The sequence below is a fragment of the Balaenoptera acutorostrata genome, chromosome 17, assembly GCF_949987535.1.
Source record: "Balaenoptera acutorostrata chromosome 17, mBalAcu1.1, whole genome shotgun sequence".
Lineage (NCBI taxonomy): Eukaryota > Metazoa > Chordata > Mammalia > Artiodactyla > Balaenopteridae > Balaenoptera > Balaenoptera acutorostrata.
Genome location: NC_080080.1, coordinates 65,151,577 through 65,259,669, shown reverse-complemented (window position 1 = coordinate 65,259,669; position 108,093 = coordinate 65,151,577). Strand labels below are relative to the sequence as shown.

The 108,093-nt window shown below is 41.0% G+C and overlaps 2 protein-coding genes and 1 pseudogene across 7 annotated transcripts; 2 read left to right on the top strand and 1 right to left on the bottom strand.

Moving 5' to 3' along the window:
• Nucleotides 1-3,299: 3,299 nt before the first annotated feature.
• Nucleotides 3,300-48,209, top strand: TERF1 (telomeric repeat binding factor 1). Of its 6 annotated transcripts, none has more exons than XM_057532038.1 (10): nt 3,300-3,633; nt 8,393-8,488; nt 10,978-11,099; nt 12,617-12,703; nt 16,058-16,207; nt 16,962-17,074; nt 19,941-20,000; nt 21,475-21,566; nt 29,997-30,106; nt 48,020-48,209. In XM_057532038.1, the coding sequence occupies exons 1-10, from the start codon at nt 3,327-3,329 to the stop codon at nt 48,101-48,103; spliced, it is 1,221 nt and encodes a 406-aa protein (XP_057388021.1). In that variant the 5' UTR covers nt 3,300-3,326; the 3' UTR covers nt 48,104-48,209. The 6 variants fall into 6 exon arrangements, with proteins under 6 accessions (XP_057388021.1, XP_057388019.1, XP_057388025.1 ...); XM_057532036.1 differs by lacking the exon at nt 48,020-48,209 and adding an exon at nt 38,782-40,128; XM_057532042.1 differs by lacking the exon at nt 48,020-48,209 and adding an exon at nt 34,238-34,445.
• Nucleotides 48,210-49,076: 867 nt separating this feature from the next.
• Nucleotides 49,077-74,269, bottom strand: SBSPON (somatomedin B and thrombospondin type 1 domain containing). Its single transcript, XM_007185126.2, has 5 exons — nt 74,050-74,269; nt 63,790-63,984; nt 55,967-56,057; nt 54,235-54,411; nt 49,077-49,452 (listed from the first exon to the last, which is right to left on the bottom strand). Exons 1-5 carry the CDS (start codon nt 74,261-74,263, stop codon nt 49,335-49,337), a joined length of 795 nt encoding a protein of 264 aa, XP_007185188.2. The 5' UTR covers nt 74,264-74,269; the 3' UTR covers nt 49,077-49,334.
• LOC103014773 (heterogeneous nuclear ribonucleoprotein A1-like) lies at nt 49,374-50,828 on the top strand (annotated as a pseudogene).
• Nucleotides 74,270-108,093: the final 33,824 nt, after the last annotated feature.

Sequence of the window (108,093 nt, the reverse complement as noted above, 5' to 3'; positions counted from 1 at the left end):
CTGTCCAGTGGTCATCTAGCCAATACATCAGTGTTCTAGTGGTAAGAAATCAGTACCTGCAATACTTCATTGTAGGAAAGCTCTACTGTTTAGAAATCACATGTGATATGAACTCAAATTTGTATCCTCCCCCCAAAACTTCAGTCTTTGGTTTCATGTTGTACTCTTAGGATCATCACAAAACAAATCAAATCTCTCCCTTCGTAACAGCCCTTTAACTAGAGATAACTGTAGCAATTATGGATCTCAGTCCATAAACTCAAGTTTGCAAGAAATATAATTTCCTAACTTGAACTACTAGAATCCATCTCCTTTAAAGCAGTCACTAAGGGAATGATACATTATAAAATTTTCTGCCAAAAAAAAATTTCCCCATCTCAGTTTATTAATTACAGGTAAGTTTTACTGAAATGCCATGTGTTTGATTTACCTATCATAACATTTAATTAAAATATATATGGCTAAGGACTTCCCTGGTGGTCCAGTGGTAAAGAATCCGCCTTACAATGCAGTGGACATGGGTTCGATCCCTGATCAGGGAACTAAGATCCCACATGCCGTGGGGCAACTAAGCCTGCACGCCACAACTACTGAGCCCCCGCGCCTCAACTAGAGAAGAGAGGGAAAAAAAACCCCTGCACGCCACAACTAGAGAAACCTGCGCACCACAACGAAGAGACCACACACTGCAACTAAGACCCAATGCAGCCAAAAATAAATAATAAATAAACTTTAAAATATATATATATATATATATGGCTAAAGTGTTACTGGGACTTTGTGGATTATAAGTTTTATTATACTTATTTTACACTGAGTTTTCTGATCATAGCGATGTTAAAGTATGATTTCAGAAGAATAAATCTATCATCCATCCTGATGGGCAGGTATAAAGAATTAATTTATGAGATACCTCCTCCTCCAGGTCTGTTTTCTGGCCCGCAATCCAATAAGATTATGTTATTGATTTTCTGTTGGGATAAGATTTTAAGATAACTTTTACCTACCCTATTAGGCCAGTGCTTTTTTTTCTTTCTTTCTTTTTTTAAAAAATTTTATTTTATTGAAGTATAGTTGATTTACAATGTTGTGATGCCAGTGCTTCTTAATTTTTCTTCAGTGAAATACCAGTAAGGAAAGAGGACAGAGAATGCAGTACGTGGCTGGAAGTAGCCCAAAACTAAAATTTTGGTGAAGATTATGATTAAATCCTAATCAAAAATATACATTTTTCATTCCACTTCATTATACATCATTGCTTTAAGTATAAAAAAATGTTTCACTTCCCTGAATCTTTCAGTAAATTGACTCCACAGGAAAATACACTATCTTTGCTTTGTGGCTTTGAATAAATTGGTTGATACACTAAGAATAACCGTTAACTCCCTGCTGAGAGGAAGAGGAGGAGGCTTGGAGGAGAGGGAGGAGGCTTGGAGGAGAGGAAGGAGGCCCCATCTCAGAACCTTGCGTGACAAAAAAAAATTCAGTTTGGAAACCTGGGGTTTGTTTACTAAGTTCATAATGTACCTTATCCTTGATTCCCTTAGACCTATTCCTCCGTATTGTTTGCAAATAGGACTTACTTTCCATGGGACCATTAGAGTCTGAAGGAACAATTCCTTGTGACTCATCACCTCCCTTCCCAGTAGCATAAATGTCCTGCTTTTCCAGCTAATGTTATAGAGCACTTACCTAGTACCTGGCTTGCTTCTAAACTCTTTACATTTATCAATCCCTTTCATCTTTTCAACAAGCCTATGATGATGGTATTATTAGTATACCCACTAAACAGAAAAGAAAACTGAGGCATAATTAATCCAAGATCACACAGCTAGTGGGTAAATGGTAGGGGACATTCCAACCTAGGTATTCTTTTTTTTTTTTTTTTTTTTAAACCTAAAGGGAGCGAATATTATTCATTTATTTTTGGCTTCGTTGGGTCTTCCTTGCTGCACGCGGGCTATCTCTAGTTGCGGCGAGCAGGGGCTGCTCTTCACTGCGGTGCGCGGTCTTCTCATCTGTGGGGCCTTCTCTTGTTGCTGCGAGCTCTAGGGCCGTTGCAGCACAAAGGCTCAGTAGTTGCGGAACGCAGGCTCCAGGGCACACGGGCTTCAGTAGTGCACGGGCTTAGCTGCTCCGCGGCATGTGGGATCTTCCCGGACCAGGGCTTGAACCCGTGTCCCCTGCATTGGCAGGCGGATTCTTAATCACTGTGCCACCAGGGAAGGTCCCCAACCTATGTATTCTTAACGGCTATAATATGGTGCTTTAAGGACTCAACGTTTCAACTCCGGCCTTAAGGCAATAATAAATGTGTAAAATTAAAACATAAAGGCTTTGATAATGTTGGATGTGTTAAAAACAGAAAGGTTTTTAAAAGGAAACTTTTTATTCAGTTATAACCCATATACTGAAAAGTGCATATATCATGTTCAATGAATTTTCATAAAGGACCACACTGATGTAACTATCACCCACAGAGAAATAGAACATAACCAGACCCCCTTCCCCCAACGCCCTCTTGTGCTCAAAGGTAAGTTTGAAAATTCAAAATAAGTATTCACTTATTGTTGTAAAGCTGAATGCTATAGTCTATTTCAGGCCCTGAATAAAATTCATTCCCATAACATACTCTTCCTAGAGCGATAATTCGCAAAATTTGGTTCCCAGACAAGCAGCCTCAGTATCAATGACCTGCGAATTTATCACTTGCAAATTCAAGGATCCCAATCCAGATTTACAGAACAAAAACTCTGGGGGTGGAGCCCGGCAATCCGTGTTTTTACCAAGCCTCGGGGCTTATTCTGATGCCCTTTAAGGTTGGAGAAGCACGGATCTAAGTCTGTTGGAAGAGTTCTGGTTCGTGATCGCATAGTAACTGTTAAGTGAATACCAGGATCTAAAGTGCTACGCTCGAAAAATAGTGACAAGTTTTAATCACCTATCTCATTTTTGAAGCACACTGAGGGTAAAATGTTTTTCCATTTTAACTAACCGTGTTGTTGTTCTAGTCAGTGTTGCATTTTAGCACGAGGATAAAGCAGCCTCCCCGCTCCCCGACCTCCTATTCTCTCTCCGCATCCAGCCAGAACTTGTCTAGTTTACCAACAAAACGGCACCCCTGGGTGGCGGGGAATTCAACATCCAGAGGCGGGAGCAGATTTCGGCCAATCAGAAGCCAGGTTCGAGCCGCCCGCCCATCCCGGTGGTGTGTGATTGGTGGTTTCCCGCGGGCGGAAGCGACGCCCCCCGTGGCTCCGCCCCGCGCGGCGCAAGCCAATCGTCACTCCGCGCAGGAAAAGACTGAAGCCGCGCCAGAGTGTAATATGGCGGAGAGCACCGCCTCAGCGGCTCCGAGCCCGCGAGGGCTTGCTGACGGGGAGGATGCGGGTTCCCCGGAGGAGCGGATGGCGGAAACGGCGAGAGATGGTCAGGAGCAGTTTGAGTGCCAGGAACTGCTCGAGTGCCAGGTGCATTTGGGGGCCTCTGAGGAGGAGGAGGACGCGGGCCTGGTGGCTGAGGCCGAGGCGGTAGCTGCCGGCTGGATGCTCGATTTCCTCTGCCTGTCTCTTTGCCGGGCCTTCCGTGACGGCCGCTCGGACGACTTCCACCGCACCCGCGACAGCGCCGAGGGTGAGTGCGGGGCGCGCCCGGGCCGGGGGCGGGAACCGCGGCGGGCTGCCGAGGCCTGGTTTGCGGCGCTGTCCCCCAGAGGGTCAGGGATCGGGCTGCTGCGGCGCCCGAGCGGAGGGCCCCCGGCTCAGAGTTGAACGTTCGTTCGAATCCCGCATCCGCCTCCTCTCAGCTCCTCAGTTTTGCTCAGATTCATTAGAGTTGATAGAGAGTTAAGTGAGTTAAAATGAACAAAACTGCACCTAATCCAGTGTCCAGTTCCTTTTGTCGCCTGTGGCGCTTGCGTTTCTTGCTTTTTTCGGCTGAGACACCCCTGTAAAGGCATTTATTTAGCAAGTCACTGTGACCTAGGCATCAGTGTTTTCTATTACTTTGGGAGCTATCTAAACGTCGTTTAGCCCGCTGGCTCCGTGTAGGCTTCAGAATAAAAGTAACTGACAATGAAATCTACCACCTACACAAGACAGCCTGTAAGCGATGGACAGAGGCCTTGACGCCTAGAGAAGGCTAGCTGGCTTTTTGAATGATAACCGAAAGATGCTCTGGTATTTTTTTTTTTAAGTTATTTTATTTTATTTATTTATTTATTTTTGGCTGCGTTGGGTCTTCGTTGCTGCACGTGGGCTTTTCTCTGGTTGCAGCGAGCGGGGGCTACTCTTCGTTGTGGTGTGCAGGCTTCTCATTGTGGTGGCTTCTCTTGTTGGGAGCACTGGCTCTAGGCACGCGGGCTTCAGTAGTTGTGGCACACGGGCTCAGTAGTTGTGGTGAGCAGGCTTAGTTGTTCCACGGCATGTGGGATCTTCCCGGACCAGGGCTCGAACCCGTGTCCCCTGCATTGGGAGGCAGATTCTTAACCACTGCGCCACCAGGGAAGCCGATGCTCTGGTAGTATTTTTATGAGTTGGCCGTCTACTTATTGCAGCCGAACGCAACCCCAAGATAGTATTTAATAGGAAATCAAATACCTCAGAAAACCCTATTGGTACATTTCAGCTTCACGGTTATCCCGTGAGTTAGGCAAGTAATCTCAGTTTATAGAGGAGTGAACTAGTTAAACAACCTAAAGCATTGATAGGTTAAAGGGTTGTACCAGACGCATGCCTTATCTTCCAATTCAAGAAGCTTTCCTCCGTATCACAGATAACACTAGAGCCATGGTTAATTAACATTAATTAGGGTGTTAAATCCTGGAATGAAGCCAGTTCATTTAATAATTCGCATTATTAAAAAGTCCTCTTTGGGGAGGGGGCTAAAATTATCTATGTGGTAATGAATTTGAATTGGAAACATCAGTATGAACTCCTGTTTATAACATATAGAAATATCTATGCATATTATACGTATATAGACACAGGTCAGGATATACTCATATGTTTCCTTGTTCTGTCAGATGAAAGCGTGTAGAAGCAATGTAACCCTAGCAGCAAGGGGTACACCTAGCACTCAAGTCTTGGTTTGCAATACCATTCTCCAGAGAAATGGCCTGATTCTGGGACTGAGACAGGAAATATACAAGTTGAGCCTGGAGCATCTTGTAACAGAAAGTAAGAAAGTGCTAAAAACAAAGCAAAACAAAACCCCCAAAGAAACAAAAAAAACCCCACAATTATGGGAATACAAAGGGACACGGGGGCCAACCGCAAGGGCTCCCAGTGGCCAAAGCTGAAGTAACTCGAGCAAGAAAATACAGTTGACCCTTAAACAACACAGGTGGGAACTGCACCTGTCCACTTATAAGCCAATTTTTTTCTCAGTAGTAAATAATACAGTACTGCGCAATCTGTGGTTGGTTAAACCGGGAATACAGAGGGCCGACACTGGGATTTTCACCCGCTCAGAGGGTCAGCACCCCTAACCCTGGCATTGTTCAAAGGTCAACTGTAGTGTTGGATTATAACCCAAAATACAAAATAAATATCCATAAAGTTCATACTGATGTAAATAAATGGTGGAATAAATATACAAATGGAAGAAGAGACAAATCTCCAACGCAGAATTCCAGGTAATTCATGTAGCTACTCTGTCCTCAAGGAGGTAGAGCATAACTCCCCACTCCTTAAGTGTGGGCTGTGAAGAGCACAGTATAGAAAGGGGGAGAAAGGAGAGAAAGCTGACGAACACTGGCTCACCTAGGTAGTCAAGGTCAGCATCAGCAGTGATAGCTAGTAGCATGTACGCTTGATGCAATGTGATGACAATGGAACTTTACCGCTGTGATCCTCCTCCCCAAACCCCATAACTCTAGTCTCATCATGAGAAAAATATCAGACAAATCCCAATAGAGAGGTACATTGTACAAAATACCTCAAAATTGTCAAGGTCATCAAAACCAGGGAAAGTCTGAGAAACTGTTATAGCCAAGAGATGCCCAAAGAGACGTGATGACTAAATGTCATGTGGTGCCCTGGTTGGGATCTTGCAGCAGAAAAAGGACATTAAGTAAAAACTAAGGAAATCTGAATAAAGCATGGACTTTAGTTACTAATGTATCAATATTGGTTAATTAATGTAACATGTAATACTAAAGCAAGATGCTCATAACAGGGGAAACTGGGTGGAGGGTATATGGGACCTCTTTACTGTCTTTCTTCACTACATTATGTATATTTAAAACCATTCTAAAAAATAAAGTTTATTTAAAAAAAAAAAAAAAAGACCTTGTAAGGTTCTAGCCCAAGACCCAAGGAATAATCTAGGTCATCTCCATTATTTGAAGGTTAAAGGCACAGAAACCCAGAAAGAGTAAAACTTTTTCAGGTTGCATTGCTAAAACAGATATGCAAACTGTGAACATAATATTGTCTCGGTATTCCATTTTTGACTAAAAGGACTGACTCCCTTTTATCTCTTACAGAATTTCATTCACTATGCTTTTCAAGATTGTAAGCATATACAACTCTGATGCTTCCTAGAAAATTCTTAGCTCTTTCATTCCAACTCAGAATTATTCTCCCACCTCACTTATCTCAGATAATGCCTTTTCCAGACTGATAACTCCTAACCTATTTCCACTGTGGGAAGCAGTGTAGAATTGTAATTAAGAGCATGGACTCCATAGTAAATTGTCTGAGTTTGATTCCTGGCTCTGCTGGTTTATAGCCATAAGACTTGAGGCAACGACTTGGTACCACCAGTTCCCGTGGTACCACAATTTCCTCATCTGTAAAATGGTAGTAATAATGGCATCTACCTCAAAGGGCTGTTGAGAGAAGCAGATGAACTGATATGTATAAAGCAAGGTTTCCCAACCTCAGCCTGTTGACATTTTGCACCACGTGATTCTTTATTCTGTGTATGCTTGAGGGTGGAGGGGGAATGAGGTGGAGGTTCTCCCGTGCATCGCGGGATCCTTGACCTCCTCAGCCACTAGGTGCCAGTAGCACCCCCTCCCACTCATGGCAATCAAAACTGTCTCCAGACATTGCCAAATGTCTCCTAGGGGACAAAAATCACCCCTAGTTGAGAACCACTGCTAAGTGCTTAGAGTAGTGCCTGGTATTATAGTTAAGTGCTTAAATATAGTTGTTACTGTTGCTGGTCATTAGATCCTCCCTAATGTAGTGTTTGGTTACAGGTGTGGAACAAGCAGATAGCCAGGTTCAACCAGGGTAGGTTTTCATTGTTTTTGTTTTGTTTTATGCCTAATAGGTACAAAGAGCAGAAGGGCAGTGGTGTGTAGGGTATCTGTAGTTATTGGATACGTAGACTAAATATGGAGGGAAATGAAGACAGAAAAGATCTGACTTTCTTCCCTAGAATAGATTAGGTCTTTCTTCTGTTTTGCTCCTATACCATACTTACCCTTTATGACACATTAAAATTTTAATTAGTCTCTTGCATAACTTTTTGTTTAATTTGTGCCTTCTCAGACTAAACCCTTCCTGAGGAGCAGGGACTGGCTATCTTCTTATTCAGACATCAGTCCCTTCCACTGGCCAGCAGTAGATGTTCAGCCCATGTGGAATAAGTTGTGTTTAAATTTTATGTAAATTTTGTGCTCTTTTTAAATCCTATTTAATTATATTATGACTATATTTGTCCAGATAATCTCTGGTGTAGCATAAGGTTATGGCATATTAAAATTGAGGAAATAAATACAAATAAATGTATTTATTTGTTTCATCTGCTTAGCAGCTGAGCTGCAGGACTGTTTTTTGGTTTGCTGGTTAATTTAATCTTTGTCTTTTATTGCTACATGGTAAATTCAGTGAAAACCAGGATTATGGTTTACTCAGTGTTGTATGTTCTTACTACCTAGCATAACATCTGGGTGGGTGTTCAAATATTGGGGAGATTAACATTAATAAATGTTTTTAAAATAAAGCTTTGTAAACTGAACAGACTCTCGCATAACTGAAACCTTGACAGAAATAATATATTTCCTATAATATTAGGCATTTTAAGGTATAAAGTAAGTTTCCAGGTAATGATTTGACACATTTTACAGTTTGGATCTAAATCTCCCTTTTCATTAGTTTAGACTGCTACCTGTGAAAGTACGTAGTTTTCAAGATTTATTATTCTGCCTGTGAAACATCAGTTTTATTTTGAAGGAAAAGTCTTCATTGTTATTCTTTTTTGTTCTTATTTCCTAAAAATTGTCTATAAATAAAGCATACACTCTAAATTTATGATAATCTTTGGGTGATATTTGTAACTTATTTCTCCGCAAACCACACAGAGGCACTGCTGGGTCAAGTTTGGAGTTTTGTTTTGACGTTTTAATAAAATTCACTTCCTTCACTTTCTTCACTTTCAGCTATTATTCATGGATTGGCCAGTCTAACAGCTTATCAACTGAGAACTATATACATTTGTCAGTTTTTGACAAGAATTGCAGCCGGAAAAACCCTTGGTAAATATGTTTTTATCTTATATTGGACATATTTCAATCTATGTCTAAAGGGGAGACAATGAGAAGAAACAGATGGGAGTAGTCCTTTGTTTTTGAGAGTTTGCTCACGTGTGTTTGGCATGTACATCTCTACACAGACATATTTAAAGCTAGTAAAAGAAATATAATCCCTATCTTCTTAGAGTGATGGTTCTCAAATTTTAGCTTGCTTCAGAGTTATTAGAGAACTTGTTAAGGAACAGGATGGTGAGTCCCCTTCTCCGTCATGAGTTTCTGATTCAATAGGGTGAGTGAGGGGCCCTGGAGTTTACATTTCTAGTAAGTTCCCAGGTGATTCTGATGTTGCTGTTGGGGGACCATGCTCCGTGTACTCTGTCTTAAAGACATCACTAAATTGGACTATGGTAACTTTGTGGTGACTCTTATTACTATCATACATACTCTGTTTCTAACTGGCAACTATGATATTTGAAACCTCTTATTTGAGCTTGATTTCAGCACTTACTTAATAAGGGAATATGATTTTATAACTATAATTATCTCTCTCCCTTGTCCTCATAGTTTATTTTAGATTGTAATGGCCAGGCCGGGTTCAGTTTATCAGTAATGGCTAATATTTACAGCATGGTTATTTAAAGGACCTTTTGATGCAAATAATTCCATATTTATATTGGTTTTTACAATTTACAAAATGCTTTCCCGGCAGTGTCCAGTGGTGGGCAGTAATCACACGGAACTGTTCACTTGTAAACAGACTGTGTGGCAGGAAATCCACCCTATTAGGACCGCTCTGGGAGCCCGCACTCATCCAGCTCTGGCTCATGTGGCGTGCTGTGTTGTGGGGGTGAGTTGGAGCCGGACAGTCAGTGGAGTAGGGCTAGAGGCAGAGCAGACGTGTGGGAGACGGTGGGTAGGTAGGCTGGGCTGGTGGCGGAGGAAGAAAACAGGCCGATGTAGACCACAGGCTAACATGGTTCACAGAGCTGTTTGGTAAATTAAATGTGACAGAATGTTCTAGAAGTGCCTGGCTGGGCTTCACGTATAGCAGTTGTTCATTATATTCTTATTTTCCCTTCCAACAACCTTTTCTCCCAAAAAAGGGTGGGAAAAAAAAAGCCCTGTTTTGTGTGTCACCCCATGGTTTAATCTTGAAATTCACCAGGGTGCATCTTAGATATAATAGGCCGGGGTCAGTGATCAAGAATCACTATATTTCAAGAGAGGCAGCATTTAAAACTTCATTTTAGTTTATGTATTGGATTTTCAGCTACACGTGACCCTGAATTTCAAATGGAGATGTTTGTGTGTAATTTGCTAAGTAGTTACCAGCCACTGTGAGTCTTTGATAAGAAGAAGCTGATAAATTCTGTTTTAAGAAAGTTTAACAGTAGTACAAATATTATCTCATTAAATATTCACATAGTATTTATTTACAGCATTTTATAGGTGAGAAAACTGAGGCTTAGAAAGGCAAAATAACTTTTTCAACACCACACGGGTAGTACATGATAGAGTTTGGAATAAACTCCAAAGTTTTTAAAACCACTATACAATATCGCAACAGATTGTATATGGTGATGAGAAAGAGGAAGGAGTAAAACGATGACTCCTTAGGTTTTTTTTTTAAATAAATTTATTTATTTATTTTGGCTGCGTTGGGTCTTCGTTGCTGCGCGCGGGCTTTCTCTAGTTGCGGCGAGCGGGGGCTACTCTTTGTTGCGGCGAGCGGGGGCTACTCTTTGTTGTGGCGTGCGGGCTTCTCATTGCGAGCTTGGGCTCTAGGCGTGTGGGCTTCAGTAGTTGTGGCACACGGGCTCAGTAGTTGTGGCTTGCAGGCTCTAGAGCGCAGGCTCAGTAGTTGTGGTGCACAGGCTTAGTTGCTCCGCGGCATGTGGGATCTTCCCAGACCAGGGCTCGAACCCGTGTCCCCTGCATTGGCAGGTGGATTCTTAACCACTGCGCCACCAGGGAAGTCCCTCCGTAGGTTTTTAAACCTTGGTGATTGGAATAATGTTGGTAGAGAGATAAGTTCTTGACTGATCCTGTTTCAAATATCTACAAAATATATAACAAGGATTTCAAGTAGTATATGCGAAAATCAAATTTCACAATAAACTAATTTCATGCTCTTATCTCAATGAAGTTTGTTATACTGCAGTTAGACTTATAAACCATTTAAGAATTCTGTTACTGTGACACCTTATATAAAATATAGTTTATTTCAGCTCTTAAAATCAGTATTTTAGTGGAGAAAATCTTCAGATGTTTTGTGGACTCATATATAGCCTTTTCTGTTTTTTTTTTTTTTTAAGGTGATTTTAATGAGGAAATTAACTGAAAAATCTTCCCTAAACTGGTATATACAAGAGCAGTGCCTGGCACATAGTATACACTCAGTCAATATTTAAAGAAATGAATTTTTAAAAAATTAACAAAGTAAAGTTCTTCATGGCTTTCTAAGTTACTTATTTTTATTTTGGTTTTAAAAGATGCACAGTTTGAAAGTGATGAACGAATTACACCCTTGGAATCAGCCCTGATGATTTGGGCGTCAATTGAAAAGGAACATGACAAGCTTCATGAAGAAATACAGAATTTAATTAAAATTCAGGTATGAGTATTACTTTGTGTTTATTATTATTATTTTGCTAGAAAATAAAAACAACATCTACAGAAACTAAGAGCCACTTAATAGAAGTTGGACGGTAAACCTGTAGTAAAATTTAATATAATCATTCTCTTTAGAAATTTGACCTATGATTTATAGTCTTGACACGAGGTCTAAGAGCTGGGACTTAATGTTTTCTACCTAAGTGCATATTGCCCCCAGGTTGGAAAATATGCCAAATCTATTTAAAGATTACTAAACAACTTTCAAAAACCAGTGGTTTATGCTCTCCCATTTAAAGATTACCTTTTATTTTTATTTTTTTTTAATATTTTTTTGGCCACGCCACATGGCATGTGGGATCTTAGTTCCCTGACCAGGGATCGAACCCGCTCCCCCTGCAGTGGACACGTGGAGTCTTCACCACTGAACCACTAGAGAAGTCCCTAAAGATTATCAAATAATAAGAAATGAATGGGTTTTTGTGATTAAGAGAATGTAAAATTTTAACTATGTAGAGAAAATTTTAGTAGGAGTAGCCTATTAAAGAGTGAGAAACCAAAGAAAGTCATTCAAAGATATAATAGCAGGGAAAATATGTTTTGCTTACAGGCAAAGTATGTACTCAGGAATTTCATACTTAAATAAACTTTTCCTAGTTTTTAAAAAAATTTTCATGGTAGGGTAGGAGAAAATCCACGTGGTGTCCCACCTTCTCCGGAATTAATTATTGATGGTGTGGTGACTGTCAGTTAGAATTAAGACCTGAAGAGAATGGGCAGAAAAATGACTGCTGCTTTTAAGAATTTCAACCCAGGGCAAAGGGATTTGTCATGTTATCCCAATCTTTTGGAGTTCTAGGGGAAGCAGGCCTTTGCTAAATATAGTAGTAAAGTTGAACGGGTTACCATAAAATACATAGCAAACGTGTAATAATATATTGCTTACTGTTTGCCAGATACTGTTCTAAGCACTTTTATATATAACTCTTTAATCCTCACAACTACCCTATGAAATAGGTACTATTATTTTCACCATTTTACATTGGTGTAAAGAAACTGAGGCACCAAGAGGTTAAATAGCTTTCCCTAGTTTACAGACCTACCCAGATGGTAATGGTGGTCCTATATCTTACCACATATGGTATCAAAAAGGCCAGTTTATAAAATGATTATTCAAAAGCGTCTGGCTTCCTGAGTTTCTATTAGAGATTTTCCTGGGATCCTAAGTAGCAGCTTTTATATATCCTAATCATCACAAACACCATCCATCCACCTCTTCTCTCACTTCCCTTTCGCTCAAAATTACTATTTAGGTGGGTCCTCAATATATATAATGTAGCTCCTGATCTATTTATTAATTCCTGCCTTTAATATCATTTATCAAATCAAAATTATTAAGCTACATAAGAATATTTTAAATGAAGTAGTTTAGACTTACCTGAGTTATTTCAATATTAAACAACAATTAGATATTTTAAAAAGCAATCTAAGGTATGTATTTGTCATCCTATCTTTTAGGCTATAGCTGTTTGCATGGAAAATGGAAATTTTAAGGAAGCAGAAGAAGTCTTTGAAAGAATATTTGGTGACCCAAATTCTTATACGGTAATTATTTAAATTAGAATCAGAAGTTTGGAGCCGTTATATGGAATAAGGAAAATTGAAAGAACATTGGAGGAGAAAAGAAATGCTTTCTCTTTTAAACAGTATAGTCCAACAGAAATATAATGCCAGTACTGTATGTGATTTTAAATTTTCTAGTAGCCACGTTAAACAAGTAAAAAGAAACAAGTAAAACTAATTTTAGTAGCACTTTATTTAACCCAGTATATCCAAAAACATTATTCTTTTTAACAATCAATGTAAAAAGTATTGGTGAGATATTTTGCACTCCCTTTTTTGTACAGTCAGCCCTCTGTATCCTGGGTTCCATATCTGGGGATTCAACCAACTGCAGATCGAAAATATTTAAGGGGAAAAAATTCCAGAAAGTTTCAAAAAGCAAAACTTGAATTTGTCACACACTGGCAACTATTTACATAGCATTTACATTGTATTAGGTATTATAAATAATCTAGATATGATTTAAAGTATATGTGAGGCAATGTGTAGGTTATATGCAAATACTACACCATTTTATATAAGGGACTTGAGCATCCTTGGATTTTGGTACCCGAGGGGAGTCCTGGAGCCAATCCCATATGGATACCAAGGTAGAACTGTACTAAGTCTTTGAAATCTAGGGTGTATTTTACACTTAAGGCTAAATTCAGGGCTTACACCTTTCTAGGGCTGAGTAGCCTTGTGTGGCTAGTGGCTACCATATTGAGCAGTGCAGGTGTAGGGAATGCATTATAACTTGCTTATTTTTCTGGAGGTTTCTTATGTTATCACTAGTTTTTGTGTGTATGTGTAATGTTAAGGTCAATAGAAGTTAATTTTTCAGTATTAAAAGCAAAGTTATGAGAGCAAATTAAGCTTATTCAAAGAAATGTAGTTTTATACAGTTTTTAGTGAACTCGTTATTGAACAATAGCATACCTTTAGTAGAGTACATGTATCATAAGTGTATAAGTAGGTGTATTTTCACAAAAGGAACACACTTGTGTGGAGACCTTCTAGATCAAGAAAAAACATCACCAGCACCCTCCAGGCCCTATCCTTCCCACCTTCTCAAGGGTAACCGCTATCCAGACTTGTAACATCCAAGATTAGTCTTACTTATTTCTGAACTTTATATAACGGAATCATATAGCAAGTTTATATTTGTAAGAGAGTTACATGGTGTTGCTTATAACAATCATTTGTTCATTCTCATTGCTCCATTGTAGGAATATACTACAATTTATCCATTCTACTGTGGATGGGCATTTGAGTTATTTCCATATTTTGGCCATTACATTCCTTTACATGTCTTTTGTAGAAAAAGTATATGTGTTTCTATTGGGTATATACTTAGGAATAGAATTGGTGGGTTGTAGGATACACACATACTCGGTTTTAGTAGATACTGCCAGAGTTTTCCAAAGTAGTTATTATCAATTCCTCCAGTAGTGTGGGAGAGTTCCAGTTGCTTCACAGACCTTATATGTGGTTTTCATTATAGTCATTCTGGCACATATGTAGTGCTATCGCATTGGGTTTTAATTTCTGTTTCTTTGATGATTAATGAAGTTGAGTACCTTTTCACATGGTGGTTTGCGGGAGAGGGAATCACCTTAATCCATTGAAGGACTGAGCCTTTAGTAAGGCTTATTCTAGCTCTAATTTGCCCCTGGTCCTACGGTGTAACCCTCCTGAGATTTCAGCTGGAAGCCTGGTACGTTTATTGGGTTTCCTGCCCTTGCTTTTTTGCCCTAGCACTGTGAGACTACTGAAAATTCCACTCTGCTTGTACTTCACAGAAGAGGAAACTTTATGGCCAGTAAGCCTAAGAGAGAAAGTGTTAACCTCACTAATATTCGTAATCAGGTTAATACCAAGTAATATATTGAAATAGCATTTCCTATACTTCTGATTGGCAATGATTAAAAATGTCTTAGCATACCAACAGTTGGCTCAAAATGTGGAGAAATGATAAGAGTGCTATACCTTCCTCTCAGAAGGGTAAATTGGTGCTTAAGCTTTGGAGAGCATTTTAACAAAATCAGTAAGCATGCATTCCAGCAATTGCACTTCTCTATAAATACCCTAGAGTAACTGTTTTTACTTTCACTGCATGCTTTTAAAACCATGAAGCTTTATTAAAAAAATAAAAACTGAAAAAAGAAAACTAGGCCCTACTGTGACAATTGTTCTGGGATAGAGCTTGAGAAGTGGAATTTTTTAAAAAAGCTTTATAGCTTTATTGTGCAACCAGCATTGAAAGAACTATTGTCTAAGAAAAACTTGTACTATGCCCAAGAAGACATGTAGGAAAATGTTTAATAGCGTTGTGGTAATAGAAAATAACCTAAATGCTTTCAACAGGCTGGAGGGAAAGGTGAATAAATGGTATATATTTTTTAAAATTTATTTTTATTTATTTATTTATTTATTTATGACTGTGTTGGGTCTTCATTGCTGTGTGCGGGCTCTCTCCAGTTGCGGCGATGGGGGGCCACTCTTTGTCACGGTGCACGGGCTTCTCATTGCAGTGGCTTATCCTGTTGTGGAGCACGGGCTCTAGGCATGCGAGCTTCAGTAGTTGTGGCACATGGGCTCAATCGTTGTGGCTCGTGGGCTCTAGAGCGCAGGCTCAGTAGTTGTGGCGCACGGATTTAGTTGCTCCGCAGCATGTGGGATCTTCCTGGACCAGGGCTTGAACCCGTGTCCCCTGCATTGGCAGGCGGATTCTTAACCTCTGTGCCACCAGGGAAGCCCCTAAATGGTATTTTTGATCAATGGAATACTGTACAACAGTGAAAGTAACTAGTAATTCTATAAATATCAAATCAACATGGATGTCATAAACATAGAGTTGAGCAAAATATAGAAAGTTTCAAAATACACATACTATAGCACCATTGGTATAAAGTTAAAACCATGCTAAACAATGCTATATATATTGTTTATGGATGCATACATATGTAGTGCAAGTGTAAAGGAATGCATGGGTATGCTAAAGTTCTAAATTCAGGATAATGGTTACCTTGAGAAGAGGAAGGCCAGGGTGGGGGAAGGATGCCATCAGATTATGGTAGAGTAAATAAGGCTTCTATTATACAGATAATGATTTATTTCTTAAACTTGGTAATGGATATTTAGGTTCACAAGGTTTTTTAATCCTTTTGCATTTGTGTAAAACATTAAATTTTTTTAAGTCAAAAAATATATTGATGGGCATTTAAAACAGGAGCATTTTTAAAACCTCTTGAGTTTTTGTTTATAAAGTGATTTTTTTCAGTTAAATAATATGACAGAATTTCTAGTATTTTATTTGTGATTTATGTGCTAATAAGTTTCTTCTGTTTTCTTTAGCCTTTAAAAAGGAAATTGCTTATGATAATCTCTCAGAAAGATACATTCCATTCCTTTTTTCAACACTTCAGCTACAACCACATGATGGAGAAAATTAAGAGTTATGTGAATTATGTGCTAAATGAAAAATCATCAACCTTTCTAATGAAGGTATGCATATTTCAGAGAGATTCTAAACAGACTTAAGAGTAATTGTTACAATAAAGGAGAATACTTGAAATAGAAATTCTTAAAAACTAGTCAGAATTTTATTTAGTGATTTTGTAGAAGAATGTGGTGAAATGTTATAATTAGTGAATCTAAAGGGTTTATTGGTGATCTTTGTAGTATTTTTACAACTTTTCAAAGTAAAAGTTGGGGAAATTTTTCAAAATAGAAAGTTGAGGGGAAAACTTATCAAAACGAATTAAGAAATAACTGAAAAGAAATAGTTTAATTAAATTTAAATGAAATTTTTAGCATATTTTTGGGAAAAGTCAAGTTGGACTGAAGAAGGGTCATTAAAATTTTTTTTTATAACATTTTATCCTATCTTAGCCTCAAAAAGTTTTAACTTAATATGTTATACTAGAGCATTGATTAATTTGAGATAGTTTTATTTTAAAATACATAGAATCTTTAAAAAATTTTTTTAAAGTAACCTTTTATCTTAACCCTGTCTAGAGAGCATTGTCTGTATCACGTACATTTGCAAGGAAAGCCCTTCTCCGTAATGCTTATAAACCAAGCAGGTTGCTGATGGTGATATCATAGCTACTGGGGAAAATAACAGCGCACTGCCCTTTATTGACCTGTGACGAGACACTTGGGTTATGACTGTAAAAGAACAAGAAGGCTTAATTAAATGTTACTTGTTTTAAATGTCTTAATGCATCCCTTCGTCTCCCGTAACCCCCTCTTTAAGGCAGCAGCAAAAGTAGTGGAAAGTAAAAGAGCAAGAACAACAGCTTCTCAAGATAAACCTAATAGTAATGATATTGAATTGGAAGCTGAAGCTAATTTGGATATAGGAAAAAGGTTTGTAAATTCATTAGTATATTTTTTGTCTTATGAATGCAATACCTATGTAAAAGTGATGCTAGCGAACCATTGTTAATAAAAATGATTATCGAGTAGTAGGTATATTGCTTCACTGATGGCTAACATTTGGATGTTTGGGAGTGCTGTAGAGTTAGGGCTTACGCATATCCCGTTACATATGCTAAGCAAAAGTAGAGAGAAAATAGCACTGTGTAGCTAGTGTGAGTAATATCATTTATCATTCTCAGGGAACATGAACTCTAGAACAGTGTTGAGGTTGAAAGCCTGAGTCATCTGTGCCCCTTAGTTCTCAAATCCTACATGCCCTCATGTGACTGTTGTACTGAGGGTTATTCTAATATGTTAAAATATTGTTCATCTTCTCTAAGGGTAGGCTAAGTGCTTCATCTGGTGCGCAAGTGCAGAAATAGTGATTTGCTCCAACACGGGAGGGAAACAGGCTGTGTCAGTCCTACAAGTTGAGAGACAAGAGTTCAGTTTCTAAAATTATTTCTTCCTTAGGGATTTTCAAGGGTAATTTTTACAGAATTGGCTTTTACCTTTTGCTTTAGAAACTAACCCTACTGAAGAAGATAAACTCTACCATTATAATGATCTTTTCTATTGAATCTATGGTCCATTCCTCCTCTTCATCCACCCTTAAATCAAGGCCAAATAGTCAAATCCTTCTGGTCTCTGGATGGATGTATCTGGCAGTGGATGTAATATTACTCTTTTCTTGGGACCATGACTTAAGTGCTGTAAGTCCCCATCTTAACTACTTATTGAGAGGTGGGGATTGGAGTCCGAGTTGGATGGACATGACATTGGTCACACCTCAGGACTGAGCTCAGTCTTACTGTTCTTTTTGTCCCTGCCTATCAGAGCGTGATCTATACCTCACTGCTTCATCTCCCCAAGGGCTCTGTTGAAGTCTTATTTGCTCATTGGGTTTTTCCTAAGACCTATTTTGAGAAGTAGGGATTTCATTTTTATTGGCTCAGTTATTTCATTTTGTTTAGGAAATCAAAGTTTAGTAATACGAAGACCCAGTGCATTCTGTGGCCCAGCCTTCCTGCCTACTGTAATACTGCTTTAAAGTAAAATAAGATTAGAACTTACCATGATTCTTGCATATAATGAACACGTTTCCTATGTATTCTCCTAATGTAGTACTACCCACTTATTTCAAATGCCCTCCTAGACACAAACCCAGTTCAGTGTGTAAAACAGAGCTCTTGATGTTCTCATGTGTCTCTCTGTACCCTAACTCTCCTCCTTTACCTCACACATCCAGTTGGTTATCTCCCCAAGTGTTACGAATTCCATATCAGAAATGCCTCTCTAATCCATTCTTATCATTTATATCCTAGATCATAACTTAGCTTTGTGCCACACAAATCCATTCTTGATGTGACTTCCAGGGTTAGCTTCCCATAAAAATAAATCTGTTTAACTCACTTCCCAGCTTAATAACCTCTGTTGGCTTTCTGTTTCCTACTTGATGAATTAGATTTTATTGCATGGCTTACAAAGCCGTATATAGCCCCTTTCTGGGTTTTTTGTTTGTTTGTTTTTCCCTCATATACACCTTATCCCTAAGCATTAACCCCTCCCTGCCCACATCCATGACACTTTCTAGCTACACAACTTGATCTTCAAATATTACAAGTTCTTTCATGCCTTGACTCTTGCTTCAATTTTGGATTTCCTTCTTTCTCTTCAAGGTAAGCTCTTATTTGCCATTCAAGGTGTAGCTCAAAGGTCACCTATAAGAAGTCTTGCTGAGCTCTGAGCAGACTTGTCACTTCTGTGCTCCCACAGCACCAAGTCGTACCTCAATAGGAGGACTTATCTTCGAGAATAACATATCTGTTTACCTGTCTGTATCTCACTAGATGGAGAGTTTTTTTGAGGTTCTTAAATAGCTTTGAGTCCTTGGTGCCTAGTTCATTACCAGGCATGTATTACATCTTATAGTGCACTAGACATAGGGAGAAAAACCAAAAACTAGAGACATGGTAAAGGTAAGAATCAAGCAAATATCAAAACCATCCTGGGAGTCAAATTCGCCAGTTTCAAGGCAAGAATGAATAAGACGTAAGTAAAGCAAGGATAGAAACAGAAGTGTGATTTCAAGGTCAGACAAATGCTAGGAAAGATGAAACCCTCATGTTGTCAATACTAGATGAAATATTTTGTTCTGGTAAAGCTTATAAACTATTTGAGGCAATAAGAATTACAGACTTGAAACAGAAACAGTAGCAGACATTACATAATTTGTTGTTAAAGTTTAAAGATAGACTTAAATGCTGAAGGAGTTTGAGGGACAGCTTCAAGAAAGTGTGAACATGGAGCTGGACCTTGAAGGATGGTTAAGGTTTTTACAGGTGGATGGAAGAAGAAATGTCATTTCAGGAGACAGGAAGAGTTCCAGTGAAGGCATCGAGCTGTAGATGGTCATGCTGTGTTTGTCGGAGCTAATTTTAACTACAGCAGAGGGGAGGAATTTTATTAAAAAGTCCAGTTGGAGACTGCTGGGGAGGATAAGAAATTAAACTTGAATTCATAGAAATAAAGATCCATGAGAGAGTTTTTGAAAGAGTGACATTGTGAATGCTCAGTTACAGCTCAACTCTGCTGAACTTATGTTTGGGGAAGACATTGATTTAATGTCTCTGGTAAGCACACCTGGGCAAAAATTAGCCATGTTGTAATGGACTGTAAAGGTCTTAATTTTACCAGAGTTTCTTTCCAGAGATACTTTTTATAAGTTGAAAAATGGCTTGATTATGTGGAAAGTACAATCCTGATGAAAAGTTTCTCTTGTTTACATTCTTACAAATGTTTTCTTCTTTTAAAGTGTTAGTGACAAACAGTCTGCGGTAACTGAATCCTCAGGGGATACAGTATCCTTATTGAGGTGAAGTAAACTGACATTTTTCTTCTCTGTGTTTAAAATCTTTGAAGCAATTCATGCAAACCTAGGTAGGTTATAATAACTGCCACGCAAATGGTATGGTTTGAAGAATTATCGCAGGGTCCTACTTACCTCCACAGATATTTAAGACCCTGATGGGTCTTGAAATGCCAAACTATGGAGACCTGCCTCTTGGGATCCTGGGTTGTTTCACATTATTTCTACAAGGAGTGCACGTGGAGGGAGTACTTGAAGTTAAAGCAAATAATTAGTAAACTCTTATTCTGTCAGAAACAAGGGTGTGATGCTGGGTCAGGAAGGGGATGGAGCTTACATTTCTGATGAATACCCCAATTCCGATTTTATGAAATTACTTAAAAAACTGTTTAATCTATTAGAAATGCTATAACAGACAATGTAACATGTTCAGAGAGCAGAATGCGTGAATGATTTCATGGTGTAGAGCAGTTGGGACGCTAAATGGAACCGTGGGAGGGGGTGGCTGGCTTGGTGTGGAGGAGGTCGCTGGAGATGAGGAGTTGAGGGGCCAGTTTGTTCTCTGGGTTATCCATGAAAGCACGGAAATAATTCATGGTGATGGCAGCACTCGGGGGTAGAGAAAGATCTGTGAATCATGGGAGGTGCTTGGAAGGCTAGTGAAAGATTATGGAGAATGGTAGATAGCGATACACCTCAGTGGCATGAATCCTCAAAGGCTAAGGTTTCTGTGGAAGCAGGATCCTGAAGGTGGCATCCATTAGGAAATGGAAAGTATAGAGACCCACCTCTCGGACCCTGTGGTTTGCGGAAGATGAAGCTAATCTCTACTTGAGGAGGCCACAAAGGAGAGAAATATTGTTCCCAGGGGAGAGCTAGACTTTAGACAGGCGAAGAAGTTGAGACTGGCATTCCAGAGAGCACAACAGAAAGTTTGGGGAGGGCGGGAAAGCATTAGTAGGTTGCATAGAACACTTATAGGGGTCAAAGTATAGATTTTAGGTGGTGATAAAATAGCTGCCTAAGCTTAGTTGAACTTTTTTTTTTTCATTTTAGTTTGTTGCTTTGTAAATTGGAATAATGCGAACATTGCAGGTTGTCAAAAAATTCTGCCACATCCTGTATTTCCAAACAGTCTTACCTTTCCAGAAAGCCCTTTTTGGAATCTATGAAGATAATCAAGTGATATCTACCATCATGTATAAAGGAATTTTGGAATTTCTCTAATTGGAATGCCAAAAGGATCTTGATTTCTGAGTAGATGAGATGGAGAAAATAGATGGGAGAGAGGGAAGTCTGAAGAAGAAAAATCTTAAGAAGCTAAAGATCAAGATGGGGCATTAGTGCAAGGAGAGCACCAAAGGGAAACAGACCAAAGTAGAAGCAGGTCCTAGATAGAGATTGAGACAAATCATCTACCTTTTTCTATAGCTTTTCTAGTCTTTGCAGAACAAATCACAAGCTTTTGTGTTTCATTTAGGTCTCACAAAAATCTCTTCTTATCTAAGTTGAAACATGGAAACCGACAACAAGATGTTAATAAGAAAGAGGAAAGAGTGGAAACTCTTCAAAGTAAGTACACTTATTACAGTTTTCAGAGTGGAGAATCAATACGTCTTTGAAAGCGATCCAGCCCTTGACCGCACTCCACAACACACAAATACACATCAGAAAACTAAAGCACGAAGGGATTAAATGTCATGACTTCAAAGAGTTAATTAGAGGTGGTGCTTAATTTAGAAAGTTACAGTTGGTTCTTGTTATTTACAGTAATGTTCTATAAGGTCATTGTGAACACTTAGTGAATACTGAATGATTACAGGGGAATACAGGGTTAGGTTCTTTTGAGCCTCTCTGGTTACAACATTTTGGTCAACTATTCAATACATAACCTTGTTTTATGTGTTTCTGTTTATTTATTTAGGCCGCACCATGCGGCATGCGGGATCTTAGTTCCCCGACCAGGGATGGAACCCGTGCCCCCCACAGTGGAAGCACGGAGTCTTAACCACTGGACCACCATGGAAGTCCCTGTTTCTGTTTAAAGAAACCTTATTTAATATACATTGTTGATTCATTAACATTGAACCCAGGCCAACCACACTGTAACTCATGCCTGAATGAAGCTTACCTAACCACATATTTTTCTCTGTAAGGAACGTCATACATAGCCTTCTTGCACTCAGGAACGCTAGACAGCACTTCCACAATACACTTGGGGAAAATTTTAAACAGCAGAATTACCCCCCAAAAAGCACAAAAATATGGCACTAAATAGACCATAAAAAGAATAATTATTTCTAGCCTGGAAGCTAAAATAAGAAAGCAGAGCTTCACCTTGTTTAACCTCAGCTGGGAACATGAACTCAAATATTTTGCCACTCTGTGCATGTCCACCGGTGTCCACAAAAGCACTGCAAGTTTTGATTTTTGTTACAACTTTCAGCAGGTAGGTGAATTTTCAAATACCAGAATCCATGAATGTAATGAGGATTGACTATGTATAGACTCTGGCATTGCAGATTGCATTTAGAATTTATTCCTCATTGCATTTAGAATTTATTATCCTTATAAAAGGCATTGCTAGGTTTAAAAAACAAGCAACAATCACCAAAAAAAAATCTTAAAAGCAGTCCATAATTATTTTCGATTATAATATAATTGTAAGTTCCTCCTTGGTATATATTCATTCATAAAATGTTTATTGAACCTGTACTATGTTCTAATGCAAGGATTCTTAAACCTTATTGATCCAAATCTAAATACTTACCGATCAATATAAAAATAATAGATGTACCAACTTGATTCCAGGTACATAGTATGCCTGAAGTAAATATTAATTGAATAAATTTATTCATAGCTGATGGCTGATGATAGGGCCACTGTTAGCTAGTATTTATAAATTACAGCTCTAAAACATTTACATCTGTAGATATTATCATTGTCCTCACTTTAAAGATGGTAAAGTTAAACTCAAATATTTGCTTCATGTTGGTGGAGTTCCTAGCTGCAAAATGGCTGGGAATCATAATTCTAAAGTAAAATAATTTGGGGATTTTCCTGGACTTTAAATTTCATAATACAAAGTTCAAAGAAATGGAAGCATACACTTTTTTATACTGTAGCTGATCAGTAATTGAACCAATGAAGACCGTAATCACATTGTAGAGTGGCTTGACAGTGACTATGGATATTGAACCTAGAAGATCCTGTGAGTTTTAGTACATTTCTTGACTTTTTGTTAGATGTTAGTAATATATACATATACATTCCAAAAAAGTCCAATTTGCTTAAATGTTACTTAGGTATCCTCTTTTTCCTAATAGAGGATATTTATTTCGTTCATGCTAAACATTTAAAAAAAATTTTTTTAGACATCTTTTAAAAACAATTTTTTTTCAGTTTTGTAAAATTGCTATGTACTTTTAAAAAAATCAAGTAATTCAGAAAAATTGAAAGAAAAAAAATCACTTAAATTCTTTCTATGCAGCAAAGTCTCACCAGCATTCAGTGAAATGATTAATATTTGAGTTAAAAGATTTTTATCTATAAACTCACTTAATCCTCAAAACAATCTGGATCAGTACTTTTTTTTTTTTAATCATTCCCATTTTACAGATGAGGAAGCTGAGACAAAAAGAGGTTAAGTGTAAAAAGCCCTTGGTCACACAGGTCATGAACAGAACCAGAGCCAGAATTTGAAATCAGACAGTTCTGACTTCAGAGCCCATGTCCTTAAATGCTAAGATAGATAGACTGCCTCAGTGGAAGAATAGATAGAATCAAAGCAAATAAAAATTTATAAAAATGTGATGAGGTTACATATGTACTTTAAAATATATTTACATTTAATTTTTTGAAGGTGAAACTGAAGGATTCAATGAACTTCACATAAATGCTGTTTCATAAGAAATATATCAGTAAACCATATGATTCCTCCAAAATGAAGAATAAATAATATGAATTGCTTTGATAGGTTGGGTCAGTTTGCCTCTATAACTATAAATTTCAACTTTAGACTACTGATTGATTTCAGCTGTAATGGGTGAGATTAGCACAAAAACTTTGGCTAAATGTAGTATTCTTTGGAAATACTTTTCCTCACAACTTTGCAGATTTTGCTCCATTATTTTCTGCCTTTATGAGTGCTGCTGTGGACAGTCTGACATCAACCTGACTTTTTCCCCCTTTGTATATGAGTTGCGAGTTTTTCTAATATGTGCATTTAATGCTATAAATTTTCCTTTAATTACTGTCTTAGTTGCAACACATATGATCTGTTCCTGCACTGATACCATATTGTCTCAATTACTGTAGTTTAGTAATAACTCAGTGTGTGATAGGGCATTTTCCTTCATCTTTCTGTTATTCTTTAGGAGTATCTTGAGTATTCTTGGTGTTTTGGTCTTCCATATTGTGAGGGGGAAGAAAACCACTTTATAGAAGATTGCAAGCAGTGAAGCTGCTACCACTCCATAGGTGCCAAAAGTGGACAACAAGACTTGGGTCAGAACCAGACGGTTTATTACAGCACAACAGATGGCAGTAGCATATGGCATCAGTGTAGTTGTGCTGGTTCCCCTCGCCAGGTCCCAAAGACAGTGCAGTGGGCCCAGGCAGTAGGTTGTACTGCAAGGAGGAACCTGGGGCCAAGGGCACTTTGTGAGTAAGCAGGAAGCAAAATGTAGCAAATAATCCAGTTGCCTTCCCCAGGAGAGAGTTAGTTACATGGTGGTCAGACTGTGGTTCCCTTGACCTATTTTGGTGCCTGACTAACTGCAGAAACTGTTTAGTATCAGGAAATGAGTAAGCCTTGTTGTGCATTCAGCAAGAACTGAAGGGATGCTCAGGGCCCATGATGGACTAACTCTCCTAATACATAATTTTAGAATAATCTTGTTAAATTCTACAAAGAACATGTTGAAATTTTGATTTAAAATTACATTGTAATAGTAGACAGGGGCTTCCATGGTGACACAGTGGTTGAGAAATCTGCCTGCCAATACAGGGGACACGGGTTCGAGCCCTGGTCTGGGAAGATCCCACATGCCGCGGAGCAACTGGGCCCGTGAGCCACAATTAACTGAGCCTGCGCGTCTGGAGCCTGTGCTCCGCAACAGGAGAGGCCGTGATAGTGAGAGGCCCGCGCACCGCGATGAAGAGTGGCCCCCACTTGCCGCAACTAGAGAAAGCCCTCGCACAGAAACAAAGACCCAACACAGCCATAAATAAATAAATAAATAGTAGACAGTCTTCTTTTTTTGTTTTTTAAAATTAATTAATTAATTAATTTTATTTTTGGCTGCGTTGGGTCTTTGTTGTCGTGCACAGGCTTTCTCTGGTTGCAGCGAGCGGGGAGCTACTCTTCGTTGCGGTGCGCAGGCTTCTCACTGCGGTGGCTTCTCGTTGCGGAGCACGGGCTCTAGGTTCACAGGCTTCAGTAGTTGCAGCACGCAGGCTCAGTAGTTGTGGTGCATGGGCTTAGTTGTTCTGCAGCTCCAGGGCTCTAACCCGTGTCCCCTGCATTGGCAGGCGGATTCTTAACCACTGCGCCACCAGGGAAGTCCTAGTAGACAATTTTGGAGAGAGCTGACACAATTATATTGTCTTCCTCTATGTGAACAAAAAGCATATTTCTTTATTTAGATTGTCTTATGTATATATATTCTTATAACTTGTATATGGGCATGCACACACGCATGTATATAGTAAAGCTTTATAATTTACTACATACAGATCTTGACTGCATTTGCTGGATTTGTCCCTAAGAATGTTATATATTTTGTTACTATTGTAAATATTATCTTTTGACTATTTTAATTAAATATTTTAACTGTTGCTAATGTACAGAAATACTATTGAGTTTTGTTTATTGATCTTATATGCAACCATCTTGCTAAACCCTTTTTAATTCTATGTGTATATCCTTTTAGGTTTTCTATACAGTTGACCCTTAAACAACATGGGGATCAGGGACACCGACTCCTGTGCAGTCAATGCATCCTGCTATCTTGCCTCAAAAACAAAAGAATTGATAAGTGACTCACCTGAGGGCAGGAAACTGAAACAGTTAGCATAGAATCAGGACTCAGACCCTAGTTCTTTTGATTCCACATATTGTGATCGCTAATCGAACACAAACTCTTCCCCACACTTAAAGATCTGTAAAATGAAAATACAGATACTATGTTTATTGAAAAAAAAAATCCGTGTATAAGTGGGCCCATATAGTTCAAACCCATGTTATTCAAGGGTCAACTGTACACACAATTTTCTTTCAATAATTACCATTCTGTTTCTTTTGAGTTGCATATACATTAATTTCTTGTCTTACTAAACTGTGAATAAGAGGGAAAGAGGGAAGGGTTTACTTCTTACACTGTGTCAGATACTCCTTAAACATTATATTAAGAAATTACAACAATCCTATAAGGTAAATATTATTCCTTTTTTAAACAGATGATGAAAAGGCAGGCACTAGGAGGTGAGATGACATTTAAAGGCATAAACGAATCAAGATTCAGAGCACATCCCCTCTGATTTTTTTTTTTTGTTTTTTTTTTGCAGTTCTGTAACTTTGACAATCAGCAGTTAGTCCGCATTCACGCTGTCTGTAGATTTTTGAAAGTCGTGATAGGTACATAGTTAACTAACATATAGAGCTTGTTTGGTGACTCTTCACCCTCATTACGTTTTCTGAGACAACTGCATACAGACAGATACAGTATGGGACATTCCTTATTCCTTTGGCTCAGACAGCTTTATTGAGCCTGGTGTCAGTGCTCACATATGGAGTTTTTCCAGATCTCTTTGAGTGCCAGAGGAGCATACTTCTTGAAACCCACTTCATAGATACGCTTGTGCATGTTAATGGTATACTCCCTGGTCACCATCTCATTGATGGCAGAACGGCTTTTTTTAACATAAAAAAGACACCTTTATTACTCTCATCACTTAGGAAATTCCAAGGGTTTTAGGAGCCAGAAACAAGAGGGGACAAAATATGTATTTCTTATTATAAATCACAATTTCACACAAACCAAAAGGGTTTATAAGAACACATGAAATAACCCCCACTGCTATACACATCCCTTTTATACCTTCTTAAGTGGCAGTTTGACTGACACAAAGATCTAACTACTTCATAACATATAAGAATAAGAAGCAAAGCTAGATATAGACTATACCTCATGACCAATGTTTGAGCATCCTGTCTTACTTAGAAATGACCCAGATACCCAAAATTATACTTACCGTTTATACTAGATTTTAAAGTTAACTAAGAATCTTGGGAATTATATTTAAGCTGACCTATTACAGAACCTAATTACTGCTGCTATCAAAAAGTTTGTCAAAAAAAAAAAAAGTTTGTCAGAATTATACTTCAGTTTAATTAAACATATTTTTTTCTTATTATCTATTTTATACATATTAGTGTATATATGTCAATCCCAATCTCCCAATTCATCCCGCCACCCCCTGCCCCACTTTCCCACCTTGGTGTCCCTACGTTTGTTCTCTACATCTGTGTCTCAATTTCTGCCCTGCAAACTGGTTCATCTGTACCATTTTTCTAGGTTCCACATATATGCGTTAATATACGATGTTTGTTTTTCTCTTTCTAACTGACTTCACTCCGTATGATTGTCTCTAGATCCATCCACATCTCTACAAATGACCCAATTTCGTTCCTTTTTATGGCTGAGTAATATTCCGTTGTATATATGTACCACATCTTCTTTATCCATTTGTCTGTCGATGGGCATTTAAGTTGCTTCTATGACCTGGCTATTGTAAAAAGTGCTGCCGTGAACATTGGGGTGCATGTGTCTTTGAATTATGGTTTTCTCTGGGTATATGCCCTGTAGTGGGATTGCTGGGTCACATGGTAATTCTATTTTTAGTTTTTTAAGGAACCTTCATACTGTTCTCCATAGTGGCTGTATCAATTTACATTCCCACTGACAGTGCAAGAGGGTTTCCTTTTCTCCACACCCTCTCCAACATTTGTTTGTAGATTTTCTGATGATGCCCATTCTAACTAGTGTGAGGTGATATGGCATTGTAGTTTTGATTTGCATTTCTCTAATAATTAGTGATGTTGAGCAGCTTTTCATGTGCTTCTTGGCCATCTGTATGTCTTCTTTGGAGAAATGTCTATTTAGGTCTTCTGCCCTTTTTTTTCTTTTCTTTTTTTTTTTTTTACACTTTAAACATCTTACAATTTTATTTGTCACTCATACCCCAGGAAAGGGGAAAAAGAAAGTAAATATATTAGCTTGGTAGAGTCTTTGGTAGAATTAAGAATATAACTGGCCAACACCTTGCAGTTCTGTAGTACAATATCACAAGCAGTGTATTGACATTGATTCAACCAAGATATAAAGTAGTTGCATCACCACAAGGATACCTTGTGTTGCCCTATTATAGCAGATAAAACTGTTTTAAAAGTTTATTTTTTACTTCTGGTCGGTACTACTATAAATTCTAAATAATATGTTTGTATTTGTATTTCTTTCAACAATTGCCCTTAAACTAGGAACTTTAATACTCACTTCCAGAGTTTTATTAGCTTTATATCTACTATTGGTTGTCTTCATAACTCGAAATAATATACTGCTATATTTTATTTGATTTTAGATAATACCTCCTGACTCCCTATAATGTGAAAGGAGGAAATTACCACTCCTTCACCTCACTTTTCTTCTCCTACCCACGTTTTCTGCCTTCTCACTGCTCTCCTCTATACCCTACTTTTACATTGTCAAGGTTTACAATATTGTACATCTTTTTTTATGTTAATTAATTTTATTTTTTTAACATCTTTATTGGAGTATAATTGCTTCACAATGGTGTGTTAGTTTCTGTTTTATAACAAAGTGAATCAGCTATACATATATCCCCATATCTCCTCCCTCCCTCTTGTGTCTCCCTCCCTCCTTCCCTATCCCACCCCTCTAGGTGATGATCACAAAGCACTGAGCTGATCTCCCTGTGCTATGCGGCTGCTTCCCACTAGCTATTTTACATTTGGTAATATACATAAGTCCATGCCACTCTCTCACTTCATCCCAGCTTACCCTTCCCCCTCCCCATGTCCTCAAGTCCATTCTCTCTGCCCATTTTTTGATTGGGTTGTTTTTTTTAATATTGTGCTGCATGCTATTTATATATTTTGGAGATTAATCCTTTGTCCATTGATTCGTTTGCAAATATTTTCTCCCATTCTTGAGGGTTGTCTTTTCGTCTTGTTTGTAGTTTCCTTTGCTTTGCAAAAGCTTTTAAGTTTCATTAGGTCCCATTTGTTTATTTTTGTTTTTATTTCCATTACTCTAGGAAGTGGATCAAAAAAGATCTTGCTGTGATTTATATCAAAGAGTGTTCTTCCTGTGTTTTCCTCTAAGAGTTTTATAGTGTCCGGTCTTACATTTAGGTCTCTAATACATTTTGAGTTTATTTTTGTGTATGGTGTTAGGGAGTGTTCTAATTTCATTCTTTCACATGTAGCTGTCCAGTTTTCCCTGCACCACTTATTGAAGAGACTGTCTTTTCTCCATTGTATATCCTTGCCTCCTTGGTCATAGATTAGTTGACCATAGGTGCGTGGGTTTATCTCTGGGCTTTCTATCCTAGAATGGCCCTTCTTCTTGACACCCTTTGCAGGAGTGATTCTGCCAGGCCCAGGTTGGAAAGGAAACACATCCCTGATCTTTGCACTATATCACGCTGCTTCCAGATTCAAAGGAAAAAAACTAAACAGTTCTTTTTTTTAAAAAATAGCTAACCAGTAGGTAGGAATTTCATGGTAACCTTTAAAAATATTCTTCTGGGACTTCCCTGGTGGTCCAGTGGTTAAGACTCCATGCTTCCACTGCAGGGGGCATGGGTTCGATCCCTGGTCAGGGAACTAAGATCGCACATGCTGCATGGTGTGGCCAAAAAAACAATTATATAATTCTTTTAATGTGAGACAGTTTTTGATGACAGCATTTCTAATTTTAGGTGGAAGAAAGAAAAAAGAGAACAGTAGGCGAACCACTGAAAGCAAGAGAATAAGTGTTTTAAACAGTCAGCCTCTAACTCCTGAAAAACATCGATCTAGAAAAAAACAGGTATTTGTTTATTATAATTAAATAATACTTAATGGATATTAAAGTCATAACTTGAATAATTGTGATTATTTCACATTATTTCTGTTCAACCCTAAAAAATCTTGAGGATAAAATGTTTTCTCTTTGCCTTTAATTTTGCCATCTTAGATTTGTTGACCAATTTGCCTATTCAAAGTTCAGCCACATTTTAAAGATATTCTTAAGCTGGGTGTTAGTGACATTTATTTAGAATTATTGTATTACTGTCATCATAAAATCAGTTCATCAGATATGGAACTTAAATCTACTTGGTAAGTTTTTATATTTGTATCTTCCTAACATAGATTCTATTTATTTATTTACTTATTTAATTTATTTATTTTTGGCTGTGTTGGGTCTTCGTTGCTGCGTGCGGGCTTTCTCTAGTTGCAGTGAGTAGGGGCTACTCTTCGTTGAGGTGCACAGGCTTCTCATTATGGTGGCTTCTCTTGTTGCGGAGCACGGGCTCTAGTAGTTGTGGCATGTGGGTTCAGTAGTTGTGGCTTACGGGCTCTAGAGCACAGGCTCAGTAGTTGTGGCGCACGGGCTTAGTTGCTCCGCAGCATGTGGGATCTTCCCGGACCAGGGTTCGAACCCGTGTCCCCTGCATTGGCAGGCGGATTCTTAACCACTGTGCCACCAGGGAGGCCTCCATAGATTCAATTTAAATACGATTTTTCTGTGCTTTAAAAAAAAAAAAAGAAAAAATATCATTTGGTAAAGAATTTTTCAATTCAGAAAGCTAAAATGGGTCCCTTTTAGGATTCATTTCATTTGTTTGCCCTCTCAGTGATTATAGTCCTGTGCCGTCCATCCAGTTTCTGAAACCATTGTTTACTATATTTTATCTGGTTTTCTAGTTGTTCACAGCAGGTGAGTAAATCTGGTCCTTGTTTGGTCATGCTGGCAGTGGAAGATGATCCTATACTTTTCTTCTTACTCTTCTTTATTTAAGATGCTTTTTTTTTTTTGATAAGCTATTTGCAAATGGTTCATTGTTGAGGTGCTGGGCTAGGGTCAAGTTCTAGGTTACTAGGGATATCTCCTGTGACTCAAGTTTATTTTGACCATGGCTTCTCCCCCAGTGAACATAGCAGTCAACTCCAATTTTTGGTTTGCTTCCTGCAGCTATTGCTTGTCTGCATAATTCCTAATTTAGGTGCACCACCTCTACTTTCTGGAGGTAATGCTGATTGAGGGAGGCTCCTGCTGTTGCAGACCAGGGATTTAAGGTGTACACCTCAAGATATGTTCCTTACTTTGGAAATGTGTACACCACGGGCTTTCTGTGATCTGTAGGTAGAGTGGCTTGTGCCCCACTTCTTCACATACCTTTTGTCAGTTTCCACCAATAATGGACCCCATTCATCTGTGTTATGGTTCAGGACAAAGGGTTCTCTTAATTTTATGAGTTTGGGATTTCATTTCTTTCCTTGTTGCTGTTGGGTGAATTCCCAAAGGAGAATGAGGAAATGGTGACTTTATGCCACTATATGCAACCAAAAGTCACATATATTTTTTTGTCTTTGATTTTTTTTTTCCCACTTTGAACATGATGTGCCAAGATACAGATTTTTTGGTGTTTATCCTTCTTTGTGTTCTCTGAGCTTCCTGGACCTGTTTTGTTTTGTTTTTTTAATAAATTTATTTATTTATTTTATTTATTTTTGGCTGCGTTGGGTCTTTGTTGCTGCGTGCGGGCTTTCTCTAGTTGTGGTGAGCGGGGGCTGCTCTTCGTTGTGGTGCGCGGGCTTCTCATTGCGGTGGCTTCTTTTGTTGCGGAGCACGGGCTCTAGGTGCGCGGGCTTCAGTAGTTGTTGCTTGCAGGCTCTAGAGCACAGGCTCAGTAGTTGTGGCGCATGGGCTTAGTTGCTCCGCGGCATGTGGGATCTTCCCGGACCAGGGCTCGAATCCGTGTCCCCTGCATTGGCAGGCGGATTCTCAACCACTGCGCCAACCAGGGAAGCACCTCCTGGACCTGTTTTGATGTCTGTCATTAATTTTGGAAAATTCTGAGTCATTATTACTTCAGATCTTTCTTCTTCTCTTTTCTTCTGGTATCCCATTATGTGTATGTTACACCTTCTGTAATTGTCTTACACTTTTGGCTACTCTTTTTTCTTTTTTTTTTTTTTTCATTCTTTTTGCTTTTCAGTTTGGGAAGTTTCTATTAACATACCTTCAAGCTCACTGAATTCTTTCTTCATCCATGTTTAGTCTGCTGATGAGCCCATCAAAGGCATTCTTCATTTCTTTTACTGTGTTGTTGATTTCTAGCATTTCCTTTTGATTCTTTCTTAGGGTTTACATATCTCTGCTTACATTTACCCATCTGTTTTTACATGTCCGTTTTTCCCATTAGTGGAAAAATGCACATTGGCTTATTAACCATATTTATTTAAAATTCCCAGTCTGGTGATCCCAGAATCTCTTCCATAGCTGAGCATGATGCTGCTTTGTCCCTTCAGATTGTGTTTTCTGCCTTTTAGTGTACTTTATCATTTTTTTGTTGATAGCTGGACATGATGTATCAGATAAAAGGAACTGACGGTAAATTGGCCTTTAGTGTGTGGTTTTATGTCTGTCTGGCTAGGAGTTAGGCTTTGTTTACTGTTCGCTGTAGCTGTGGGTGTCAGAGACAAAAATTTCTGTGTTTTTGTCTCCCTTGTTGTATTTGTGTTTCCCTAGAGACTCCTTCTTAGTAAATAAGAGTCTGAGGCAGCTCTTTCAGCTGAGGCACTTGTTATACAGGAACCCAAATAATGTCGTGATGAGGTGGGGGAGGGGGATAGGAAACACTCTTTAGTTCTGTGATTGTCTCATTCTTTTAATGAGCTTGTATCCTGGGTTAAGACCTTCATATGTGCTTCTCAGCCTTTATTTCCCTCTCTTGGGTGAGACAGGAGGGCTAGAGGGGGCTGAAGTTGGGTGTTTCCACAGGTCAGTTAGGCACTGGCAAAAATAGTGTCTCTTGAGGGCACTTGTTTTATTTTATTAATTAATTAATTTATTTATTTATTATTTATTTTTGGCTGCGTTGGGTCTTTGTTGCTGCACATGGGCTTTCTCTAGTTGTGGCGAGCGGGGGCTACCCTTCCTTGCAGTGTGCAGGCTTCTCATTGCAGTTACTTATCTTGTTGAGGAGCCGAGCTCTAGGCACACAGGCTTCAGTAGTTGTGGCTTGTGGGCTCTAGAGTGCAGGCTCAGTAGCTGTGGCGCACGGGCTTAGTTGCTCCGTGGCATGTGGGATCTTCCCGGACCAGGGCTCGAACCCGTGTCCCCTGCATTGGCAGGCGGATTCTTAACCACTGCACCACCAGGGAAGTCCGAGGGCAGGCTTTGTTAATGAGAACAGAATGCTCTGGATGTATTTTGAAATGGGTATTTTCCTCCTCCCCCTGCTAGCAGCAGGAGGAGATTATTCTGTCATCTTCACCCTGAGAACCTGGTGGGGCTTTTGGAGAGAAAACTCACAAGTTTGTGGGCCCCCTAAGATTGGGCCCCTGGAGTTTGTAACTCAAGCTTGTTCACAATGAGCCTCCCTCAATTTGTCCATCACAGTTAAATATTCCTCCCAGTACTGGCCGCAACTGTGAGCTGCTTCTCCTGGCCTTCTGCTTCCAGTAAGCTATGATTCTCTGTATCCACCTCTCTGTTTGCCCTGTGACATTAATTTTTTGATGGATCTAGGAAGAGTTGTTGACTTTTCAGTTTGTTCACCTTTTTTCTTGTTGTGAGGACTGGGGTGATATTTCCAAGCTCTCCAGGTTGGTCTAAAATCCGGAAGTCTCTGCCTCATACATTTTATCTTTCCCTGTTGTTCTTCTGGCAACAATTCTAAATGGGATTATAGGTTTTATTTATAGATATATATCAAGAAAAGTTTCTGTCTTTTTATGTATTTGAAATGAAATATGGAATATCAACTACATAACGTAGAATACAGGTGATATCGTCTATCACTATTTACTATGTCAAAAAAGAATTCTGTGTCTGGTTTTATTTTTAGCTTTCCACTGTTGGCTTTTTGGTGGGATAATTTGTTTCAGATGAGTGAATGATTTTATCTTACTTTGTGTTGAGATTTTGGTTCTTTAAAATTTTTTATTGCAGTAGTCTTGCACAGTTTCTTCTTGGACAGTTTCTTCTTGCTGCATTTGTATGTTAAACAGACAAAGATATTTTTGCCTACCTCATCACACTTTGAAAAGAGGCCTTCCTTTTGTAAATTTATTCAAGAAGAAAGTAAGTACCTTTCTACAATAAAGACTTTTTTCCTGTAGATGGTATGTAATGGGAATTATGATACAATATTTTTAAAATTACAAATGATATCACTTTTTAATATACATCATGTTTTATTTTAAAACGTGTCTATACTACATTGAGCATCTACACAGGTGTGACCAAGAAACCCACTATCCTGTCCCAGCAGACAATGGGTCCAATGTGTGACTTGAGGTTGACTGTTATTTTTCACAGTAAGAGAAAAAAGAGAGGATAAGAAAGATGAAAAGGCATTATTCCCAACTCCTATTCAGGAATCTGAGTGATGAAATGGAAGGATATTTCAGTTTATAAAGCTCTTCCAAAGCCCCTTCTCACAGTCAGTTGATGTTTAAACATGGAACCTGGGTTGGTGGGCCAGCTAGATTTGAGCAACACAAGGGCACACTGTTTAAAATAACTTCCACACATTACTGCAGACAATGGGGGGAGCGGGCTGTACTTTCAGACTGATGGTTTACTTCTTCCTGTTTTATGAACCTGTGAAGTTCAGAGGACGTAAGAACTGCACAGCCACAATCGTGACGCAGCGTCTGCTCAGTATAAACACTTCTTGTTTGGGGGAAAGAATCCAGTTGGCCTGTGGGAAGAGACGTCCTGAGTTGGATGGTGCCAATATATAAAATTCAGTTATGACCCCACAGAAATATGTGGTTTACAGTGAGGACTAGGAGTCAGGTCTCTAAATCGAGCTGCTTTTTTATGTGATTATGTTTGCCTCCTGTATCTTTCCTCTGAGGCAGAAAGTAAATGTTAGAAAACTGGCAGGTTCTAGTCTCAGAGACACACACAGGGTTTCTTTCTGTTTGGGGACCGCTCTGGTTCTTGGTTTCTGGAACACTTAAGCCTCTGGCACCATTGGGCCTCCAGCAGCCTCCTCAGCATCACAGGCTGAGATCTCCATATCCCTGAGCAAAGTAGCCAATCGGAAGGTCTTGCATCATGGGAAAGCGATGGGCCCTTAGCTCTGGCTCCCCATCATCTGAGGGAAGTGAAGGGGGCAAGTAGGGGCACACCTTTGAGTCACCAAGTCATCTGTGCAGAAGGCAGTAGAGCAAGCCTAGAGCTTACCCGGTGGCCTTGTGAGAAACAGTTCCTTCTCCAAAGTATAGACTTACTGGTACTTCCCTGGCAGTGCAGTGGTTAAGACTCCGCCTTCCAATGCAGGGGGTGTGGGTTCAATCCCTGGTTGGGAACTAAGGTCCCACATGCCGTGGGGTGCAGCCAAAAATTAAAAAAAAAAAAGTATAGACTTACTATTTATGATCTAAAATAGAGGTCTTTGTAATGATTTATCTGGACCAGTGAAAAGTAGTTGCTCACTACATATTATCCAAGTTTAGATTTTCCTACTTGATTATTCACACCAAATCAGGCTTTAAAAATAGGCCAAACTAGTCTGGAATGTGTACATTTCAACAGATCAGAAACTGTAAAATGCTTCTGCCATTTACTGACATAGCACTAGACCCAAGGATTCCATTGGTGTAAGTAAATACCATTTTTAAAGCATTATCAAAGCATTGTTTTTTCCTCTAAAAGGCACTAGAAATGATACACAATTTTTTAAGTATAAGTTATATAAACTTTTTAACCTTACGGAAAGAAAAGATTGGTGCATTTTAATTTGTTGTATGCTGTTTGTATCTTGAGTTATGGGCATGGCTAGGGTTGTTATGATTCTCTTAGTTGATTTTATTTTTTATTTTTCAAATAAAGCAAAAGACAAAAGAGAATAGTACTAAGGGCACAGTTTTTGCTTGTGTCCTGAAATACATTATCTTTTTTTTTTTCTTTTTTGCCATACCGCAAAAAAATGTCTTTGTCTAGAGGTTGATTAGCTGTGCCCTTGTAGGCAGCACAGTTGCTGATAGGTGGCGGCTCAGACCCGCAAGAGGCATAATGATGGACACTGCCAGTCTTATGGCCCTGAGCCATACACAAGATAGTTTTCATCTCACGTTTGTCTACAAGCATCTGGAGGTTCTCTTTGATAGTGTATCAGACAGCTGAGCTGGATTCTTTTTTTTCTTTAATTATAATAAAATACACAAAACAAAATTTGCCATCCTAGCCATTTTAAAATGTATCGTTCAGCGTCATTAAACACATCTTGTGCTACCATTACCACTATGTATCCATGGAGCTCTTTTTATCTTGCAAAACTAAAGCTCTGTACCCGGGGCTTCCCTGGTGGCACAGTGGTTGAGAATCTGCCTGCTAATGCAGGGGACACGGGTTCGAGCCCCAGTCTGGGAAGATCCCACATGCCGCGGAGCAACTAGGCCCGTGAGCCACAACTACTGAGCCTGCGCGTCTGGAGCCTGTGCTCCGCAGCAAGAGAGGCCGCGATAGTGAGAAGCCCGCGCACCGCGATGAAGAGTGGCCTCCGCTTGCCGCAACTGGAGAAAGCCCTCGCACAGAAACGAAGACTCAACACAGCCAAAAATAAATAAATAAATAAGTAGATTTAAAAAAATAAATAAATAAAACTCTGTACCCATTAAACAATAACTCCGCATTCGTCCCTCCCCCCAAGCCTCTGGCAACCAACTTTTCTACTTTCTGTCTCTGAATTTGACTGTTTTAGGTACCTCATATAAGTGGAATCCTACAGTATTTGTTCTTTTGTGTTTGACTTGTTTCACTTAGCATAATGTCCTCAAGATCCATTTACATTGTAGTACGTGTCAGCGTTTTCTTCCTTTTTTAAGGCTGAATAATGTCTCATATTTATATACCACATTTTGCTTATGCAGTTCTCCATCAGTGGACACTTAGGTTGCTTCCACCTTTTGGCTATTACGTGTAATACTGCTATCAACAGGGGTGTACAAATTTCTCTTCAAGTCTCTGCTTTCAGTTCTTTTGGATATATACCCACAAGTAGAATTGGGTCACATGGTACTTTTAATTTTTGAGGAACCACCATACTATTTTCCCTAGCAGTCACACAGTTGTTCATTCCCATTAACAGCACGTGAGTTCCAGTTTCTCATCCTCGCCAACACCTATTATTTTCTAGTTTTTTTGATGGTGGACATCCTAATGGGTTTGAGGTGACATTTCCTGGTGGTTTGGATTTGCACTTCCCTAATGATTAGTGATGTTGAGCATTTTTTTCAAGTGCTTATTGGCCATTTGTATATCTGTTTTGGAGAATTGTCTACTCAAGTCCTTTGCTCATTTTAAAAATTTTATTTACTTGTAGTAAAACATAGCATAAAACTTATCACCTTAATCATTTTTAAGTGTATGATTGACTGGCATTAAATGCATTCACGTTGTTGTGCAACAACTTCCGGAACTTTTTCGCCTTGCAAAACTGAAACACTAGACTCATAAGACAGCTCCCCATTCCCCCTCCTCCCGTTCCCTGGCAGCCACCGTTCTACTTTCTGTTTCTGGGAATTTGACTACTCTAGATACCTCATGTAAGTGAAATCTTACAGTATTTGCCTTCTTGTGACTGATGATGAATGGGTTTTTAAAGCAAATGTGAGTCAGCTGGGGAAGTTATTCATAGTTCAGAAACGGTAAATAATCACTCAGATGATCATATTGCTCCTCAGCATGTCAGCAGAAGGAGTAATTAGTTGGTCACCTATAGCAAATGCCAGGTGTCAGTAATCTTCTTCTGTGTATAATACTGAATTTGACTTTTAAAATTCTTCAGTCATTTTCTCTAAAAACAAAATAGTGTTTTTTTTTAACTAGTTTGTGTTAGTTCTCAAAAATCTGTTTTAGAGAAGATTTGAGTTTTATGTGTGTGTGTACTTTGCCCAACATAGAACAGGGTTTTCACTGAGTTCATTAGGGAAGAATTAAATATTCATAAGTTCTTGTTGGTATTTGTGAATCCTACATATCTCTAATCTATTAACAGTTGTAGAAAAGCATCTTAAGAGACAGTGTGGGCTTAAAGTCAGACGAATTGGGTTTGTGTTTAGCTCTGTCACTTTGTAGCTGTCTGATCTTGGGCAGCTGAGCCATAGTGTGTTCATGTAAAATGAACAGTAATATAGTCAGGACCCTTGACAATATCACCACAATAAGATCTTACAGAAATCTAAGATATGTTTACAGAATTTCTTCCACCGTTAAGAAATTGTAACATGATACTGATAAAAAAGTTGTATTTATAGTAGATATGTTATTTAAAGAATTGCTTCTGTGAATAACTGTTCTATTTTTATCTACTTTTGATGGATGTTAACTAGACTTATTGTGGTGATCATTTCACAGTATATATGAATACTGGATCATTATGTTGTACACCTGAAACTAATAAAATGTTATTTGTCATTTATACCTCAGTTGAAAAAAAAATAATTGTTTCTGTGAATAACTATCTTACTTTTCATCAAAAGGCTTGGCTTTGGGAAGAAGACAAGAATCTGAGATCTGGCGTGAGGAAATACGGAGAGGGAAATTGGTCTAAAATACTATCACATTATAAATTCAACAACCGAACAAGCGTCATGTTGAAAGACAGATGGAGGACTATGAAGAAGCTGAAGCTGATATGCTCGGACAGTGAAGACTGAGTGTGTTTGCAGAGCCTGATGAGACGACAGTTAAAACATTTTGATCACTGTATTTTGTTTGAAACTTGGTGGTCATTAATGTAGCTTAAAATTTTGTTTAAAGCATTACAGTATTTTTCTGCGGCACAGTCATTTAATATGAGGATTTGTGCTGTAAGAGCAAGATTATATACCATCATTGTGTTCTTTAAGAATCTTTTCACTCTGATAAAAAAATAAACTTTTTGAACCCTAGTGCTTTCAAAACTCCTACCTCCAAACCCTGTTCCAATAAAAAAAGTGCAAGCCTGGTAAGAGAAAAAATATATTGCTGTTAACCTATTCTGTGTCTGTGGGCTGATTTCAACTCCATGACACACATAAAAGTGAAGTTTCTAAATCAGTGAATAGGCCTTTGACATAAGGAGTAATGATTTGACTTATGGCCTTAATATATTAATTACTAAGATATTTGCTTATAGAATGATAGAATGATAAATGATAAATGTAGAATGTGAGTTATACTTAAATTTTTCTTTCGGTAGTTTCATATAAAGGAAAAAACTTGACAATAGTAATACCCATAGGACAGAGTTTATACTACTACTAAGAATAGCTTATGTCTCATTTAGGTATATTTGATTTTTGTTCTAGTGTTAAAACTTTGACAAAGATGGTTTTAAATAAAGCTTCTTTATAACCTGGTACCATAAATATCAATTTCTCTGATATTTTCATTTAGTTAGATAAATATTGGGCCTAAATAGTATTCTATAAATGCTTAAATGGGTTTTAACCATGATCATTTTTTAAAAAATTTTTTAATTTAATTTTATTTATTTTTTTATACATCAGGTTCTCATTAGTTATCCAGTGTATACATATTAGTGTATACATGTCAGTCCCAGTCTCCTAGTTCATCCCACCACCACCACACCTGCCACTTTAACCATGATCATTTTGACGACTGTGATAAATTCTAAATAAACAAGATCATGCATACCTTATTAGACAGTTTTGAGTTTTCACCAGCATATTCTTTAGAGGATTTAGTCAAAAACTAGAATTATTTAGCATTTTGAGTTACGTATGCTTTATTTAACAAATGTGTGAAAATGCTTAAGCATTTGCTTAAAAAGTTAAATGATTATTTTGTAATCTGTATTTCTTTATTAAAGTTTTATACATTACTTTCTCATTGTTCCTGAAGTTGTTGTCCTATACGTATAATAAATAGAAATGTGGATAATGTTTCCTGACTTGGTCTGTCCTGTTACACCACTAGTTACTATCACCGTGTTTATTGCAGACATTTTGATGGTTAGTGCCAAAGCTGACGGCATGAGCCAAAATAGACCAGTTGGTCAACCTCATTCCAAACATACCCTAAGTCATCAAATCTAAGTTGATACTAACTGTAAGATGCCCAGTTATTTTATGTGCCACTAAAAAAATCACTATCAGTTATACTATAATATGGTTCTTTCTTGATTGGAATTTTATTTTACTTTAATTAAAAGAGCTGCTATAGATTTATGTAAGCAAAGATTTTTATCATATAACTTGTGGGTGCATAAAAAAGAAAAGCAAAATAAATTGGGTAATTGTATTCCTAGTACTTACTCATTTTAATCTGAATCTTGAATTTTTAAATTGAAATTTGTTGAGATAACTATAGATTCATATATAGTTGTAAGAAATAATAGAGAGGTCCCTTGTACACTTGTTCCAGCTTACCCCAATGTCAATTTGTAAAACTATAGTATATCACTATCAGGATATTGGCATTGATATAATTCACCAATTTTATCCAGATTTCCCCAGTCTTGTACCATGTGCGTGCAGTGTGTGTATTTAATTCCAAAAAACTTATAATTTGTGTAGGTGCGTGTATCTACCACAGGCAAGATACTCCAACACTGTGAGGATCCCTTCTGTTGCCACTCAACTCTCTCCATCATTCCTCCAACCCCTGGCAACCACTAATCTGCCCTCCATTTCTAAGATTTAATCATTCAAAAGGTTACATAGAGAGTGACAAATGGCGGAGTAGGGAGCTCCAAAGAGTCTTCCCTCGTCTGAGGCAAGTAGTAAGCTGACAAAAACTGTTAGAATCAACTTTTTGAAACAAATCTAATAAAACTTAAAACAACTGGGACACGCTTAATGAAGAAAGAGGCTACTAAATTTTGGTAGGAGGATTTTGGTGTTTTTGCTTACGCGGCTTAAGGCGACAAGTGACTTGTGTTCTTGGTGTGGCTTGATGCTTCGGCAAGGGCCAATTCAGTGCTCGGGATTGTGGTGGTGTGTTTTGACCTGTCTGGCAGTTCCCTGAGGGTTCAGTTCAGAGATTTGCCTTTGTTTTGCCCCTTCTGAACTCTTTAAGGGCTTTAAAAACATTACCTACATCTGCCTGGGGTCAGGGACAGCAGACAGACTGAAAAGCCTGGAGAGGAAGGTACATGGGGGGTTAAGGCTTTGAAGGACTCTGGAGTAAACCAGGGAATCCAGAAGGCGAGGCGCATGCCCAGGACTAGACGCAGTCTCAGCAAAGACCTGGGGGGACCCTAGGCCTTTACGCTGAGTGATCTTTAGGCTTCATAAGTGCAGGAGGTGGAGGCTAAGGCAGAGTTGTAGGTGGCGTTGAGCGAGTGCCCCAACTCAGAGCCAATCTGCCAATGCTGGGAGCGTATCTTTCTTTTTGATTTAAGGAAATTAAATGAAATACTCTGTATTCTTTGCATTTTTTCTTTCAACATGTTCGTGTACGTAGCTGTACTTGTTCATTTGCATTTCTATACAGTAATGTTGTATAATTCTATCACAGCCATTTGTTGTGCCCTTGAGTTGTGGAAATAAACGAAGACGACTCAAAAGAGAAAACAAACAGGCTGTTTATTCAGCGCTTGCTATAGCAAGGGAGTCAGCTATCATCACTTGTGTTCAGCAGGGGTGCAGGCAGACGTTCACAGTGGGGAAGCTTTCTAGTGAAAAACTAAGGCTTCAGGTGCTCTCTGATTGGACATTGTTGGCATGAGGAAGCTGAGGCTGGCCGACTAGCAGCAGGCATCTTTTTTTTTATTTCAATAAATTTATTTATTCATTTATTTAATTTTTGGCTGCATTGGGTCTTCGTTGCTGCGTGCGGGCTTTCTCTAGTTGCGGCGAGCGGGGGCTACTCTTCGTTGTGGTGCACAGGCTTCTCATTGCGGTGGCCTCTCTTGTTGCAGAGCATGGGCTCTAGGCACACGGGCTTTGGTAGTTGTGGCTCGTGGGCTCTAGAGCGCAGGCTCAGTAGCAGTGGTGCACCAGCTTAGTTGCTCCGCGGCATGTGGGATCTTCCTGGACCAGGGCTCGAACGTGTGTCCCCTGCATTGGCAGGCGGATTCTTAACCACTGCACCACCAGGGAAGCCCAGCAGCAGGCATCTTATGTGATTGTTTGGGGGAACATATTTGGCTTTCTCTGATTGGTCCTGAGTTGGAAGTAGGGACAAAAAATAGGGATGTTGGCAGTCATCGACCAAGTCCTGCCCATTCTGGGTAGATAGCTGCGGGGATTTAGTTCGGCGTTCTAAACTCATTGCTGCAGAGGTTGTGGCTTGGAATTGTCCTATAAGGTCTGCCCATTGTCAGTTTTTATATTCAGTCCCTGAGTTGTTTCCAGTGAATGGCTGCAAGGCTTTTCCAATTTACATGAAGTGTAAAATTAGGAATAATAATATTACACTGCTCCCTAAAGGCGATTCTCAACTCTTTCAGCTCTTTTCTTGAGTATTGATTTTTATACTTACTAAAAATATGCTTATACTGCTGTTTGTTATTTTTCAGTGTGAAGTATTATATTAGTGATCCCCCACTACATAGGATGACATTTTAGGTCTCTTGTGCGCTCCCCCTCCACCCTCCATAAGCACACAACTTGCACCCATACAGATGCTTCTCCCCAGTTCTTCCAGCGTATTTGCATCAGTTTTTGGTTAAACCAATATTCAGTGTTTGTATTATAACTCTGTTCTTTACACCTGAGCTGTGTGTACTCATCACTTATTTATCTCCAAATTCTCTGACCAATTTGAAGACCTCTGAATGCATTGAAATATGTCATTCTATTGACTTTTTTTTTTTCCTGGCCACGCTGTGCAGCTTGAGGGATCTTAGTTCCCCGACCAGGGATTGAATCCTGGGCCGCGGAAGTGAGAGCACCGAGTCCTCACCACTGGACCGCCAGGGAATTCCCAATTTCATTGTTTTTTTTTTTTTTTTGGTTGTTTTGTTTTGGTGACAGCCCTCCTACTCCTTGGTGTCTGCTTGCCCTCCAGGCTTGCTGCACAGCTGTCAAGCTTACATCTCCCTTATCTTGGCTCTGGGCATCCCAGTCATCTCTCTCCTGGTTTGAATTCCCTGTTTCCTAGATCCTCTCTCTTGGTTTTAACTCTCGTTTATCTAGAGCATCTCATCCTATACCTCCTGAGAAAATATGCATAGAATGAAAAATGTTTATATCATGCATGTCTGAAAATATCCTTTTTCTAGCCTCACATTTGATTAATAATTTTATTGGATATAGAATTTTCAATTTGGAAAACATTTTGTCTCAGAATTTCAAAGGCATTGCTCCGTCGTCATCAGCGTCAAGATGTTGCTTTAGGTAGTCTGATACCATTCTGATTACTGAGCCTTTTCATGTCACCTACTTTTTTTTTTTTTTCCTCTCTGGAGGCTTGTAGATTCCTCCATGTATTCAGTGATCTAGAATTTCATGGTAACATGCTTTGTTGTGAGTCTTCTTTTCTTTTTTAACTAATGAGCGAGGCACTCAGTGACTTCCGAAATCCCTGTGCTAAGTTCTAAAAAATATTATTGTGTTATTTCTTTGCTAATTTTCTCCCTTCTGGTTTTTTTGCACTTTCTTTCTGGAACTCCCATTACTCAGATGTTGGATCTCTTTGACTGCTCCTCTAATTTCCTACCTTTTGTCTCCAAATTTCTATATCTTTAATTTTTTTTGTTTACTTTCTGGGGAAAATGTCACAAAACTTTACCTTCCAAGTTTTCATACCATATATCTACTATCAAACTTTTTAATTTACAAGAGCTTTTAATTCTCTGAATGTTCTTATTTAGGACGTTTTGTTCTTATTTCATGATTGATATCATTGCATCTCTTCTGACCCTGGCAGTGTTTATTCCCTGAGTTTTGTTATATTGCTTGTTTGTGTTTAATTTTGGTTTCCCTCTTTCTTTGTCAATGGTTTTCCTCAAATGTCTGGTTGAACTGGGCTGTCCATTTATATTTATGAGTATGAAGAAGCTGGTTGGAAGCTCTGTGAGCACTGATGGGTGCTCACAGGTCAAGGTAGTGATTGGACAGGCACTTGGCTATTGCGGCTGCTGGTACCTACAGCCATTTTCTTGGATGATCTATTTCCTCAGAGAGGACTCTAGCAAACTGTTCAGAGCAGGTGAGAGTAGTTTTCTCAGAGCACTTGGATGAGGGACCTGGGGAGGGGGTGGTCACCATTCAGAATAGATACTTAGTCTCCATTCTCAGTTGTTGCTGGTGTTTCCTATCTGGAGTCCCCTGCAGAGAGTAAACCATCTGTCTAGCTGTTGCCTGGCTGCAGAGCCATCTAAGGCTCTAACTGTTTCTTATACCAACTGTCAACCATTCCATTGATGGAAGCATCTGGATCCTTAAGTTCCTGAGCCTTTCCAGGGTTCTGTAAATGACCTTGCCCGCTGAAATTCCCTCCTGTAGACATTTGGCTTTCTCCTTTCTTCTGCTTTACTGGTCCTGAAATTTTGTGACCATCTCTTCTCAGCGTTTTTCTCTCAATCTCCTTATCATTATACTTTTTGTCTTTTAAAAAAATCCTTTAACTGTAATTTTATTTGAAGGTAAAGGAAGTAAATATATGTTCAACCTGCCATGTTTAATTGAAAAAAAAAATACCCTATTTAGGACCATCTCACAAGGCTTCTGAACTCTATACCCCTGAAAGGCTGAATCTTGCCTTCACACTTTATTAGTAGCTTGACTTACATAGAAATGCTAGTTTCAAAATTATTCTCACCCAGAACTTGGAGGCTTTACTCTATGACAGCGGTCCCCAACATTTTGGGACCAGGGACTGGTTTCGTGGAAGACAATTTTTCTACGGAGAGGGTTGGGCGTGTGTGTGTGGGGGATGGTTCAGGCAGTAATGCGAGCGATGGGGAGCGATGGGGAGAGGTGGGGAGCGATGGGGAGTGATGGGGAGTGGCAGATGAAGCCTCGCTTGCTCGCTCGCCCGCCACTCACCTCCTGCTGTTCCTAACAGGCCGCGGACCGATACCCGGGGTTGGGGACCCCTGCTCTATTAGACTTCAAGTATTCACTGATGCTGATGAAAAGACTGCGGTCTCTCATGGGGATTCTTGTTCCTTTGTAGGTAATCTGTTTTTCTCTCTCTGGAAGGTTTTAGTCTTTTCTTTATCCTTGATTTTAAATTTCACAAGTTTGTCTCTAGGGGTGGGGATTTAAAAAATTCATCTTGTTTGTGCTGGGTGGGACTTCCCCACCCCAAGAAGAATGGCTCTTACCTCTGATTCCACCTTCTTTTCTACATGTTTTAAAGGGTATGGTCGGGCTTCCCTGGTGGCGTAGTGGTTAAGAATCCACCTGCCAATGCAGGGGACATGGGTTCCAGCCCTGGTCTGGGAAGATCCCACATGCTGTGGAGCAACTAAGCCCATGCGCCACAACTACTGAGCCTGCGTGCCACAACTACTGAGCTGGCATGCCACAACTACTGAAGCCCGTGTGCCTAGAGCCCCGCAACAAGAGAAGCCACTGCAATGAGAAGCCCACACACCACAACAAAGAGTAGCCCCCGCTCGCTGCAACTAGAGAAAGCCCGCGTGCAGCAACAAAGACCCAAAGCAGCCAAAAATATAAATAAATTTATATTAAAAAAAAAAAGGGTATGGTCCCTTCATTCTGGTTTATCCATCAGTAGAATCCCATGTGCTTTCAATCTTCAAAAAAAATCTTCAAAATCTCTGGGCTGATTCCCACTCCCACCTTCTTATCTATGTTATAGACTTATTCTCTTCCATGAATTCTGTAATCTCAATGAGATTTGAGGAAGAAGGTAAACATGTATATCCATCTGTCACCTTGACCTAGAAGTTTCACTTCTCTTTCAATATACTCATTACCTGGTTGCTTATACTTCAGAATGCTCAGGTTGTCTAAGTCAACTTACTCTTATTTGTATGAAACTTCACTAGAATATTCTTAGAGGGCAGAACCAGTTTTATTTTACATCATTTTGGTGCATACCTAGAAAAGATGACTAATTAAAGTTCTTATGCCAGAGTAGAACTAAACAACTTAAATTATTGCTATGGCTTTTTATGCATAATTGCAACATTCTTGAATAAAAACATTGCAAGAAAGGCCCTAAAAAAAGAATAGTGAGATTATAGTTCACCTTGTTCCTTTTTCTCTTTTCTTTTCCCTTCTCTTATTTTTTTCTTTTTCCACTTTTCTCTTCTAAGTGATCACCATCTCTAATTCCTTTCCCCTTCTTTCCTGAGTGGGTATATTTATTTTTGTTCAAATTACTTTTCTCGTGCACTTTTGAAAAGCAGCCTATTAAGTAATGCTAGGGCCCGTAAATCATTGTAGAGTGTCCGTGGAAAGGACCCCAAGATACTTGTTAAAAAGGAATATCAAAGAAGTCTTAAATTCTTTGATCTTTATCTCTGAAAATAGAACTTTTGGTTCTTCATTAATCACTTGGACTACATGTTTCAGTTCTGTACTGTTTCCTTTGCTAGAACTAATAACAAGCTTTTCAAGACCATTATTTAATATTATGTCTTCTAGCCCATGAAATTCTTCTCAAGAATAGAAATAAAAATATGCTTTAATATGAAAGTAATTAATGGCCATGTACTGAAAGCTAAATATGTAATTTGAAAAATTGATTTTATACAACTCAAATATGCTAACTATTATAACACATGTTGGAACCATAAATACATCATAGCTTTATTGCTGTTAATCATCATAACTATGCCTATCAATTCTGAAGTGTTTTGTTTTGGTTTTGGTGAAATTTTTGTTTATTCTCTGACCAGTCCAGAAGATTTAGGTATTTTCTAGTCAAACAAAGAAAGAGCTTTTAAAAATGTGAACAGAAAGTTTATTTACTGGTATAAAATTTTAAGCAACATTGAAAATTACCCAAGTATGCCTTCAAAAGTTTTGCTTTACAGATCTTAGAAATGGTCTTAAAATGTTAATAATGAACTTATAGTTGAAGTTCCCAACCCTGATGAGACTTAAATTTTCATTATTAATCTCTGAAGAATTTAATTTACCACAAAAACAATTCTGACAGTTAAATGAACATATAGTCAAAAATATTGCTACTCTCAGCATTAAATACTGGGGACTTTTCCATCCCTGTTAAACTTGCTCTTGTCATTATGTCATTACATGATAAGTACCAAGAAATATGTATTTTAGTAGATCATTTGTTAGTAAATAATATTTTATACAAATGAAACCAAAGGAATTTCATATACAGGCATACCTTGTTTTATTGTGCTTCTCAGATATTGCATTTTTTAAAACAAATTGAAGGTTCGTGGCAACCCTGCATCGAGTAAGTCTACAGTGCCATCTTTCCAATGGCATTTGCTTACTTTGTATGTCTGTGTCACGTTTTGGTAATTCTCACAATATTTCAAACTTTTTCATTATTATTCTATTTGTTAAGGTGATCTGTGATCTTTGATGTTACTACTCGCCAAAGGCTCAGATGATGGTTAGCTTTTTTTGGCAATAAAGTATTTTTCAATTAAGGTATATACATTGTTTTTCAAGAAATAATGCTATTGTGCACTTAACAGACTTCAGCATAGTGTAAACATAACTTTCATATGCACTGGGAAACCGAAACTTTCTTGTACTTGCTTTATTTTGGTGGTCTGGAACCGAACCCAAATACCTCCGAAGTTTGCCTGTAGTTTAAATCTTGAGATTCAATTCTCCAAAGAAAATATCCTGAATTTAAAATTTGTTTCAGAAACGAAAAGGGCTTCGCTTTTACAGCACGGTCTTTGGCATCGACAGGCTCTCCATCGAAGCTGAGCTCTGGATGAGAAGCTGAGATTTGGCTCTGACTGCAGCCCAGATCCTGCAACAAGGCACTTTGTCTCTGGTCCATTGATTTTCCAATCATAAAATAAGGAGACTAACACTTCTCTGTGTGTGTGTGGCGGGGAGGGGCATGGGGGAGGGCGGGGATCATAGCATTTGTAATAAATCTATGCCTTCCATAATCTATACCTCTGCCTTCTACTCCAAACAAAAGAAAATACATGCTGTAGGGGAAAAAAAAAAAAAAGTAGTAAGTTTACTTCAATTAAACTTGAAGTTGGACTCCAAAATTATTTTAGTCAACTTCAGGCTTTAAGCCTTGGAAATAATTTTGGATATTAATGATGGTAGAATGTCCATAATTAAAGAAATTGTTTCATTCATTGGTGCCAAAATTTCACTTCATGGAAATTATAAGATTTAAAGGAACTTGTGCTGACCTAGAATGAACATTTGATTGATGATTTTCAATTAACCGAAGAAAATGTCTTATATTTCAAAAAAAAGTTATTTTTAGGGAATTCCCTGGCGGTCCAGTGGTTAGGACTCTGTGCTTCCACTGCAGGGGACACGGGTTCTATCCCTGGTCGGGGAACCAAGATCCTGCATGCCGAGCAGCACGCCAAAAAAAAAATGAAGAAGAAAGTATTTTTAGCAGAACTGTTGGTTTCGCATAACAAAATGCTTACTAAATCTCAAACAACTTGTCCTGTGGAAAATTATTTGTGACAATTTGCTTGAACTTATTATTTCAGAATTTATGGAATAATACATGGGAAATGTATGTGTGAGGGTACATATATCTGTAGACATTTTTTAAAGAAAGAAGTTTTTAAGGGATTACAGAATAGAAAGAAAGAATGCAAGATTCAAATCGTGGGTACCCTTAAATGACAACTTACCAATAAGTGGACCGCTAAAATGTAGTAAGTTTAGTGCAAACAGATGAACACTGTGTCCAATGGGCCACCTATTGAATGAGGAGACTCCAGGTGACAGATTGAGGACAGAAAACCACAGGAGACTTTAGGGTGGGTCCTCAACTTAGTAAAAATGAAAATAAAGGCACTGTGTTTCTTGAGAACTGGCCCCCAAATTTCCTTTCTCTACTTCAGAGTGTGGCAATGACATATATTCAGGAACTTTGGCCAAAGAGTTTTTAAAGAATTATGAAGCGTTGAGCATGACTTGCTAGTATTTAGCATGTTTACAAACACACTTTGAAATACTTATATCACGATCTATATAAAAATAAAACTGTGAACAGCTGGGCAGGAACATTGTTCTACTCGCCGAACTTTTTTCCAAGTTCCTTGACATCGAGGATTGCCAATTGCTTGCCAGTGGAGGGTCTGATTTCTGAAATGATAGTTTGAAAATGTGAGTTACGCTAAAGCATACCAAAGAAAATTCTAATTTACAGAATTATAAATTGAGGTTTGTTGTTTTTTGGGTTTTTTTTAGAAAATGATCACAACTTGAGTCTTGAAGTGTATTACAAATTGAAATTTTTTAAAGAATGATCACAAAACTGAGCTTCCCTTCTTCAGGTTCTGTCACAACAAGTTACCAATTAATCCCTATTTGAGAACACCCCCTGTGGAGATTGTAGTTCGAGGTTCCTGCATTCGTGTCTCTCACTTGCTCTGAGTATATGAAGCGCTACGTAAGGGAAAATGGCTTTCTGTTTTTCGTACATTTAAACTAGAGGGGTCTGGTCTTTCTGCCTGTGGACGCGACCGGGTAAGCATCGTTGACATCTGCCCCCTCCATTGCTGTCATGTCTAAATCAGAGTCACCCAAAGAGCCCGAACAGCTGCGGAAGCTCTTCTTCGGAGGTTTGAGCTTTGAAACAACCGATGAGAGTCTGAGGAGCCATTGTGAGCAGTGGGGACGCTCACAGATTGTGTGGTAATGAGGGATCCAAACACCAAGTGCTCCAGAGGCTTCGGGCTTGTCACATATGCCGCTGTGGTGGAAGTGGATGCAGCCATGAATGCAAGGCCACACAAGGTGGATGGAAGAGTTGGGGAACCAAAGAGGGCCGTCTCAAGAGAAGATTCTCGAAGACCTGGTGCCCACTTCACTGTGAAAAAGATTTTTGTTGGTGGCATTAAGGAAGACACTGAAGAACATCACCTAAGAGATTATTTTGAACAGTATGGGAAAACTGAAGTGATTGAAATCATGACTGACCGAGGCAGTGGCAAAAAGAGAGGCTTTGCTTTCGTAACCTTTGATGACCATGACTCCGTAGACAAGATTGTCATTCAGAAATACCACACTGTGAATGGCCACAGCTGTGAAGTAAGGAAAGCCCTACCTAAGCAAGAGATGGCTAGTGCCTCATCCAGCCAAAGAGGTCGAAGTGGTTCTGGAAACTTTGGTGGTGGTCGTGGAGGGGGTTTTGGTGGGAATGACAGCTTTGGTCATGGAGGAGACTTCAGTGGTCGAGGTGGCTTTGGTAGCAGCCATGGTGGCGGGGGATATGGTGGCAGTGGAAATGGCTATAATGGGTTTGGTAATGATGGAAGCAATCTTGGAGGTGGTGGAAGCTACAGGATTTTGGCAGTTACAACAGTCTTCAAATTTTGGACCCATGAAAGGAGGAAACTTTGGAGGCAGAAGTTCTCCCCTATGGTGGTAGAGGCCAATACTTTGCCGAACCATGAAACCAAGGTGGCTGTGGCGGTTCCAGCAGCAGCAGGAGCTATGGCAGTGGCAGAAGGTTTTGATTACTGCCAGGAAACAGCTTTGCAGGAGAGGAGAGCCAGAGAAGCGACAGGGGAGCTGCAGTTTACAACAGATTTGTGAACTCAGCCAAGCACAGTGGTGGCAGGGCCTAGCTGCTACAAAGAAGACATGCTTTAGACAATACTCATGTGTATGGGCAAAGAAACTCGAGGACTGTATTTGTGACTAATTGTATAACAGGTTATTTTCGTTTCTGTTCTGTGGAAGGTGTAAAGCCTTCCAACAAAGGGTTTTAATGTAGAGTTTTTTTTTTTTCTTTTTTGCACCCATGCTGTTGGTTGCTAAATGTAATAGTCTAATCATGACGCTTGAATAAATGTGTCTTTTTTTTAAAATGTGCTGTGTAAAGTTAATCTACTCTGAAGCCATTTTGGTAAACTACGCCAACAGTGCGAAGTTAGAATTCTTTCAGGGTGATGCCAGGTTCCGTTCAAAATTTATTTACAGCCTGCTTTGGTGGAGAAGCTATTGTCTTCCGAAACCTTGGTGTAGCTGAACTGACAGTTACTGCGTTGTGACCTGGAGTTCACCGTGGAAAGGGTCACCCAGGCAAAGGCATGGAGGTTTTGGTCATTAATACGATTGTTAGCACATCCCATGCAAACTATCTACATTGGATTCTGGTACCAGATAAAGTTCTAGATGGGAATGAAGCTCGTGTACCATCCATTATCACGTGTAATCAATAAACGATTTCATACCCTCTTAAAATAAATAAATAAATAAATTAGAGGGGTCTGAACCCAACGATCCCTTGAAATCCTTTCCAGCTCTTTGATCCCACAATGAAAAACGGGAGCAGTGAAAAGAAAAAAGCCATATTATTGAAATTATTCTTTTTAAAGTCACTGGCATTTCAGCCAGGGTTGAAGGTGCTTTACAGGTACAAATTAAATGATAATATTCATTTAAAGTTAAAATATGGATGAGGTAGTCAGGAAAATATTAAGGCTAAATATTAAGTTTCTATTTCATGTGAATTCCTTACCCACTTTACTGTTCGTATGTGTACTCAGTACAGAGGCTGTTGGGCACAGGAGACTAATAAACATAAGTTCAAGTTATTAAATATTAAAATATACTATGGGAATAATGATTAACGGGGAAGGTCCATATTTTTCTTTCAAATCTGTATTTTTCCCAGTTCTGTCTGACATATTTAAAAGCATAACCCATGCCCATCACAAATTCTACCCTTCTTTTGGTTATGAATAGTGTTATCGGATTTAACTAGTAGATAAGTACAGGACTGGCATGGATTTTTAGGGTGGTAAAATGTTTTCAAGGGTCAATTCTTTTGGACAATCTATAGATTTCTGTAGATTTCTGTGATATGATGATTTACAAGAAATATATATTTGGTCATTCAAATGACCAAAATATATTTGTCATGTATATTTGGTCTTTGTCCACCGTTCCTGGCTGACAGCTCCCAAAGCTGTTGGAATTTCCTAAATGTTGAGAGTGATGCAAATGTCTTGTTTATGAGAATGAGGTGATTTTTGGAAGCATCTGAAGTTGAGAGTTGGTTGCCAGGAGAACTAACCAGGTGGTTAGAGGGTTGGAACTTTCAGTCCCACCTCCCATCCCCAACCTCCAGGGAGGGGAGAGGGGCCGGAGGTTGAATCAATCAATAGCCAATGATTTAATCAATGATGCCTACATAACGAGGCCTCCATAAAAGCCAAAAGGGTTCAGAGGGCTTCTAGGTTGGTGAACACGTGGAGATGTGGGGAGAATGACACCCCTTCCCACACCCTGTGCATCTCTCCCATCTGGCTGTTCCTGAGTTATATCCTTTTACAATAAACTGGTCCTCTAGTAAGTAAATGTATCTCTGAGTTCTGTGAGCCGCTCTAGCAAATTAATCAAACCTGAGGAGGAGGTCATGGAAATCTCCAATTTACAGCCAGTTGGTCAGAAGCACAGGTAACAGCCTGAGCTTGAGAATGGGATTTGAAGGGGGGTGCGGAAGGGAACGGTCTTGTAGGACTGAGCCCTTCACCTTGTGGAATCTGATGCCATCTCTGGGTAGATAGTGCCAGAACTGAGCTAAACTGTTGGATGCTCAGCTGGTGTCCCACGAATTGCTTCGTGTTGTGTGAGGAGAACCCCTCTGCCCCCCACACTGGGAGCTGGGTGCTCTGAACACCAAAAGAGTTTCTGACCCGGCAGAGCTGGGCACGCGGCTACCATCTCAGTCGTGATGTTATGACTACCCCACTGAGCAGTGATTCTGAAATTTTGCTGTGGGTATGACTCACCTGGGCAGGGTTCAGCAGACTGTGACCCATGGGCCAAATCCAGCCCACCCCCTTGTGTAGTCTATGAGCTAAGAATGATGTTTATTTATGATCCAGCAATTCCACTCCTGGGTATATATCCAAACAAAACGAAAACACTAATTCGAAAAGATACATGCACCCCAATGTTCATGGCAGCATTATGTACCATAGCCAAGAAGTGGAAGCAACCTAAGTGTTTATCAGTGGTTGAAATGGATATGTGGTATATATACTACTACTCAGACATAGAAAGAATGAAATTCTGCCGTTTACAATAACATGGGTGGACCTGGAGGGTATTATGCTTAGTGAGGTAAGTCAGACAGAGGAAGACAAATACTGTATGTTATCACTTATATGTGGAACCTAAGAAAATAAAACTAGTGAATATAACAAAAAAGAAACAGACTCACAGATATAGAGAACAAACTAGTGGTTACCAGGTGGGGAGAGGGATGGGGGAAGGGGCAACTAGGGGGAGGGGATTAAGAGGTACAAACTACTGTGTGTAAAATAAATAAGCCACAGGGATACATTGTTCAGCACAGGGAATATAGTTAATATTTTGTAATAACTATAAATGTAAAAATTTTGAATCACTATGTTGTATACCTGAAACTAATATAATATTGTAAATCAACTATACCTCAATGAAAAAAAATAGCAATAGAAAAGAATGATTTTTATGTTTTTAAAGAGTTGAAAGAAAATCAAAAGGGTATTTCATGATACATGAAAATTATATAAAATGGAAATTTTAGTGTCCGTTAATACAGTATTATCAGAGCAAAGACAAGCTCATTGGTTTACATAGTGTCTACGGCTGCTACTGCGCAGGTCTTCGGTACTCACTTGTGAGCTTGGCCTGAACCCCAATATCCAAATTCACTCACGCATCTCTGATACAGAGCCTCTAAGTCCCAGACTATGAACTGGCTCCTGGACTCTGGAATTGCCAGATGGAATGTTCTCCTCACTGTTTTGATTCCCCAAATCATGCCTTGATCTGCTACATCCTGGTCCGCTGTTCAGGACATGGAGAGGACAGATCTCCCCAAATTGAGTACCAAGAAAAATCCTCCAACCAGTTTCCCCCCCTTACCCGTCAGAGTCCAGGCCGTCTCCAGAACATCGAAGGCTCGCAGAGTTCATAGCTGGAGGCTGACAATCCACACACACCGTGTAGCCCTCTCGGAGATACTGCATCCATCGGGTCAGGGGCCGGTTTTCCGTGGCGCAGTGGGGAGTCAATGACTCTGTCTTGAACTCCATACAGTATCTAGAGCAAAAAAAAAAAAAAAAAAAAAGGAGCAATGTCACTTGCTGTTAATTAGAAATGGCCTAACGCTGGAGAAAGGCTTAGGAAGCCTGGAACCCCCCGAGGACATGGGACAGCCTGGAGAAGGTAGGGTGTTGCGTGGTCACAGGTCACAGAATGCCTTGTCAAGTTTCTCATTCGCTGAACTATGATGTCTGACTGACAACTGAACGTTTCTGCTGTTTTTCAGTCCATGGTTGAATTAGCTGGTCAACACGAATTTGCAGAAACTTGTTTCGTATTCTGTCTAGTCTGACCACGAAATTGTGTCTAAAAGCACACTTCAGCAGGAAAATTGCCCTTGATAACTTTGCTGAGATTTTAATGAGTTACAGAAATTGAACAAGACCTTGCTTGAGCCTGAGAACATGTGAGCCCCAGGAGGGCTAGTCCTGGATTTCCAGGCCAGCACTTGGTGTTTTTCTGCCCCACAAACATTCCTGGGGCCTTCCCTATTCTCCCCACCTGGCTCACCTGCATGATCTGGGCTAATGAGATGAGTTTTGACTTGAAGTCAAGCATCAAAGTTACACTGGGCATCACAGATAAAAGGACATGGGAAGCTGAGACATGTTTTTCTGTAACAGACTAGTGTCACCTTATACTGAGCTGCGGGAAACACTCTATTATGTGACTAGACTCTAAAAGCTCTGGGGGTGCATCCAGACATGGATGAATATTTTAGAGTCTTGTACTTAAAAGCAACACAATTTTGCAGTTCTTCAGGGAAACAAAACAATGTGGCATTTTAGGTCCTAACTATGCTAAAATGGGCTAGTTTTTTTTTAATCCATACAATTATGAGCTGTAAAAAGTTAGATGGAAAGTGTCTGGAGAATCTGCTTCAAAGAAGATCTTTAATGACGGTAAGTATTATTTATTAGGTACGTTAAGGTATTAAGGTAGGAAATTCTATTGACGTAGCTTCAGTCAATTTCAGACAGCTTAACCCTGACATCTTTTCAATGATATTTTCTCATTAAATTCTCATAGCAACCCACGGGATAGGAATTAATATTCTCATTTTACAAGAAGGAAAAACTGAGGAGCAGTGAGAGGTAGTGAGGGGATTAGAACATGCAGTGCATCTGGCGTCTCTATTCTGACCGCAGAAGGGGGGATTTCTAATGAGGTCAGAGGTTCCTCCCAGCCTGAGCCATTAGGTCTTGATAAAGTCCTCAGAGCTCAGGTGGAGGCCATGTTCAAATTCACCAGATGGAGGCGGTGCTGGAGTCCACAGTCCCCTAAGGACTATAAGATGAGAGGCCTTAGTGGGATTGACAAAATAGTATCATCTCATTTTTATACAGCATGTTTCTTCTTAGGGATCAGACCTCAGAAACAAATCTTTTTTAAACATAAAACAGGGAAGGGACAAGTACTTCTGAGTTCTGTGATAAAGAGTCACATTTGTCAATGAACGAATAACAGAAGAAAACCCATGTAGCAAGTTACCTTTGTGGGCTGAGTTGACCGCCCAACCGGAAAAACATAAGTAAAAAAACCAGCAAGTTACCCAGCATCCTCTGTGTCTGTGGACCACTGCGGGGAGGCCGCTTGTCTTGTTCGCTCCTTGTTGAACGCAGAGGTAGTTATAAAGGCAGGGACTGGAAAAGGAGAATGACCTTGAACATGTGAAGCCTGAAATACCCAGAGCGACATTTCCCAAACTTGGTTTCAAACCCGTCTAAAGCCTTCCATCCCTAAATCTATGGGACACCATCAAGGAGTGAAAAGAGGTGAAGTCAGAGTGCCCAGAAACGAATTCCATAAAGCTCTGTGCAGTGCAGTTGGGTAGGGAAGGGAACAGCAGGCTTTTGATAAGCACGCTGTCTGCAGTGATAACACCGCGTGGAAAGGCAGGAGAGGGGCCAGGAAGCACAGCCCAGAGGGAATAATAAAAAGATGGGCAGGGTTGGGGGAAAAAAGTAAGGTACTAGAGAAAGGGAGAGGATTGTTTTTTAATGGAAAGAAGAGAAACAGAGAAGAAAAGGGAAAGATAGAAAGAATAAAGGAAAAGGAGAGAGAGAAGGAAGGAAGGAAGGTAAGAGAGAAAAGGGGTAAAAGGAGAAAAAAAAAAAAAAAGACAACCAGAGAGAGGAAATGAGAAAGGGAAAGAACAAAAGGAGGAAAGGGTCAATGCTCCCAGGTGTTCTGATAACCACAGCCTGGAAGTTTCACCATCAACCATATAGCCCAGGGTGTGACCACCAGATGCCGACCAGCATAGCACTCTCTCCACACCAAACTCAGAGAAGAAAGGTCCTAAAGCATCTCTCCTTGCCCCTCTCCCCACTCCCACCTCTGACACTCTGGGTGGGAGAAAAGAAAACAGCCAGAAATCCTTCCCTCCCACCTCTGCTCTCTTATTTTGTTTGTCTACCTCCTATTTCATCTCTAAGTCTGGGGGGACAGCTGTTGCTCTGTGTAGCACCTGGAGATAACCTCTTGATTCCACCCTGCTGTCAATTCAAGAAAGACAGGGTTTTGCCTTGTTCATCACGGGAGCCCTCACACATTTACATGCTCAATAAATATGTGTGCGAGGAATGAATGGGTCGATGAAGGAATGAATGAATGAATGAATGAATGAAATTGTCACCAAGGTTCACGGGTCCTACTTCCCTGAGGTCTTCTGTTCCTATACTGCGCCTTGCAGCTGAGATGGCTCAACCATCCTTCTTAGCTCTCCTTTCAGAAACTGGACCATCCCAGGAAGGGGAGATACCAGCTCAGCTTGACTTCTGCGATGCCCATCATCAACAAGAGCACAATGGCGTGCGGGTACCAGCAGCAGCAAAATAGAGGCTTCAAGCCTGCATGTTCATCTTGCTAAGCTCCTTCCTGCCACAAGATGGCAGCCTTAATTCTTCTTTAGATTTTCTGAATGAGGAGTCATTTTTCTACTGCATGGGAATATAAGACAAGCGTAGCCACTTGATCCTAAGAGTCGCAGGCACCGCTTTTGTCCCATGTGTCTGAGCACCTAATCTCTGCAGTCTGAACGCTACCCACATCTAGTGTAAACTATAGACTCCCAGCCGAGTGGCTCCTCCTCGCTGTGCTAACGTGTTTGTTTTCCAAAGAGAACATGCCATTCTTTCTAAATGTGACTGTAGCTTTTGAACTTCCAAAATCCACGGACGGAATCAAAAAGGACAAGTGAATGCATGTACGTTAAGATCCTTCTCTGTTTCTCTTAGACCTAATTATCAGAAACACAAACAGCGAAAGGCTTTTCATTTTCTCACGTATTGTTTTCATTTCTGTTCTTCTGACACATTTATAGGCTTATTCACTAAGTGAAGAATGCGTTTACTACTACATCCACGTAGCATTATATCATTATATATCATTATATCATTATATTATATTTTCAGGATGTGTTTCTTTAGTTCAAAACATTTATCTGAGCTCCTAATTTGTACTGCAGGTATTATTACAAAAGTTCAAAGGCAATGCACTTAATGTGTAGCTCGGGGGGTGGGTTGGAAACGTGGTTAGGAAGTAGAGGGCAAGTGTATGACTATAGCTTCTGATACAAAATCTGAAGAAGAAGTTCTAAGATATTAAAGATAAAAGCTAAAACAGTGATGCATCTCTAAGTTTCCAGGCATGATGCTAAGTGTTTTTCGTGTGTTAGCTCATTGAATTCTCATAACCCCGCTCTGAGATAGACCCTATTATTTCCCCATTTCACAGATGAGGAAACTGTGGCCCAGAGAGATTAAGAAACGTGTTCCAGGCTCATGTCTAAATGTGGCAGGCTGCTTCTATTGCAATGCAGATGACAAAGTTTCACTCTTGTAAGTTTCGCTTTGTCAAGAGGTGTTCTGAGCAGGTTTTCTCATCAGAAGACTGAGACTCATCGTGGTTAAGTGAAGGGAAAATAAATAGTAAATGCCCAAGCCGGAGCCCTAGTACAGGCACTAGCTTCTTTAAGACTTACTATCCATGCCCAGTGTCAAGCCTCTGTGGTTATGACCCATCATAGAAGCAAGCCAGTAACCCTGGACCTTGTCTCCTCCGTGTCCTGCCTCCTCCAGCCCGGGCTTGGTTTGGTGGCATATTCTATTGAGGGGGGCGTCCTTCCCTCTAGCAAGAGTCTAAAGTAAACAAGCCAGATCTCCTGGCGAGCTCTGAACCAGCAGCACTTTTCAACATCCCCCAGAAATTCAATTTTTCATTACTTAAGAGCAGTAAGTAATTTAAAAATGATTTTTGCCTCCAGCCCCGCTTTTGCCTCTGTGTGGAAGCACGTAACCGGTGCCCCAGGACAAAGGCTCTCAATAAACGCCAGCTCCCCCTCCTTTCCCCTTCCTGGCAAGAATATTCAATGCAATAGATTCTTTGTTAACAGACTATTTGCCAGCTTTTCTGGCATCCCATCAACCTACCACTGTTCGCTTTTACAACAACTTCCACTTCTGAAAGCGTGGCACTGCACATACTTACTTTGAACATGAAAGTAAATTAAATTTGCTTTGAGAATTTCATAAAGCCCTCTGACACAATGGGGTGTCACAAAAGCAGGCTTAGAACCACTAGTCTGTAGATATGGTGTAGAAGACGACAGAATGAAAATTTGACAAATAACACCAGCCTGGAAGTATACAGTTCATGATAATGCACAGCAATCTCGCAAGAGGAAAACGCATATAAACAATTGTCAGTATGGGCAACAAATATATAATATGGGTTTTTGCATTTGTTTTTATGATAGAAATAGACTCATGATACACGTTAAATGAAACAGAAAGAATGCAATGGTTACTTGATCATTAATAAGAGTGTCTCAGTGATCATGTTTCATTCACTGGCCTTGCACGGCCTTTATATTTCTACTTAGTTACCAGATTCTGTAACTGCGATTTTAAAATATAATACTACTACTAATATATGAATATTAATGATTTACAATATCAATATTAATTTGCAATATAATAATAATAACTAATGATAACACTTAACAGCAAAACACTATCAAGTGGGGGAAAACCCACAGGATTTAGAGCCATGAGATCCAGGTTTAAATTCTGGTCCCTTTACAAATGCTGTCATCTCACTGAGCTCCAATGTCTTCATGTGTAAACCAAGAATGATGACACTGTCCTACCTCCATGACAGGCAGAATAATGGCCCCTCCCCAAGATGTCCATGTCCTAATCCCCAGAAGCTGTGAATATGTTATGTTACAAGGCAAAGAGGGATTCAAGTTGTTACTGAGTTGACCTTAAAATAGGGAGATTATCCTGGATTATCCAGATGGGCTGAATGTAAGCACAAGGGTCCTTCAAAGAGTTAGAAGAAGATGTTATCGTGGAAGAAAGGCACAGAAAGATGCAATGTGTCTGGCTGTGAAGATGGAGGAAGGGGGCCATGGGAAAAGGAAGCTTCTGGATGATGGAAAATGCAAAGAAACTGATTCTCTCCCGGAGCCATCAGAAAGGAATTCAGCCTCACCTACACCTTGATTTGAGCCCAGTGAGACCTGTCTGACTTCTGACTATAAAACTCTAAGATAATACGTTTGTGTTGTTTAAGTCACTAAGTTTGTGATAATTTGTTACCTCCAGCTTTCTGAGGTATTGACAAAAGGTAATACAACCACACCCAGCGTGTGTTCCTCTAGAACATGTTTTCCTGTGAGTGAATCTCTTCATTTTAGTGTCCTTCACCATTTTGGTAGGCTGAGAATTTCACAGTTTATCAAGTCCTGGTTCCATGAGGATTAAAAATATTATTTCAGTTCTTCCTGAAATAATAAAGATCAGAATGAAAATAAATGAAATAGAGAATAAAAACTGTAGAATATATCAATGAAACTAAGAGCAGGTTCTTTGAAAAGATAAACAAAATTGACAAATCTTTAGCTAGACTCACCAAGGAAAAAAAGAGGACTCAGATAAATAAAATCAGAAATGAAAAAGGAGAAGTTACAACTAATACCACAGAAATACGAAGGATCATAAGAGACTATTATGAATAATTATACACCAACAAATTGGACAACCTAGAAGAAATGAATAAATTCCTAGAAACGTGCAAGACTGAATCACGAAGAAATAGAGAATCTGAATAGACTGATTACTGGTAGGGAAATTGAAACAGTAATAAAAGAATCTCCCAAAAAACAAAAGCCCAGGACCAGACAGCTTCACTGGAGAATTCTACAAAACATTCAAAAACATTTAATAACCTTCTCAAACTTTTCCAAAAAGTTGAAGAGGAGGAAAACCTTCCAAACAAATTTTATGAAGCCTGCGTTACCCTGATACCAAAACCAGACAAGGACACTACAAAAAAAGAAAATTACAGGCCAATACCCTTGATGAACATAGATGCAAAAATCCTCAACAAAATATTAACAAACTGAATCCAACTATACATTAAAAGGATCATACACCACAATCAAGTGGGATTTATTCCAGGGATGCAAGCATGGTTCCATTGATCTGCAAATCAATCAATGAGATACATTTACGAAATGAAGGATAAAAATCATATGATCATCTCAAAAGTTGCAGAAAAAGCATTTGACAAAATTCAACATACATTTATGTTATTGATGTCAACAAACTGGGAATAGCAGGAACGTACCTCAACATAATAGAGGCCTTATATGACAAACCCACAGCTAACATACTCAGTGGTGAAAAGCTGAAAACTTTTCTTCTAAGAGAGGAGTAAGACAAGGATGGGCACTCTTGCCACTTTTATTCAACATAGTATTGGAAGTCCTACCCACAGCAATTCGGCAAGAAAAAAGAAATAAAAGGCATCCAAATTGAAAAGGAAGAAATAAAACTGCTACTATTTGCAAATGACATGATACTATATAGAGAGAACCCTAAAGCCTCCACCAAAAAACTGTTAGAACTAATAAAAGAATTGGGTTTCTCATAGGAACAAACTATGAGAAAGAGAAATTAACAGAACAATCCCATTTACACTTGCATGCAAAAGAATAAAGTACCTAGGAATAAATTTAACCAGGAGGTGAAAGGCCACTACTTTGAAAACTATAAGACACTGATGAAAGAAATTGAAGAAAATACAAATAAATGGAAGATATGCATCTTCCTGTTCCCTTTCCTGTGACCTGCATCATCCCGCTCTGAAGAGATCCAGGGCTGGGCATCCTGGTACCACAGTGAAGATTCAGAGGTGCTGCAGGAATACGGTCTAGCAGCCAATCCCTATAACTGAACGGTGAGTTGCTTTTTCTGATAGATCTGCTATAGGCTGTGACAGCCATCCAAAAAATCAATAATGTCCCACAGCGACTTCCTCCTTCAGCCTTCCTGTAGTGTTTCTGCAGAGTGCCTGAGCTGAATGAGAGCTCGTTCTGTGACTGTTGCTGTGAGCCCTAAATTATTTCCCTGCGAGCTTAACTCGACTGCCGTATCCATGAAGGGGCTCTGCACTGGCCCTGCCACTCCCCACTCCACTCCCCAAGAGATCTTTTCAAATCACAGATCTGATCACATTGGCACCTGCGGAAAACACCCCAGTGGTTTTCCATGGCTCTTAAGAGAAAGACCAGAATCCTAAACAGGGACCCCAACGCCCTGCATCCAAGGGGGTGTCAGCCCAGACGCCTCCCTCTCTGCTCCCCACACACTGGCCTTCCTTTGGCTTCTCAAATGGGCCTTGTGCCTCCCCCGTGTTATATAAATCAGCCAAAGATGGCCCTAGGTTGTTTATTTCCTCACAGCAGGCTGAGACCTGTTAGCCTCAAAACCTACTGGCACCAAACTCAAAATTTTATACATCCAATTTGTTTTAAAAATAGTCAAACAGGCAGATTTTTAGTCATTTAGGTCCTGCCTGTTTTGCATACCCTGTGAAATCACACCCAACGTCTGCCGGCCGTTGATAAGGTAAAGCCTTATGGTTATAAGACCCCAAGCCGTCATGGCACCTGCCCTCTGAAGCCCTCTCACCCAGAGCCTCCAGACCATGCTGCTTGGCTAACATCACCTAGACACACAAGCTCCTGGCAGATTCCTCTCTTCCCCTTCTGGACGGGGGTCGCCATATCATAGCCTCTGGACATTCCCTCTCACGCAACCCCGTAAGGCTATTGTGTGTTACTGACTCTCGTGGTCATGCGCTTTTCCTCATCAGTCCCCAAATTCCTCAAACGCCCTACACCTGACTCTCTGGTTCGCCACACTGGTCTCTCTGCCTAGCTAGCTCTGCATTTCTCAGCCTCATCTCCGCATCCTCAGGGAAGTCGCTCCCCTCCTGGCCTCTGGGGAGCCCCTCCTCCACCAAGGCCAGGGGGAACCTGCTTACGACACACACTCACAGCTCCCTACACCTCTCCCTTGTTCAGTACCTGTGACACCAAACTGAAGCTGTAATTTTCTGGGATTAGTTTCCTAGGATTATCTGCTTATCATCTCCCCCTCCCACTAGACTGTGATCTACCTGACAGCAGACTGCATGTCAACTTTTTTCCCCCGTCGTAACTGGCAGTCAGCCCAGTGCCTGGCATCGAGTAGACTCTCAATAAATATTTGTGTGTGGAAGGAAAAAAGGGAAAAAATGGCTTAGTGAGGGTCACGCTGACATGGAATTTTCCAGGTTCCTATGAAAAACATGTGATCTTTGCTACCCTGAGAAATCAGTGTTTTGCTCTCTCAGATGCAATCCCGATTAACACCCCTGTTTTGGCCGTTTTGTTTATTTCTGTGTGAGTTCTCGGTGGCTCCTGACTCGTGATCAAGTCGACTCCTGGTCTCCTGGGCCACTCCACAACCAGAACGATCTTCCCAAATCATAAATCTGATCACATCAGCTCCAGTCCAGTCGGCTTGAGAGGAGAGGCAGGTGTTTTCGTCATTTTATCATCCTTTCGGAATTTCTATTTTTTCTACTATTTTCACACGTATGCAAGCATTCGTGATTCAACAGGAATGACCTTGAAAGGTGAAACAGGGTTATCCTTACTGGACACATCCTAGCCTGAGCGAAATATTCTCATCCTACCTAAAGTCCTTTGTGGTCAGCTTGACTGAGTTTGCGCAGAAACCACAGCGCACGTCCGTTACACCGGGCGCCCGCACAGCGGCAAGGGGCCACGGCCGGGTTATAACCGGGAGGGGGTGGGAGGAGGTGTCAGGAGACCTTTACACAGCTGGAGTATAATTCCTTGATCAAGCATTTCCTGAGCTTCCTATCTCCTCTGGGCAGACTGGCCCATCCCATTCCCTGCAGCTCAGGGAACTTTCCCGGCCTGGCACGTGGCCTTCTACGGGACGGACGGGACGGGACGAAGGGATGGAAAGTCACCAAAGACCCCAGGGGCAGCGATCGGGGAAAGCGCAGTACCGAAGGCGTGCCCGCAGTCCTGGCCCTGGTGCGTCGCGTACTCCAGGCAGCCGGCTCTCTCCTCCAGGGCCGGGCAGGGCTCGCCGCCGTTCCGGGGCTCCTGCCGCACCGCGCGCCTCCGCACGCGGGCCGTGGGTCTGCACTGGTCCGCACAACCGCTCCAGGGGCTCCACTCCCCCACGATGCACGGGCGAGCTGAAAAACAGCACGACGGGACGCACACCTGAGCAAACCCAGCGCCTGCCAGGCCGGCCCCGCCAACGCACACAGTCAAGTTCAGCCGGCGTACACCGTGCCTGGACCCGGCCCTGGGTCAGGAGGAACACCCCAAGTTGACACTGATGCCACCCGCCCTGATGGTGAACTGATAAATGGGTATCTCTCAGAGGCAGGCGGATGTTCCAGGATCATGAAGATGGGTCTGAGCCAGGACACACCCGAGTAAAAGAGACTGATGCCTTCAGGGTACTTCCTCTTACTCCCTGGGCTTAGATCAAGGTCTTTGCTCTTGTTTTCCTTTGATTGTAACTTTATCCTCCTCTGGCCAGAACATTTTTATGGTAACAGTAATACACATTCATTGTCGAAAACGTAAAGGAAAAAAAAAATTATAAAAAAGAAAAGGTGTTTCTCCCACCAATCAATCATCCCATCACTTACCCAGGTCAGTTCTTATCAGGAAATATGCCTCCATAAAACATGACTTAGGCCGCACCAAGGACCCCTATCCAGTAGGTTTCTCCTGGGGGCTCTAGTCTCATCCTCCATGGCTCAGAGACTCCTACACTGTAAGAGGCGAAGTTCAGAGACCAGCAACCAGGGCCCACAGAGGGTAAGAATACCCATGGTCAGGCATGAAGAGGCAGAGTCAGGGTGAGAATTTGGCTCTCAATGCTCTGTCCAAGACTGTAAAATCAATGTGGTTGCACATGTAACTTTTTCATTTAAAATCCCAATGAGTCTTTTAAAAGGACTGTAATGAATTTTTAAATTGAATTACTTGAGGACTTGAAATTGGATATAAGAAACGGACAAGGAGACAGAAGATGTACCCTGAACCGGATGCCAAAACTCTTTCTTTCCCACAAAATGTGACCCACTTTTCCCAATCACCCTCATACTTTCCAGTTTCCAGAGTCTTCACCACGAAAACACCTGAACTTCTTTGAAATCTGATTGGACTTCCAACAGTTTGTACCTGAAAAAGCTCATTTTGCCTCTCAGCAAACTCTAGTTTAGGGTTCATGGCGTTTGGAAGCTCTATCATTTGGTAGCACATAACTACACCTGACATGAAAAGGGTCACATACAACATAAAGCTCGGTCAGTAATCCAAAAATTTCAAACTGCTTTAAAATATGCTTTTATTAATCATCTAAAAACTCATAGGCATCACATGTCAGCTACCTAACGAAGCAAGAATGAGCCACATGAGAGTTGGTTCCCAGTATCTGCCATGCACACATCCTTTGGAAAATCAATAACAGGTCACTTCCTGCTCTTCATCTCTTTTTGACCTTCCCATTTTATTTTCACAGTGTCCTGATTTAATTGGCCCATAGAACCAGAAGGCATTTCAAGAGGCTGCCAGATTAGGAGCTGGTTGAGAAGGACACCTTCTGTCCTTAATTCCTTTAATAACTCTTTCTCCCCCAAATCTCTTCATCCCTGAGTCTAGCTAGTCCTGCCCCGATATGTTGGACTTGAACTACACTTAATAATACACTTAATTCAAAGATTAAACATTTAGACATCACTATAAAATACAACTTTGTGGGATTTCCCTGGTGGTCCAATGGTTAGGACTCCACGCTTCCACCGCAGGGAGTATGGGTTTGATACCTGGTTGGGGAACTAAGATTCTATATGCCGTGTGGCACAGCCAAAAAAAAAAAAAAAAAAAAAGTTATAGCCTAAGTAGGGAGCACTTTATTTTTTTATTTAAATATTTATTTATTTATTTATTTATTTTTGGCTGCATCAGGTCTTAGTTGCAGCGTGTGGGCTTAGTGGCATCCCCCTGCATTGTAGGGCTGATTCTTAACCCCTGGACTACCAGGGAAGTCCTGGGAGCACTTTAAAAAAAAATACAACTTTGCCATGGCTTTAACTCAGAACTTAGTAATATGGCCTTGGGTTACACCTTATCCATATGGTAAAAGTTGACATGGGGGGATGAATTTAGTCTCTCAGTATTTCTTCAATATTTGTGTCTCATGTCTCATAAATGTTTATTTTATTTGGTTTGACCAATAGGCAAAGTCCTCAAATCACAGAATCATTGAATCAACTGTTGTTCCTATGGGTTAAGGTTTGTCCTTGGCAAAATACTATGCCCTGTCTTTCCAATTCATGACTTTAACAGCCTCATAGAGAGAATCGGAAAGTTCTGGGGTCCTGAACAATAACATCTCGGGGACTTTATTGTCAGAGAAAGTGAAAAAAGTTCACATAGAGTTTCACCAGTGGAAAGGGGTTCCACAAAATATTTTGAGTTGGAAGATGAGTCTGAAGTATTTATTCCTATTCTGCACAAAAAATTCTTTTATTAATTAACTTGTGAACTTTTGATTATTTGGATTGCGATTTGTCACAGGTGATGTTTGGTCACGGAGCTTGGGAGAAGTACAGAAACTTCTGACAGATTTATTACCACAAGTCATATATCTCAACTGCATGACACAGATTTCCTTTTGAACTCTTTCGTTAGTGTTCTTGTTCCCTTCCCACTAAAGCTTACCTAACTCACATCTATACTTAGCATATGAACATATTCGTTCTTCAAATCTGACTTTCTCATCCTTCTTGTTTCCCTGGCTGTCACTGGGGGCTGGCAGACTGTTACCTAGTGAGTAGAATGATCTCCTGACTCCAAGTTTGCCCCAGCATCCCTGTGTCTTAATACTTGGGATTTGATGACATCATCCCACCCCTTTTAGGGGAAAGAAGCCCAGATTTAATGGGTGCCTGGAAGAGCGGCAAGCTCCTTTTTTCTCCTTTGTTTCAACGCAACATAACGTTCAGGTTGAGTTTCCCCAGAAGCAGACCCTGAGACATGGATCTGAATGCAAGCAATTTATTTGGGGAGGTGATCCCAGGAAATATAATAAGGGAATGGGGAACAGAGACAGAGAAGAAGACATAGAAGAGAACAGAGGTAGGAAGTAGACTCCTAAGCTTCTACTTTGGGTCCAGTGGGCACTTCTGGCTCTGGGCTCACAGGGCAGTGAGACAGTGGATAGATCCGGAGTGCAAGGAATCATCAAGCCCTTCATGATGTACCAGCCAGTACCCCTTCCTCTGGAGCTTTCTGTTTATCAGACGTCCCCACTACGGCCACAAGGAGAACAGCCAAGAGCAGAAAACTAAGTTATACAGTTCAATAACGAATCTGCACACAAGAGTAGGGTACATTTTTCCATGTCCTAACAAGGATATCCAGTCATATCCAAGTACAATTACCTTAAAAGATGCACCACTAATCTTTTTTTTTTTTTTTAATGACTTTTTAACCTCCTTCCATGGCTTAAAATCCAACCTCCCTGCATGGCCCACAAAGTCCTGGGTGACCTGCCTGTGCCTGCCCGTTGCTCCCATCCGGAGGCACCCCAGTGCCCCCTCTGCCCCAGGCTCCGCCCACTCTGGCCTCTTCACCCCTCTGCCACACCCACCCACGCTCTTTCACACTCTGGGACCTTTGTGTTTTCCCTCTGCTGGAATGTTCCTCCCACATGGGCATGGCTGGGTTCGGCTCATCCTTGAGGTCCAGCTGAATTATTTTATTTTCAGGGAGTCCTTTCCTGGCCAGCTTATCTAACTAGACACACACAAACACACACACACACCCCACAAAATTATTTCCTCTCAGAGCTCTGTGCTCCTTGCCTTCTAATATCTCCATAATTCAAATTACATATTTCTTTATTTTGTTTATTGCCGAGTTTTTTATTTCGTGCCTAGCACTTGGCACACAGCAGGTGCTCAGTAAATATTTGTCAAATCAGTGAGTGAATGAATGAATGAAATGGCATTGGGTGCGTTTCTCCTCCTTTCTAAATTAAATTCTACATCCAAACAGATGCTGGAAGTAAGAAGCCAAAGCACTGACAGAGGCTCTAGGGTGGGAAGGAAAGCCGGTAGAAGGACAGGGGCAAAGTCAGAAACTCCCAGAGCCAAACACAGAAGACATTCCTAAACTGGGTGAGAGCTGTCTGGGCTCTCCTGGCGATGGCGGCCCCAAAGGGTGTCCACTGGAAGGAACATTGCTTTCCATGCCTTAAGGTCAGGTAGAGCCCAGCTTCTCCTGGCAGTCACAGTCTGTCAAGGCCTTCTTAATCCATTTATATCTCCTGCCAGTACCACATCTTGAAAGTGACAAGCTCTTTTAATATTAACATCTGTGGCGTGAAGTGGTGTTTCCTTTTATTTGAGTCCAATTTCCCTCACTTGAGAATTTAAGAATATGGTGGGAAAAAAATCTGTGTTTATCTTATCTGTTCCACTGGCGGATTTACTGTTTCAGTAGGCCCCCTTCCCTGCAGCCTCTGGACACATCTTTCTATAGATGTTTCCCCTCTCAGAATTACCACTGGACTTTCCCCATTCCCATTCACAGCCCGGTGAGTGGCGGCAACCAGGACTAAACACACTATTCTCAGTATGTAGGTACCAAAGGGTAATTTTTAAAAAACTTTTGTTTTCTAATGCCTTTCTTGATGATGTCAAATACACACACACACACACACACACACACACACACACACACACACACACGGCAGCAAACTGAGCTGAAAGCCAGGCTCCTTCATTTCCTAAGTAGAGTCTGGATTATTTCTTCTTAATGTAAGGCCTTGCTTATCTTCATGTCGCCTCACCTTGGTTAAGCACAGACACTCAAGCCTTCCTCTTTGTAATCTGGCCCTGCCTGCCTGGCTCCTTGCCACCTAAAAGTTGAAGGCCACCCACGATCAAGCGCTTTCGCCCTCACATTGTTAAGTTCTAATCAGGTCTAGTCCTTATCATTCCTAAGGAAATATTCTTTTCACACTTTATCCGCAGCAGTACCGTTGATGCGTAACTTCTGTTTCTCGACAATCTACGGAGGAAAAATAAAACCGTCCCTTTATACACACACACACACACACACACATCTCAGGGTGACACAATTTTAACTGTATGTCATCTGCCTTTTTCCCTCTCCTTATGTATGTGTACCCCTTTCCCAGGAACCCTGTCACAACTTCTCTGAAAGACGAATGAGAGCATAAATATTGCCCAAGTGCCTATGGACTCCCTCAAAAAGCACCAATAAAATGATCAAGTATTTGTTTCCTCTTGCAGAAACTATGTTATCTGACCCCTGGTAGGCTTTTTTTTTTTTTCTTTTGAGACATTAACTGGAAAAGTTTATGAAATGGTAACAAGACAGTGACATGAACTGTCACCTTAGAAAAACATAATTTTAGACCCTATGCAAGCCTGGGGGAAAAAAGGGAATCAGAATCAAAAAGATAATGATGCTTTTTCTGGGTAGTAAGTTTCCAGGTAAATTCTTTTCTTCTTCTGTGTATTTCCACACTTTCTGTAACAAACATATATTTTGTGATCAGGAAGGAAATTTTTTTTTTTTTTGGCCGCGCCAGGTGGCTTGCGGGATCTTAGTTCTCCAGCCAGGGATTGAACCCATGCCCTCCGCAGTGAAAGTGCAGAGTCCTAACCACTGGACCGCCAGGGAATTCCCAGAAAATGTTATTTTTAAAAAGGACATGTGGCTATGCCTCAGATGGCACTGCCCTCTGAAGTCACAGGTAACATCCACCAGGTGGAAACCAGTGGTCATATTATTTTGGACAAATGTTTGTAAACAACACTGCGATAGCTCTCAGGGGATTGCAAAGAGGAGCGGGACACATTTTTTCACCCTTGAGGGGCATACAGTTGATGGAGAAAGAAGACTCACTCACTTTACCAGTACTTACATGGAGCTTACCCTGCAAAGTCCACAGCTTCTCATAAAGGCTAGTTTCTCCGAGGCAGTGAAAACGTCATGTTTAAACGTGTGGGCTCTGGACTCAGAGCTCCTGGGTTCAAATCTCACTTCATCACTTAATAGCTGTGTGACTTTGGACACACTATTTGACCTTTCTGTGCTCTGGTTGCCTCGTCCATAAAGTGAGACCAAAATGAAGAATACTTGGGTGGGTTGTGAGACCTAAGGAAACTGAGAGCTGGGAGGTACCTGGAGACGAGGGAAGGTGCAGAGTAAGTGCTGGGTAAGCGCGGACGACCTTCCCCTCCTGGACTGCACACCCAGGGCTGCAACCGAATCGTGTCCAATTCCTGGCACCAGGCTCTGCTCATTATTTCTGCAGAGACAAAGGCAGGGGAAGCCACACACCGTGTCTCGGGCCACTACGGCTCCAGTAAAGCCTTGGCTTTCTAAGTCATCGTAGACTGTGCCATCCTTTTTTGGGGGGTGAGTTTGGGAGTGCATATTTTCCAGCACAGCACCCCTTCTCCCTCCAGATAAGATGTCAGCAGATTTTGGCCAGTTGGTTTCTTGGATTCCCCATAAATCTAGGAGAAGACACTGGGCCATAGAGGCGACTCTATTTTTGTCCTGCTCCACTTGGGTTAATGATTACTCTGTCCTTAAGTTGCTCATCCAAGATCCAATGCAACCTACTGCTTCTACGGTCTTAGAATGCAGACTCCACGAACCCAGCTGATGAGTTAGAGACTGCGTGTTATGAGGCTGATAAGCAAGCCTTCCAGGAAGTTCTTTCAGGGCAGGATAACTCAGATCTGTCCCCTCCTCGGTCTCTCCCCATCCCTGATCAGGCTCAGCCAGTGGAGAATTCTCTATCCTTTAGCCTCTGTGGGGTGGGGGGTGGTTATGAAGATACGTTATTGGTGTTGAAACCCATACCATCAACGTAATTAGATTTTTCTGAGATGATTAATTTCAGAACTGACTTTTTTGGGCACTTTAGTAATTCTTCAGATTTAACTTATTTTTAGTTTTTACTGAGTAAAAAAATAACTTACAGACTTCCCTGGCGGCGCGGTTGTTAAGAATCCACCTGCCAATGCAGGGGACACAGGTTCAAGCCCTGGTCCGGGAAGATTCCACGTGCCGCAGAGCAACTAAGCCCGTGCATCACAACTACTGAGCCTGCGCTCTAGAGCCCGCGAGCCACAACTACTGAGCCCTCATGCCACAACTACTGAAGCCCGCGTGCCTAAAGCCCGTGCTCCACAACAAGAGAAGCTGCCGGTGATGAGAAGCCCGCGCACCACAACGAAGACCCAACGCAGCCAAAAATAAATAAATTAAAAACAACAACAACAACAACTTTCTATTTAGGAAAAAAAAAAAAGTTCCAGTACGGTCATCTCTTAGCCACACCAAAAAATAATGTGTTTCTCAAGATGAAAAAATCAGAAGGGCTAGAAGTAAGTTCCACTGACACAGTTACATTTTTTCATTCACGTTTAATGTCATTTCGGTCAAAACTGCTTCGGGCAGCATCAATAGTTAACCTAACATTAGGTGAGAAGGAAGTGGATTCTAAGAGGCCGAATGGCCCTATGTACACAGAGTAACTGGAGGCTCTGCGCCGCTGCACCTTATCGGGTATGATCAATTACAGCTGTGAGTTGCCACAAACAGATGGGGCGGATGGCAACTTGAAAGCAGGAGGCGTGGGTTCCGATCTCACTCTGCTGCCCACCTGTGGTAACGCTGTGACAGGAGAGCCCTCTGAAAGCCCCAGCTCCTGCGGCTGGAAAACGCTAATAATGCGGGCCCACCTCCCCTGTCCCCAGATCCCCAAGTCAGCACAGTTGTGACACTGGTCCAGGGCTAAGGAGACCGAGCATGTCGGCTCCGTCCTGCCCTGCACTCTCGCCCTCAGCTCTGAGGCCAGAGCAGGCTTGGGCTCGCCAAATGGGCCACCTTCCAATTGTCTCTATTTTCTTACTGCCTTCCCGCAAAACTCCAGGCACAGAGAATCTACCAACGAGGAGCCTTTTCCATCCCGAGTCTGTTTCTGCCTAGGCCTGCGAGAGCCTCTGTTAACTCCCTGGGGAAGGGCGTTTCAGGCTCCTGAAAATGCTCCTTTAAAAATCCTAGCAGGCACCATTTCCTTTTCTGGCTTGGGCTTCTTTGTCCGCAGCTCACAGCCTCCTCCTAGCCACAAAGGTTCTGGGATTTCTTTCTGAGTTCCCCCGGAGATGGTAAGGTCTTCTCTCTTCTACCATTACTTCCCCCAATAAATCCTCAGTCCGAATGGATAGGCTCTTTGTTTTAATATCTCTGGACTGAAAATGAGGGTTTTATTTTTGACCAAATAGAGACTTGGAGGATTCTGCAACTCCTCATAGCGCTGTTAGGGCACACGAAAAAGCCGGGTTTCCTCCTGACACTCGCCTATCTAGCTGTGTTCACTGTCTGTCTTGTTCCCCAGGTGAGCCTCAGGGCCTAGCCTAGTGCTGTCACAAAACGCTGACGCCCACAGGGAACACTGAACAGCCATGAGATGCTTTCCTCTTAGAACTCCCCTTCCCCTTCTAGAGGCTTCTCCCTCATTCTCTGGGACCAGGCTTGCCCATTACTTCCTCTGGGAAGTCTTCCTTGAATTCCTCTGGTCTTCTGAGTTTTTCCTCTCTGGCTTCCCGGATGCATTATTTTGGCACTGAGCATATCGCAAATGGTTTTGTGTGTGTCTCCCTGCTCGACTCTGAACTTCCAGCGGGCAGAGATTGTGTCTTCGTTGTTTTTGTATTGCTGTGCTTACCACAGACCGGGGCCCATTATCTGAACTGCAGGAATTCTGTATTTACCTTTAAAATGTAGGCAGATCCCTTGAGAGAAGAGGTTAGTGAGAGAGGCTGCCACGGTGGAAAGGTTTGAGTGACCCAGGTAACTGAGGCAAACAGGAGTTTAGGGAGGATTCTGCGGGGAGGGAACAGGGGACGCCTGGCCCAAGGGTACTACATTCCCTAAGTAACTGACTCTTCACCTTACTTTAGTAGTAAAGTACCCTGGCCTTGGAGCAGAAGAGGGAAAGAAGCTTATCAAAAAGATCAGTATTCTCAGGTAAATCATTAGCTTTCAATCAAGATTTTAAAAATCTTAATGTTGTTCAACTGTGTTCTTACAGCAGCAGGCCTGGGTGACCGTCCTGCGGTGGGCTGGTGGCCTCTCCCGGCAGAAAAGAGGCGGAAGGGGTGCTAGTCTCCCCCAGGCCTCCGGTTTCCCGGGGAATGACACAGCCCTGCAGGTTACCAGGAAGACGCTGAGGACCCCACAACGCTGGGCTCCTTGAGGTCAAACCCTAATGTATGTGTGGCTTTTGGGGTGATGTGATTATCAGGGAGCAGGGCTGCTTTTATTTCCAGAGCTGGCTTTTCTCAGGTACACCTTGTTTTTCAGGACTATACTCACCATGTCTTCCTTTACCTTTTAATTTAATTAAATCAACATTTGTTGAGCCTATAGCAGGGGCTGTGATATTGTGGGAGATTTAAAGATGAAAAAGATTGACCCTAAAGGAAAACCGGCAAGATTAAAACATACTAGGAACTTTGGGATAAAAATCTTTATCATGCTATATGGATAAAATTGAATTCAACGAATATATGGAACACCTCCTAGGAGGAAGGGGCTGTGCTACACGCTGGAGTGCAGGTGAGGACAACTGTGGTCCTCCAGGAACTTGTTCTCCAGAAGAAAGTACCCTCCCAGGACAAGGCCTTGGCGCCAAGTGGGATAATTACACGTTCCCCGCCTCATCACCCCTCTCCAGGGTTAACAGAATGCACGCGGCGGAACCCGGCACAGGGGCGTGCCTCTGGAACCTGTCAGCGCCATCTCTCCAGGTGGGAGGTGACCCTACCAAGCCGCAGCTCCCAAGCGGAGGGGTTCATTCGGCCGAGGTGGCCAGCACCCTTCCAGACAGCAGGGCTCCAGCCCTTTCCACCCAGGCTCTGGTGGGAAGGGGGGCATTGGAGCCGTAGGTCTAGATGGAGAGGACTGGGAGATCCCTAGATGGAGGGGGCTGGGGACCCTAGGATGGAGAGTCTGGGGTGCACCTAGAGAAGGGGGTGCTGGAGGACCCTGGATGGAGGCGTCTAGGGTGGGCCGGGATAGACGGCACCGGGACACCTTGCTGCCGGGCTGCGGTCCCTGGTGCGGGACCCTGTGCCCCTCCGCTGCGGGCGAACGGCCCGTTGCCCACCCTCGGGCCCGCCACCCACCTGGGCACGCCCTGGAGTAGTCGAAGCAGCAGTCCCCGGTGAGGCGGCAGGCTTGGTCGCAGAAGCACGTCCCGTAGACCCTGTCCTGCCTCCAGCCGTGCGCGAAGCAGGCGGGGTCCCGGCCGGGGCAGCAGCGCCCCGCGTCTGCGCAACCGGCCAGGGCCCCGGGCCACAGCCGCGCCAGCGCGCACAGCGCCATCCACAGGGTCCTCATGGCACGCGCTCCGCACAACTTCGGGGCGAGTGCTGGGCTTCTCGGAGAGCGCCGGCCCCGGAGCAGCCCGGCCTGGCCCTGCCCCGCGCCGGCCCCCGCCCTTCCCGCCGCCCCTCCCCAGCCCTGGCGGCGCGCCCGTCCGGAGCCGGGCTGGGAGGGCGCCTGAGCCCAGGGCGCCCGCGATCGACGCTCCGGGCCCCGGCCCCCTCCCCGCCGCGACCCGGCCTGGAGGCAGCGGAAGAGCAGGTGCTCTGGGATCCCGGCGGCCCAGCGAGGTGCCGGGCCGCCAGCAGCCCCGTCAGGGCGGCCACCACATCTCCTGGTTCCCAACTCTGCTTCCTGACGTCTGCGGACACGTTAGCCAGCGGGGCACTTTGACTCCAAGGCCAAGAGCCGAATAGCGCTTGACGTGCCCGTGCGGGGCTCAGCCGCACCGTGCGTGCGGGTCACCCAGGCTTCGCCCAGGAAGCCCACGCTGCGCTTTTCCCGGGACGCCAGTCCCCCGCCCCCGGGCCACGCAATCGAGAGCTAAGACGGAAGAAGCATCCTTTATTCCTGCAGCATTTTATAATGGGATTTTCCTGCCCCAGGAAAATGCCACTTTGCTTCACAGAAGAGGCAATTAATGATACACAGAATATAAACGGTGCTCCGCTTTCTGTTAATGCAGATTTCCCCAAAGAAATTCTGCTTGATGATATTTTAGAAATAATTTCCGCTTTAATCAAGTGCCAGCCCAACTTTCCATAGACATTCTCTTCCATCTTCCTCTCCAAATATATTGTATTTTCTGTACTTTTTTTGTTAACCGAAAATCCTGGAAGTTTCATTTTATTTTATGTTCTTACATCATTTAAACTATTAATGGTTTTTGTAAGAAACCAGGAATATAAAGTTGTCTGTATCTGTGAGTCTGAGAAATCTAATTAATTTCAGAGCTAATTTTTTTCCTTTCTCATGTAAAGACTTCTCAAAGAGGAATTCCCTTTACTCTTTAGAGACTAGGAAAGTAACAAAAGGAAAAAAAAAAAAACTTTGCTATGAAAGTAGTAAAACAATACAATAATCACACATTAAAAGTAAGCAAAAAAGTTGTGAAATGAAAAAGATTGAATACATTATAAGAATTGTATCTTATGAACTGTAATCACAAGTGAAGTTTGACAAGTGCACAAAGCAATTCTTTGTTTTCACTGTCCAAGGAAAACATACTCTAAAATCAAAAAGTAATCCTTTCTTTGTGATTATTTATACTAATAAATCTCAGGCTTGGAAATACTTTTGTGTTCCTCTTTAGGTAAATCTCTCTTTTTGCAATTTAATTTAAAAATATTTATTTTTTTATATTTTTAGTTCTTGGTAGTTGGTACTAAATAGCTTTGTCAGAAAATTATACCCTCTGCCTTTACCTGTGTGGTAGGTTTTATTAGCAGCTTTGTACTAACTCATTCATGTAATTTATGCCCCACTCCTTCCCTAAGGCTGTCTGCTTTACGGAATGCCTTTAGCTAGAGACTTGTTCTGTAATGCCTTAAGAATCTAGGAAAATGTAAAGGAAAATGATCCACTGACAAATTCATTTTCACATTCAGAAGGTAGAAGCTGACCTCTGGTTTAAGAGAATTAAAAACATAATGCCAAATGCTTGCTCAAATACTTTTTTGTTCATCCCCTTTTCCCCCTTATACCCAGACAAAACCAAAACGTAAAATCAAAAACAAAATGTTGGGGGTCTGTGATCAGGGAGGTTGGGTCCAGTTCTGATTCTATGATCTTGGACAAATTGCCTCAGGGTCTTCATCTCAAATATAGAACACTGAACTTTTTCCGATTTCTGTGAGCTGTCTATAGAAACAAGGTGATGTGGGTAAATTGAGCACAAAGTAGGCACTAAATATCTATTAGGTACTGTCCTAATGCCCACCCCACTCCCACTTCATAATTTAAGCCTGAGCCAAGTAACAGACAAACTCAGTTTTAATAGTGTGCAAAGTAGGGGAAAGCACAAAGTTAAAAAGAAGAAACCGCAAATACAGTAGTCCCTCAGTATGGGGGTGGCAGTGGAGGAGGGAAGTCCCCTTCCTTCCCTCCTTCCCCACAGATACCAAAATCTGCAGGTATTCAAGTCCCTTATATAAAATGACATAGTACAGTTGCCCCTCCCCCTCCCGGTATCCACTGGTTCCGCATCCATGGATTCAACCAACCTGTCGCTGGTCCAACGTAGAATCTGCGGATACCGAGGGCCGGATGTAAATGCTTACTACATATCACCAACCATAAAAAAGGTGCTTGTCTGTGGTAAGTGACTTTGAAAGAAACTCACAGTTTCAAGTTAAATCTTGCTCTGTCTTGAAAACATCAAAATAAGTTTTCCCTCAGCAGGCCCCTGCAAAGGAAGTAGTTCTTGCCGGAAGGCAAAGTCAAGGGGACACTGACTTTTAAAGCAATGGGGTTCACATTCTTACTGGAAACCGGGTGCTGGTCAAATGTAAGTCACTTTGTTGTCCATGTCTTGTAGATTTTTGGAGAACAGAAATCATCTCAGTGATCGTGTGGTGAATGTAGGAAGTAATCAAATGCACCTTAAAAGACACCCTTTCTTCTGAAGTGTGGATTTTGAAAGCTGCCCAAGATTGGTAAATATACCGAGGGGAAGAGAGGCTTTTCTGTTCACCAGATTTCAGAATGCAGTAATTTTAAAGGACGTCCACATATATGATCTCATTCGACCTTGCATAACTGTGAGGGAAATGTTGGCATCCCCGTTTTGCAGATGACAGAGATTAGACATGTAGCTAATTAGTGACAAAACCAGAGCAGAACTAAAATTATTCCTTCTAAGACATTGCAGAATTCTTCCCCTTACTTAAAGCTTGGTAGCAGTGGTGGTAAGACGGTAATGGAAAGTAAGGACAAGTAAGATTAAGTGCTGTACTAAACACTTTAACTAGCGTATGTGGAAGTGAAAATACAAATCATTTCCCAAAATGTTTGGATACACGTGAGATGGATAGGGGGTTATAAAAGGCATCCAGGATGCTCTGAGGGCTGTCAAGGCAATCTCTTGAGATTGACAAATGGAAGAGTTGCTTCTTTTTTTCTTCCTTCCAATTGTATTGAGATATAATCGACATACAGCACTGGATACGTTTAAGGCATACAGCATAATGATTTGACTTATATTCATCATGAAATGATGACCGTAATAGGTTTAGTGGATATCCATCCTCTCATATAGATGCAACATTAAAAAAATAGAAAAAAGTTTCTTTCCTTGTGATGAGGACTCTTAGGATTTACTATCTTAACAACTTTCATATACAATGTACAGCAGTGTTCAGTATCTTTATCATGTTGTACATTACATCCCTAATACTTATTTATCTTATAACTGGAAGTTTGTACCTTTTGACTGTCTTCATCCAAGTCCCCATCCCTCCACCCCCCGCCTCTGGTAGACACCAATCTGATCTCTTTTTTCTATGAGTTTGTTTATTTTTGAAGTATAATTGACCTCAACACTCTGATAGTTCTTGGTACACAACATAATGATTCAATATTTCTATGCATTTCAAAATAATCGCCATAAGTCTAGTTGTCATCTGTCATCCTACAAAGATATTACATAATTATTGACTATATTCCCCACACTGTACATTTCATACCTGTGACTCATTTATTTTGTAACTGAAAATTTGCACCTCGTAATCTTCCTCACCTATTCCTCTCCTCCCCAAAGCCCCCTCCCCTCTGGCAACCACCTATTTGTTCTCTGTATCTATGACTGTTTCTATTTAATTACGTTTATTCATTTGTTTTGGGTTTTTTTGGTTTCACATCAAATAGAATAGTTGATTCTTAGGCAGGTTTGGGGGTGTTTGTTAGAGGTAAAATACTGCATGGATATCAATAACATCATATTTTGTTGACGCTCAGACACCTTTAACTGTAAGATTCACCATTATTCTATGTAATACTAAGAGATACTACATAAGACAAAACACTGTCAATTAAAGTATGGTGCGTACTTATACGTGGATTGCAGTATTGTCTTAGTCTGTTTGGCTGCTATAACAAAATACCATCGACTGGATGGCTTATAAACAACAGGAGTGTATCCCTCCAATGTTCAGAGGCCAAGGTCAAGGTGCTGGCAATCAGTGTATGGTGAAGGCCTGCTTTCTGGTTTACAGACAGTGCCTTCTAGCTGTAACCTCACGGCAAAAGGGCTAGGACTTCTGTGAGGTCTCTTTCATGAGCACACTAATCTCCTTCACGGGGGCTCATAACCTAAGCACCTCCCAAAGGCCCCACCTTCTAATATCATCACCTTGAGCACTAGGTTTCAACACACAAATTTGGGGGAAACATAAGCATTTAGTCCATTGCAAGAATGGATCTCACTTTCAGAGATGTTAAAACACATGAAAATGTGGATCTTAGAATTAGTGAAAAATTGAAAGAAGTAACACTTTCATCACTTTACATTTTATAATGTGCTTTTCAGGAAATCCCATCGGGCAGATATTGTTAATTTTCTCATTTCATTGGAGGGGAGGTTCAGAGGAGCTAAGTGACCCCCCTCTCCCCAGCACTCCAGGGCTCAAGCCGAGTCCTCCCTTCATGGCTGGCATGGCTTATCTGGTTGTAGCCATCCCCTTTCTGTGGGTGAGACGCTACTCCAGGCTGAGGGCCAAAGATGGGTAAAAACTGGTCCTTCCCTAAGGAGACTGAGGTCTCATAGAGACACTAGACATGTAACGGTCATCACAGTGTTTTGTGATGAGGGCTATTCTAAAAGGGGGTGATGCGGGTGTCTGAGATGACTGACACGGAGCTGGGCAGGCAAGGGGAGATTGAATTTGGGTTCTAGAAGATTGGGTCGCTATCAGTCCCTTACTTTCTCCCTGCAAAGTGCAGATTTAGCCCCCAGGAAAAACTCGCATACCTTTTAGGAAGGTCCTGCCTTGATAGGCTGATACTTATTCATCTAATAATGCCTAAAGTGCAGGCAAGAATCCAAATCTGCTTGTTAAAGATTGGTGTGCTTCACGGACCTTGAGCAATTCCTCCCCTACCACCTTATAGCAAGCAGTCAAGGACACCATTATCAAGGTTTATGGTGCCAATTTTGTGTCTTTGACCCTATCAATACAATGGGGTGGGTATGAAGGTGGCAAAGTAAATTCATTTGTTGCCCATAAAATATTCATTCTCGGAATTCCCTGGCGGTCCAGTGGTTAGGACTCCGTGCTTCCACTGCAGGGCGCACGGGTTCCATCCCTGGTCGGGGGCATTAAGATCCTGCATGCCGCGCGGCGTGGCTGAAAGATAAGATAAAAAATAAAATAAAATTTCATTCTTCCCTCCTTTTCTAACAGCCCCTAAAATTTCCTTTTCAGAGGGAGAACCCTTTCCCTCTATTACGTGACAGCAGTTCATTTTGGGTGGATTAACCTCACCTCAAGTGCCGGTGATGAGTTCTGAGGATTAATTCCATCCTCAGCCTATGGACCAGTCCAGGGATTAGTCCAATCAGAGCCCCAGGATCGGGAGGTTTGTTCGTTCCATAGATGACTCAGTTTCACCTTTGACCTCACTGGATGTGCATGAGGACACATGTGGCCTATGTGAAGCCACCTGAGATATTAGCCAACAAGCCAGGGAAGGCAGAGCCAGGGGTCACAGGGCTCTGATTTTTTTTTTTTAATTTTATTTTTTTATACAGCAGGTTCTCATTTTATACATATTAGTGTATATATGGCAATCCCAATCTCCCAGTTCATCACACCACCACCCACAGAGTTCTGACTGAATGACACTTGAAGTCACATTTCCATCTTTCAATTCCCTGCCCCAAGAAATCCCTCTTATAATTTATACCAGTTTGTTGAAAAAATTTCTGTGACTTAAAACAAAAGCACTCAACAGAGGTGACGTGGAAAGTGAAGAGCTCAGGTTTTAAAGAGAAAAGTAAATTTGAACTATGGTTCTATCACTTACTAGCTACATAACATGGAAAAAATTATTGTAAGTCCTTCAAGCCTCAGTTTCCTGATCTGTAAAATGGAGATAAAGAAGGAAAGGATTAAGCAATGTCTAGTTTAGCTCCTGATATATTAGAGCAAGTTGGGAATTAATGATAATTATTATACTTCTTCTCTGGACTTTAACACAAAAGACATGCTTTAATTATAAGCAATAAAATTCCTTTTCATAAACTATTCATGTTCATAATCATAAACTGTCAGACCATAAGGTACAATTGCAACAGCTCTGCACTAGGAGTCCAAAGACCTGTCCTCTAGATCTTGCCAATGAGTGACCTTAGGCAGTTCATTTAGGCTCTCCAGACCTTGATTTCTCTTATATAATTTGAAGGTGTGAGCCAAGACAATCTCCAATGACCCTTTTAGCTCAAAGATTCTAATATTCAACTTTAGTAGTGATATAAGTCATGACAGAGAGGGCTTGCATGCTTTCTTTGACCCTAACATTAGGCTGCAAGTAACACAATTGAAGAAGTCCTTTTGCAGAGTCCAAGTCTCTCCAAGTTGAGATCAAAAGGGCTTATTTGGAGACAGACATTTATGTCCACAGGTTAATTACAAATTCATCATAGATGCTTGCATGGATGTGTATGAGTCAAGGAGATTATGGTAGAATGACACGGTTTGAAAAAATCTAATTTAGGAATCAGGAGATGGGAATTTTGACCCATAACTCTTCTAGCTGTATGCCTTTGAGGAAAGTATTTAATTTCTCTGTGTTCCAGAATCTCAGCTATCAAATGAAGGGCTTTGAGAAGCTAAGATCTTCGATGGATCCACCACTGATTCTATGACTATAATCATCTAGTTCAGGTCTAGACAAATTATGCCGATTTTTGTATAGCTTGTGAACTAAGGGAAAAAAAGTTTTTAGGGAGTTTTCTGGTATCATGTAAAAATTAAATGACTCTCATGTTTCAGTGTCCGTAAAAATTTTATTGGAACACAACCATAAACCGTTTGTTTACATATTGTCTCTGGCTTTTTTCACTCTCAAGGGCAGAGTTGAGTAGTTGCAGAAGATAGAAGCTATACAGTCCACAAAGCCTAAAATATTTACTATCTGGATATTCACAGAAAATGTCTGGCTGACCCCTAGTCAACATGACCAGCTCTAAAATTCATGAACTAATATACCTTAAACATTTTGTAAACTACATAAACATTCCTCTGCATGGAAGGGGTTCATGTAAAATGGAATTCTGAAATTAAAAAGGCACAGTCAGAAAACTTCCACCCTGCAATCCTTGTTTAGGACTGTTGAAGCTCTGGCTTGTGCCTAGTTGGGCCCGAGTTGTGAGGAAATACTGTGGAACTGTAAGCAAAGCTTAAAAAATGAAAAGGAGAAAAATCATCTGGATGACATTAAAGAAGTCATGTAATTTACTCCTTTTACCATAAAATCACCTTCTTTGAGCCACAGCAGGGATCTTTATAGCAGACTGTTCTTTCTTCCTACATGCAAAACTCCCACTAAGTCAGCAAAGGGCATGAAGCCCTCAGAACTGCCTGCCCCACAAGCCAGGGAGAAATGTGCCTCTTCAAGGAAGAGGAATGTTCCTACTCACTTCGTCCTAAGAAGCAAGTGGGAAACCAGTGCGCTCGCTGGTGCTCCTGGCAGCCCTGTGTGGCTGTGAGGCAGTCCACGCTGCATATTATGACTTTGACTTTGATCCTAGACATTTGCTTGAGAGAAAACATGTTCTTTGCACGCTAAACCTCCAGATACTCTCTTATTTATGGAGAATAAGGGAGCTACCATTTAGCAAGGCCTATTTGGTACCATGAACTATATTACATTCTTAATGTATTTTAGTTTGTTGAAGCTTATGAGGCAAGTATTACTACCTATTTTTGACAGTTAAGGAAACTGAAGTTTGATGACGTTGAAAAATTTGCCCAAACTAGAGACATTCAAACCTGTTCTGTGCAATTTCAAGAGTCTACATTTTTTTCTACTCAGAGAAGTATATAATCAACACTGGATTTCTATTAAAATTTCATAGGCTTTTTAGGATAAATAGCTCGACAAATGGCGCATAGACTATTAAATAACTGAAGACGTTGAACCCTGTGGTATCATTTCCTGTTATCAGTTCCTTAACTTTTTTTTTTTAGTTACAAATTTTTTTTTTCTTGGGATGAGAACTTTTAAGATTTACTCTCTTAGCAGCTTTCAAGTGCACATACAGTATTATTTTTATTATTATTATTATTTTTTTAATGGGATTTTTTTCCTTTTTATTTATTTGTTTGTTTGTTTATTTATTTTTGGCTGCATTGGGTCTTCGTTGCTGCGCGCGGGCTTTCTCTAGTTGAGGCGAGCAGGGGCTACTCATCGTTGCGGTGCGCGGTCTTATTGCGGTGGCTTCTCTTGCTGTGGAGCGTGGGCTCTAGGTGCGCGGGCTTCAGTAGTTGTGGCTCATGGGCTCAGCAGTTTTGGCTCGCGGGCTGTAGAGCGCAGGCTCAGTAGTTGTGGCACACGGGCTTAGTTGCTCCGCAGCATGTGGGATCTTCCTGGACCAGGGCTTGAACCCGTGTCCCCTGCATTGGCAGGCGGATTCTTAACCACTGTGCCACCAGGGAAGTCCCACGTACAGTATTATTAATTATAGTCACCCTGCTGTACATTCCATCCCTTATTTACATGACAGTTATTTTATAACTGGAAGTTTATACCTTTTGACCACCTTTACTCTTTTTGCCCACCTCCCACCCTCCACCTCTAGCAACCACCATCTGCAGCTATGAGCTCAGTTGTTTTTTGTTTGTTTGTTTTAAAGATTCTACATATAAGTGAGATTGTACAGTATTTGTCTTTCTCTGTCTAACTTATTTCACTTAGCATAATGCCCTCAAGGTCCAACCACGTTGTCCCAAATGGTGGGATTTCCTCTTTTTTATGTCCGAGTAGTGTTCCACTATGTGTGTGTGTGTGTGTGTGTGTGTGTGTATGTATTCTTTATTCATTCATCCATTGATGGACACCTAGGATGCTTCCATGTCTTGGCTATTGTGAATAATGCTGCAATGAACATGGGACTACAGATTTCTTTTCAAGTTAGTGTTTCCGTTTCCTTTGGCTAAATACCCAGAAGTGGAATTGCTGGATTATATGATCATTCTATTTTTAATTTCTTGAAAAACCTTCATACTGTTTTCCATGGTGACTGCACCAATTTACATTCCCACCAACAGTGCACAAGGGCTCCCTTTTCTCCACATTCTCACCCACACTTGTTATTTCTTGCTCTTTTGATCATAGCCATTCTGACAAATGTGAGGTGATATCTCACTGTGGTTTGATTTGTATTTCCAACAGTTCCTAAAATTCTCAAACATTTAATTAATGATAGAGAATGTTCAATTTGGGGTCAGAAGAACTGGGTTTTAGTGTGTTTTTGTTTTGCTACTCCCTGCTTGCTTAAACTCCACGAGTCTTAGTTTTCCTCACCTGTAAAACCGGAACAGTAAGATCTACTTTGATAACAGGGCTCTTATGTGAAAATGCTTTGTAAGCACGTATCGTTATTACTTGGTCACTGTTGGATTCTTCATATATATAATTTTTACATTAAAATTTTAGCTGGTAATATTCTAAGAAGTAAATGGGAGCATGCCTCAGAGATTTAAGTAGAGGTAAATACAAATAGGTGTAAATACTATTGACCTAAAAATGTAATTTTTTAAGAAAAAAATGATCTCTTTTTAGTAAGCTCAAAAGGATAAAATTATTACCACAATGAACAATCATCTTCTAATTTTGTGTAAGATGCTGTGCAAAGAGAATGGTACAGCCACTGTCACAAACCCTCTAGGAGTTTGCATCTCACTCAGATGCAGCAAAAGTTTAAATTTCATGCCCGCATACCACCCTGCGCGCCTGTCTAGATTATAACCATCAGAAAGATTTCCCACCAGTCTCTGTTCACAGCCTTCCAGGAATCACCGAGGATGCTGGACACAGCTTGGCAGTAGACTGCATGTCCAGCAATTACTGCGTCCGGGCTACTCCACTTGCAAATATCTGACAAATTGGAAAGACCCACCGGCTTCCTCCTCCCGCCTCTGCGAGCTGTTCCGATCAACAGCGCCATCTTCTGGCTGGCCCTGGGAACTGATTCTTTTTCTTCGTCGGACGAGGCTTTCGCCAGCCATCCCTCTCATACCTCTGTATTTCACAGTTCACAATTCAGCTCATTCCCTCCTAAGAAATCATTCTTATATGTGTATACACACGTTCTCTTTCATTCCTAGATTAATTTGCTAGGGCTGCTGTAACAAAGTACCACAAACTGGGTGGCTTAAACAACGGACATTTTTTTTTTAATTTTTGGCTGCGTTGGGTCTTCGTTGCTGTGCGCGGGCTTTCTCTAGTTGCAGCCAGCGGGGGCTGCTCTTCATTGCAGAGCACGGGCTCTAGGCGTGCAGGCTTCAGTAGTTGTGGCACACGGGCTCAGAAGTTGTGGCACACGGGCTCAGTAGTTGTGGCTCGTGGGCTCTAGAGTGCAGGCTCAGTAGTTGTGGCTCACGGGCTTAGTTGCTCCACGGCATGTGGGATCTTCCCGGACCAGGGCTCGAACCTGTGTCCCCTGCATTGGCAGGCGGATTCTTAACCACTGCGCCCCCAGGGAAGCCCAAACAACTGAAATTTATTGTCTCACAGTTCTGGAGGCCAAAAGTCAGAAATCAAGCTGTCAGTTGGTTGGTTCCTTCTGAGGGCTGTGAAGGAAAGATCTGTTCCACGCCTCTCTCCTTGGCTTGTGGATGGTCGTCGTCATAGTCACATGCTATTCTTCCTGCATGCGGGTCTCTGTGTCCAAATTTCTGCTTTTTATAAGGACACGAGTCATATTGGATCAGGGCCCACCCTCATGACCTTATCTTAACAACTCTATCTGCAATAACCATATTTCCAAATAAAGGCACATGCTGAGGTTCTGGGGACTAGGACTTCAACAAATGAATCTGGGGGAGGGGGGACACGATTCAACCCATAGCAACATCCCTCCTCTTTCCTTCCAACTTGCTCAGATCCCTCCAGGCATTTTTAAAATTCTCATTCTCTCCTCTGCTCCTCCTCCTACCTACCTCATTAGCCTGCACATTTTCTTATATGATGGAAACCTGTAAGAATGGACACGTCTAGGAAAAAGAAGGCCATGTGCTTTGAAAACTGACCTGGGTGGAGACGTGAACAACCCCCCAGATAACTCAGGATCTCTTTTCCGAAGCTCCTTACTTCCTTACCCTCCTTTATTTAAACTCGCTTGTTCTCTTTTCCTTAAACACCACCATTCAAAATAAATATTTCCTACACAGCGTTTTTCTGTTTGAATCACTAGTATTCAAACCGCATTGTGTTCTGCTATATTTTCATTGTCAATGTGTAGCATTTTAACTGTTATAAAATATATTGGAGTAAAAGTCCCTCTGAGATGGTAACTCCCCTTCTCCATTCTTCCCTCCCCCCCATCATTGATATAATTCTCTTTCTCTAAGTATTTGTGTGCTGGCCACTACGGTAGGTGTGGGAGATACAAACACAAGTGGTCATGAGGTCTGCTGTAAAGAAACATACAACCTAGATGGGCAGATTGACATAACTAATACTCTAAGTCTTATAATAGTAGTATTTATAAAATGTTGTGGCAACACAGAAGATGGAGTGATTAATTAAGCATTAGGAATCAAAAGTCATCAGCCCCGATCCATCTAGTAAAGGACAGCATTCTTGGTGAAGGTAAAATTTCATAATAGGTTGAATGATGAGAGAGAAATGTTGGTCTGCAGAAGAGGAGGGCATTCTGGTACACTGGGGGCAAACTCCAAAGTAGACGGAAGATGCGAGTGGGATAATGGACGAAAGAGTCTTTGAGCATCTTCCATCCAACCATTGGCCTCCATCTACTGCCATGGATTAGTTGGGAATTGTTAAAGGCCCAAGCATGTTAAAGTGATGGATGCCATATTTGACCTCAGGGACACACACATTGATCAGTGGAAATGAGTGAAGTATTTCTGAACTTCCTTAAAAACTTGCAACTCAAGCCTCTTCATCAACTTACAAGAGTCATTATAATCATCCAGCCAATGAATTGTTGACACGCTACTTCATCTACCTTCAGATGACTATTATGAGCTCAATGTGACCAGTCATCCACAGTAATTTTTTTTTTAATTTATTTATTTATTTATTTATGGCTGTGTTGGGTCTTAGTTTCTGTGCGAGGGCTTTCTCTAGTTGTGGCAAGTGGGGGCCACTCTTCATCGCGGTGCACGGGCCTCTCACTGTCGTGGCCTCTCTCGTTGCAGAGCACAGGCTCCAGATGCGCAGGCTCAGTAATTGTGGCTCACGGGCTCAGTTGCTCCGCGGCATGTGGGATCTTCCCAGACCAGGGCCCGAACCCGTGTCCCCTGCATTGGCAGGCAGATTCTCAACCACTGCGCCACCAGGGAAGCCCCACAGTAATTTTTAATTTTCTCTTGGTAGTTAGTTTCATATCATTTCTCTTGTATCAATTCTTCAGTTTGTTTGGGACTAAATTATTTCAGCATTTGCCATATACTCTCCAAGCTGAAACCTGGACACACTCATAAGCAGGCTTTAGAATGAGTCTTTTGCAAGAACAGTCTCGGAATCCCGATTTTCACTTGCATCATTTGATTGTGTCCTTAAAAGCCAGAAGGAATATGTTTTGTTTGTTTGTTGTCTTTGATGCCAAGATTTGATCAGGATCTTGCAAACAGAGTCCCTTATTACCACTGACTTCTCACTGTTACTTCTCCCCAGTTAATATGAGGTGAAAGTATTCATGACCCATGTTGCTCCAACCAACTCCTTCCCCCGACCCCAGAATGGCTTCTTATCGCCCAAACCGTGGTGCAGATCCAAGAAATATCAAAATGTTAAAGCTGAGCGAATTAGAGATTATCTTATCCAACCACATACTTTTACAGTGAGAAAACTAAGGCCAGAGATGTTATAGGACTGACAACATGATGCGGAATCCAAACCATAATTCAGGTCCCTAGATACTCAATTTTGCAATTACTGTTTCCTGTGGATTTTTGTTTGTTTCTGTTCCAGCCCTCACCTCTCTCTCTATGTGAACCATGTTAAGGATTTTTATCCTTATCCAAAAAAAGATAGGGAATCCACTGAGTGAGCATGATCTGATAGATAAAATTTTTTAAAACTTCCAGTGGCCAGTAGAGGATGCATTGGAAAGAGCACTGTCACAAAGCTGTGTTATTGTGTTTGTCCTGATCCCAACCCTGAAATGACCCCGCATGTGTGTCTTGGATTCCACCTACCCCAGCCACAGCTCAGTGTCCTCGGATGGACACCTGATCCCCGGGCAACCAATCAGCAGCTCTAACAGAGTCCACCCAAAGAGAGAGGTATTGGCCTACTACTCTCTCGCCAGAGATGCTGATTGAGTCCCTGGGACGGACCCCGCAGGAATCTGTGTTTAGAAAGTCGCAAGTGATTTCAATGATCAGCCAGATTTTGGAGCCACTACTCTAGGGAATTTGAGTTAAGAGACACAGAAACAACTGTTGGCTGTGGTGGGTACTGAACCAGGATTGTCGTGATGTTGGAGCTTGAGACCCTTTGGGGCCAAATGGCGACTGAGTGCTTAGAAGACATTGCTTGAGGGGTAGAGGAACAAGAGAGGCAGAGAAGAAAGAGAGGGATCTGCTATACTTCATTTCATATCCCCGTAACTTCTAATAATATTGGATCTTTACACTAATCCTTCCTTCCTCTGTCTTGTGTGTGTGTGTGTGTGTGTGTGTGTGTGTGTGTGTGTGTTCTTGCTATTGGAACATCCATCACGTTGGAGGAGGTCCCTAGGCTCAGAATCTTCCCTAACCTTTTCTTCCCTTAACTCTCTATCCTTCCTCATTTCCTCCACCCCAACCCAGACCTTGGTCAAAGCCTTCCTCTCTTCCCAGAAACTGACGATGTTACGAAAAGCCTGATAAGGGTTTGGTGTGATATCTATAAGTAGGCACATTTCTATTTGAGAATCTTCCCAGGATTCCTGTAGCACAAAGAATGATGGGTTCTTGGAAAGTGTAGGGACCAGAGAGGGCTGGGGAAGAGGCTACTTATGATGGACATGCTGGGGGCTCCTTTACTTCACAATTTTCAATCACACTATGTGATTGAGATCAGACAAGCCTGCCCAGGAAGCTCTGATTTCAGCATCTACTCAGACCCTTTAAAATTCAATCCCATGTCACCCACCCTCATGAACAGAAACTTTAGTCCTGACCTCCTCAGATAGCTCCAATCTGAAAATCATGTTGTATTACATGGTCCAAGAAGTAGCTCCTTGTAGGTAAAACTAAAGGTACCAGCACAGAGGAAGACAAGTGGAAGCTTCTATTCAAAAATGGGTCAAATTGAGGGGAAGAAGAGTTATCAACCTCAAGAAACTTTATTTCTAGTCAAGTAATCCTTAATATGTGAATACACACATAAAGTTAGAGAGAGACAGGGAGATGGGTAGTCTGGAAGAATTTCCACCAGAATGTTAATTGAGGTTATTTTTGGATGAGGTAGTCCATGGCTTTGTTTTGATTTTTTTGTGTGTTTGCTTATTTATATTTGTCTTAATGTTTTGTAATGAGCATTACATTTGCAATAGTGTTGTACTAGTGTGGAAAGAAAACAGAAGACTGAAAAAATTTTTTTCTAAGAAAAAAAGAAAAGAAAAAAGGCAAGAAAGAAAGGAAGGGAGGAAGGCAGGAAGGAGGGGAGAGGGGGCGGGAGGAGGAAGAAAAACTTCAGAAAAGCTACTGTTATTGTTTGGACCCACGCTCAGTCCTGATGTATGTGTCCACTTGCTCTACAAAGTGATGCTTTCCCAAACTGTGTGTGTGAAGTGTGGAGGTGAAATGCACCCCCAAGAAGAGGAGAGCAGAGACGAACCATCTGCATGGGGGGAAGCTGCTCTTCGAACAGAGGATTTACTCAATAGTAAAAACACTTTGTTCCTGTTTCAAGTTTAAATTATAGCCACAGCGATATTGAGAACCCGATGAAATGATCTTTCAGGTCAACTTCAAAGCGGAGCTGAGACGGGAGATCTGTCAGTGGAGAGCTGGCCTCACCTCACTTCCATCTCCTCTCCCCACCTGCCCACTCACTTTGTAGGTTCTCCGGGGGATTTAACTGATGGAATCAAGATGGGATACTTCACCCAGGCTGCTCTTCTGTATTTTTCTTTTCCTTTTTTTCCTCACTTGCTTATTTCCTTGTGTCTGTTTACTCTTTAGAGACCTCTCTCTCTCTTTCTCTCTTATCCAAGAGCCTAGGATGAAAGGTCCTTAACATCAGAAGCTGCCTGGCTGTGTGCACACAAGGTGTTGAGTCTGTGACTCACAGTTCTTCCCTGGTTGACGAGTGAGTGGTTTGCCTTCCTGGGTCCCAGGCCCTAGCTGGGGGCTAACCCAGAGCTAACTTCTCACTAGCATGAACATTGGGTCATTTCAGCTTACAGGAATCCTTTTAATTTTATTTTTAAGATTACTTCGAGGATCCCTAAAGGGCTCTTGTATTTTTCTTTAGAAAGAAAATTTATTTTAATATCTTGGATATTGATAAGCCTAAAGCAATATCAGACAGGTCAAGATTAAATGAGCATTAGAATTATCAAAACTGCAATTTAAATTCCAGGCCTCAGAGGCCAACATTTCAGAGATGGGCATTTCCCTCCTTTACTAATAACAGTAATTAACCATTGTATTTTGTTTGTAATGCACACAAGGCATTTCTACATTATCTTAGGTGAACCTTTCTACAGCCCTGAGCAGGAAACAGGGCATGTATTGTATTATCTCCAGTTTACAAAGGTGGGAAACAGAAATTAAAAGAAATTAAGTGACCCTTGGAAGAAGGTAGCCCCTGGGACAGGACTGAGGTACAATTTTTCCACGCCTAACACCACTCAGTCCTGTCTCAAAGAGACAGAAGCTCCTTTCTTGGAATTTATTTCACTGTCTGCAGTGCATCCATGGTCAGGATGGTGCTGGGGAAGAATTTGGAGGCTCTCTAAAATAGATTTCCAATAAAATTGTATGTTTCACATTTTTTCCAAAGAGGAAATGCAGATGGCCAACAGGTACATGAAAAGATGCTCAACATCACTAATCATCAAGGAAATGTAAATCAAAATCACAATGAGATATCACCTCACACCTGTCAGAATGGCTATCATCAAAAAGAACACAAATAATAAATGTTGGCAAGGATGTGGACACCGTTTCCCTTGTACACCGTTGGTGGGAAAGTAAATTGGTGCAGCCACTGTGGAAAACCTTACAGAGGGTTCTCAAAAAACTAAAATAGAACTACCATATGACCCAGCTATTCCACTCCTGGGTATCTGAAAAAAAACAAAAACACTAATTCAAAAAGATGCATGCAGGGGCTTCCCTGGTGGCGCAGTGGTTAGGAGTTTGCCTGCCAATGCAGGGGACACGGGTTCGAGCCCTGGTCTGGGAACATCCCACATGCCGCGGAGCAACTAAGCCCGTGAGCCACAACTACTGAGCCTGTGCGTCTGGAGCCTGTGCTCCGCAACAAGAGAGGCCGTGACAGTGATAGGCCCGCACACTGTGATGAAGAGTGGCCCCCGCTTGCCTCAACTAGAGAAAGCCCTCACACAGAAACGAAGACCCAACAGAGCCAAAAGTAGATAAATAAATAAATTTATTTAAAAAAAAAAAAAAAAGATGCATGCACCCCAATGTTCATAGCAGTATTATTTACAATAGCCAAGATATGGAAGCCACCTAAGTGTCCATCAACAGATGAATGGATTAAGATGTGGTGTATATATATTACATATATATATATAATGGAATACTACTCAGCCACAAAAAAGAATGAAATTTTTCCATTTGCAGCAACAGGGATGGACTTGGAGGATATTATGCTAAGTGAAATCAGTCAGACAGAGAAAGACAAATACTGTATGACATCACTTATATGTGAAATCTAAAAAATACAACAAACTACTGAATATAATGAAAAGAGCAGACTCCAGATGTAGAGAACAAACTAATGGTTACCAGTGGTAGGGGTTGAGGGGGCAATACCGGGCTGGGGGGAGTGGGAGAAAAATAATAAAAATAAATAAAATGTATCTCCAATAAAATTGTATGTTTAATAACATTATTTATAAAAATGTTTTAACATGTATATGTCATTTTGATCAATCCTTATAATATTTGAAAACTCACTCCAGAATAAAATTTTAATAGTTACAGTCTTAGAGACATGGGAAACCTAGCCATTTAAGTTTATATGCATATTTTTATTGTAAAACATTATGATAGGGTGGTTATTAAACTTTCAAGCATAACCAGATAATAGGATAAAATTCTATGGGAGAAGTGGGTTGGAAATACAAGTTCAAGGAAGCAAAGAAACATTGCAAACTTTCCCACGGTTAGAGAAGGGTTTTTCCATGTTTTACAAATGGATGACAGTGGTTTTAAAATAACTATGGTATCTGTAGTTCAATGAATGTATTTAAGAGAGTAATATAATAGCGTTATGTTTAAGTACCAATATTTATACTACAATAGAAATTGTATCCGTTGCATCAAATTACACCACTGATAAAAAATTTTAGAAGTCAAATTTTTTTTAAGCATGAGCGTTACCCCAAGTTTATAACATTCTTTGGGTAACGGGGGAGCATAAACAAATATTTTGAAAGCCAACACATTAGAGCACCCGTTGTCTCATCTGAGGGTGAGAGGAGCAGTGAAAGGTGTGTGTCTTAATGAACTATTTAATGGGAGAGAGAAACTTTTAATGGAGTAACACAGATCAATGCCAATTTGGATATGAGACTTCATTTTGGACTAAACTAGATCCAACCTTTTAAAAGCTGAAAGTGACCCAAAAGCTGTGGGATGGGGGATTTGACAGAGTACTTTTTTAAAGGCATCAATTGGATTAAAAAAAATTGAACTATTCTGTGTTTGTAATTAACCAAGTTCTGACCAATAAACCACTTATATAATATCTTTCCACTGAAAAAACAGGACTTTTCCCTTAATTAATGCAGCTGAGCTGTGTGAAAGGGCTAAGGAGAACCACAGTGGGTTGCCTGTAAATTGAGGCAGCCTGAATTATATCACTTAATGAGGTAGCTGGGATTTAAAAAAATTCATTCATGTAGCCATGAATAAATACACTTATTGCTATAATGAGATAGGGTTGGTATACATTTTATTCCAGTTTTTATATGAGCACTGGGAAAATGTTCATATAAATAAGTATATGGAAATGAAAGATATTTTGATATAACAAGTGCCTCAACTCCTTGAACTCTTTTAGAGCATTCTGTAATCCAGTTACTTTTGATCATCAGTTTACAACTTAAAAAGGTCATCCTTCAATTTTGTTGAAAGTAAGTATGTGGAAATCATCTGAGTTACAAAAATATGTGTTCCTTGATCATTAGAATCACTCACTTTCGGGACTTCCCTGGTGGCACAGTGGTTAAGACTTCATGCTCCCAATGCAGGGGGCCCGGGTTGGATCTCTGGTCAGGGAACTAGATCTCACACGCATGCCGCAACTAAGAGTTCACATGCCGCAACTAAGGAGCCCATGTGCCGCAACTAAGGAGCTGACAAGCTACAACTAAGACCTGGCACAACCAAATAAATAATAAAATTTTAAAAAGATAAAAAAATAAAAAAGGGCTTCCCTGGTTGTGCAGTGGTTAAGAGTCCGCCTGCCGATGCAGGGGACACGGGTTCGAGCCCTGGTCTGGGAAGATCCCACATGCCACGGAGCAACTAAGCCCGTACACCACAACTACTGAGCCCACGTGCCACAACTACTGAAGCCTGCACGCCTAGAGCCCGTGCTCAGCAACAAGAGAAGCCACGGCAATGAGAAGCCCGCGCACCGTGACAAAGAGTGGCCCCCCTCGCTGCAACTGGAGAGAGCCCACAGGCAGCAGCAAGGACCCATTGCAGCCAAAAATAAATAATAAATAAATAACTTATTTAAAAAAAGAACAGAACACAGTTAAAAACAATGAGATTAAAAAAAAAAAGACCCTTACAATATATTAAAAAAAAAAAAAGGAATCATTCACTTTCTCCACATCATCGCCAATGCCATCTGTCAAATGGTCCTTTGTTAGGTTCTCTAGAGGTTTGTCAGACCCAGTACAATGCAGCATAGCTAGATTAGAGATGGATGATATCTTTCTTTTGTAAGATGGAAGAAGGACAGTTATAAAAGCAGAGGTGGAAAATGAGCATTTTCTGGCCTACAGGTACCTTGCTGGGCAAAGACATATAAAGAAGTATATATGTGGATGTTAATGATTGAATCTGATTCTCTTAAGGCTATCTGTGAGCTGCACAACGTTTGGAAAGATTCTGTGTATCCCAGGGTAATACGTTTGTGAAATAATGGAAAATGTGTATTTGTCTCTGCCCGCAGTTCCTGGCATAGAACTTCTGAAATCCTTGTAATTTCCTGGATGATAGGAGTATCTTTTGTTCTGATGAGGTGACTCTGGGTGGGCTCCTGGATGAGAGCTGGTCACCAGAAAGACCAAGCCATGATTAGAAGTTTGGAATTTTCAGCTCTGTTCCCCTTTCTCTTGAGAAGGGAGAAGGGCTGAAAATGAAGTTCATGACTGATCTTGCCTCTGTGATGGAGCTTCCATAATGTCCCAAAAGCACAGGTTTCAGAGAGCTTCTGGGTTGGTGGACAGGTTTTGGTGTTGGGAGAGTGGTACCCAGACAGAGCATGGACGCTTCATGCCCCTTCCCAAATACCTCGCCCTATGCACCTCTTCCATCTCCATGTTCATCTGTATCTTTTATCATATCCTTTTATAGTGAACTGGTGAATGTAAGTAAACTCTTTTTCTGGGTTCTGTGAGTTGCTCTAGCAAATTAATCAAACCCAAGGAGGGTGTGGTTGGAACCTCCAATCTACAGCTGGTTGGTCAGAGGCCCAGGTGACAACCTGGGCTTGCAACTGGCATCTGAAATGTGTGTGTGTCGGGGGCAGTGGTGTGGGGCAGGAGACAGAGTCTTGTAGGACTAAAGCCCTTACCCTGTGGAATCTGATGCCATCTCTGGGTAGATAGTGTCAGAGCTGAGTTAAATTGTAGGACACCAGCTGGTGTCACGAAGACTTGCTTGTTGTTGTGGAGAAAACCCTCCACACATTTGGTGACCAAAGGATCAGAAATGAAGTGTCCTGTGTGAGCAGTAAAGGAAACACACAGAGAAGAAACACACAGGTGGAAAATGGAGTTTTTCCATTACCGTGTTCCAGCTTGCAGACCACTGCCTGGGGAATCTTTCAGGCTCCACCATTCCTCACACTTCTCTATCCTGTTACCTCTTTTTTTAAAAAAATTAATTAATTTATTAATTATTATATATTTTTTGGCTGCACTGGGTCTTCGTCGCTGCACGCGAGCTTTCTCTAGTTGTGGCGAGTGCGGGCTACTCTTCATTGCGGAGCACGGGCTCTAGGTGCGCGGGCTTCAGTAGTTGTGGCTCGTGGGCTCTAGAGTGCAGGCTCAGTAGTTGTGGCGCACGGGCTTAGTTGCTCCGCGACATGTGGGATCTTCCTGGACCAGGGCTCGAACCCGTGTCCCCTGCGTTGGCAGGCGATTCTTAACCACTGCGCCACCAGGGAAGCCCCTCCTGTTACCTCTTGTTTCTGCTCCACGGCACCTTCCCTGGCATCTGCCTGCTGCCCAGTCTCCTGTGTGGTCTCTTGGCTCCACAGTGACTCTGTGAGGGTCAGTTTGATCCCCTTCCTCTTATCCAGCCCAGCAGCTCAGAACTCAGCCTGAGTCTGGTGCAAAACCAACAAAAACCCAACACACCAACAAACATTTGTTTTAAGAATACTTGCTTAGCTCAGTATTAATAGCTCAAAATTTAAAAAGGAGGTTATCTTAGGTACCTTAGCAAGGCTCCTTTTCTATAAAGTTATCCATAAAGAGGGAGAGAAAAGGTAAAGGGCTACACAAATAGCAGCTACTACAATAAGTATGGTAACAGGCTTCAGTTATTGATTACTTACTGTGTGGTGAGATCCTGCATACACTAGCTGAAGTGTTCCTCGTAATAAAGATATGCTGTAGTCAAATTTATCCTCCTTTTACAGATGAGGAAACTAGGGAACTAGGGTGTTAGATAGCCTGCCTGTAGGGCTTCAGTTAAAACCCACACTGTTCTGATTCCCAAGTTCATGGTCTTAATTAACCATTATGCCTCCTAATAGCAAGTCCATGAAAAGTGACCATTTATGGCTCATGTGATGCTCCAAAAGTCATCGCCTTCCTGTGTCCTCCACACCCATCCACTCTCCTTGGTCCTCCTCTTTTTGCTCTTTCCATTTTTCTTTAGGTGTCTTAAGTCTTCTAAAGGCACCCTTGAGCATTGCATCATTCCTCCCAGGTTTAATAAGCTCAGCACACCCTGGTCCGGTGGGAAGAATAGTCAGGATTTGGACCTGTTTCCAATGTCACATTCCATCTCTGGACTATTTTTTCCACTGAAGCCCACACAGAGTAATTAATATTGAAGACTAAGACAAATTCTTCAATAATTAAACCTGGAAAGGAGCCAGCCAACTGGCATCAAAGCCAGACTCGATGTAATTTGGTTTCATTGAGCTGGACAAATAATAAAGAAAAGAACATTTAGTCACCACTGGAGTATTTGGGCTTTGGTGGGGTGATAAAATCTAGACAATAACGAAAGAAAGGAGATAGGAAATTGCAAGCAGCAATGTGAACAAGGACAGCTAAGCTGAAGTGACACATGAGTTGGAGGTGGGACATAGTGGAAAATATGACGTGGCCTGTAGACAGTGAGAGGCTTTATACGGTTAAAACCACAGATCTCACTGATCTGTGAGTTTTAGGTTCTATGTTGGCAGTCAAAAGGGACATTTGGATTAGCTAACAATTGTTCTGAAATCAATTCTATTCCAGTAGTGCTGGCTGCACCCACGGGCATGATGAAATGAGTGGGAAATGAGTGGAAAGTCCCACCCTCACAAATACACAACCAAATTCTCCCCACTAGTTACCCTTCTGGATTAGAGCCCTCGAGGTGTCTATTATAATGTGTACCTTAAGAACATGTTGGAATGGGGGCTTTCCTGGTGGCGCAGTGGTTAAGAATCCGCCTGCTAATGCAGGGGACACAGGTTCGATCCTTGGTCTGGGAAGATCCCACATGTCGCAGAGCAACTAAGCCTGAGCGCCACAACTACTGAGCCTGTGCTCTAGAGCCTGCGAGCCACAGCTACTGAAGTCCACGCGCCTAGAGCCTATGCTCCTCAACAAGAGAAGCCACCGCAATGAGAAGCCCATGCACCGCAATGAAGAGTAGCCCCCGCTTGCCGCACTACAGAAAGCCTGTGCGCAGCAACAAAGACCCAACGTAGCCAAAAATAAATAAATACATACATAAATTTATTAAAAAAAAAAAAAAGAACACGTCGGAAGATTCCAGTGCTACGACATACTCAGGAGTCACATACTCAGTACTGCTCTACCATAGCAGATAGAATTGCAAAGCAACTTAAAGTCCAGAGTTGATTACCAGTTTTGTTTTGGATTTTCAGTTTTCAGAGAAGGTATTTCTGCGATCTTTTCTTGGGTTGACCGAAATACATTAGAAAAGAAAATATACCTTCTATTTCGATGAAGTATTAAATGCCCTGAAAAATCACCCTCACTGGCAAGTGAGTAATTCACCTCAGTTTTTTTTTAATTGAGGTGAAATTCGCATAACATAAAATTAACCATTTTAATACGAACAATTCAGCCAACTGGCAAAAGCCAGACTCAACGCAATTTGGTTTTACTGAGCTGAACAGATAATGAAGAAAAAGAACAACATTTAGTTACAACCAGAATATTTAAAGCTATAATGGGGTAATAAAATCTAGACCACAGTGGTATGTAGTACATTCATGATGTTGTGAAACATCACGTCTATCTAGTTCCAAAACATTTTCATAACTCCAAAAGGAGACCCTGTACCTATTAAGCAGTTACTCCTAAATATTCCTACCCTTAGCTCCCAGCAACTACCAACCTGTGTTCTGTCTCTATGGATTTACCTATTCTGATCATTTCATATAAATGGAATCATACTATGTGTGACTTTTTGGGTCTAGCTTCTTTCACTTAGCATAGTGTTTTCAAGGTTCATCCAGGTTGTAGTATGTATGTGTAATTCTTTTTTTTAATGACTGAATAATATTCCATTGTACAGATACACTGCATTTTGTTTACTTATTCATCTGTTGATGGACATTTGGGTTGTTCTGGCCCTTGTGAATAGCACTACTGTGAACATGGGTGTACATGTATTTGTTTGAATGCCTATTTTCAATTCTTTGGGGTATATACCTTGGGAGTGGAATTATAGGATCATATGGTAATTCTACGTTTAACTTTCTGAGGAACTGTCAAACCGTTTTTCACAGGAGCTGCACCATTTGACATTCCCATCACGTCTCAATTTCTTGCCAGCCTCACTAATACTTGTTATTTTCCTTTCATGTTGGTGTTGTTTAGTTTTGGCTTGGTTTGGTTATAGCCATCCTAGTGAATGCGAAGTGGTCTCATTGTGGATGTGATTTGCATTTCCCTGATGACTAATGATTTGGAAAGTCTTTTCATGTACCCATTTGTACAGTTGACCCTGAGATTCTGCATATGCAGATTCACTAACCTCAGATCATGGAGTACTGTGGTAGGTTTTTATTGAAAAAAAAAAAATCCACCTATATGTGGACTCCACAGTTCAAATCCATGTTCTTCAAGAGTTAAATCTATATCTTCTTTGGAGAAATGTCTGTTCAAGTTCTTTGCCCATATTTTAATGGGGTTGTTTGTGAGTAATTCACTTTCAAAAACTGGTGTTTATTGTTTCACAAAACTATTCATAGTTGGTATTTTCTAACTTTTGGGGGGCAGTGAGGGTCAGCATCCTGACTTTTTATATCTCTTACCTTGACGTTATCCTAAGAGACACCGTCCTCTGATCGCCGTCTCAGAGAAGAGCTGAGCTCACATTTACTGAGTCCTCACTATGGGTGAGACACCATTTTAAGTGCTTTTACCTTTAATAACTCATCTAAGTGTCATGAAAACCTGATGCAACACATTTCATAGAGGAAAAAACCAAGATAAGAAAGGCATTAAGTGACTTTGCTTCAGATCCCCTAGCTAGAAAGTGGCGGAGCTGGGCTTTAAACTCAATTCAGATGACAGGTATCAGTAGAGGTACAGTAAGATTAGATTGAGGCAGTCCTCAGCTCAAATTTTTGTCCTGTTTCTAAAAGGTGGAGATTCCAGGTCAGTTTTTACTCCAGAGTTCTAGAAAGCTAGGAGGACAGGAAGGCAAACTACTATGTGAAAAACTCAACTTTCTCCAGAGAATAGCAAGGCATGTGAAAGTCTTAAAATTTTATCTACACAAATAGAAAGATGTTGACAAAAATAAGCACCCCGTGGGTAAAATGGACAAATTGCAGTGAAAAACTAAGAATTTCCATTAACAAATGGGATCAGTGATAGAGAACATATGAGGAATTGGAGAGCAGCTTTAGGAGGGCTGAGACCAGGAACTCCATGAAGAGAACCGTGGGCTGTTCAATCCTTCGTCATCAGGAAAATAGGTGAATATACGGAATGCCTCTTAGAAAAGTCATCGGGTGTAACCTAAAGAAAACCAAGGCACCAAAATTTGCTCACCAGGGAGTTAAAAAAAAACAAAACAAACAAACCCTCAGTGATCTCTTCTATATTTTAACACAGAAGAAAAAGTCAATCCAATTACACTGAGTAAGGTTTTATGTAACTGCATTCATTAAGCACAGGATGTGCCCAAACTTCTTCCCAAAAGTATGCTAAGTAGTCTTTGAAGATGTTATTGGCTCAATGAGATGCATTAATAAACCTAAAAACATTAATACCTTTTAATATGAGTGAGTCATGAGCATGAGATACACCCTATTCCCCCCAAAGCCTTCATTTTCCCACCCACTTCCATCCCTTTATTTCCTTCCTATCCCTTTCTTTTAAGTTTTCCCTCTCATTAAAAATTACTTATAACTTTATAGCAGGAATTGAGGTCTATAAGAAACTGTCATAAACTAGAGAGCTAAATGCCAGGAAAAAGAGAGGAGTTTGGAAAACAAAATTGATTTGGAGCAAAGCAGAGAGCAAAATTGGCAAAGAACAGGTTAAGTGCAAATTGCCCAAGGGTTTGAGTCTGTGGTTCTTGTCTGATATTAAATGGACTTTGTAAATAGCCAGTCATCTAATGTATAGACATTAATTTTTGAAATATCAGTAGACCCAGAAGAAGTGGATGTTTGACCCAGATAAATATTAGAGACAACTATGAAATTCACAACTACCGAGCAAATATGGCTCAAGAAAAAGCGCAAAGAACAGTGAAATTTCCCTGCATTTCATGAAATCACTTGTTAGTCCGTTAGGCATGTTGTCAAACGATGCTCTTTACAGCGTCTGTTTCATTGAGGGGTGGATAGATATGATCCATGGGAAAGTTGCTGGAGGGAAGAGAGATTGCTAGACAGAGAGTTAGGAAAGCTGTCCCTGCGGAGTAGGGTTTGGAAGAGGATCCGTAAGGAAGAGACAGGGGTGATCAGGCAGGAAGGATGTGGGAGGCTCTTTCAGCCCGGGTTGGGGTGAGAACAGAGAGACATCCTGAGGAACAAGGGAGAGGTCAAGAGTGTGTCTGCTTGGGAAAAATGAGAAAAGGAGCCCGAGGAGAGCGTCACAGTGTCTCATGCACAAATGCAGAGAAGGGGGTGGACTCGTGAGCAGGAAAGAGAGGTGTGCCCGGGTCAGAAAGTCTGGAGAGTGAGATTGTTCCGGAAGCAGCCCTCGGCCTCAAAACACCAAGAGCATTGTGCTGTTAAGAGTGTGAGTGAAAGCCTGCAGATAACCTTGACAAGGTCTGTCCTTTGAAGCAGGTTTTGTTTTGAGTCAGCAGATGTTAGAAACCTTCAACGCAACATGGATCTACACAGGCTAAGTATCGTCCCCACCTCTGTGATGTATTGGGTTGGCAAAAAGAGGGGTAAAAGTCCAATGCGTAGAGCAGTGGTTCTCAATCCCGGCGTGATTTTACCCATCCCAGGGGACATTTGCCAATGTCTGGGAATAGTTTTCGTTGTCACGACTGTGGGGGGTTGGGGAGAGGGGCGGTGCTACTGGTGTCTAGTGGGTAGAGGGTGGGAATACGGCTAACCACCCTCCGGTGCTCAGGACAGACCTCCCTCTCCCCCAGCAAAGGACCATCCAGTCCAAAATGCCACTAGTGCTAAGGTTGAGAAACCCTGGGATAAACTGATCCGTCCTTTCCCTTTCCTGTGCTCCATGCTGAGGACACCTGTGCGCGCGTACATGAGGACCGAATTCAGGAATCCAGTCTGGGTCCCAGATGTCAGTGTGTTGGGCTGTCATCTGGAGGCCAGAGAGTGCCTGAGTAATGACAACAATAATAGCCACCAATTTTGAGTATCATGTGCCTGGTCCTGTGCTTTACTCATCTCTCATTTAATCTCCACAGCAGCCCTGCTGGTTAGGTATTCCCAGTTCACTTTCACAGAGGAAGAAACTGGGACTGCGACCTCCTGTAAGACAGGGACCGCATCTCTCTCATCTTTGAAGTCCAACTCTGGGCACATGGGTGACACCCAGTGAATGTTTGTTGAATGACTACTCTGTTGGAAAGTAGGCCTCCAACACAAGGTTTTGATGATTCAGGAGGCCTGGTGGGCGCTTCCACTCACCACTTCTCTCTCTCAAGAGGGTTGGCACAATTGTTCAAAGCCATCACTCCACAGAAACATCGGGTTTTGGTTACTTCAAGCATGGGACTTGGCAACTGGCACCAACAGATACGAAGAGAGTAGTGGTATTTGTTGGAAGAGAGCTTGATGGAGAGACACGGTTTTCTCTGCCTTTTGTTATGCTTCTATTTTTTTTAATCCTTAAAATTCAAAATAATAACCTACATGTTAAAATTTAAACTTTTTTTACATTTTTTTCAGCTTTAACTAAACATTTTATTTATTTATTTTTAAAATTTTCATTGAAATATAGTTGATTTACAATGTAGGGTTAGTTTCAGGTGTACAGCACAGTGATTCAGTTAAACATACACATATAAATATATATATATTCTTTTTTTTACATTCTCTTCCATTATATGTTATTATAAGATATTGAGTAGAGTTCCCTGTGCTATACAGTAGGTCCTTGTCATCTATTTAATATATAGTAGCGTGTATATGTTAATCCCAACCTCTTAATTTATTTCTCCCCCTGCCCTTTCCCCTTTGGTAACCATAAGTTTGTTTTCTATGTCTGTGGGTCTATTTCTGTTTTGTAAATAAGTTCATTTGTATTATATTTTTTTAGATTCCACACATAAGCGATACCATATGATGTTTGTCTTAAAAACTTAAAATTTTCAATGCTCATGTTTATGTGTTATCATTTTAAAGCAAAAGTTAATTTAATATCCAGTCAAGAAGAGGAGAGGAAGAAGGAAGGGAAAGAAGCAAAGTGTTGTTCTAACTGTGGGATCACCTGTTGTTTCTAGAAGAAATGGATGGTTAGAAAGTTGATCTTGGGATTAAAAAACAAACAAGCTTGACTCAGTAAATAGTGCTTTTCCTTTCTTTTTTTTTTTTTTTGCATTAATACTTACAGTGCACTGAAAGAAAATGGTTTTTGTAGTTCTTGGCTTGATAATTACCCTGGAAAATGATTTTGGAATGTTAGTGACGGCAAGAGATTGTTTATTCCATTACTTTCACCCTGACCAAGCCCACATCTTTCTCTAAAGCATGTCTTATTTTTAGAGTTTATAAATCAAATGTATTGTCAAGATGGAATGCAGCATGAAATGCACTTGCAAACAAAAACCCAGCCTTATTCAGCAGTCCTTACACAGCAGAAACCAAAGTGCAGCCACTATGACTTTTCTCTCCATGAGGCTATAACTTTGGACCCTTCTTGAGATATTTACCATGTGTTATTGTAAAAAAAAAAAAAAAAAAAAAAAAGAACAGATGAAGAAGAAGAAAGAAATCTACCTTTAAAGAAAATTTGGTTATTTGAACAAATATTTAGCAGGAAAGACAAAAACCAACACATAATTCTTATTCATTCCAACATTTGAGACCACAAGTTTTAAATATGTAAAACCCACTGGAGATATATGAATATTTAAAATGAGCATAAGAAGGAGAATAAGCAGAAGAAAACAATTCATGAACATACGATCACCTCCACATCTAGGAAGAAAGTGTAGGTCTTTGGCAAATCGCTGATTCTCACTGCCTCCCAGACCCCTCACCTGAGAGATGAACACGTTGAACCGTGCTTTTCCAGGTCCCTTCCAGGTCTCACACGTCATGATTCCCTCTTGCTCACTCCCAAGTCCATTAACCACCTCGTAAGTCATACATATTTTGCAGAACACTGATTACAGCCATTTGAAGGGTTTTGTTTTAGACCCAAAAATTCCAGTGGGAATCTTGAAGTTGGCCTGATAATGGAACCAGCTTCCAGGGGAAATCAAGCTGCTCAGAGAGGGACCAGCTCAACGGCGCTTTACCGCTGATGAGTTGACACTAGATACATGATGGGAAAACCTTCCCTTGTCTTTGCTGATGGCATCCTAGTGTTTAAAGGGCCTCTGCTCCTTATCCCCCTGTCGGGGCCCCAGCCACGGGGACCTTCAATTGCCCATAGCTATCCCACTTTCTGACTTTGAACCTTAGGCTCACCACTGCAGAGCTGTCTCCTATTTCTGGTTATGTCTCATTCAGATACATACCTTGAAACCCATTGTGCACCTTTCATATGGGCCCTAGTGACTTTATACCTCAGAAAGTTTTTATGTTTATTAGCTCACTGGTTGTTTGGAAATGGCAGTGTCCAACAGTAATATCAGAACATCCAGTTTCGAAACATAGTCCTACTATAAAACAAACCCAAAAAACCTGTATTTCACTTTGCCTTAATTTGCTCATGTGGAAAAAATGAGAACTAGTCACAGCCTTTGCTTCCTCAGTCAGACACTGTAAAGGTAAAATGAGATATATATGTAAAAGAGGTCTGAAAAGTTTTTGCTAGATATGATATCAATATAAAGTAATATTCCACAATGAAATTAATGTTAGGACAATCTCCAAGAAGTATTTTAAAATGTGTGTGATGCCTCTTTATGTCAGGTGTTGGATAAATTATAGCTTTCAGGTCCAAGTTAATAGAGTGGTGGGAAAGAATTCTCTCTCTCCCCACGCCTCCCACCCCCTCTTTTCTCCTTGCCTGAAACATCTGGCGGCCCTTTGTAGTTCTGGATGATTTGATTTGGAATTCATTAGTAATAATTGATGTGCTTTCTGGAATTTGTTTAAACAGTTAATCGTGTGGTGAGCAGCTAAGCCAAAAAGGATTGCGTCCCAAGTACTGAGATGGGCAAGAACGAGTGCCTAGTGCCTGAGGCTTTAGAAAGTCTCCCCCAGGCCTGCCCCTCCCCCGCCGGGGGTGGGAGGGAGCTTGGCTGTCATGGGGGGAGCTCGGTTTCCTTGTAGTGTTTGTTCTAAAAGCTCCCTTTCGGCAGAGAGAGGAGGGAACAACCAAAGACATTTGTGCTTTAATAACTATCAGTGACGGGGCCACACAAATACATAGGGCTAGGAATTGGCATTTAGGTTTAAAACTTGGAAATCTGGAAAAGAGAGTGTCCACACAGGCAATTCTAAGCAAAGTGCGGAGGATTCCCTTAAGGCAACTCTGGGGCAAGGGGTCTTCAACATTCTGTAGGTCGTGGACCTCTACAAGCATCTGATGAAAGCTACTGTCAGATATGTGTGACACGTGTATGATATATGTATGAAAATGTGTGTGTGTGTATTTGTGTGCAATTCCCCTGGGCACACAATTGTGATGGGTTCACAAGTGCATCTAAGACTTGGGTTAAGAAGCCCTGAAACACTGATGGTAAAATAATATTATGTCAGTTATGAATCTTTCTGTTATAAGTAACAGAAAACCCATCTTTTTTATACGCCCCATTTAAAACTCAGTGGGCATAAAATTACTTCGTTAAATTGTTATAAACATTTCAGAATGTATACTTTCAATTTCTGCCCTTATCTTGTCAACAAACACTTTGCAGACCGGCCTGGGTCCATGGGTCTCTCTGAGTTGCTAGCCCTGCACTAATCACAGCCCTTCTTGCCCCTCGGGACATTTCTCCAGAAATTCTCCCCTCTCTCTCCTGAATCATCAGTTTTCTCCTCTCCACTAGATTACTGTCATCAGCATTCAAACATACTGCTAGTGGGCTTCCCTGGTGGCGCAGTGGTTGAGAATCTGCCTGCCAATGCAGGGGACACGGGTTCGAGCCCTGGTCTGGGAAGATCCCACATGCCACGGAGCAACTAAGCCCGTGAGCCACAATTACTGAGCCTGCGCGTCTGGAGCCTGTGCTCGGCAACAAGAGAGGCCGCGATAGTGAGAGGCCCGCGCACCGCGATGAAGAGTGGCCCCCGCTTGCCGCAACTACAGAAAGCCCTCGCACAGAAACGAAGGCCCAACACAGCCAAAAATAAATAAATAAAGGAGTTCCTTTTAAAAAAAGCAAAAAACAAACAAAAAAAACAAACATACTGCTAGTTCGAACTGACTTAACCACGAAGGGAAGTTATTTTATTTATTTATTTATTTATTCATCATGTTATTTAATTCTTCCTCTTGCCTTCAAAACGTGAGCATAAGATTCAACCTTCCTTCCCCATTCCACATATTGCCAAGAATCCAGTATATTAACCATGAAGGGAAGTTATTGATACTATGCCCGCAGAAAAACCAGTTGAAGTATTTTAAAGGCTGTTTTATCCTTAAATCGTTCAGCATACCTTTCTAAAAATTAAACTCTGTTTTCACATAACAATTATGCTAATATCACACTTAAGAAAATGTAAAAATAATTCCTTAATATCATTGAATATTCTAATTTACCCCATCCATCCCCCCATGTTTGTTTATAGTTAGTTTGTTTTAATCAGAATCTAAATAAGGTTCACACATTGCATTTGTTTGCTGTATGTCCTTGGTCTCTAATAATCTTCAAAGTTTCTCCCTCATCAACACACGCGTGCCATGTTTTCCTCATGTCATTGACTTGTTGAAAAGGTGGGTCAGTTCTATTGCAGAAGGTTCCACATTCTGGATTTCTCAACTGGCTTCTTCATGATGTTGTTTAAACAGTTCTTCTACCACTTATATTTCCTATAAACTACTAAATCAGATCTAAAGGCTTAATTAAATTTGGGCTCAAATTTTTGGTAAGACTGCTTGGTAATTTTGCAATGTATTCATAATGTACGATTTTGGAGGAAAAATCTCTTACCCTCTCACTTTTAGGGAGATGGAAATTGATCAGTGGGTTCGAGTGATGAGAACTTTATCCTTCCCTGTAAAGATATTCTTCCCCATTTATAATCAGCAAATCATCCGTGGGTTCATACAAAGTGCTATAAAATATCAAAGATGTCTACCTCTGCAGTAATGTGTTGGATTTCCTTTTTGGTTTTTTGCCTCTCTTTTTCTTGACATCCATAAGCAATGCTTCAGAAGGTAGTTGAAAAGTAAAAGTTTTGAGTCCTTGTATATATCAAATGTCATTATTTTGCCATCATACTTAATTAATAGTATGACTGAAAGTAGATTTTGAAGAATTAGCTGAAACTTGAGTTTATGTAACTTCTTATGTGGAATGTTATTTCTTTCAACTTCCTTTGTGAAACACATGTAATATTTCTGAACAGGTTCCAGCCTCCAGGAACTATGATAGATATGGAAATTCCTGGACAAGTCTGGGTGCTTTTTCCTTCAATGTGAATTCAGTTTCTGCAGTGTGCTACACTCTTTTTATCAAGCCCCTAGCTCTCTTCCTCAAGAATATAGAAGCTGGAAAATCTTGCAAAATTGGTGACACTGAATATTTGGGGTTTTGTTTTCTACAAAGCAATGATAATTGATCAAATATTTTTCAAGTTTTCTTTTTATTTCACAGTGATGTTATTTTCTCCTTTTCATCTCTTGCTCTTTTCTCTGTAGAACTTCAGGCTATTTTTTCTTCCTTTGCTTACAGCCAAACATTATCACCATGGGAAACCATTTGTTAAACTTAATATGCTCCCCCAGAGCTTATGAATTCATAGATGATATCGTAGAAAGATTGGAAAGACCTAACTTTTTTTTTTTTTTGGCCACACCGCACGGCATGTGGGATCTTAGTTCCCCTACTAGGGATGGAACCCGTGCCCCCTGCAGTGGAAGCACGGAATCCTAACTGCTGGACTGCCAAGGAATTCCCAGAAAGACCCAACTTTTTATACTTTTCAATACGCACCTTGGGTAGAGGCAGTTTATGTTTTGCTGGTATTCATTCCATTTGAAGTAGCTAACTTTCTTTTGGGATTCTAAAATTCTTTCAGTTTTGTGAAGATGTGACAATAGTAAGAGTCATTAGGGATGATGGTTTCCAATTGCGTTATTGAAATAGAATTTAAGTAATAAGAAAAATAGAAAATTGGGAACTTATGTTCAAGACAAATAATAGTGCTATTTATAAGCCTCTGACAAAGACATTTCTTATAAATCTTTTTTTAAATTTTATTTATTTATTATTTATTTTTGGCTGGTTGGGTCTTCATTGCTGCGCGTGGGCTTTCTCTAGTTGTGGCGAGCAGGGGCTACTCTTCGTTGCGGTGCACGGGCTTCTCACTGCGGTGGCTTCTCTTCTTGCGGAGCAAGGGCTCTAGATGCGCGGGCTTCATTAGTTGCGGCACGTGGGCTCAGTAGTTGTGGCGCAGGGGCTTAGTTGCTCCGCGGCATGTGGGATCTTCCTGGACCAGGGCTTGAACCCCTGTCCCCTGTATTGGCAGGTGGATTCTTAATCACTGCACCACCAAGGAAGTCCCTACCGTAAATCTCTAATAAGTGTTTTTTTCAGGTGCAGATATTGGTATTGCTGAAGTTTTCTAAATACATAAGAATTATAGAATTTCAGAGTTTTGAGGCACCCTAAAGTGATGATGTCTAACCATCCATCTTACCCATGACTCCCATATTCCTCCAAATAAAAGGGCAAGCGCGGACTTCCCTGGTGGTCCAGTGGTTGCGAATCTGCCTGCCAATGCAGGGGACACGGGTTCGAGCCCTGGTCCGGGAAGATCCCACATGCCGCAGAGCAATTAAGCCCGCGAGCCACAACTACTGAGCCCGAGTGCTGCAACTACTGAAACCCACGCACCCAGAGCCTGTGCTCTGCAACAAGAGAAGCCACTGCAATGAGAAGCCCGCATACCGCAACGAAGAGTAGCCCCCGCTCGCTGCAACTAGAGAAAACCCAGGTGCATCAACGAAGACCCAACACAGCCAAACAAACAAATAAATAAATAAATTTATAAAAAAAAAAAAAAAAAAAGGGCAAGCGCCCTTGGCACTAGCCCTTCCCTGGAGCAGAATTTTCCTGCCTCTTACCCCTCCCCCTATCCACTGAGCACCTGCAATGCACCAGCTGCTGTGCCAGGGGCCCAGGGACCTCAAGAGGCAACCTTGTGGGCACAGAGAACAGGAGGAGGATAGATGAGGATGAAACAAAGTGAGA

Bases quoted from the DNA above. Each gene is read 5' to 3' on its own strand.
- TERF1 (XM_057532036.1), top strand. From the start codon at position 3,327: ATGGCGGAGAGCACCGCCTCAGCGGCTCCGAGCCCGCGAGGGCTTGCT. The intron at 3,634-8,392 runs GTGAGTGCGGGG...CTTCACTTTCAG, and splicing joins CACCCGCGACAGCGCCGAGG to CTATTATTCATGGATTGGCC. The intron at 20,001-21,474 runs GTGAAGTAAACT...TGTTTCATTTAG, and splicing joins GATACAGTATCCTTATTGAG to GTCTCACAAAAATCTCTTCT.
- SBSPON (XM_007185126.2), bottom strand. From the start codon at position 74,263: ATGAGGACCCTGTGGATGGCGCTGTGCGCGCTGGCGCGGCTGTGGCCC. The intron at 63,985-74,049 runs GTGGGTGGCGGG...GCTGTTTTTCAG, and splicing joins CTACTCCAGGGCGTGCCCAG to CTCGCCCGTGCATCGTGGGG. The intron at 49,453-54,234 runs GTAAGGGGGGGA...CTATCATTTCAG, and splicing joins GACGGCCTGGACTCTGACGG to AAATCAGACCCTCCACTGGC.